A 128,268-nucleotide genomic window follows, 5' to 3' on the forward strand; every position below is an offset into this window, starting at 1 on the left:
TGGATGGGTACACATGCTAAACCTGCAAACTCCATGATGATAGAGTCACTTTTGTGGACTTCTCATATACGCCTAATCAAGGCCATGTGCACACGTCGACTATTTGATGAATTTTTTACCTCAGTATTTGCAAGACAAGATCAAGAATGAGCAAAAAAAAGACATTAGTGGTGACGTGTTTCTAATTTTCCTCTGATTGTTCCACTCCTGATTTTGACTTACAAATACTGAGGTAAAAAAACTCACCAAATACTGAATGTGTGAACGTGGCCTTAGTGTGTTGCTCCAATACCTGTTTGTATAGGATTGATCGGTAATGCTCCATAAATAAATCTCTCACACATTCGGCTAACGGTCTTGCCTATATAAGACACAGATGCTCCAGTGTTGTTCTATGAGATGAAGAGTTCATATAGTAGCTTTTGGACCAAGGCTATATGACAAGGAAATATATAACTTTGCTTGAAAATGGGGAAACTTTATTGGTACAAGCCATGAAAAAGTTAATGACAGACTGGCATATCCATAACCATTTCCTAATTTATCAAGGCAGCTGTAGGAGGGCATGTACATGTCTAACTTCAACATAAAAGCTGATACATCCTGTCTCAATGAAGCTTTTTTGTTGGTGGGTCTTGCTTTGAATTCAAGTGTGGTAATTGAAGCAAACCACATGAAAACTAATGTATACCAGCATGAAATAGCATATTCAGTCAGTAAGCCAATAATTAATGACTTCAGTCAAGATGACTAAGGGAAATGAAGAACTGTCTGACAGGCCTTCATGCTGATAAAAAGGTTCCTTTATGATGTCATCGGAGTAGATACCACAAAGTTGCATTGCAGTAGGGTTGATAAGGTCAGCACTTCCTGCCTCTTTCATGATGTCATTGACTATAATTAATCACCCCCAATCTGAAATAAAAAACATGCACGTCTCGGGTTTTCTATATGCTTTAAAAATACATTGCTCTTTTGGGAATTAGACAATAAGAGCTTTCTTTAAAAATGATGTGTTTATATATTCAAAGCCGGTTGATATAGCCAATATTGTTCCAAGGAGCAATATAATGAAAGGAATGTCATAGTTAGCAGTACTGTTTTGAATTATACATCACCCACCCATAAGAAAAAGTTTGGAGATAATACTACATAAACTGAAGGTAGATAGAAGTGTCCCTCCAAATAAGACTTTATTATGGCAATAGTAAAGAAAAAGAAAATATGGTGTGTGGTGGAAAATCATCCATGGTGTTACGCTATGCTCCCATGTGTACTTTAATATTCAGGCAAAAGCACAACCCTACCCTAAATAAAAAATCAACAGTCCCTGATTTTTGGCTCTCCTGCACAAAAGGCATCCTCAATAATGATTGAGACCAATGGAAGCCCATATTGTCGATGCAGTCCCTACTATAGGTGATATAAAGCACATTTGGTGGTCCTTTCCTGAGGGTCAAAAGACTATGGATCAGAACTTATTAGCCAATGTATTCCTTTCTGGGATATAACATTCCGAAAGATCCTACGAAATAAAGATTTGTGCAGGTACCCAAGTTTTCTCAAGTTTTTATCTCTGATGTTTTCCTGGTGAATAGTCAGATAATTACTCATGACTAGAAGAGCAATAACGTCTTATTGGCAGAAGTCAAAGGATCACTCTCTTGGTATATGGTGAATGAGAAAATTCTGTTCCTTTATGGACATAAGCGAACCTGAACTGTAAAGTTCAGGGTTCGTACCGGACACTAGTGCTGAACTCTGGACATGGACTTTTCCTAGAAGTTCATTTTAAAGTTTCGGGACAAGAGAAATTTTCCAGCTCCAAAGTTTGGATCACATTGATTTCTATTGGGTTCTAGTTCGAGTAGTTCTGGTGTCCAGACTGAACTTTGAATTAAAGTTCAGTCGAACCCGAACTTCCACGGGTCCGCTCATCCCTATATCTTTTAGACAGGAAGGATAAATGTAAGCATTTATGGTCATGCTGGATTGTCTACTTAAGCCTCATTATACCACCCATTGTTTGGCAGATGTTCTACTTTTTGTTTGACATGTCTGATGGCTTTCACCCCCTTCTTCATTCCTAGTTATGATGGGGCCTCTTTAAAGCTGAAGTTTTCCTAGGCCATGAAAGCCAAAATAAAAATGGAAAACAGTTTTCCTTTTGTTTTATCTCCTTTATCATCAAAGATCAGTTCTCAAAGATCTCTTGATGCGATCTTGAATTACCAGGTGACTTCATATATTGATATTTCAATCGCAAATGAATCACAATTCTCTTGTTATTTTCTTGCAATTTAACCTTTATTACAATATATAATAAAAAAGAAAGAAAAATCACAACCTAAAACAGCATATCGCTAAAAAAAAAAGCTTATGTTATCTAGAACCCAATTTCTCGTGTGTGGTTTGAATATATTAATGGAAGAGAGTGATGCACTTACCTTTTCCAGGAAATGCTGACTGTCTTCTGGGAGTAGTTATGCAAAGATGTGCCCGTCTTATATTCGGGAATACCTTTTGTGATGCCCCATATTTAATATTATGGACATTTCAATTTGCAGTTTCAGTTCAGCCACAAAGGATTAGTTTCACGAACTCTACTCTTCAAGTCACCCCACAGATAAGTTGCACACCATGATGTCTGATGGTGGGGGGCCACTACCCCTTACTCATTGTACCCTCTTCTATAAGTGCCACATCAATTCCGCATAAGGACTTGTGCAACGTATGGCAAGTTGCACTGTCCTACTCAGAGAAACAATACACTTGTGAGAAGTTAACGATACATAGAATTGTCGTAAGATATTCATGCACGTGTTCATATTTTCATCAAAGAATATGGGACTCACTCACGCTGTTTACATTTCCAAGCAACCAATGCAGATTTATGGAACATGAAGTGGCTGTTGGCACAGCTCCTGTGAATTTCCTGTGTGCCGGTAGGTATTCTTGGAAATAATACACAGTTAGCTGGAACGATGCACCATGTTGTATGATCTATTGAAAGAAGCCCAAATGGCCATCTTTTATCAAATGCAGTAACCAACAGTAATACACAAAACGCGCTTCTGTTTATCCCCGTTAACTCTTGCACCACTGATAACTGACATGGCTTTAGGTGAAGTAATTTCAGGACACTGACATACTATTCTCCCATCATGCGTATCCCGAGATGATTGTCACGTCGATTGCGTTAGGCTTCTCGTAATCCGCTCCTGGATGTCGAAAACATAGTTGTGCACTTTGTTTTTCCACATTGGCCATGAAGACTGTTGCATCTCTTCCCCACCAAATCGTGCCTACTGCTAGAATGGTAATATCCTGAATTTGATCGGCAAAACAGTCCTGTCTCTCTTTGAATGAGATCCTTTGTCCAATATGTTAGAAGCAACAACACTACTACCATAGAAAGATCTCATGAACCTCATACATTTTTAACACGGTCCTAGTGAAAATGAAAACAGAGTTCTGATTGGTGGCAAACCTCAACAAAAATTTTTTTTTTTCCCCTTTTAGGAGAATCGGTCAGCTGCCCTAGCTTCTCCAAACCACCACCATGTCTATATTAGATCCTTTTCTTGCATTCTAATAAGCCTTTGTTGGCTACATAGCAATTTCTAAATACAGTAGATGTAAAATTAAACTTTAAAACCCTGCGCTCATGCCATGTAAAATCAGTGGATGACTATTCAAGGAGGCGTTGATTTCCCAGACTAACCCTCTCTCTCATCTAGTAAGCATGCCCCTGGGGCAAGTGACATGATTTATAAGAGCGTCATCACAGCCAACTCTTCGCTAATATCATGCATGTGCGCGACCTTCTGCCTTCCTGAGAAAGTGCAATGAAGTCAGGGGACACTCCTCGGCTTCAGAGGCACACTGCGCATGCCCAGGGAGGCAGCAGCAAAACACATTTCATCCAGCAGTCACTCTTACAAATTAGGTCACGGGGGTGCTTACATGATGAGGGGGAGAATTTGTCTGGAGAAATCAATATCCACTGACATACAGAGTGTGAATACAGGGTTTAAGGTTAATTTTACATTTATTCAGCAGAAAAAGGGGCTGGTTAGAAAGCAGGAAGAGCGCAATATAGACAGTGGCGGATTAGAGGGAGAATAGGACGACAGACAGGATTAGAGATTAGAGGGAGAATAGGACGACAGACAGGATTAGAGATTAGAGGGAGAATAGGACCACTGACAGGATTAGAGGGAGAATAGGACCACTGACAGGATTAGAGGGAGAATAGGACCACTGACAGGATTAGAGGGAGAATAGGACCACTGACAGGATTAGAGGGAGAATAGGACCACTGACAGGATTAGAGGGAGAATAGGACCACTGACAGATTGTCTTTAAATTTTTATTTAGAAAGGATTTCTTTGCACAGAATCAACAAAAGACACTTTTACAGCAAGACGCATTTGATGACTGGAGGCCCAATAAGTGTCATCTTATACAAACCACTTAAAAGAAAAGGGTTGATTGTGAGCTACCCCATGTATAGTGATGTCAGGTTATTTAGTGAAAAGCTTTATAAAAAAAAATAAAATAAATCATGCCTGTGTATCAGTTTCTCATTTAGTCACCAGCTATTACTTTTAACAATAGCATAATTGTACTAGGATTGTTCTTTTTGCACATCCATTAAAAGAAACTAGAACACTAACTCATTTCAATGGTCTTTTTAAATGGCGGAAAAGGAGTTAAAAAAAAAATTCCTAGTGAATCACTGTTTATCTGGTACATAATTCACCCATTGACTTGAAAGGCAGCCAACCACCCACAACTAATCCTGCATCCAGGAAGGATGATTGTAGCCTTAATAACTGATAGCCTTTTCAGAGTGGTCAAGGGGAATGTACATGTGGCACCCTAAACCTCAGACTCGTTTCATGTGAGTCAATCAATAATGTCAATGAGTCAAGACAACTAGACATCACGCAATGCTGTCTGGTGGCTTTTTACCGAAAGCACTAAAGAAATTAACATGGATATGCCATGCTATGAAATACAATAAACCCAAAACTAAATTGGCAGGTTTCATGTTTGTTTAAACAGATGTGTTTTCAGGGAGCATTTGTAGGCTACTTGATTCTGGGATATAAAGAAACTGAGAATGAAGTCTGATGGACAACACTGTGCATGCAGACACATTTGTTGGTGCAGTACCGGCTTTTAGCTAGAGCTAGGTGGGTGACTAGTTCATCAATGCTAATAAAAAGTAAGATTTTTTTTACTTAAATAGACAAAAACTATCCATAACCAAGCCAGCATCTGCTGTTTACATGTCCAGGGCTACATACAAACCTATGGACAAATAGGATTTCATGCCCTTGCATAGAATGCAAAACGTGGACAATAAGGGAACCAGACAAGAAGAATCAATGACTTTGAAATGTGGTGCTGGAGAAGGAGGTCATTAATACCATGGATGACAAGAAGAACAAACAAAACAATTTTGGAACAAATCAAGCCAGACATGTCACTTGAAGCAAGGATCGCTAGGCTATGACTAGCCTCCTGTGGACACACAAGATGAAGAAAACAATTATTGGAGAAGGACATCATAGCCAGAAGAATAGAAGGAACAAGACGAAGAGGGAGACCAGCAACCTGATGGCTAGGCACTATCAAGATAATGTCGGAGAAGACCTTGGTGGACCTATCTAGGCTTGCACAAGATCGATCTTCCAATAAAAAGTTCATCCATCAAGTAGCCATGGCTTGAGACTGAGCTGAAGGCCGTATAATATTAATAATGTTCCCTGCTAACAAGCTTCATCATATCCTTCAATATATAAAACAGTATGACAATCCAAAAATGTGGGTATTCACAAGTAGCTAAAAACTTACTTTCCCTCCTGCTACAGAGAAGTATTTCCTTGAGAGGCTATGTGCACACGTTGGGGTGTTTTGTTGCGTTTTCATAGGAGGAACTCCATTTTTAAAACGGAGTTTTGAGATTTGGAGGAGGATTTAGAAAGTTTCAGCTCAATTTCTAATCCAAAACTCAAGAAAAACTACATTTGCCCATGCAAGATAAAAGGTCACAACAATACTTATGGTCAAACAAAAAGGCTCAAACATAATGTTTTCCAAGGGTCCCGTACCAAGTCACATTGCGCTGCAGGACACCCAGGAAACACTTTCCAGGCTTTTTTTTTTCTTTTTAAATGGTTTAAATTTTTTACATTATAATATATAACAATCATAAAAATTAGATAACATCTTATTGCATTGGACAAACAATAAATCAAAGTTCTTGTCGAAAACTCTTTTCAGGCTTTTTGATTGACCTTATTGAGCATTGTTGCAGCTAGGGTCCAAATTTTGGGGCGTTGTTCCACTAGGATTGTGCACCGTTTTATCTGACAGCACTTTATATATTTTCAATTACGTTTGATTTGTGGAAAGTTTTACGACTTGCACCTATACCATGTTACTTTGAGGTGCAGCTCTATATACCTTTTGGTAGATTTCTAGGATTATTTTTTATTTTTTTTTTCAGGGCACACTGCTGTACTGTACAGGTAGTCATTCCTGTGTCACAAGGTCGGTGTTTTATTTTGTATATTGTTGCATTTATCAAGAATTAATAAAGATTACATATATTAATTGCATTGGATACCGACTCCATTGTATAGGTTATTGTGCATTATTTTTGTGGTGGTTCATTAGCTCATTTTGTTATAAAGAAATGATCGAAAAATCCAAAAAAGTATTCCAGAATGGGCAGAAGAAATCAATTCTATTGAGTAAGTAAAAAAATAAAATAAACCCAAATAGAATTACCTGTCTGTACTCAGATTTCTTAATGGTTAATTTTTCTATATTGTAGAAGTATCAGATTTTCAATCATATGAAATATATTCTTGATAATTTTTGCATCCTTTTTTTTTTTTTTACAATGAAACTAAACCAAACCAAGCAGCGATAAATATTAATCTAAAAAAAACAAAACATGTGGCATTCCATAAAATATGGAATTCCATAAAAATTAGAAAACTGTACGCATTTCAGAAATCATATTAAATAAATCAAAGAGACGCAAAAATAGTTTCTACAAAGGAAGTTTTTAATTCGACATTACGGAAATAAAACTAGGCACTTTTATTTCCAGGATACAAAAATTTAAATAGTTCTGAAATAAATAGACTATTGCAGATCTATACAGCTGGTTCCACTTGCATGTTTTTATTATATTTTTTTTTCCCCAAAAATTTTTTTTATTTTTTTTTACAAAATATTATACAAATCAAATACTTGGGTGAACTGAATTACCACATACACATTTTTTCCCTCATCAGTTTTGTACCTCACATGTTCTCCAAAACAAATGAAGTGTAAACTAAATATATAATATTAAAATACAGAATACGAACAACAGAAATCACATTCTGTCTGGGAAGATTTTTTTTTTTCCAAAAACGTAGAGAAAAACAATAAGTAAATAACCATGTGTAGAGGTAATAGGTAACATACAACTATATTCACCGACATTCATTTCTACAAAAAAAAATCTGATTATTATTCTTGTAAAAAAATGTCAATTTGTCCCTCAGCAGTAATTTTTCACTAATCTGAGACAAACTGGTTGCTGTGGACCCTCTGTGCAACCTGTCCGTCTTAGAAGACTCCGCACTTTGCTTACAGTAAAAATCTGTTCTCCGTCTCCTGTATTACTAATCAGATTTTTTTCTTAATATTTAAAAAACAAAAACTAACCGTGAGGATTAATCACATGGCATAAGTTATGTGTTGTACATATACAATACTTAAGTGATTTTAATAAATTACACATATTAAAAAGATGGAAATTACAGTCCATGTGCACAACCCTTGTGATATTTGGTGACAAAAACTCACTTAAGAGTACAGGTACGATAGGAAAAAAAAACAACATACATTTACATCACACAAAAACACATCACAATAAAAACATGTATGAGGAGAGTAATAATGTATAATAGATATTATTCAATAGAATATCTGAATTACTTGCTATAAAACTTCAGATGAAAGGTCCCTTTGGAGATTGCATAGCAAAGGCCACAGTATACATTACTACTATAAAGTTCCATCAATGAAGAATTAAATCTTGTAATTTAAGTTATAAAACTGCCAGGCGGAGTTTTTTGCTTTATGAAAAGAGAGTGTGCATGACATGGAAAAGAGCATTTTGTGTCACATTTCATTTATAGGCCAAAGTAGTTGTGCTTTGCAGTTGTACAAAAAAAAAGGGGAGGAAGGGTTGTAGTCCAAATCATGTCCAAAAGAGAAGTAAAATATATGGCTTTCAAAGCTTGTATCACAGAAGAGTGGCCATTGTGTCTACCAAGCGTGCACCAGCTCAAATTCTTCACAGGGGACGCGGTTGCTGCATTCTGGCAAATTAAGGAAGAGAGAAGGGTAATTAATTCACAAATTCAATTCAATGCAATAAACATGGTTCAAAAACAGACTTCAGATTCCGTTTTCGTTTCTTCCTCTCCTTCAAAAATCCATAACTTTTATTTCTCCATCAATATAGTCATATGAGTGCTGTGGGTTTTTTTTGCAGGACGAGTTGTACTTTTGAATGACACCATTCATTATACCAGATAGTGTACTGGGAAAAGTGCAATTCAAAATAAATATATAAAATAAAAAAAAATTATATATATTATATATACACACATATATAATATATACACACACACATATTATATATTTATTTTATTTGTTTACATTCACCAGGTTCACTATATAGTAAAACTGACCTGACAATAGGATTCTACAGGTCAATAAGAGTATGCAGATACCAAACATGTATAGTTTTTTTTTTATGTGGTAAAAAAAAATATATATATATTTTTTGCTTTTGTTGATATTTTCTGAGACATTTTCATTTATCGGGATCTGGGGCTCTATGAGGGCTTATTTTTGTGTCCTGAGCGTTTTTATTGATACCATTTTGGATACATACGATGCTTTGATCACCCCTTATGGTATTTTATTGCAATTTTCCTGTGGCCAAAATAAAACGTAATTCTGGTGGTTTGATTTTTTTTTCTCGTAATGGCGTTTACCGATCAGATTAATTTATTTTAGATTTTGATAAATCGGCTATTTCAAAACGCAGCAATACCAAATGTGTATTTTTTTTATAAAATATATATATATATATGAACGGATTCTGAGATCAGATTGCTTGTGCTATACACAGCAGTGCATCAGCACTGTTACATATAGCAGAATATGCTATATAAGGGACCTAACAGGTTAACAGTCGCAGTCAGAGCTCCTCTCCCCCCGCAGCAGTTAAAGGAACATGATGGCTGATTAAATCAGCTGTCATTTGCCGTGAAAAACGCGGGCTCAGCGTGCGAGCCCGCAACAAAGGCAGGGACATGACATATGACGTAACTGTACGTCATATGTCGTGAAGAGGTTAAACAAACTCATGATACAGAGTAAAGAAGAAAAAAAAACATTTAAAAATCCAGGAAAACTTCTTATAGGAACCATATCTTACCTGCTTGATCGGTGTCAGTCATCTGCTTGCTACTATTTGCTGTATCTGAAGTTGCGGGGCTGGGTGCATCTTCTAATCCCTGGCCTTCTGATTCGTCCAGATTGAGAGAGGCAGGGTCTTCCACGACAGAATTGATCAATCTGTTCAATGAAAGCGTTTAATCAAGGCTGGGTAAGTGCAGAGATAACAACTGAACAGTGAAGAGGCAGACAGAGGGCCAGAGGATTGGCGCCAGTCCAGGAGAAGCGCATCAGTTTCGCTGGCCCCAACGTGCCTCAGCCCGCTGCCCAGTAGTGGACAACCACTTTATGCATGATCAGATTAATTCTTCTCTACAAAGGTTCTCTTATATCACAGATGTAAAGACACTAAAGACAAGGTTCTTAAAGAGGTTGTTCTACCATGAATACAATACAGTTGATTTAAAAGAGAAACTTGTTTGACTCAAAGTCACAACACATGGTTCTGACGAGTATAGGCAGGCACGGACGCATTATAACCAGATCTTTAGATCCTGGTCATAGAGAAACATCAAGATGAGAAGACTGTTCTGGTAAACAGCAGGTCCCAGACCAGGATTGCCAAACTGTAAAAATAGGGCACTTTTTTCCCCCCGCCCATATAAAAAAAAAAAAAATTGGCCGAACACCCCCACCCATCCCACGCAGAACGGGATTCTGATATATGTGCCGGCGGTGCCATAGACTATAATGGTGCAGACAGAGCTAACATGTGCTCTACCGTACACCATTTTTGGGGGTATACACCTACTGGAGACAGACACCCAGACACAGCCTACTACATCTGGGTGTCCGCCTCCATTAGGTGGACACGGCCAAAAATGATGCACATCAGAGAGAATGTTTGCACCATTATAGTCTATGGCCCCGTCGGCACATAACTCCGAATCCAGTTTTGAGAGGGGTTCGGACGTAAGCCACTGAACGGGTGCCAATACCGCAATGTGAAAGCACCCTAGACTACACTGGGTGGGTGGAGAGAGGAGGGAGAGTTTCATAGGGCTCCATAATACACATGCATGACCTGAAACACAAAATAACTTGAATTAAAATTAATGTGTAAGGCACGGATACATGGGGACATTCCGAAAAAGAAAAACTGTTTTACAGCATCTCTCAGCTCTGGTTAATAAGGGGGGCTACTAAAAGTTCATATGAAAGAAGATGGTGAACTGTAAAGCTTTTCTTCTTTTTTTGAGGTCTACAAATAGACAAGATACTTTCTAAATGCAAGTCTGGAAGGGAAACCACAACACTGGCATGGTGCTGCTTGTCACAAACCCCATACTGTAGAGAAAGCTATAAGTAGCAGTAATCTTGAGGAATCAATTAGGACGTGAATTGCTTAATAGCTCCATCTCAAGAAAAAGGGAGTGTCGCACAGACCACAGACAAGCTGGGTTTTTGAAGGAGTGACCCTTTTTCACTAACTTAAAATGCACTACCCTTAAATGCATTTTTAAATCTAACCAACCCCTTTAAACAAACTAAACTTTCAGCTATTGTGCAAGTGCAGCATTGATCAGAACAGTATGCAGCCAGATTTAGGACTCAATATTCTTTTCCCTTAGTTATCCACTTAATGCAAATTTATCTTTATTGTTGTACATCTGCCCGCCAGATGTTTTATTTAAAGATATAATGTACTGTTACATAGGATGAATGCTATTCCCAGTATGGCCTGTAAGTACTTCGAGGGATAGATTAAAAAGGGAGCAACATGATTAATGGTTTCTCTAAACGTCCAAAACACTTGGCTTGTCCTGTTGTATTAATTTTTACCTTTTATCGGCTTAATCTGAGCACTATCTTATCTAAAGTTTTGGGAGGTAGTTAAAGACATGTTGCAAAAAAAGAAAAAAAAGAAAAGAAGTCCAAAAGGGTTGGCAATTACATGCAAGTACAGTAGCTGTATGTACAAGTTAAAGGGTATATCTGGGACTTTCTGAAAAACAAAGAATATGCATCAGCACTAACAGGCAGGCAGTTGCCACTTACCTGCCTGTTGTGCCCGACACTGTTCTTCCCCATCAGAGTGGTCACAGACAGCTCTTGCAAACGATACAGCTGCCTACATCACGTCGACAGAGCAGCTACCTCTTTTCCACCCTGCTCTGTCGACAGGGAAGGACATCCCATGTCATTCTGATTGACAGCCGGATTCCCGCTGCCTACTGAGGCAGCCGGCTGTCAATCAGAATGACATCGGAGTCACGCCCCGCCTACAGAGCAGGGTGGAAAAGAAGATGCTGCTCTGTCGACGTGATGTAGACAGCTGAATTGCTGTCAGCAGCGGTCTGTGACCACTCTGATGGGGAAGAACAGTGTCAGGCACAACAGGCAGGTAAGTAACAACTGCCTGCCTGTTAGTGCTGACACATATTCTTTCTTTTTCAGAAAGTCCCAGATATACCCTTCAAAAGAGAACCTCCTTTAGAGACAGCATGCTACAGTAATTAAATTGGTGGGTGGGGTAGTAAACGAAAAATCCTACCTTTTTGGTCACAAATGGGTATTTAGTCATTGACAAACGTTAAATGAGGCTGCAAGTGAACGGAAGGTGGGATGATTCCTGGCTAGTGAATTGATCCTTTGTATTATCTAGCTTCACCCAAAGTGTTTATTGATGTATCTTCTGCAGATGTAGTGACACAGAAGACATGTCAAAGTATATGAAGAAAATCAATGTATTAGTTGGGAATTCCTAAATATAGTCAATTTTTTTGTGTTCTTCCTGTAAAAATGTGCAGCTAAAACCCTGCAAATTCGAGTACAACCTTCAGTTTTGCATGTGGTTTTCATTGCATGGTCAAAAACTTCATGTACAGTAACATGCCCTAACACAACTGGTGGGGGAGGGTTTGCCGCAACAAGTTTGTATGGTCATGTTCTTCATTTTCTTTTCTTTATTGAGTGCTCATAATAGAAATGTGCACAAACCAAGAATTATAAAGTTCACCTGCATGAATAATGATATCTTGAGTTCTGGGGAACATACGTGAATTGCGTTTTTTGCCTCTTCCTCTCAAAATCCACCCATCCATCATCAGCTCGTTTCCTTTTTGTTAGGCCTTGTCTGTCTTTTTTTGCAACGTACTCGGCATATGTTTGGACACAATAGCTTTCCGCAAATCTGCTGATGTTTACTGCTGCAAGGAAAAATAAAGAATTGTGAAAAATTACAAGAAAAAAATTCTTAAAATTAAAATTCTTCAGTAATACATAACATACAGAAGATGCGGCCCTGCCGGGAGGGCGAGGTGCAGTGCTTTTGTAAGACTCCAGTCTCGGTGTACCTTTTTTACAGTCTGATATGTAAACATGTTAGCCATGAAGAAATAGAAGAAACAAAATGCAAAGTTTCAAGGCAATTTTCAATGGAGTGTACAAATGAATATTCAATGTATGAACAGTTTAAAAAAAGGAAGATCAATGAAAAAAGATGCATCACTGCAATATACATCATACATTTATCTAAAGGTGTTGTCCAGGCGTGCAGAAAAGGTCTACAGTCACTATGACTGTATACTGAAAAATCGTGACACTATGGGGGGCACAAGCAGTCACAATTACCCTGGTGCAATGGGTAATGCGGTTGTGTGACATGCTGACTAGTCTTAACCAGCTTCTCTCAATTCACTTCTATTGAGAGAAGCCAAATAAGTCTAGTTGGCAAGTGACCGAGAGTGAGCAAATTGCCTACATGTGGTCAGGTGAACCCCAAATCGCACTGGGAAACTAACAGTGCGCAAAACCCGCTGTTACAATTCAGCAGTCTGCAACCATAAAGTTGCTGAAGACTTTTGTTAAAGGCCTGGAAAACCCTTTTGACACAAATCATGACACAATATTAGAATGTCCCCAATATTACCATTTAATTAGCGTCATTGCATTGGATGATTGGAGTTGATGCACACAACTTCAAGAGAACATACTCTACTTTGCCTACAGGGAATATGGGTTATATATGCAGCATATTGTCCAGTTGAAGCGAGTTGCACATTACATTAATTGCATTGTGAATAATATTTGCCAAAATCTCATCCACAGGCTGTAGAGAAAATCCACAGCATAAGTTAACTAGCGCTGCAGGTTTCGAAATCCGCAAACTGTTAATTTCTAGTACGTTAAATCAACAGTATTTTGCTGCTGTGGATTTGCTGCGATTTTTACCCTTTGCAAATTCTACAGAAGATAATGCCCCATGTTAAGATCTATGACCAGCTACAGTCCCCCCCATACAAATGAAAGCTGCTGGCTGACCGCTCTCTCTCCAGCGACTTCCTCATACAAATGAACATTTACGTCGGCAGAACATTCATGCGTTTTCATGGAGAAAGTCGCTTCCTTAAATATTAGATTGTCGACAGATTCCACCAACTCTAGTCTAATGTGTATGGAATGTCCAAACTTCGCAACGAAATACCAAAGCCAGTAAAGGAGTTGACCAGGAAGACACTATTGTTGATTTATCAGTGGGATAGGTCATCAATATGAGGTCAGTGATGGAGGGCTGGGTTTGACATCTAGGCCACCCCCAAGGTTAGGTGATATCTGCTCCAGCAGTGGACTGAACCACCCTGACACACTGTCCCTTTGAACCACCTCTACACAGCAACATTACAGTTGAAGTTCAAGAACTGGAAAATCTCTCTGAGATTGGCATCTTAAATATAATATTATATATGTATAAAAATAAATTTGGGGGCATTTTCATGACATTTAAAAAGTAGAACCTAGAGGCCACAAAACTCTTCCTGCACCTCAACTTGAAGGCAGTAAAGGAACTAGAAGATTAACACTTACAGTTTTTGTTCTAACGGAACAAAGTTTCTTGGCAAAGTAGTCTTCATCTCTCAAAAGAACGTCAAACAGTTTTCTTTTAATGTGCAACCATCAATTCATCACATACCTTCCACATTGCTCACTGGTGTAAACAGACTAGCACAATATATCTATTTTTTGTAAGAGTCTTTACATAAACCAGCAGGTTTACTTTGCAATTGCGCCAGTAAACATTAGTGTGAAACCTATGTAAATTTCCAATATACAGAAGCTTTACGTGTTATTTCCACAATAGATATATAAGTTTAGACTGTTCGATAATAAGATCACAGCATCAACAAGAGTGGACAGAATGTCTTCTCAGATATGATCTTCATTTAGTTATTGTTATGGGAAATAAAGTAACGCACATTTGACAAACTGTTTTTCTTTTGATGAAAAAATCACAAGAAACAAAATGGAAAAAGGGGGCAGTGTTTATCCAAACCCCACCCAAAAGGACTTAAATACCCCATTCCTGGCTTATTTAAACATTGGTAAGTGTGCAAACTGTGAGACGGGACTGAAAACATTTAGGCCTCAATTCATCAAAGCCATTTAGCCAGAATTCTGGTGTAAAATTGTTTTGAAAAGTTGCAAAATTTTAGTGCAACTCAGGGTTGCGCAAAAATTTTGCCATGAAAATATCAAAGGTTGCAGTTTTGGTTGGAAAACTGGTTCGGCAGGGACCCCGATATGCGTAAATAATAACTACTAAAAGCACAACTACCAGCGTGGAACTACTTTGTCTATATAGCAGCTAAATGTCTACCTCCTAACCACTCTTCAATTTACATGCTGAAAAAGTCTCCTTCTCTCCGTAAGGTGTGACTGCAGCAGCTTACCATACTACAGGTATTTTATTGGTGTTATGACATACACAACCCAAATAGGTGAGCATCCCCGTTACCCCATATTTTACCTTGATCCTTCGATATGACCCCATTTCAGCTAGTCTCCCTCTTTTTCAAAAGTTGCAGATTTTCACGGCTCCGCCAAACTGGGTGGAGCTGGGGCATGGCGCCATAACTCGCATGAGCTGTCCCACTACTTACGCTAAAAATCTTACAGCAGTCAGGGACTAGAGTAAGATTCCTGACGTGGCGCACGGTGCCACACGAAACTCAACTGACTCTCTTGATCCGGTAAGAGGAATGTAACTCTTAATGAATCAGGAGCGTCTGACTCATACACAAACTCTTACGAAGACCGGCTAGAAAATTGCCAGTTCTGATGAATCAGGGCTCTAGTTCTTTTAGCAAGTCCGTTGTAGAGGTACCTTTTAAATTAAACAGAGCCAAGAACAAACCCAGTCATGACTCAACTTTCCTATACTCGCTGCAAAACAAAGCAGATGTAGCGCTAACTTTTGCAGAAGTTATTACCATACTAGTGGTCATCCACATTGCCTGAAGGCAAGCATAACCATGGGAAAACTTGCCTTTAGAGTTCAAAGATCTAAATTTATTTATTTTATAGGGGTTTATACGATTCAAAAATATATTTATATAGAAATACACAAAAGGGTAGAGACTGAATTGTAATTCTAAAATTCTGTTAACATGATCCCCTTTTCGGATTTCTATAGAAACGGCTCCATTAAGAAAGTTAATCAAAGCACAAGGCAAAATGCCTAGATTTCAAGCATATGCCTTATATCTAAGTTATTGCAGGACAAAAGAGATCGATGTTATGTGAGAAAGTAGGTGGCTTTCATGCCTTTACCAACACAGAATAATACTTAGACGAAAAAGTTCTTTTTATTGCCTGCCTTCATACAGCAACAATTTACCAACATTCCTTCAAGTCCCAGCAGCTTTGCAGCTTTCAGACTTTAATCTGCAAGCCAAGCTCTGGCTTTAAGCCATCTGGAGAACGGATGAATCAGCAAAATGAATTGGCTGTCAACTAGTGTCCTCTGCAGTTTCCAACTAACAGTCTGGAATAAAAAACACTCACAGAAAGAAAAAGGGTATTGTCCCTGGACTTTAACATGTCCGCGTACAGAGTACCGTCAGCAGCAGGGTCTGAAAAAGAGCATTTAAGCTACAAAAGCACAAGAGGCCCAAACAGTGAATGCTAAATCCATTGTAAAGTCTGGCTGGCTACTGAAAATGAAGTAAAGGCTGTGATAGATACTGAATTTTGTGTTTTAATACTTGCATATTTAGCTTATGTACAAAACTTGGGTCAATGCATGGCAGAGAGCGTTACATGTGACATTTGCTGACATGTCTATGGAAGGGACCTGGAGCGGTAGATGCCACTTTGCAGGACTTCAGAGGAAAGCAAACTTGGACATCTATATATATAATTGTCTTATCCCGTCCGTCTGTCTGTCTAGGAAATCCCGCGTCACTCATCGGTCCGGCAGCGGCCAATCAGCGCCGCGGGATTTCTGAAAAAAGATGGCGGCCGTTAGCGGCTCATCTGCGGGACGGAGCGGAGCGGAGATGCAGCCGGGAGATGACCGGCGCGAGGCGCTCATCTCCCAGCCGGTAACAGCAGAAGGACCTCGACCGCCGGACCCATCTGCGGGACGGAGATGCAGCCGGGAGATGAGCGGCGCGAGGCGCTCATCTCCCGGCCGGTAGCAGCGGAAGGACCGCCGGCGTCGCTGACCTCCATGCGGAAGGTAGGACCGGGGAGCAGCGCTGCGGGTCGGAATACTTCTGCTGCGAGCGCCCGCTCATGTCCCGGGTTCTCGCAGAGGAAGTACCCGCACAGGCAGCGCCGCTCCGCGGTCCTCACCAAGACGATTCGATGATTGGTCGCGGTCTTCGGACCCGACCAATCACTGATCTTAGCGCAAAAGTTAAACACCGCTGTGCTGATTGGTCGCGGGCAGCGTCCGCGACCAATCACCGATTTAGGCGCCACATTTAAATATCGGCCGCGACCAATCAGAACAGCGGTGTTTAAATCGGGAGCCAAGATCGGTGATTGGTCGCGGCCGATATTTAAATTTGGCGCCCAAATCGGTGATTGGTCGCGGCCAGCGCCAGCGACCAATCAGCGATTTTTAACACAAATGTCCGGACCTTTGTAACACCATGCGGATACTGTCGGGACATCAGCGGCTAGGGTGTGAAGGGAGGACCGGGGAGCGGCGCCGCGGGTCGGGATACTTCTGCTGCGAGCGCCAGCTCATGTCCCTGGTTCTCGCAGCAGAAGTATCCGCACAGGCATGACATCCAATTGGTCACGGCCGCTATTTAAATGTGCCGCACAAATCGGTGATTGGTCGCGGTCTTGGCCCGCGACCAATCACTAATCTTGCCACCAAAGTTAAACACTACTGTGCTGATTGGTCGCGGACGCTGCCCGCGACCAATCACCGCTTTGGGCGCCAAATTTAAATATCGGCCGCGACCAATCAGCACAGTAGTGTTTAACTTTGGTGGCAAGATCAGTGATTGGTCGCGGGCCAAGACCGCGACCAATCACCGATTTGTGCGGCACATTTAAATAGCGGCCGCGACCAATTGGATGTCAGCGCCACTCCCCGGTCCTCCCTTCACACCCCAGCCGCATGGATGTCAGCGGCGCTGCCTGTGCGGATACTTCTGCTGCGAGAACCAGGGACATGAGCGGGCGCTCGCAGCAGAAGTATCCCGACCCGCGGCGCCGCTCCCCGGTCCTCCCTTCACTCCCTAGCCGCTGATGTCCCGACAGTATCCGCATGGTGTTACAAAGGTCCGGACATTTGTGTTAAAAATCGCTGATTGGTCGCTGGCGCTGGCCGCGACCAATCACCGATTTGGGCGCCAAATTTAAATATCGGCCGCGACCAATCATCGATCTTAGCTCCACATTTAAACACCGCTGTACTGATTGTTCGCAGACGCTATTTAAATGTGGCGCCAAAATCGGTGATTGGTCGCGCCCAGCGTCGGCGACCAATCAGCACAGCGGTGTTTAAATGTGGAGCCAAGATCGTCAAGGCCGATATTTAAATTGGGCGCCCAAATCGGTGATTGGTCGCGGCCAGCGCCAGCGACCAATCAGCGATTTTTAACACAAATGTCCGGACCTTTGTAACACCATGCGGATACTGTGGGGAGATCAGCGGCTAGGGTGTGAAGGGAGGACCGGCGCTGCGGGTCGGGATACTTCTGCTGCGAGCGCCCACTCATGTCCCGGGTTCTCGCAGCGGAAGTATCCGCACAGGCAGCGGCGCTCCCAGGTCCTCACTAATACGATTCCGCTCCCCGCTCCTCACCAATACGATTCGCTGATTGGTCGCGCTCTCCGCACGCGACCAATCAGTGATCTTGGCGCTAAAGTTAAACACCGCTCTGCTGATTGGTCGCGGCCGCTGCCCGCGACCAATCACCGATTTGGGCGCCACATTTAAATAGCGACCGCGACCAATCACCGATCTTGCCGCCAAATTTAAACACTGCTGTGCTAATTGGTCGCGGACGCCAGCCGCGACCCATCAGCGAGCTTGGCGCCAAATTTAAACAACGCTCTGCTGATTGGTTGCAACCACCGGCCGCGACCCATCAGCATTATTGGCGCCAAATTTAAACACCGCTCTGCTGATTGGCGCCAAATTTAAACAACACTCTGCTGATTGGTTGAGGCCGCCGGCCGCGACCAATCACCGATTTGGGCGCCACATTTAAATAGCGGCCGCGACCAATCACCGATCTTGCCGCCACATTTAAATACTGCTGTGCTAATTGGTCGCGGACGCCAGCCGCGACCAATCAGCGAGCTTGGCGCCAAATTTAAACAATGCTCTGCTGATTGGTCGCGGCCGTCAGCCGCGACTAATCAGCGATTTTGGGGCCAAATTTAAACCCCGCTCTGCATCGCTCTGCTGATTGGTCGAGGCCGGCGACCGCGACCAATCAGCAGAGCGATGCAGAGCGGGGTTTAAATTTGGCCCCAAAATCGCTGATTAGTCGCGGCTGACGGCCTCGACCAATCAGCAGAGCGTTGTTTAAATTTGGCGCCAAAATCGCTGATTAGTCGCGGGCGGCGGCCGCGACCAATCAGCAAATCGTGCTAGTGAGGACTGGAGAGCGTGTTTAAATTTGGCACCAAAATCGCTGATTAGTCGCGACCGCGACCAATCAGCAAAGAGGTGTTTAAATTTGGCGACAATACTGCTGATTGGTTACGGCCGGCGACCGCGACCAATCAGCAGAGCGATGCAGAGTGGGGTTTAAATTTGGCGCCAAAATCGCTGATTGGTTGAGGCCCCCGGCCGCGACCAATCAGCAGAGCGTTGTTTAAATTTGGCGCCAATCAGCAGAGCGGTGTTTAAATTTGGCGCCAATCAGCAGAGCGGTGTTTAAATTTGGCGCCAATAATGCTGATGGGTCGCGGCCGGCGACCGCGACCCATCAGCAGAGCGTTGTTTAAATTTGGCACAAAAAACGCAGATTGGTCGCGGCCGGTGGTTGCGACCAATCAGCAGAGTGAGGTTTAAATTTGGCGCCAATACTGCTGATTGATCTCTGCCAGCGATCGCGATCAATCAGCAGAGTATTGTTTAAATTTGGCGCCAATCTCGCTGATTGGTTGCGTCTGGCGTCCGCGACCAATCAGCAGAGCGTTGTTTAAATTTGGCGCCAAGCTCGCTGATTGGTTGCGGCTGGCGTCCGCGACCAATTAGCACAGCAGTGTTTAAATGTGGCGGCAAGATCGGTGATTGGTCGCGGCCGGCGGCCTCAACCAATCAGCAAAGTGTTGTTTAAATTTGGCGCCAATCAGCAGAGCGGTGTTTAAATTTGGCGCCAATAATGCTGATGGGTCGCGGCCGGCGACCGCGACCAATCAGCAGAGCGTTGTTTAAATTTGGCGCCAATCTCGCTGAATGCCAGCCGCGACCAATCAGCGATTTTGGCGCCAAATTTAAACCCCGCTCTGCATTGCTCTGCTAATTGTGCCCAGTCGGCCGCATACCTATTCTAGAATACCCGATGCGTTAGAATCGGGCCACCATCTAGTAAAAAAATATCTAGGATAGAAGTGAGGCGCGAGTACAAAACGTTAAGTCCCTTTATCCACCTTTGACCATTTTTTAAGGTATCTGCATTTTTTTTTTAAATTTATAATACAATTCCATATTAGAATTGCAACATTTAAAGATCTATTTAATAATCTAAACAGTCTGTAAAATCTGGTGTCAAATTCACTTTAAAAGATGTTGTCCACTACTCAGACAACCCCTTCTCAATCATTATATTCCCATCTCCAAGTAAAATAATAGCAGATATACTTGGCCTTTGGTGCTGGCGCCGTTCCAACAGTGTCGGCACGGGCTCTCTCTTGGGGCTCGCGTGACTGATTTGCTGCAGGGATTGCATGACATTCACTTGATCCCTGCAGCCAATCAGCAGCCTTGTCACTCTCCCCTCCTTTAGAGGTAACAGACATCTGGAGGAAGGCAGAGCTGCAGCTGCTCTCTCATTTCCTCTAGATGTCTGATTTGTCCAAACGAGGGAAGAGTAAAGCAGCCGCTGAGTGGCCGCAGGGATCGCATGACATAATAATGTCATGTGAGTCCCGGAAGAGCCAGTGTCGACTCAGCTGGCGCAGTGCTGGTACCAGAGGCGAGTATAGCGGTTATTATTTTATGTGGGGGAAACAGTGACAGACAAAGTTGTCCGAGAAGTGGAAATTTTCTCTAAGGTGGACTTCCAGTTACGGAAATATGCACCTCTACTTTTTTTTAAAGCTTGTGATGTGCCTTGTTAACTATCCTGTAACTTTGTTTGCCTTATCCTTTGCAAAGGTTTATGGCTTTGATATCTGCATCTACTGTAGCTTTGTATAATGCAGCAGAGAAAGGAAATGGAAAGTTAAAAGGGATTGTTCGGTCACAACTAGTGATGAGCGCAAGTGCTCGTTACTCGAGTTTGCCTAGGGGGCTCAGGTATGCACAGAGTATCGTGGGTGCTCAAGTGACATGTTCAAGTCGGACTCCTGAAAACACAGAATTTCGAATTCTCCCAGCAATTGTAGGTATGAATAAATGTCACCAATCCTTCCATTTTCACAAACATATAAAACCTAGCTGGAGGTGCGCAAGTGGCATGAGGAAGCCAGAAATATCAAAGCTACTGCAGGCAAAACTTTATGTGAGAGTTTATTAGAACACTAAACATTCATTACAAAATTAAAACGAGAGAGAAAATGCTCCAATAAACATGTTATCCTATGTATAAAAATTATAACATGACTAGACAAACCGCAAATTGCTTAGGAATTGGTATTTACATTGTCATGGAGTCGGCAGTTTTATAGACGGCAGCTACTTTGCAGCACAATGACCCAAAAAAAGGCGGTAGGCATTAATTATCATGACGCTACAAAGAAATACAACTATTTAATTGAGGAACTCCTGTTGCCATTTTTGTTAAAAGGAAGAATCCACCTTAGGCAGACTGTGGCTTTTTGGTCCATGGCCAAGAGATGGCTGGAGGGAGAAGGGACGCGAGCCAAATTCTTGTCACTCAAACATATTAGTGTTGTATTATCACACCTGTGCACCCAAGAAGGTGACTCGTGTTCCTATGGGCCGAGGAGTGGCAGCTCCGCTCCCTCCCAGTCTCCCCTTATTAACTCATTAGCAAGGAAATGCTATTCCCGGCAGACAACGCTGCGAATAGATATTATAAAGAACTATTAACAATGAAACTTCACATCATAATTTCCCTTGATGAGCAACAGTCAAAAGAACTGAAAAAAATAACAAGGAGATGTGCAGCATCAGAAACAATGAATACTGGAAGCCTGTGCTAGCATTTCTTCTGCGGTGTTGCTATCAGTGTGTCAAGAGTGGGAGAAGAGGGTTGCATTGACAATCCAACACAATGGGCAGCACTTTGAACACATTTTATAAGTGGTCATAAACTTGTAAAAAACTCATGAAAGAATAAAGTTACGTTAAAACCAAGCACACCGTTGTTTTTCGTATGAAATTCTCAATAAGTTTGATGTGTCATATGACCCTCTTCCCATTAAAAAAAATAAAGTTGGATCCAAAATGGCCAACATCAAAATGGCCGCCATGGTCACCACCCATCCGGAAAAGTTTTCCCCCTCCCATATACTAATGTGCCACAAACAGGAAGTTGATATCACCAACCATTCCCATTTAATTTAGGTGTATCCATATAAATGGCCCACCCTGTACTTTGAAGGGAATCTGTGACCAAGTTTTTGCTACTCCATCTGACAGCAGCATAATGTAGGGACAGAGAAGCAGATTCCAACGATGTGTCACTTACTGGGCTGCTTGCTGCAGTTTTGATGAAATCACTTTTCTCTGCTGCAAATATAACAGTTCTCTGAATGTAGAGCTGAGTAGAACCCCGCTCACACCACTGATTGGCAGGTTCCTGCCTATGCACAGTGCACACAAATCTACCAATCAATGGTGGAGGAGGGGTTATACAGAGCTCATATACAATATGGTTTACTTGTCCTCTAGTTATAAAATCATAGTTTTATCAACAGGAGGACCAGTAAACCATATTAAATATGAGCTCTGTTTAACCCCGCCCACCCCACCGATGGGCAGCTTTCTGTGTACACTGTGCATAGGCAGGAAGCTGCCAATCAGTGGTGGGAGCGGGGTTAAACAGAGCTCTTATCACTAGCCCTCTATTGATCGTGATATTCTCCTGCTGATCAAACCGTGATTTTACCAAAACTACGGCAATCAAGCCCAGTAATGAGACATTGCTGGACTCAGGTTCTCGGTCTCTACATTATGCTGCGATCAGATTAAGTAAATGCAAATAAGCCTAACCGCTATTTACAAAACCTTTCCCAAGAAGGTTATTGGAGACCCATACAAATAAATTTGCATTCTATCAAGATAGATATCACATAATTTGGTCCACAGTCTGATAGATTAGTCAGAAACCAAATAGATTCAGCAAGTATTAAATCTTTATTAGTAAAATACACAAACATAAATAAGAAAGAAGATAAAAAGTACCTCCATACTGTGAGGGATCAGTAACCGCATATATGTGCCTAATAAAGATATATATGTACACATGATATTATATATCCACGAAAGTGCTATAGTGCAAACCGTGAGTAGAATATACCCTAACAGTGCAAAATGCAATACATGGTATGATAAGGAGATAGACGTACCACAAAGCAGTAATATTGCAGGCACCAAGACTATGCAGCGTCCCTCAGACCCCTACGCACGTTTCATCATAATGACTTCCTCAAGATATAATGAATGAAACATCTAATGAATCAAGCAAAGTGATGAAACACTAATCTGCACAAAGCTCCTGAGTCATGTTTCCTAAACTATTTCTAAGAAGTATTCTATACAGAATTCCTACCTATTGCAGCTATTACAGGGTATTCTGTGAAAAGAAACAAGGGCTCTTTCACATAGAAGACATTGAGATCAAATGTTACATCTGTACTTTTAAGCCAAATTCAGGGCACCAAAGAAAATGTATGGTTAATAATCATCTATTGGTTTATTATACACAGTCTAGGTTCTGAATCTGGTTTTGGCCAAAAAGGAACCCATCAGGTCCCCATAAGCCCCCAAAGTTCCATGAGTATCTGTTAGGGTTCTGTTCATGCATTTTATTCAAGCATGTAGTGTTTCAAAACTCTGCTCATATGAGCGTCAAAAACACATCATCATCAATGCTCAGGATAGGCTACTTAGCCAGGACTAATCCGGCAGGGCGTCTATTCAGACATTGAGCACTGAAACCTCACGTGTTCTTGTGCATTACACAAGAATATGTGGTTTGGCTTCTCATATTGGAGAGCAGAGTTTTTACATTTCTGACCTAAATATGAAGTGGAATCCAACTTGGGCACCCCAAAATCCTAAGTGCTGTGTAGCCAACAGAATAAACCACCCCAACAGCATGGACTAATCCAACCTCCGTGTAGGAGGATCTTGTGCATCTGCTCAATGCAGCTATGATGGGGAACAGTGAAGACCTCAATGACGCCAATGGGGCGTGACTACAGCACCTGAGCTGTGGCTAATTAGCATATTGAGCTTGGCAATATCATGGGATTTCGAACATACATTTCATTAACATGCGGAACCTGATGAAATGCAGACAGATAATTTTAGTAGCTTTGGGGACCTTCGGGAACTCAACAAGTACCCATTGAATATATGGAAGTCCTGGGTTCAAATCCCACTAAAAACAACATCTGCAAGGAGTTTGTATGTTCTCCCCATGTTTGCGTGGGTTTCCTCCCACACTCCAAAGACATACTAATAGGGAATCTAGATTGTGAGCCCCAATGGGAACAGTGATAAGGACTGTAAAGTGCTGGGGAATTAATGGCGCTAGATAAGTGAGTAAAATAAATAAAATGACTGAAAATGGTATATATTTGTTCTCCCTTAAAAAAAAGTGTGCCAAATGGTTTTCTAGGGACGATCCTCAGATCTGTGCTGTGACTGGTCAGCTGCCTTGTTCCCCTCTCCCAACCAGAGTCTAAAGGCCCATTCAGACAGGCAGACCACACATCTATGTGCATAAAGCGCTTTGCAGGTTTGTCGCTCTACAAGGTTTTGTGGACTTGTTACATAGCCCTCTATGTAGGACTTTATAGAGGCTGGTGACCAAACCAGGCACTACTTGTCACTTTTGCTCCCCCCCATTCACTTCAACTACAAAGCAAAACACTATTTATTCATTAGATCTCCTATAGAAACCATATGAAGACATATCCTCAGTCTTGCAGCACACAGGCAGAATTTTTAGCAATAATTTGACAGCACACCAGTTTTTGAAGCATGGAGCAAAATGCATTTCAACCATTTACTGCAGCTCGTATTGCCTTTACTATGAATTCCATGGCCATAGCAAGCAAACCTGATAATGACAATTGCTAGTTACACTCTCTGATATAACCTTTACAATGACTGCAATTTCCAATAACTAAAAAAAACACACACAAAAACCCACAGAAGCATGACATAGGAGCCCACGTCTGCATTCCTTGCACTCCCATATACACATTTTTACCCATACATTAAAAACAAACATTTTACAGTTCACAATTACAGAGCTTTAACGAGAAAAAAGCAAAGCTTTGAATTAAGAGTTAAACCACTACAACAAAGGCGTCTCCAGCATGTAAAGAGCGGACTGCACCCTCCAGAAATGGTAATTCACCGACACTGCATTGTTTAATGTCAGACACAAGCTTTTTAGCTTTTAGAAGTGTCTTTGGTGAGTCTAAGACAACAGGCATGCATAATCTTACCCTCTTGCTTCCTTGTGAACTAAAGATTGTTAAAAAAAAACAAAAAACAGACATTAGGAACACCAGCAAATAAAAAACATTTTTATTGTTTAAGACGGGAGTGGACTATAAACAGTAATTTGGAAGTGTTTTTTCTTTCTTGCTTGAAACCTTTTTTTTTTTTTTTTTTTCATTTATTCTACCCACTGTGCCTCCAAAAAGGTTTTTAAGAGACATTTGGGGGTCATTTGCAATAAAAAAAATAATGTATTAATATGTTCAGATTTCCCCTAACTTAGGCTAGTTACAGAGGAAATTCAGCCACCTGACTGCATGGAATAGCTGACTGGGTCTCCCAGAACCCAGCAGCTACTGCCCTATCTATATCCAGCGATCACATGATCAATGGGTCCAGAGGAGGAAGCACGGTCAGTGTTTCCTAGTCTGCATGCACAAAACTTGTTCAGTGCTGGGTACACAGCAATCAGAAAGGCAAACATGATAAATCATACCCGCCTTCTCTGTGGGGAGTTGGATGTGGTCTGATAGCTGGCTCCCCTCCCCCACAGCTGCATAATCTCCTGAAAACAGCTTACTCTGCATTGATGTTTTTGGACATCATTTCAGAGTCAAGTGTGGACTTCCTGGACATTTAGGGTACACTCACACTAGCGTGTATTCTCTGATCGAAGGGAATCAGGCCGATTATGCTAATGACACTTAGCTCAAACTCTGTCAGAGTTTGAGCTGAGTGTCATCTTTGTGTGATCTGATTGTCTTGCATGAGAGAATCACAGCACAAGTGCGAAGAAGATGGAGAACGTAATTTCTCCATCTTCTCCATTGTGTCTGTGCGCGTACATCGGACTGCACTCTGATAACATCAGAGTGCAGTCCAATGTTTTACATGCACACAGACTTCTATAGGTGCGTGTGATTCAATTTGGGGAGCTGATCTGCACTGCCCCATAGTATAACACTGGACTGAGTGTTATGCGATAAAACATTGCATAGCACTTGTCAGAGTTATACGCTAGTGTGTGTCAACCCTTAAAGTCTATGGGCAATCTAGAAGTAATTAATCAGCAAATTTGCTGACAAAAGAAGACATCAAAACAAAGCACACAAATCCTTGTGCAGGGAAGATGTTTTAAGTGTGAGTAAGCTCTCCTACTTGGGAGTGGTGGACTAGATTAGTCAGCTGAGGAAAAACGTAGTTCATAGACATCTTTACAGGATATCACTGAATCTGCATAGCTGACACATTGTTAGCCTAGGGAAGAGTTAGTTCTAGGGCACGGATGTCAAACTCCTTTTCACCAAGGGCCACATCAGCATTACGGTTGCCTTTAAAAGGGCCGCTTATAATTGTAAGGGCTCATGCAGACGTTCATGCAACATTGTATGAGCATGGATTGCAATGTATGGACTGGCTATGGTCTATAAGACAGCTGTCCCTAAGCAGTAGAGCTATAAGACGGCTGTCCCTGGGTAGTAGGCCTAAAAAATAGGCGTGTCAAACGCCTTTTCACAGCATTATGGTTGGCTTCAAAGGGCCATTTGAAATAGTAAGGGCTCATGCAGACATCTGTCCAACACGGTACGAGCACGGACTGAAATGCATGGACTGGCCCTGAGCTAAACGAACGCTGTCCCTGGGTAGTAGGGTCAAGTGAGCTGTCCTGGGTTAGTAGAGCTGTGCTAGACCACAGAGCCCAAAATGGACTGCTCCCTATGCTAAATACTTGCTGTGTCTGCTCTGATTTAAAAGATTAAACGACACAAAAGTGCTGGCTAACGGCGTTCACCGTTTGTGCTGGCTGACTGCGTTCACTGATCAATCAAATATGGCACTTGCTCCTTGTGTTGGTGCTATGCCCTCTAAGCAGCGCTGGCTGCCTCCGCTCAGATTACAAGATCGCATTAGCTCCCTGTGCTGTCTCTGCTTCCTCTGCCAAGCACTGGCTGCGACGACGTAGAAGGCAGCCAGTACCTAGTAGACGGGGTGGTGCCATCTTAGATTTTGAGTTCCGGAGCACACTTCAACCCTGCTCCAACCGGCTCTCCACTTTTCCTGTACGGAAGGCCAGTCGGAGCAGTGTTGAAGTGTGTCCTGACTTTATGGGCCACATAGAATGACATGGCGGGCCGGATTCGGTCAGCGGGCCTTGAGTTTAACATCTCCAAGTCTGCTGGGACTGAGTGTCAGCAGGCGAGCAAGACTAGGAAGGCAGGGAGACAGTTTGTGGGACAATCAGTCAAGTAGAGACTGGTGGACATAAAGTAATGGACAGTAGGCTATCCCAAGATCTATAGCATGCCCTGATCGGCCCAAGCCATTGGTGGAGTGGACACAAAAAGAACATTGTAATACAGGTCAGCTGAGTAAGAGCTTAGGAATAGTAGTGACTAGGGCTGGACATATCAGTCATCAGAGTCAGGCTTTTGCATCCTTGCAGATGTTCTCCTTGGTGGGATTTGAACCTATGACCCCAGCGCTGTAAGGTTACAGTGCTAATCACAGTGCTTCCCCCTTTAGCTACAGTGAGAAATGACTGAAAATGGGTATTCCCATCTGCAAGATCCGATCCCAGTATGTAGTAGGTGTATTATTATTAATAATAATAGCAAATGCCTCCAATTAGAAATGTAGCACAGTTCTTCTGATTAGCTAGGTCGCGTATACAATGTGCAGGCATTGCAGTAAGCTTAGTTAGTTGCTACTGGTTGTAACAATGGACACCTGTCACTATATGAGTGGTTGTAACCATGGATACCTAAGCTATAGCAATGCCCTGCACATAAGGTAAGCGACAGGTTATAAGGAGAACTATACTGCATTTCTAATTTCTATTTCTATTGCGATAGGATCTTGTAGAGGGGAATACCCTTTAATTCTCTGTGCAGCTGCTCACTTACAGTCATCGGGGTGGTGTGGGGACTTGTTAGTCACCTCTCACTATACAGTGAGTTACAGTGATCACTTCCCCTGCTTTACATCATGTGTGCGCAAAGCAGTCAGTCAATCAATGCACAGGGAGAATGATCGCAGCGTGCTAACTGTATCATGAGCGGGGACAGACACCTCGCCACACCGCCCTGACTAATGGAAGTGAGCAGCTGCATGGAGAATAGAACGCCATTTTCTCAATGTAGTCGCGCTTCCAGTAATCCAATTTAAAATGCTATTACCACTATCTGCAGATAAAAAGCACTTTTTTTTGTTGGTGGCAGGTTCCCTTTAAATATTAATAACAGAAATTGCTCCAATATATACTTCCAATCTAAAGTGCCAAATCATACATATCTATAATACTTACATACAATTAAATATTAAACCCACTCAGACGCAGCATTGTAATATTTTAAGCTTGGCAGGGATCTCGTTGGGCCAATCTTTATTAGCAGGACTAAATACAAACAGGTTAACAAGCTATAATATCATAGCAGCGACATAAACCCTCCGAGAAGCATTTGCCAAGAAAGGATGGAACATATTTCTTTCATAGGCATCAAACTTCGTTCTGAAATAAAAGGTCAACGAGCTTAAGTTGCACTTAATGAATTCGCTGCATTCTCGGTGGGAGTCTGCCGTTGCCACAAGCACATTTATTATTTGATTATTGAACCAAAAAAGACAAACTTTGCTATGGGAATAAAGATGTGTTTAGAGGCCTGCCCTCACAAAAGCAGAATATGAATCAAGCTATTTTTCTACAAATGCCTTTTAAAGAAAGTCTTGCTAATATCTGATGAACAGCAGGAGCCATTTGACATCTATAGTGGTCCTGGGATATGTTCCCATCTAAGGCATGTTAATAACCGTATGCACACCGCCTTATATTGTGCACTTACCAGGGAAAATCGTTTAAACCCCACTGGGCCAATTAGGATTTTTATTTTTAATGGAAAAAAATAAAAAATGCTCAGGTTTGGTATAAAAGTGCTAGAAATGTGACCTTGTGGAATGATGAATGAATCACTGCTTCATTCTCTGTATTGTGAGCGGTCTAAATGGACCCCAATAAAATCAAGCGATTTGTAGGATCTGTGTTATAAAGATATATGGTGATAGACAGTGGGGTAGTTCAGAGCTCGTGGGCTCCAATGCAAAAGATCCAAACAGGGACCACAGTCATCGCAGATTTTTAATAGAAATGTTATTTTCATATGGGCCAAAGGGACCTTTTGCGCCCCACTAGGCTCCAGGGCCCAGGATTGATTGCAACCCCTGCACCCATTAGGCTATGCTCATACATTGCTTTTTGCAGCTTTATTTTCTGCAGCCAAAAAACTTGGCATTATATCTGCAGCCAAAACACCGGTTTTGCTGCATTTTGCCCTTTCATTGCTTTCTATGGGTGAAAAAAAAACAAGCTGAAAAAAAGCTGAAAGAATTGACATGCTGCAATGTTCAAAAACATAGCAAATTTTACAAATTAATCAAAGAAAACAAAAAAAAAGTGTGTGCATGAAATTTCTGAAATTTCATCACTTTGGCTGGTATTGTAAAAAGCAACTTTTAATTTGCATAAAAAAACGCAACGTGTGAACATAGCCGTATGGTTACTCCACTGGTGATCAATGCGGTGGCATGTCGCTGGTTTAATAGATGTGTTGTATGACAATTGGCTTGACAGCTACAGAGACCATACAGATTAACCCCAATGGCAACCGCAGCAGAGTCCTAATAGGTCTAATACCGTATTAGGACCCATAATTCTAAAATATGACATTTTCAAGAATGAATATGCCACCCATTAATTTAATAATTGTGTGTATAATATTAGAGATATATACACATATACACACATATATATACACATACATACATACTGTATATATACATATAACAAACCAAAAGTTTGGACACACCTCATTTAAAGATTTTTCTGTATTTTCATGACTATGAAAATTGTACATTCACACTGAAGGCATCAAAACTATGAATTAACACATGTGGAATTATATACTTAACAAAAAAGTGTGAAACAACTGAAAATATGTCTTATATTCTAGGTTCTTCAAATTAGCCACCTTTTGGTTTGATGACTGCTTTGCACACTCTTGGCATTCTCTTGATGAGCTTCAAGAGGTAGTCACCGGAAATGGTCTTCCAACAATCTTGAAGGAGTTCCCAGAGATGCTTAGCACTTGTTGGCCCTTTTGCCTTCACTCTGCGGTCCAGCTCACCCCAAACCATCTCGATTGGGTTCAGGTCTGGTGACTGTGGAGGCCAGGTCATCTGGCGTAGCACCCCATCACTCTCCTTCTTGGTCAAATACCCCTTACACAGCCTGGAGGTGTGTTTGGGGTCATTGTCCTGTTGAAAAATAAATGATGGTCCAACTAAATGCAAACCGGATGGAATAGCATGCCGCTGCAAGATGCTGTAGTAGCCATGCTGGTTCAGTATGCCTTCAATTTTGAATAAATCCCCAACAGTGTCACCAGCAAAGCACCCCCACACCATCACACCTCCTCCTCCATGCTTCACGGTGGGAACCAGGCATGTAGAGTCCATCCGTTCACCTTTTCTGCGTCGCACAAAGACACGGTGATTGGAACCAAAGATCTCAAATTTGGACTCCTCAGACCAAAGCACAGATTTCCACTGGTCTAATGTCCATTCCTTGTGTTCTTTAGCCCAAACAAGTCTCTTCTGCTTGTTGCCTGTCCTTAGCAGTGGTTTCCTAGCAGCTATTTTACCATGAAGGCGTGCTGCACAAAGTCTCCTCTTAACAGTTGTTGTAGAGATGTGTCTGCTGCTAGAACTCTGTGTGGCATTGACCTGGTCTCTAATCTGAGCTGCTGTTAACCTGTGATTTCTGAGGCTGGTGACTCGGATAAACTTATCCTCAGAAGCAGAGGTGACTCTTGGTCTTCCTTTCCTGGGACGGTCCTCATGTGAGCCAGTTTCTTTATAGCGCTTGATGGTTTTTGCAACTGCACTTGGGGACACTTTCAAAGTTTTCCCAATTTTTCACACTGACTGACCTTCATTTCTTAAAGTAATGATAGCCACTCGTTTTTCTTTACTTAGAATTGTATTATGGCAAGAAAAAAGCAGCTAACAGTCTATTCAGTAGGACTATCAGCTGTGTATCCACCAGACCTCGGCACAACACAACTGATGGTCCTAATCCCATTTATAAGGCAAGAAATCCCACTTATTAAACCTGACAGGGCACACCTGTGAACTGAAAACCATTTCCGGTGACTACCTTTTGAAGCTCATCAAGAGAATGCCAAGAGTGTGCAAAGCAGTCAAAGCAAAAGGTGGCTACTTTGAAGAACCTAGAATATAAGACATATTTTCAGTTGTTTCACACTTTTTTTGTTAAGTATATAATGCCACGTGTTAATTCATAGTTTTGATGCCTTCAGTGTGAATGTACAATTTTCATACTCATGAAAATACAGAAAAATCTTTAAATGAGAAGGTGTGTCCAAACTTTTGGTCTGTACTGTACATACATAGTCAAATGTACGCCCCGAGTGTCTGTGCTTAGGTCATTCTGTGCCAACAGACTCCCTTTAAAAAAGGCCTTTTAGGGCCTCTGAACATAATCCTGGTCACCAATATGTCAGCTAATACAGTTGGTATTATTATTTATTTATATAGCGCCATTGATTCCATGGTGCTGTACATAAGAAGGGGTAATAATAATTGCAATCATGTGCATTCATGTGACTTTTCCTTCCCTGGACAGCAGTGCAGTTGGGTGAACTATCCCCGGCTTCATAGTCTTCAATGCGCTTGTCCAAGGAGGAAAGAAGTCATGTGACTACACACGATTGCAATGGGCATAGTGGAATGAGTCAATCATAGACACTGTTAGGCTGAGTGCCCACTATGCATTTTCCAAGCGTTTATGCTGCGGAATTTAAGCAGCGGAAACACTTGGTAATCCATCCCCCATGGTCCCCAGTGACGAGCCGCAATGTCAATGCCCATGCTGCGGATTTTTCCGCAGCGTTTATGCTGCGCTCAAAAATCCGCAGCATGTCCATTAATTTTGCGGAAGCGCTGAATTTTCGCCGCCATTGACTTTCATTAGAACGCATGAAAAGCGCATCACTGCATCTGCAAATGCGCATTCCAATGTTTGGATGGTACCTGGGTGTGGAGGACAGGAGACTCTCCTCCGGCCCCGGGTACCATAGAACCTGTAAAAAAAAAAGAAAATAAAAAATAAAGATTATATTCACCTTCCGACGGCCCCCGGACTCCTTCTCTGTGCTTGCCAGGAGATCGCGAAGGTCTGTAGGACCTGCGGTGACATCACAGTCATGTGACGGCAGGTCCTTCAGTACAGGGCACCGCGATCTGCCGGCAGCCAGCACAGGAGCGCAGCAAGACTGCGGGGGCCATCGGAAGGTAAGTATACATTATTTTTTTTAATTTTTTACCATTCTCTCGGGTCACACTATATAAATCCATGCCGGATGCATGTATTTATATAGTGTGACAAAGTTGTCAAGCACTTTCCAAGTGATGCTAAAATCGCTTGGAAAGCGCTTGTCAACCAGCATGCGGAAATGCATGTGAAGAACGCTTCACATCCGCATGTCCCTGGCAGGAAAACGCATGTACAATCTGCATGTACAATCCGCATGTACAATCCGCATGTACAATCCGCATGTACAATCCGCATGTACAATCTGCATGTACAATCCGCATGTACAATCTGCATGTACAATCCGCATGCGTTTTTTTCTGCCAGGGAGATGCAGAACCGCTCAGGAATAAAACCTGAGCATTTCTGCATCGTGGGCACATAGCCTTAAGCTTGGCAAATATATGCATATCTGAGTGAGGGCAATAAAATTTTTTTTGCAGGGATAGTAACAATAAGATGGTACATCAAGTGCATGATTGTATTTTGAATAATAGCTATGAATCACTACGGGGGGCAGTTTGGGAGACCTGGGGGAATCTGTCAGCGAGTTTTTGCTATGTAATTTTAAGTCAGCATGCTGTAGGGGTTAAAGCACAGATTTCAGTGATGCCTCTCTTCTCAAGCTCCCTGCTTTTGTTTGCTTGCAATCATTTTGTTAGCCCCAGGAGCTTATCATTGCTGTGACTAACTGGTAGCCCTGGTCTGACACGCCCCCTCCTGTGATAGGCAGCTCATCGTCTATGGACATTGCATATACAGAGCATGGTGTGGGCGGGGTTAGCTTTCTCAGCTCTGCTTCATTGCTAAATCTAAAAGTTCTGATTATGTCACAACAGCTGCACCCAGTAATCTAAGTAATACATTGTTGCATTCAGCTTTTCTTTGCCTATATCATGCTGCTCTCAGATGAGGTAGCAAAAAGTTGCTGACAGATTCTCTTTAATATATTTATTGCCCATCGACAGAATTGGTGATAAATGTATGATACCTGGGCATCCCACTGCTGGTACCCCCACAATTATGAGAATGAGGATTCCAACATGTCCTATGTGACCACAGCTCCTTTACTTTAATAACTCGTTCAGTCAGCACCATAGATTGGAATGGAGAGGGGGTCAAGCATGTGAACTACTACTTAATTTACAGAGGAGACTTTAGGACCCTGTTTCTCTGGATCTGTGTGGGTCCCAGCAGTCAGCCCCAACAGGGTCCTGTGAAGAGGTTTTCCCATTTAATACATTTAAGTTTAAACATTCTATAGAAATCCAGAGCGCCTGCAGCTGCTGTAAAAGTTAACTCTTCTGACAATTTAAGAGTAAGTGTACCGGGCCGCTCAGGTTCCTGTAGAAAGCATCAGAAGTGCAGTAAAGTCTCTCCAGTTTTATATATCCGGGTGCTGACACATGGAACAGTTCAACAATATTCGCTGCCAATAAAAAGGAGGACAGTTGCTGTCCATCTGGTGTATCTAAATCAGACACATAGCCGGAAGTCAAGTGGCAGAAAATTCAGCTTTCTGTCCAAGATAAATATGACAGAACTGACCGCTTGACACACTTGTGAAAAGATATCAGAGGAAGTGACTGGAAGCATATTGTACATTAGCAGTGCAGCATTTGTCATAGAGGTACCAGAGCCAGAAATGGTGGAGTGAATCTCTCAACCAATTGCAGGTTGGGCATTTTTTGTTGACTTATCTGCAATTCAAGTTTAGGATGGTACATGGCATATGGACTCAAAGTACAGCAAACAGACTCCCGGAGTCATGCATCAACCAGTTTGGCCCTACACAATGGGTTGCTTTGCATTGCTCAGTTTTGCATTGGGAGGTGAGCGCAGATAGAATGCCTGCACAAAGTACAGGACAAACCTGCATCATGGCAGGCACCGGTCAACAGGAAACTCACCCATGAATGTGGAAGGGTGCAGTGCTGGAGGAATCCCTTTAACAGTTTTGCCTTTTAAAAAGAGGCCTTTCAAAAAATCTACTGCATTGAACAGTTTAAGCAAAATGGGATGAGATTTCATGCAAACTCATGCTCAGTACGTATTTAAACACTATGCTGAACTCTTGATTTTTTTCCCCAAAAGGTTTCTATGGGGAACCTGCAGAAATGCATGTAAAAAATGCAATTATGTTTTAAAATACAGAATTCTAAACTTTTTGCATCAAATGCATTAAAAAAAACCACCATCAAGCTAAGAGAAGTAAGGCAGAAAAAGGGGGTGGGTGGAAAAGCAAAAGAAAAAAATGCATAAAAAAAGAGGGTAAAGCAAAAGGGAGTAAAGCATAAAAAGGGAGTAAAGCATAAAAAAGGGAGTAAAGCATAAAAAAATTTGAAACATATAAAAAAAAGTAGCAAAAATGCAATAATCGGGTCAGATTGCTGCAGACAACTTCAGGAAAAAGCAACATGGCTTATTTCCTTGATAAAAGTTTAACAGCTTTATATTGTGCTACATTTTGGCTTCCAATCTTCCAATACATTTTTGTTTTCCAATCAGCAAGTTAAGCTTTTCATCAATTGTGGACTATGCAAGATAAAGTTATTAGATTCGGCCAGAGATCCTGTTTAATATTTGCCCTTAAATAAGTGCTTGAAGAATTCTTTTTTTTTTCTCCCCCTTCAGAAGAAAAAATGTGTGCGCTCTGCTGACTAAAGAACTCTTTTCATAACCTCTCCTCATCCTAGAGGCACCTGCGAGGAGGTTTCACTTCAGTCCTGTCACATTCCTTTACTGACGGCCCCAGCATTTTACTTACAGCATTGCCTTCCACGCCGCATGCATTCAATACTAAACTATATAAAAAGAGTAATATATTGCATTCCACAGCCAGATGACTCGCATGTAAATACTTTTATAGCACAAAAAAAAGAAAAAAAAAGTCGGAAAAAAATTTTAAAAAAAGTTCCAGAAACTACACCAACTACTTGGTATATCAATTTATATACATTCCCAAATCTTATTTTTTGCATAAAACAAGTTACTCCAGTCGAAGTCCAAGGTTACAAACACAACGTGACAATGGTGTGAAGGCAAGCCAATTCTAGGCAGCCTTCCCGGCATAGACACAATAGCTACAGGTTTCCTGTAAGATCATTACTATAGATAAACTAATTTATTAGTCTTTAGCTTATGGGTTCAATGCATTAAACAGGATCAGCCACATCATGGATTACTGGAAATGCCAGCCCATTGCCATCATGGGAGTTGTGGGGTTCAGGGAAGGAGAAAAAAAAAACCTTTCAGCGCTCAGTAAAGATTGCTGCAGGGTTTCACACCAGTTGTTGATCTTGCAAGTACTTTAGCACTGAAAGAAAAATCTGTTTCTCCTGTGCAGCCTGTACAGAGCCGAGGCTTGTGTTCTTTGGCAAAATGACAACATTTAGATTTCTAAAGCATGATGCTTCTAATTCATCTAGCCACCCCTTAAAAAAAGCAGACAGCACTGGCACAGCATTTTCTCACACTTTTGATACAGAAGATCTTGATTTTGCATAAAAAAAAAAAGAGGAAAACAGAGAATTCAAGGTGTACAACGTCTTCAACTAACTAAAGCGCAATTTACATGGTGCAAAAAAACAAGAGCAATACCAAGATTTACAGGAATTCATACCGGTAATTACTGAGTCATGCAGATGTGAGCGCATATACCGTGTATTATTAGAGGCAGGGTAAGGGAAATGACGAAAAGGAGTGGGATTAAACGTCTGGTAAACTACTGGCATTTCACTTTACGTATATGAGTGGCCATGGAGCAATATTCTGTGTAGAATTTAATGGTTTAGGATTTGTGCAAAATCCTGCATTGTACCCCCACACTAGGAATAAGTGTGACTGTATTCTCAAAGGAGAATGCAAAAAAGGTAAAAAGTGTGTGTGTGTGTGTGTGTGTGTGCGCATGCTCTAATTTATTATAAATATACTGTATATATATATATACACATACCGTATATATGTATGTGCTTGTATATATTGCAATTACATATATTTTATATATACATTTTTTATGTATATATTCAAAGTACATATGTAAAAATAAAAAATAGTGTATATTAGAATGTATTAATATACTGTATAAATACTTTATATTTTTACGTAGAATATATACATTAAAAATTGCTATACAAAATATATGCAATTTCAATATGTGTAACATTTACACACACACACGTGTATGTATATAAGTTTGTATGTAATATATATATATTTGGATGTTTTTGGTTGTCATTAAGATTTAAAAAGAGAAAACACAGTAGTTTGATAATAAACGGCTTCACCCAACCAATAACCATGAGTGGAGAAAAAGGTTTTTTGTTATCATTCATATTCTCTGAAACAAGGCCAAGAAAGGAAAAATTCTGCCGGGGTATGTAAACTTTTCAGCACAACTGCGAGAGATTATAATAAATATATATAAATAAAAAGGTTCTATGAACCGAAAAGTCGCCATTTGGGCTCAAAGTCCAGTTTTTCTAAGAACTGAATATCTTTGTGGAGTGCTGCCTTCTTATATATTTTTTCTATCATGTTACAATTTGGGCAGATTGTTTGGAGGCCTGGCAACCACCGTAATTGTTAAATGGTGCTGTTGCAATATAATATAAAATATATATATATATATATATATATATATTACACATACATACATTATGAAAGGCCACATGTACAACATTTCTATAACCAGAAGTCAAAGCATGATGAGGAAAACTTCAATTAAGTGGAAGAAAAACTGAATACAACTTCGATCAGTGCAACAAAAACCCTGAATTTGACAGCATAACACCCATCAGTAGTAACACGGGGAGGTTCATTTTACCTGTGGAAACACTTATGTATATTTATTATTTCTAGTCTAAATGGGCATAAACCTGAGCTAAATATCGGAGCATGCTCAAAGCATACAGTGATTAATTGCTCTGCCAAAAATGGCGAGGAGATGATATTAAACCCGGTCTCCCCACTGAGATGCTCACCATAAGGCCAAGCATCAGGGTCCAGCATGTTCCTGAATCTATACCGCCGTCATGTGGTGGACGTGTGTACTGACTAACAAGCTCACTGAACTAGATTATATCTTAGAAATTCTTGGGATTAGACCTGTGGTTCCCAGGGTGCTGCTCATCAGCTATACTGACACTACAACTCCCACTATAGCTCCTGGAAGTTCTGAGAAAAACTCTTCTATACTATGGGAAAAAAAAGTAATGGCGATACAAGGCTTCAAGAAACTAGAACGAATTATGAAACTTAAAAAGAAAAAAATCTTAAGACAAATGTCTGAAGCCAGGCATGTTATGGGATAAGAAATTGGTTCTGGTGTTGGGGGAAGGTGGGTTTAGGACTGACTTTTGCTAACTCCAAGCAGAAGGAAAGACATCCACAGCTCTTCATGGCTTGTGTATCCCGTGGTTATGATGATTGCATGGCAATCACAAGAGCTGCAGGCTGATGAGAGCTGTGACCATCACATGCTTACAGCTACCAGAGCAATCACATGGGGAGTGAGAGCATAGCCCACTGCAGGAGAAACTGTACTACGGGGTTTTCAATATGGAGCACAGGAAACAAAACCAAAATCCAGCTTCACTGATCAAAGCATTCAAAATAGTCCATGTGACCATTAGCCATCCATGAAAATTAAATACTACAGCAGCCAGAGAGGTGACGTCCAGTGTTCAGCTCAGAGCTGTCATAAAGGTCATAACTAGGGTTGAGCACTGAGTATTGTAAGGCAGCGCTACTTATTATCCTGGGGGATACTCGCTTGCTGCGTCAATCAACTCACATATGATAAGCTCAACAATGCTCAGCAGTTTATTAAACTCCATAAACTGTAGTTCACACACAAAGTCAAACAAGCCCAAGTGGCAGACAGGCCCACTTGGTTCTAATAACAGCCTTCGGCAAGGTAATAACAAAGCAATGTCCATGTGAATGTCCATAACACAAAGAGTATTACCTTAGTCGGTTTTAGCTGCTTCAGTCCGCCACCACTGTGGCTCTAAGGCTTGACCACACGTGGTCTCCAGCCCTCCACCCTTTAAGGCTTACTGGCATACTACATATATCCAGGCTTCACCCTCCAGGACGCTTGTGTGGCACTCCGAGGCTTACTGGCATCCCACACACACACACAGGGATCCAGGCTTCACCTCCACCGGAGTCCACCAGGCCTCACAGGAGCGGGGTTCCCCCCCCACACACACAGGGAACAGCCTCGTGCCTGACACACGGTGCCCACACAGGAGCTCCCAACACATAGGAACTCCTACACACCGGAACACACCCACACAGGAACACACAGGGTTTTTATATCTTGCAGCACACATCCACAGATAGGACCTTAACTGATGTCAGAGTTATGTGTCCACACCCTCTGTGTGCATAAGGACCTGTGTGATGTCACGGTCATGTGACCCGTCAGTTAAAGGGGAAGGTACATGGTCATTCAAACACACTGAACCATTAAAGGGATGTCTGCTACATCACAGTATGTTCTGTTCCGACTATGCTCCGGCGAGCACCGAGTATTTACAGCTGCTCGGTGATATGGTTGAATCGCTCCCGTGTGCATGATTTGCAACTGTTTGACAGTTTTATTACATGTGAGGAATGTGTAAGAAATAGACATTCCTCACATGTAATAAAGCTGTCAAACAGTTGCAAATCATGCACACGGGAGCGATTCAACCATATCACCGAGCAGCTGTAAATACTCGGAGCTCGGCCTGAGCATACTCGCTGAAAGGGTTAACAGAACATACTCACTTAACACTAGTCATAACCTGTGAAGATGCAGGTCAAATCGTAATATACTGGAATATTATCAATATATTTCCCCCTTTTGAAAAACTGACACTGGTCTCCAAGTATATGACCATCTGGAGAAATGTATAAATATACCAAAAAAGTGCCCATCTATATATTACACAGGAGACCTGCCAGCTGCCTAAACAAATTTAATGCAAATCAAAAGGATACAGATTTTAAAAATGAATAAATGCTATTTGGCAATTTTTTTTATTTACTTATTAAAAAGGAACTTTTTTTTTTGTTAATATTTTCCAAAGATATGAATTTTTGTAATATATCTCAATTTATTTGCTTCCTTCTCTCCAAACACTATGCTGCAATGCTGTTTAAATGTCCAGTATATGTACCTCTTTACAAGTTGCTTTCAACTGCTGCTCAGGAAGATCCCTGAACTGTATCTTTCCCTCTGAATAGGCTAGGGGTCTCAAACATGTGGCCCCTGAGGCTGCTTAATATTGCCCGCAGGAACCGAAGCCCCTGTAATGATTGCGGCCTGGTCCTGAGGGCTGCCGAAGTCAGTGATTCTTTTCAGTTTAATGTTCTACTAGTTGGGGACCAGGATGGGGCACATTACTACAAGTTGGGGAACAGGATGGGGCACATTACTACAAGTTGGGGACCAGGATGGGGCACATTACTACAAGTTGGGGACCAGGATGGGAACATTACCACGAGATGGGGAAACTACTACAAGATGGGGACATTACTATAAGAAGTTGGTCAGAATTACTATACGGTGCTAATTGTAAGAAAAAAAAAATACTATGTGGCCAATTAGGGGACACAAAGGAAATAAAAATTGTTAAAACTGTAAAAACTAAAACTGTATCATAGGCCATAAAATGAATGCTATTTAAAATAATAAAATAAAAGCCAAAAATGTTCAAAAAAATTATCCAAAATGTGTATGGAAAAAACATCATTAAAAATTTCATATCATCCTGCAAAGAATGCAGCCCTTCAAATTTACATTTTTTTTATGTGCGGCCCATATACTTAGCAGAGTTTGAGACCCCTGGAAGAGACGGTTTGGAAGTGTATAGGCCAATACAGGGAAAGTCCTGTATACAGACTGTTTGAATATGGAATAGGGATCTTGCTGACCAGCAGTTGAAAGGACTCTCAAAGGCCACATTCAGACATTGATTTATTCACGTTTGTTATTAAACATGGTATGTGTATCATCAGCGTTTTTGATCTGAGTGTCAGTGTTTGATCAGTGTGCCCGTTTTTACCATTAAGGCTTGCTCACACGAGTGTATACATCAGACAAGTGCTATCTGGTGTTTTATCGGATACCACAAGGACCCATGTTATTCTATGGGGTAGTGCTGATCAGCATTTTTTTTTTTCTAATCTTTTCTTTCTCAAAAAAAATCGCAGCATACTCAGATCACACTAAAGCCCCCGTCACACTAAGCGAGATCGCTGCTGAGTCACAAGTTTTGTGACGCAACAGCGACCTCAGTAGCGATCTCGTTACGTTTCACATGTAGCAGCGACCAGGCCCCGCTGTGAGATCGCTGGTCGCGTCGAAATGGCCTGGACCATTTTTTGATCGTTGAGGCCCCACTGGGTAGCATGCATCGGGGTGTTTGACACCTTACCAACGACCTCGTTGGCGACTCAGACACAGAAACACATAGGCGTGCATCGTTATACAGGTCGCTACGGTTCGCCGTATCGTTGCTGCGTCGTTGGGAAGATCTGACTGTTTGACATCTCACCAACGACCACATAGCGACGCAGCAACGATCCCTGACCGGTCGTATCGTTGTCGGGATCGCTGTAGCGTCGCCAAGTGTGACGGTACCCTGTTTTTCACATATGAATAATTTAATTGCAAAGCTTCTATCTTTTGCCATGTTAATCACAGACTGCACACTGATGCCATCCGAGTGCCGTCCGTGATTTCCATTTGCATTTTCGTCTAGGATACTGTAAACTGTAAAAAAAATCTTGTCATTTATGCAATTTTTGCACGGACACAGTTTGTGGAAAGAAACACAACCCCCCCCCCCCCCAAAAAAAAACAGACCTATACATGTGAAAAGCCCCATAGACTATAATGGGTATATGTTCTATCCGTTAAAAAGACAGATACGTGTTCTATGTGCAGCCCAGACATCTGAATGAGGCTTAAAGAAGCATGAACTGGGTACGGAGACGGCCCTGCAGCATAGTATTGGTGAAAGAAGGAAGCAAAATACGATGAAGTATATTACAAGAATTCACAACTTTTCAATACCTGGAGAAGGGCACTTAGCCCATATTAAAGAAATTAAAAAAAAAATCATACAAGCAGTGTATATTTGTAGGGGCTGATATGACACTTGTAGGGGCTTAGTCCTCTATATAATTGTTTAAAGGGAACCTGTCAACAGCTTTTTACTAACCCATCAGAGAGCAGCATGGTGTAGGAGCAGAGACCCCGATACCAGCGATGTATCACTTACTGAGCTACTTGCTGAAGTTTTGATACAATCAGTGTTATCTACTACAGATCTAGCTCTGCTGAGCTCTGTATAACCCCGCCCAAACCACTGGCAGTTTTCTGGGGTAGGGACGGGGTAATACAGAGCTCATGAATATGGAGGACACAAGGCAGCAGGTTTACTTGTCCTCTAATGATAATCTCCTGCTAATAAACCAGTGATTTTAATCAAAACTACAAGAAGCAGCCCAGTAAGCGACACATCACTGGAATCAGGGTCTCTGCCCCTTCATTATGCTGCCCTCAGATTAGGTGGCAAAAACCTCGTAACAGATTCCCTTTAATTAGTATTTTGAGAGTGACTGAGCCCCTTTAAACCCAAGTGTCATCAATCACACAGTCCCACATAGGTCTATGCAGCCATGACAAACAGTACCACATAACTGCTGCAGCCAATCACTGTCCATAGCATGAATGTCTGTATGTAGCACACATAACCTCTGCACAGTTATTTAGTGATTGGCAGCTAATCATTTTTTTATCATTACCTAGTTCTCTGAGTACAGTAGTTGGAAATCACAGCACAGCAGTCAATGGGTGATATAAGTAGACACACACACATTACTACGTGTTATAATGACAGACAAGAACACCATTGTTAGCAATTTAGGGATGCTTTAGTAGAACCCAGGAAGGCCCCAATGCCAACCGGAAAAATCACATTTGTGGGAGGAGGCTGTGTAAACCTGGTCCGATTTCATCCCATGACATCGCAAATTTACCGGGACTGGTCCTGAAAAGCCTTGACCGTCCCAGCAAATTATGTATAATGCCCATGTATGCAAGAAGAAACAATATTCCTTACCTATCTGCACCTGATCTGTCTGAGTCAGTGTCACGAATGCTGAAGTATCATCAATCCAAGATACTTGAATTTTACCTAGAAGATCAACAGGAAGAATTAGAATCAGTGCAACAATTCAACTGACCCGTTGAACGTCAGATAGGCAACGAAACCCAATGCAGATCACAACCAATCAAATTCCTGATTTCATATTTCAGAGGCCTTTTTGAAAATGAAAGAAAATTCCGTTTGCACCCAGGCAGGTGTACTGCAGGAATACCTTGATACATTAAGTCCTGATATGTGACACCTAGTGGAGGCATGTGTACAGCACACATTATACGGCCATATTTTGGTTTCCTATGGGGGATAAATCTACGACAAAATTATTTACTCTAAAGGAGACGCGTCCAGCCAGAACCAATGACGAAAAATGTGTGTCGTTAAAGTGAACATTACGTCTGCTTGGTCCAACTTAAGGAGCTGCAGAATGGGTCCAAAAACTCCAAATCCCGCAGCTCAGATCATGACACTCCATCTTTTTGGTATAGTTTTTAGACAATTCACGCTCATTCCATCCCTTCAGGAAAGCGGCAGGCAGAGCACACCGCGGGGCATTACCAAGCACGAAAGCAATGCTTGCCAGGAGTAAATTGGGCAACTGTAGTCTCAGCTGTTGCATACTTGGAAGTCACATGAGAAAGCAGAAAATCGAGCAATTACAGTCTGCAATACTTTTTTGTTTTATTATTGAAAGTACAAGGAGACTATAGCGTTACATAAGAACCTGCTCGGATTGTCTGGCCTTTCATCAGAGTCTTTGGGTGAAGCAGACTAAGTCCTTTTATCCCCTACAGCAGTCTCCCTCGGTACGGGTGGAAGGAGATGGATTTCAGATCTGTCTACTCCAGCCCAGGTGGCTAAGTCATAATATCTGACCCAATGATTAGCTCATTTGTGATTATATGAAGCCATAAAGTCCATTCACATGTTGTGATTTGTCACAGTAAGTTATAAAAACACAATACACATCACGGTGTGCATGTCTACGCTGCACGCCATGCAGCAAAATGAAGCCCCCAGGGCCAATGGCTAAGGGCTTCATCCAAAAAGTATCTACAACATTTTGGAGAAAGGCTCCACTGAGCAAACCCAAAAAGTTGAAGAACTAACCATTTTTCCCTGTATGCCAGGATCCCACAAACCTGGAAGTTGGGACCCAACTTTGCCTAGAAAGTCAGGGGTTATAGGGGAGCAGCAGACCCTTTTGTGACCACCTTTTGCTAGTTGATTAGTCTTCTATTTATCACAAGTCTGAGGCTACCCAATCTTTTATGTAATAAGAAGGGCAGTCGCTGACCGGTGACCGGTACTCTTTCAGAATGGCCAGACCCCCTTCATCCCAAAGTTGCATCAATAACATCTCATCCAACCAGGGGCAATTACTCTAAAACACTCATATGTTGGATCACAGCTCTTAGGCTTCAGACATCTGTGAATCACTGTAGTTTTCACAGATACAACATGAATCCATTATAGTCTATGGGGCTGTCCACGTATCTGTTTTTTTTTTTTTTGCAGATCCCAATCACAGATCAAAATTACTCAAAGTCTATGGGTCCGTGAAAATCACAGACAGCAAACGGGTGGCTTCAGTGTACAATCCATGTGCTGCCCCCGATTGAGGCTGGGTTGAGCGTTTTCTCCTACGGTCAACGGCTCCATTGAGGGCTTTTGTCCAAACCCCCACAAAAAGTGATTCGAGAGTGTGCCAAAAGGGCACATATGCAGTGTGCTCTGTTATACATCCTCTTCAGCCGTATACACCTAGTAAAGGTGGGCAGCAAAATTTGATATGGATGCCAGCCTCCAATAGGCATATAGAGCTGAAAATGATGGACGACAGAGGCCATGATGACCATGTCTGCATCATTATAGTCAATGGTCTCGTCAGCACAAACATCCGAATCCAGTTTTGCAGGGGAGAGAAAAAGCGGGTTTGGGCGTAAGCCCCAACACAGCCATTTACTGTAGGAGAAAACGCTACGTGAACCAGGCCTGACTGACTAACATTGTAATGTATAGGAGAAACTCTGCAATTTTTTTTAAGTGAAAATCACTAATGGTGTATAAGTTGAACACAGACGACATCAAATCTAAAACCACGATGAACAGTGGTCTGTGTTTTTATGTGTAACAAAAATCACGGAGTCTGAATAAGGCCAGATAATGTTGGAACTTTTATAGAAGATCTGGGTTTGCAGGGCAGTTGCCTTCAATAGGTGGCACTAGAGAGACTGTCTTTCTGGGGGAGAGCCAATTTGCATATTGATTGGCAATACTTGAAATTCCCACTGGAAGACTGTGGTGCAGACACACTCGTCTCCTGCGATGTGTCAGTGACCGGTGAGCTGCACAGTGCTGGATCTTTAACATTGTGCTTGAATGAGCTCCAGGAGGTCATTATCCCAAAAACTCATCAGTATAAAATTTCAAAATGTCGAGACTAAGCCTATTTCAATAAAACTGTACTTATGCAGACCCCTTGCAGTACAGGCCCCTTAAACTTTCCTTTACATTGCTGTGGAATACAACAGTAAATTGAGAATGTCAGACCGCTAATGTAATCAGAACAAAATATGTCTAAGAGACGTTAAAGATTAGGTTGCACAGGTTCAGGCGTGAGCCAACTTTTTTAAGAAATCCTATATTCCAGATGAGGAGATGAAATAAAGCAATACCATAGCAAAATGGAATATGGACTCCAGCTGGGGCCTGCCTAATAGTTTTTTAATTGCACAGTTATATTGCTTTGATTCCTAAAATTTCCAGAAGAAAAGCGGTTTATATATGCAGACACACTACCCTAGGATGTTCCCATAAGATACGACACATTCACTTTGCTTCAAGTACCACTGTATCTTTACAAATACATAATTGGAGCTCCATTTGTTACGCCTGCTCTCCGCTTACAACCTATAAATGGGCTCCAGATTATTCACTACTATAACATTGCCTAGCCTATAGTCAGGAGTAGCCATACTGAACCCAAGAATAATTAAAGGGGTACATTTATGGCATAACCGCAGGATATGCTACAAATACCTAACAAATGCCATGTGCCACCTCGGGGACTTGCACTTACAGCAAGAAAGCAGGTACATGCTGGCGGTTTCTATAGGTCACATGAATAGCTTCTTCTTTATTCCCCACCTACTTGTACAGCCTCCTTACTGGGGGATGGCCACTCGACACTGGTGCAGGTCCAGAAATACAGTATTTGGTAGATCATTTGAGTGTTATAGTTGTCGGATAAGAAAACCCATTTAAAGGAAGTTTCATTACCTTAAAACAGAAATGAAACTAAGCACACGTCATAAAGGGTTCTTAGCTCCTATAAGTAGCAAGCAGTTAGAGGGAATATGTCAGAAGGATCAACCCTCATATGCCCATCTATAAGGGCATGCAGCTCACAGGAAGCTGAATAAAGTGATATATTACAGAGAAATCCTTGTTTTTCTTATATGTAAATGAGCTGGTAATATCTATGGGCAGGACATAGATCTCCCTGAGAATCTGCCTCCAGAGATTATGTTAAATAAAAGGGGCGTTACCAGTGTGAGATATGTATATTAGGAGAGCAGACTGTCAGTCATTACATGTCTCACACTGGTAACTCTCCCTCTTATTAAAATAAAGTCTGGAGGCTGATTCTCAAGGAGATCTATGCCCGGCCCATAGATCATAACAGCTCATTTACAGAGGGGAAAATAAGTACCGTATATACTCGAGTATAAGCAGAGCTTTTCAGCACATTTTTTGTGCTGAAAAAGCCCCCCTCGGCTTATACTCCGGTATATACTCAAGTATATACATATTCCATTGCTGGATAGTGGTGGTGGGGTTGCGGCGGCGGAGGAGCGGGGCACAAGCCGAATGCTGCAGCTACCATGTGTGCCCGCTGCTAAAGGGAAATGAATATTCCCTGTTCTCCACTACCATGGGCGTGGAGAAGAATGAATATTCATTCTTTCTAGTAGCGGACACCGGAGCACTGAGCCGCTGCTCCTGCTGACAGTGCCCGCTACTAAAGAGAAGTGTGCAGTGATGGGGCCATACATACCAGGATTGGGGGATGAGGGGTGCCATGCACATTACCAGGATTGGGGGATGAAGGGTGCCATGCATTACCAGGATTGGGGATGAGGGGGCCATGCATTACCAGGATTAGGGATGAGGGGGCCATGCATTACCAGGATTGGGGATGAGGGGGCCATGCATTACCAGGATTGGGGATGAGGGGGCCATGCATTACCAGGATTGGGGATGAGGGGGCCATGCATTACCAGGATTGGGGATGAGGGGGCCATGCATTACCAGGATTGGGGATGAGGGGGCCAAGCATTACCAGGATTGAGGATGAGGGGGCCAAGCATTACCAGGATTGGGGATGAGGGGGCCATGCTTTACCAGGATTGGGGATGAGGGGGGCCATGCATTACCAGGATTGGTGATGAGGGGGCCATGCATTACCAGGATCGGGGATGAGGGGGCCATGCATTACCAGGATTGGGGATAAGGGAGCAATACGCACCAGGATGGGGAAATTTACCAATAGCTGCTGCATTTCCCACCCTAGGCTTATACTTGAGTCAATACATTTTCCCAGTTCAGTTTTATGTGGTAAAATTAGGTACCTCGGTTTATACTCGGGTTGGCTTATACTCTAGTATATACGGTATTTGATACACTTCCGATTTTGCAAGTTTTCCCACCTATAAAGAACTGAGAGGTCTGTAATTTTTATCGTAGGTGCACTACAACTGAGAAAGACAATCTCCAAAAAAAAAAACCAAAAAAAAACAGAATAACATTGTATGATTTTTACATAATTAATTTGCATTTTATTGCATGAAATAAGTATTTGATACAATAGAAAAACATAACTTAATATTTGGTACAGATACCTTTGTTTGCAATTACAGAGGTCAGACGTTTCTTGTAGTTCTTGACCAGGTTTGCAAACACTGCAGCAGGGATTTTGGCCCCCTCCTCCATACAGATCATCTCCAGATCTATCAGGTTTCGGGGCTATCGCTGGGCAACACTGACTTTCAGCTCACTCCAAAGATTTTCTATTGGGTTCAGGTCTGGAGACTAACTAGGTCATTCCAGGACATTGAATGCTTCTTACGGAGCCACTCCTTAGTTGCCCTGGCTGTTTGTTTTTGGGGTCATTGTCATGCTGGAAGATCCAGCCACGACCCATTTTCAATGCTCTTACTGAGGGAAGGAGGTTGTTGGCCAAAATCTGGCGATACATGACCCCAGACATCCTCCTTACGGTGCAGTCGTCCTGTCCCCTCTGCAGAAAAGCACCCCCAAAGTATGATGTTTCCCCCACCATGATTCACGGTTGGGACAGTGTTCTTGGGGTTGTACTCATCCTTCTTTCTCCAAACACGGCGAGTGGAGTGGATACCAAAAAGTTATATTTTGGTCTTTTCTGACCACATGACCTACTCCAATACCTCCTCTTTATCATCCAGATGGTAATCGGCGAACATCAAAAGGGCCTGGACATGTGCTGGCGTGAGTAGGGGAACCTTGTGTGCCAGGCAGGATTTTAATCCATGACGGCGTAGTGTGTTACTAATGGTAATGTTTTAGAGAGTGAGGAAGATTGACAAGATCATCTCATGTTTCTTCCATTTTCAAACAATTGTGCCAACAGTTGTTGCCTTCTCAACAAGCTGCTTGCCTATTGTCCTGTAACCCACCCCAGCTTTGTGCAGGTCTAGAATTTTGTCCCTGGTGTCCTTAGACAGCTCTTTGGTCTAGGCCATGGTGGAGAAATTGGAATGTGATAGACAGTGTGTGGACATGTGTCTTTTATACAGATAACGAGTTCAAATAGGTGTAGTTAATACAGGTAATGAGTAGTGATGAGCGAGCATGTTCTGTTAACACTTTCGGTCAGAATGCTCGGGTGCTCGCCGAGTATCTTCAGCGTGCTCGGGTGTTATGTTTGAGTCACTCTGTACTCATGATTTGCAACTGTTTGACAGCTTTAATACATGTGAGGAATGCCTAAGAAACAGGCATTCCTTACATGTATTAAAGCTGCCAAGCAGTCAAACACCTGAGCATGCTCGTAAATCTCGAGTAACGAGCATGCTCGCTCATCACTAGTAATGGAGGGCAGAGTAGGAGGGCTTCTTAAAAAAAAAAAAACTAACAGGTCAGCGAGAGGCAGAATTCTTGCTGGTTGGTAGGTGATCAAATACTTACTTCATGCAATAAAATGCAAAAATCATAAGATGCGATTTTCTGGATATTTTTTAAGATTCTGTCTCTCACTGTTAAAGTGTACCTACGATAAAAATTTCAGACCTCTGTAGGTGGGAAAACTTGCAATATCTGCAGTGTATCATACTTATTTTCCCCACTGTACATAAGAAAAATGTGGGTTTCCCTGGAATAAGTAATTGGAACGTAGATATAAAAGGTAATGGTTTATTCAACTTTCTATGACCATATAGATGGCTTAGGAGGGTTGATCCTGTTGACAGATTCCTATTAATGTAATAATTGTTGATTTTACTATCCAGAAAAAGCAATTTATGCAATATACAAATTAGGGTGCACAATCCACACTTGTCGTGGCCAAAAGCTCAGTGCACACTAAAACCCCTTGAATTGACATGCCTCACCGCCTCTCTATATGATGATTGACAGCGCTGCCAAAACAGAAACATTGGTGTGACCGCACACTGACAGGCAAGGCGTCCCAAATTATGTTCCCCGTGTTTAAAGGGCTGATCTTCTGCGGGGCTATCGGGATGAATATTTTTCAGTACTGGCACACAGGTGATGACAAGGGAAGGTATAACACCGCAAGACTCAAGATTTACAAACAGGTCTTACCAAAGGCATTAAACAGCTGATAAAGGTCACTGGATTTCCATTCTTTTGGAAATGTCACGTGGAGGACGTTATCCCGTTTAGGAAGCACTGAAACACAGAATTACACATATTACGCTTACTTTAACTTTTTTTTTTTTCCTTCTTGTTAAACCATATCCAATCTAAAAGATATATTGTTAATGCATACCTGTCATTTTACCCAAACACCCAAAGTAAAAGCATGGTTTTACTGCCCACTCCTTCTTCATAAGATCCAGTGAGTATTTTTAACTCCCAGGCATCAAAAACAGAAAAAACGCAAAAAAAAACATTTTTACCACTAAAAAGTTATGTTACCAGCAAACATTTTGATTTTGATAAGGGAAATTGGGTGAACTCCAACATTGTTACACAATTTTTTTGCCCACAAGTGGCAATACCCCACATATTGTGGCAACATCACATTTTACTAGCAACAGATGCAATAGTGTCCTTGAAACAATAGATTATTATAAAAATAATAACTTAATAATAATAGCTTAATTGTCATTAAATCCATCTGTCACCAGACATCACAATACAAAGTGCGTACATAATCTTAAGCGCTGCCTCTTGAAAAAGAACGCCGAAACGCGACTTTACCCGTTGCACTGCTGGGGACTCTCTTGTGGGGTTTTGGGCTCCTTCCATACCTTTGGCTTGTGGTGAGTCTATATTTATCTATATCATAGGGACCATTGACCTGACTCACACTTTGAGTTAGTGCTAGGATACTTTTTTGTATCAGGATCTGGTCTCTCTGTATGAGGCCTTGGCCTCTTTGTACACTTTATTGTATCAACTTTGATGTCTACTGAACATGATTTTGTTCCATGTTATATGTACTCACCGCTGCCTCTCATAACTATATGGACTAATTGACTATTCTATACCGCCCTTCCCCCCAGGGTACCCCCCAGCTTTGGGCACCTTGCACCTTACCCCCTTCTGCTATTTTAAACTTTTTTTTTTACAAGAATTTTGAATGATGTATTTAAATAAAATTGTATTAATTGTTTGCCACTATACTCAAGTGTCCTCCTGTTTTTGTATAATCTTAAACCTGTTGAAGCTGCTGTACATACTATGAAAATACATGTCAGAATCGCTGTATAATCTTTTGAAGTCATTCTCTGCCCACTCAACTTGACAGCTCCTCAGTGTTCCCCCTCCCTGCTGCTGCTTAATCTCTGCCCACCTACCTAACCAGAGAGCTCCTCGTTATCCCCTTCCTTGCTGCTGAAATCTCACACTGCCCAGTACAAGCTGCAGCTGTCACATCAGGCTGTTTGGGCAGAGACTGAATACAATTGACTCCAAATTCTCATTTTAATATCAGGATTAAATGGCCATTCTGAAATGAATTTTCAAAGGTAAGTCACCATCCTCATTAGGGCTAAGATGCATTTAGTAATGTATGAAGGTTATACTGGGAAAGCTGGAGACAGATCTGATTAAAGAGGATGTCCAGTCAGAAGATATTGATTACCTATCCTGTAGAAAGGTCATCAATAACAGTTCAGTGGGGGTCCGAACAGCCGGGCCTGCACCCACACTGAGCCGCACTGCGACTGCCATATTCAGAACATATTGATAGGAAATTTGCAGTACAGGGTACATCCGGCCACATCAGCTTATTGGTTGAGGGAAGGCATCTGCCCCTACTAAGCAGATATCGACGACCTATCCATCGGATAGCTCATCGATATCTTCTGACCGGACAACCCTTTTAAGAACATGCAACCCAAGATCACTTCCAACAAATACCATTTACACCAGTGTCAGAACCTTTATTCAAACCTGGTTTTCGGTTACTAAAAGTTTAAAATAAGACATTGTATTTCTGGCTTCAGTTGTTACATTTATGTCGGAGGAATTACTGAAACTTCTAAAATTATAGCCATGATGATTGTGCATAATGAAGGATGAAGACATGGAATGCATGATGTAATTCGTGGGTCGTAACAAATGCCAAAAAAAAACCTCATGGAAAGTAGCAAGGACCCGACAAGGAATTGAGGAACTTTTGACCTTCCAGAAGAGCAATTTATTAGAACTGAAAAAATTTCATTGATTAGTAAAAGGATTAGCCAAAAGTCAGGGGGATAGTTCCATTATGCATAGTTACTTTAGACTTCTATAATCCATCATTAACCCCTTTACCCCCCCCCCCCCCCAAGCCAGTTTTCACCTTCACGACCAGGCCAAATTTTATAATTCTGACAGCTGTCACTTTATGAGGTAATATCTCTGGAACGCTTCAACGTATTCCCCTGATTCTGAGACGTTTTTTTCGTGACACATTGTACTTCATGATAGTGGTACAGTTTGTTCAATATGACTTGTGTTTGTGAAAAAAAAAATCAGAAATTTTTATGCCCATAAACCAGAGAGTTATGTCACACAAAATAGTTAATAAATATAATTTCCCACATGTCTACTTTACATCAACACAATTTTTTAAACTTTTTTTTTGTTAGGAAGTTAGGGCTAAAAGTTGACCAGCAAATCACAAAATTTACAAAACAATTTTTTTAGGGACCACATCACATTTGAATTGACTTTGAGGGGCCTAAATGACAGAAAATACCCAAAAGTGACACCATTCTAAAAACTGCACCCCTCAAGGTGCTCAAAACCACATTCGAGAAGTTTAACAACCCTTCAGGTGCTTCACAGGAACTCAAGCAATGTGGAACATTATACTTTTTTTTCACAAATATTTTATTTTCACAAGGATGACAGGAGAAAATTTGTTGTGCAATTTTTCCTAAGTACGTACATACCCCCATATGTGGGGGGAAAAACTATTGTTTGGGCACACGGCAGGGCTCGGAAGGGAAGAAGCACCGTTTGACTTTTTCCAACGTAAAAATGACTGGAATCGAGAGCGGACGCCATGTTGCGTTTGGAGAGCCCCTGATGTGCCTAAACAGTGGAAACCCCCTCAAGTGACCCCATTTTGGAAACTACACCCATCAAGGAACTTATCTGTGTAGTGAACACTTTGAACCCCCAGGTGCTTCACAGAAATTTATAACGTTGAGCAGTGAAAAAAAAAAAATCCCCCCCCCCCAAAAAAAATGATCCTTTCACAAGGGTAACAGGAGAAAATGGACCACAAACCCACAAACATTGTTGTGCAATATCTCCCAAGTACGCATATACCCCATATGTGGGGAAAAACTACTGTTTGGATGCATGGCTCGGAAAAGAAGGAGTGACTTTTTGGTACAAAGACTTTGATGGAATGGTCTGCAGGCGTCATGTCACGTTTGGAGAGCCCCTGATGTACCTAAACAATGGAAACCCCCCACAAGTGACCCTATATTGGAACTGATCTAGTATTTTCCTGGTATGTGAATTTTATATTGTGGTGGCATAAGTAAATTGTGTACAGTGCATCAGGTTGGCTTCCGCGAGTAGTGTAGAATGCATCAGGTTGGAATATGTAAGTTGTGCAAGTCAGAAAAATAAATGTAGGGGCAGCACGGTGGCTCAGTGGTTAACACTGCAGCCTTGCAGCGCTGGGGTCCTGGGTTCCAATCCCACCAATGACAACATCTGCAAGGAGTTTGTATGTTCTACCCGTGTTTGCGCGAGTTTCCTCCCGGTTCTCCGGTTTCCTCCCGGTTCTCCGGTTTCCTCCCACACTCCAAAGACATACCGATAGGGAATGTAGATTATGAGCCCCAATGGGGACAGTGCACATAATGTCTGTAAATTGTCTGAATTGTAAAGCGCTGCGGAATATGTTGGCGCTATATAAATAAAAAGATTATTATTATATGTAGTAGTCCATGGATGTGTAGTACAGTTTGAAGCATTCTTTTATACACAGGCCAGGTTTGTCGGGACAGGTGTTGCATTGCCATTCTGCAACACACTCGGCACCTTTTTTGCAACCTTCCTTTCTTTGAGGTTTGAGTGACCTCAGTGGGGAAATGTTGCCCTTCAGTTCCGGAAGTGCTGGGGTCCGCTCCTTCCCGACTGCCAAGTATTGGGGCCTTGATCACTACCTCCTGTAACTGAAGGTACGATGTACCGGTCTGGCCTGCAAATCGGGATAGCACGAAAGCGTTATACATTGCCATCTGTACGATGTGCACGGCCAGTTTCTTGTACCACATCTTGGCTTTTCTCATGGCACTGATCAACATCCTCCCCATGTTCTTGCTGTACCCCAGGACACTGTCAGATTTGCAACATAGTAACATAGTCTTCCTTCAACCTTAAAAACTAAGTCCATCTAGCTCAACCCATAGTGGACCAGTCTACCAGTGTAGAGGTACCTCTTTCAGCGGTGGGGGTTCTGCCATCACCATGTATGGTAGTCATGAAAAGGACATCTCTCTTGTTCTTGTACTTGACCACCAGCATGTTGTCGCTACATTGGGCTCTACTTTCACCCTTGCTGAGCAGGTGCCCAATTAGCGTCTTAGGGAGGTCTCTCTGATTTTTGCGGACAGTACCGCATGCTGCGATAGCTTGCGCAGAGAGGGACTTGAAGAGTGGTATGCGCTGGTATAAAAGTTATCTAAGTAGAGGTGATAACCTTGAACCAGCAGTGGGTTCACCAAATCCCACACAATTTTCCCACTCACTCCCAGGAGAGGGGGGCATTCAGGGAGTTGAATCCAGGTGTCTTTTTCTTCCCAAACTCTAAACCAGTGGGTGTACTGAGGTACTCTCACACAGGTTTTAGGGTTTAACTCTGTACCTGGACCTCTTACTGGGCAAGTATTGTCAGAATTTTAGCCTCCCCTTGAAATGTATTAGGGACTCATCCACGCATGTGTCTCTTAGGAGAACATACACCTTAGTGCTCGATGACTGGCCGGACTTTGAAAGTCGGTCAAAGTTAGGTTCATCTCGGGGAGGACAAAAATATGTGGATGCCTCAAAAAGTTTCCGGGTCAGACATGCGGAACACTGGAGTGTTGTATAAAACATCAACACTCCAATATTGCCAAAGTTCTGGCTTCTTCACTAACCCCATGTGAAGAAAAAGGCCCCCAAAACTTCTTTTCTTCTGTGTCTACAGGGGTCCAGACAGAAAATTAAAGTAGTGGCTTTTGGGCCAAAAACTGCTGGGCGTACAAATCTGTCTAGGCCGTCATTACGTTTACAAAATCCTCAGAGAAAAAGACTTTGAAAAAGTCTATTTCAGTGAGGTCAGTGGTGTCAAATTGGACTCCTGATTACGCCACAAAATCAGGAATCTGTGGCTCAATCTTCAGGGGGTAAGGTCCACATGGGGTCAGTAATGCTGGGTGCTGGTTCATTTTCTGTCCTGGGGAGTCTGTGTGGCAGTTCTGTATCACTTGAGGAAGAGGAGGAGGAGGAAAAATAAAGGAAGGTGGCATCCTCTCTCTCACCATCAGTGTCGGAGGCAAGCAAAGTGTATGCCTCCTCTGCTGAATACAGTGTTTGGGACGAACAGGACATTTTTCACGGTGTTTGTATGTACCAAACTTACTAAACTGACGTCAGTAAAAAAAAAAAAAATTAAAAAAATGATTGAGAGCCCTCAACTATCTGACACTAACCCTGACTATATTCAGTGAAAAATATTGTACATTTTTACTGTCCCTAATCTAGTCCCATCAACTAATCTAACTTTTTTTTTTTGCTTCTTTTTTTTACTCTTTACCATCGGACACTAATCCTGACTTTATTCAGTAAAAAATACTGTAGTAGACACTGATCCTGAAGAAGGTGGCAGTAGGTGAATATATTAATACTCTGACACTAAAATATACAGTGACTTGCTAAAGTATTCAACCTCCTTGGCATTTTTTGTACTTTGCTACCTCACAACCTGGAAATTCACTGCTTTTTTTTTTTTTTTTTTTTTTGTTGAATGCCTTCAACTGTGTTGGTTTTCTTTTTATTATGAAGCAAATAACAAATACGACAAAAATAACTGAAAACTTCAGTGTGCACAAGTATTAACCACCCCCCCCTAAAGTCGGTAATTTGTAGAGCCTCCTTTTGAAGCAATTACAGCAGCAAGTTGCTTTGGATAAGTCTTTATGAGCTTTCCACATCTTGCCACTGGGATTTTTGCCCATTCCTCAAGGTAAAACTGATCCAGCTCTTTCAAATTAGATAGTTTCCTCTCGTGAACAGCAACCTTCAAGTCTGATCACAGATTCTCAATTGGATTAAGGACTGGGCTTTGACTAGGCCACTGCAAAACATTTACTCGTGTCTTTTGGCAAACTCAAAACGAGCCTTACAATTTGTGTGTGTAAATGAAGGATTTTTTTCTGCTTACTCTTCCATTTAGGAATGTATGGCTTACTGTGGTCATGTGGCCAGATACTCCAGTCTCTACTTGGGAACTCAGTCTCCTTCAGGTTTACCTGAAGGAGACCCTCTCTTAGCAAGTTTGTTGTGGTACGATGCTCTTTCCATTTGATGGTGCTCCGGGGGGATCCTCAGAGATTGGCATATATTAATTTTATTTTTTTATAACTGAACCCTGGCTTGTACTTCTCAACAACTTTGTCCCTGACTTGTTTAGAGGTCTCCTTGGTATTCATGGTGTTTGGTTAGTGGTGCCTCTTGCTTAATGGTGTTGCAGCCCTTGTGGCTTTCAGAAAAGGTAAAGAGTATATACTGACAGACCATGTGACACTTAGATAGCACATAGGTGGACTTTAGTGTTGGGCGAGCATGCTCGACACTGCTCGGTACTCGCCCGAGCATCTCGATGTTCGGCGAGCACCGAGCATTTACGGGTTACTCAGGCGGGAGCTCGGGTCTCCACCCTGCACATTTGGCGCTCTTTACAGAGCCAATGAACATGCAGGGATTGCCAGCCAGTCACTGGAATGCCGCAGCCATGTCGTTTGTGGGCAGTACAGTGATTGGCTGGCCGCACAGCATCACCTCGAGTATTTAAAACCGGGCGCCGCCATCTTGGACACAGTCGATCCGGATCAAACAGTATAGGGAGAGTGCTGCTGAGTTAGGGAGAGAAATATAGTGCAAAATAGGTAGTGTAGGGTCTCTAAAGCCAGCAAAATCATGCATGAAATGATCTCAATGGTCCAGATGGATGGAGTGGAGGATGGCTGGTTGATGGACACCCCATGCAAACACGGCTACGGCGCTAACAAGGAGGAGGTGGAGTAATGTTTTGGGCTGGAATCATGGGGAGAGAGATTGTCGGCCCTTTTAGGATCCCTGAAGGGGTAAAGATGAACTCCATAATGTATGTTGAGTTTCTCAAACAGCACTTCCTTCCATGGTTCAAGAAGAACCACCGTGTATTCTGCAGCAAGATCATTTTCATGCATGATAATGCCCCGTCTCATGCTGCACATAACACATCTGCATCTCTGGCTGCTATGGGCATAAAAGGGGACAAACTTATGGTGTGGCACCCATGCTCCCCTGACCTCAACCCCATTGAGAACCTCTGGAGCATCATCAAAAGGAGTGTCTATGATGGCGGCAGGCAGTTCACATCTAAGCAACAGCTCTGGGAGGGTATTCTGTCCTCATGCAAAACAATGGAGGCAGAAACCATCCAAAACCTGACAAATTCAATGGACGAGAGAGTTCAGAAGCTCCTTTCGAACAAGGGGTCCTATGTGCAAATGTAACATCACCTAGAATAAAGTTTTGAGTTGAAAACTGTTTGATTTCAGTTTGTAATAACCCGCTAATGCTTATAATTTCAAAAATGACCATTTTTTTGTTCTTTATTAAAATGAAAAGGTTGAGAACTCTGCTGTGCATAATAATTTGGAACATGCATTGAGTGCAGTTTGAGTTTTTTATTTTCTTAAAAATATACCGTTATCATAGGCAGTTTGTACAAAAACCTTTCAATTGTACGCTAATAGTTATTTGACTGAAAAATTACAATGACTGCAATTCATATAGGTCATTTGGGAAAATCTGAGAAAATATTTGCATAATAATTTGGAACACAGTGTAGAACTGTGGTTTTCCTCTTCCACGGTTCTAATCTCCTTTTTATTACCCTTTTTCCACTGATAGTGCGAGTGTAAGCTATTTTATTTCATTTACAATGGGCAAGGCGCGTGCCAAGGGACGTGGAACTGGAAGTTCTGGTGATGGTGCGTGTAGAGGACGGGGCCGTGGCCAAGGTGAAAATGTGCCACAACCAACAGCCACATCCTCTCGCTCCCACTTCTTGACCTAATTAATAGGGAAGTACACTACAACACCAGTATTGCGAACTGATCAGTGTGAACAGGTTATTAATTGGATAGCAGATAATACTTCCAGTTACCTGGGCACCACCACCTCCGGTCTGTCTTCCATACGGTCAAGTTTTAGTAGCCGTGAGTCTCGACCGCATACTCCTCCTCACCGTGATGCTCCTTCCTCCAACCATGCCGAGTGTCGCCAGACAGCAACTGATCCCACACTTGGACACTCTGAAGAGCTGTTCACTGGTCCATTTCCATATTTGTGCCCCTCACCAGCTCCGCTTGAAGTGGTGAAAGAGGAGATCCCATGTAGCGATGCCCAAATATTTGAACAGCCACGGCCACAGGAAGTCGACGCTGGCAATTTGTCACAAGAGGTGGACGATGACGAGACAATTGCCACGAAGTGAGGAGGAGGATCGTGGTGCGCAAGTGGAAGAGGAGGTGGTGGTGGATGATCTAGTAACTGACCCAACGTGGCAGGAGGACACGCAGAGCGAGGCCAGCAGCACACAGGGGGAGGGAGGCAGAGTACCCCAACAGGCAGGAAGAAGCAGTTTGGTGGCCGCACACAGAAGGTGGGCAACAGTTCCCCGTAACACTAACACGAGGGACGTTGCCAGTACAACCGGTAGGTCTTCCCAGAGTCTGGAATTTTTTTAAAGACTCTGCTGATAACCCCAAAAAGGCCATTTGTACCACCTGCCATGCCAGCATCAGCAGGGGTGACAAAACTACCAGCCTGACCACCACCAGCATGATCAGGCACATGTCAGCAAAGCACCCGACTTTGTGGGGCGAACCCCAGGATCCAAGACCAGTGTCAGCGGGTGTCACCACTTCTTCTTCCGCTGTTATGCGTGTAATAGAACCCCCTGTCGTGAAGGCAAGGCAATCCCCTGTCCATACTGCATGCAAAGATGCCCCCTCCTCTCAGTCTTCATTTGTTATGGCAGTTTCTCAAGAAACAGCATCAACGTCCACGTCCCACCACAGCGTTCAATTGTCCATATCCCAGAGCTTTGAACGAAAGCGCAAATTCGCAGCCAATGCCCCACAGGCCACTGTCCTGAATTCACATATTTCACGACTGCTTGCGTTGGAAATGCTCCCTTTTAGGCTGATGGAGACGGAATCCTTACGCAACCTTATGGTGATGGCCGTCCCTCGGCACTCGGTCCCCAGCCGACACTATTTTGCCTGGTGTGCCATCCCCGCACTACACAAGCACGTGTCCCAAAACATCTGCTGTGCCCTCAACAACGCAGTTACTGGGAGAGTCCACCTGACAACGGACACGTGGACAAGTGCTTGTGGCCAGGGACAGTACATCTCCCTGACGGCACACTGGGTAAACAGTGGAAGCCGGGACCCAGTCGGACCTTGGGACGGAACACATCCTCCCCACACCGAGGATTGCGGGCCCTATGTCAGAGTTGCCCCCACAGTGTACAGCTCCTGCGCATCATCCTCCTCCTCCTCCTCCTCATGTTGAGCCTCCATCTCAGATATCACCACATCAGTTACAAGCTGGAAGCACTGCAGTACTGCCTCAGCCAAGCGGCAACAGGCTGTGCTGAAACTCATAAGCTTAGGTGATAAACCTCACACTGCTTGTGAGCTGTGGACAGCTGTGAAAGAGCAGGCAGATCTGTGGCTGAGACTGCTGAACCTACATCCAGGCATAGTCGTGTGTGACAATGGCCGTAACCTTGTGGCGGCTCTGAGGCGAGATCACACACGTACCATGCCTGGCTCATGTGCTTAACCACATGGTTCAGCGGTTTCTTGAATCGTACCACGAGTTGCCAGATCTGCTCGTCAAAGTAGGCCGCCTGTCAGCTCATTTTAGAAAGTCGGCTACAGCTTCTGCCGCCCTTGTTGTGTTGCAGCAGAGTTTGCAGCTTCCGGCACACCGACTGGTGTGTGATGTCCCCACACATTGGAACTCTACCCTCCACATGTTGCAAAGGATTTGTGAGCAGAAGAGAGCAGTTGTGGAGTACCAGCTGCAACAAGGCCGTCGATATTCAGGTCAGACTCCACACATAAGACCTCAGAAGTGGACCTGGATGTCTGACATATGTACCATCCTGACAAACTTTGAGGAGTCCACTAAGATGGTGAGTGGCGATGACGCCATCATTAGCGTCAGCATCCCACTTGTCTGTCTTTTGCAGTGCTCTCTGCAGAGAATTAAAGAGGAGGCATTGCAGCCAGAGTATGATGAGATGGATCAAGAAGCCGTAATGGGCGATTACACACAGCCAAGCCTTATCTCATCCCAAAGTGCATTGGGGGACAATGAGGGGCAGGAGGAGGAGGAAGAACAGGAGCTGGTATCATGCGCTGTAGACGGTAGTACTTGTACAACTGTCATACAGTCGGTTCAGCGTGGGTAGCCTGAGGACAGGGGGGGGGGGGGGGGGGGAGGGGGAGGAGGAGGAGAGCATGGTCAGTCGTCATCTTGGTGAGGACATGGAAGTCTTGCTCGTTACCAGTTTGGCACGCATGGCTGACTTTATGTTACGCTGCCTTAACCGTGACCCTCGCGTTGTCAAAATGTTGGGTGACAGTCATTACAGGTTGGTGACACTTTCAGACCCCCGCTACAAGGAGAACTTTCACTCTCTTATTCCTGAGGTGGAGAGGTCTACAAAAATGGGGCAGTACCAGAAGGCCCTTGCTGCAGAACTGTTAAAAAAAATTCCCATCTGAACACGATAGCGGCAGAGGTCACAGTTCGTTGACAAACCAAGGCGTACAGGCGAGAGAGACGCAACTCCAATCAAGGAGGCAGGGGAACACTGTCAACATTCTGAGACAGTTTTCTGAGACCCGCCCAGCTTACAGGCCCTGAGGCGCGGGGTACTCTCACAAGGAGTGGAAAGTTTCAAAAGATGGTGAGGTAGTACCTTGCCGACCGTACCAGCGTCCTGCGTGATTCCTCTGTGCCTTTTAATTATTGGGTATCCAAGCTGGACACTTGGAATGAACTCGCTCTGTACGCCTTGGAGGTCCTGGCCTGCCCTGCCGCTAGCGTGTTATCGGAGCGTGTTTTTAGTGCCGCTGGGGGAATTATAACTGATAAGCGCACTCGCCTGTCAACTGACAATGCGGACAAGCTGACCCTTCTCAAAATGAACAAGGGCTGGATTGGGCCAGACTTCTCATCACCACCAAATGACAGCAGAGTAACATAAAGTCAAATCCACTGTGTTATTTCGGGAGGTGTATTCCCCCATGCATCGCTTCACACCCACACATGGGTATACGCTTCCTCATTTCGGCTGTATTTTGCTCTTCTCCTTATATCCTCAGCCTCCACCACCACTATACCACCAGGGTGACCGTGGTCCGTGTTGCCAGCATTGCAAGTTCCTCAGTCCTAATTTTTGGCAGCTTTTGCTTGGAAGGCATAGGCAAAGACTATGGGAGACCCACTCCCCAATAATGGGAATGTTTTTAATATGCTGTACTGCATGGCTCTTCCAAGGGGCATTAAAACAGTCTTGTTAAGCTACTGCGACCTCCACGTCTCTTCCATGGGGCATTAAAACCGTCTTGTTAAGCTACTGCGACCTCCACCACTTTTCCAAGGGGCATTAAAACAGTCTTGTTAAGCTACTGCGACCTCCACCATTCTTCCAAGGGGCATTAAAACAGTCTTGCTAAGCTACTGCGACCTCCACGACTCTTCCAACGGGCATTGCATTTCCTCCTAATTTTAGTCAGCTTTTGCTTTTCAATGCATAGGCGAACACTAAGGGAGACCCACTCCCCAATAATGGGTAGAAGGTTTTTAGTATGCTGTAATCCACGTCTGTTTCAAGGGGCATTGCAGTTCCTCATAATTTTTGGAAAGCCTTCCATTCACTGCTTAGGCCAACAGTTCACAGGAGACCCAGTTGCTATAAATGGAAAAAACGGTTTAGTTAAGGCCTTCTGATCTCCATGTCACTTCCAAGGGGCATTGGAGTGCCTAGAAATTTTTGGTAGGCATTGCACTCACTGTATGCCCTATAACTGTGTAGCCGAACAGCTCCTTTTGGTACAGAAGCATATCCTACTAGACATGTGTGGTTGACTAGCCTGATATTGATGTGAATGGTCCCTGTTCCTCCTGCTCTTTCTCCTTTGCCACCACCTCATCCATCATTCATCACCTGAAGCTTTGTTTTAACGGGAGTCATAGAACTGGGATAGTAGCAGGAAAACATCCAGCAATCCTCGGAGGAGGTAGGATATGCGCCAAAACGCTGACCACCTCAGGCCTAGCCGCCACTACATACATTCGCTGGCATTCCAAGAAAACAAAGCTGTGCTAACTTTCATCATCATCATCATCATCATCATCATCATCCTCCTCATCATCCTCCTCACCTTGGCACTCTCAACTCCCCTGATGGAGAAGCCAGGGCCCACCGGAGGAGTCTGGCTCTCTGGTGGGCTCGTCCAATGCTGCCCTAAAGCAGGCCAGGCTAAGAAAAGTGTGGGGGAAGTTTGAAGGAGAAATATGGCGGCTGGGGACCGTTTATAGACACCCGGCCGCCCCCAGGCGGCTGGGGTCCGTGTGTGGAACCCGGCCGCGGGGCAGCTGGGGACCGGGTATGGATACCTCGCTGCCGAATCAGCCATGAGGTAGTGGCCAACTTCGGCCTCCTCCAAACTTAAAGGCCCCATTTCAAGTGCAAGCTAGCAGTATGGTATTGCAGCCTGGGGGTGGGTGGGTGGCAGGCTGCATACTTGCGCTTGCTTTGCAAGGAATGGGGGAGGTACAATTGAACACTGCCCTGGGACAAGGACATGCACGGGGATAGTTGCAAGTCTGTATCTTCTGATGCGGCAAGGATCACTTCTGATGGGCACACTTTTAGGCAGTGACCTGGGTGTCAGAGATGCTTCCAGGGGTCTTCCCCATGCCGTTCCCATGTCTTTTCAGCACTGTATGCATGTGTCACACAGCACATGGCCAGATAAGTTTGTAAAATGTTAAAATGACATTTCCCGGTGAATGCATTTGTCACGGTTGAAAGCAATACAAAAGTGCAAAAACGCATAAAAAATGCTACTTGTGAACATAGCCAAAGGTGTGGAGGAGTATTTTTGTTTTTGGTTATTTATTTTACCTTATACACAAGTCTTTACCCTGGAAAGGAAGTTCCTTAACATATTTCACAGGAAAACCGTTTCAGTTTAGTTTTTGAACGTTTTATTTTGAGCCCGTAAAAGTGGTTTAATACCTCTGACCACGTTATTGACAGCAGTGACCTGGGGGTCAGAAATGCTTCCTGGGCGATCCCCATGCTGTCCCCATGTCATTTGAGCACTGTCACTATCGTTTTGGGCACTTTTTAGGCTTTCTACAGACTGCCGGGGCTGCCGCCGCAAAAATGCTCGGGTCTCCCATAGACTAACATTGGGCTCATTGCTCGGGTCGAGAATCCGAGTATCACGGTGAGCTAGGCCCGAGCTTTGAGCACCCGAGCATTTTAGTGCTCGCTCAACACTAGTGAACTTCCTTTCACTAAGCACGCGACTTATGAAAGTACCGTATTTTGCGGATAAGACGCATGCTCCGGCGGCCATTTCCCTAAGCCCACCACAGGGCTATGTATGAGAGAGGGAACCTCCGCTCACCACCGAATTCATTTTAGAGGACGGGGCCCGCATCATCGTCCCACTCCAACTACCACCACAGTCCAAGTCATCCTGAATCAGCGACAGTGCTGAGATGACGGGGCCCGCCCGGACTCCTGCCGCAGCCGCAGCCAACCTCCTGTATTTGTGACCCATCGATGCCGTCCCCCAGGTAAAATACCGTACCTTCGCATTTTAAGACGCACCCCCTTTTTCCTCCCAAGTTTGGGGTGAATACATATATACACGCCAATTTTTACTTATTTGATCGCAATATTATAATTTATGCCTATATTTCCTCACTTCACCAACTTAGACTACTTAATGCTGATGCATCTCACACAAATCAAATTACAAATATATTTAAACAGGTTGTCCTGTAACAAAATAGGTAAAAAGCCAAGGGGGTGAATACTTTTACAAGCCACTGTACATGCAGGTTTAAGGGGGGGAGGGGTGGGATTAACGGGAGTGTTTCTTTAAGAATATATAAAGGGGCATTACGATCTTAGACACTTTTATGCTTGATACCTTATTGAATCAATGTCAACTCAAAGCAGTTGCTTTTTCCCCAAAATCGGTGGATAGTTGGTCAAAAATTTATTATCTATAGATGAGGCCTTTATCCTCCCAACTGGTGAAGATCTAAAGCAGTCAATACACATTACATGGCTGTTGGTCAAACGATGCTTTGGCACAGGAGCACTTTTTATACATACATACATACATACACACACACACACACACACACACACACCTACTACCATACAACCTCCAGTGTCCAGCGCCGTTCTGCTCTTCTCCGTGACGTCGGCTTTCTTCAGACTCTCCACGACCTGGAAGATGCTTTTACAATACAAGTCTATGGAGGGTCCAAACGAGGCCCCATATATTCACATTGTAAAAGACATCCAGCTCCCGCATAAAGCATACAGTGACCAGAGAGTGTGAAGAGCGGGGACGTCACTCAGAGGAGAAGACCGGTGCTTCTTTTATAATGTGCATTTATCAGACTTTCTGACTGCCCTTAAAAACAAATAGTCATACCACACAAAATAACTAATAATTGACATTTCCCTTATTCCACAAACCTATTTTTAAGAGGCCAATTCAGTTCTCAAGTGCTTTTTTGGATACACTATATATACTGCTCAAAAAAATAAAGGGAACACTTAAACAACAGAATATAACTCCAAGTAAATCAAACTTCTGTGAAATCAAACTGTCCACTTAGGAACCAACACTGATTGACAATCAATTTCACATGCTGTTGTGCAAATGGAATAGACAATAGATGGAAATTATTGGCAATTATCAAGACACACTCAATAAAGGAGTGGTTCTGCAGGTGGGGACCACAGACCACATCTCAGTACCAATGCTTTCTGTTGGTTGTGCTTTCACACTCGTGGTAGCATGAGATGGACTCTACAACCCACAGAAGTTGCTCAGGTAGTGCAGCTCATCCAGGATGGCACATCAATGCGACCTGTGGCAAGAAGGTTTGTTGTGTCTGTCAGCGTAGTGTCCAGAGGCTGGAGGCACTACCAGGAGACAAGCCAGTACACCAGGAGACGTGGAGGGGGCCGTAGGAGGGCATCAACCCAGCAGCAGGACCGCTACCTCCGCCTTTGTGCAAGGAGGAACAGGAGAAGCACTGCCAGAGCCCTGCAAAATGACCACCAGCAGGCCACAAATGTGCATGTGTCTGCACAAAAGGTTAGAAACCGACTCCATGAGGGTGGTATGAGGGCCCGACATCCACAGATGGGGGTTGTTCTCACAGCCCAACACTGTGCAGAACGCTTGGCACAGTCGCCACTGGCGCCCTGTGCTCTTCACAGATGAAAGCAGGTTCACACTGAGCACATGTGACAGACGTGACAGAGTCTGGAGACGCCGTGGAGAGCGATCTGCTGCCTGCAACATCCTTCAGCATGACCGGTTTGGCAGTGGGTCAGTAATGGTGTGGGGTGGCATTTCTTTAGAGGGCCGCACAGCCCTCCATGTGCTCGCCAGAGGTAGCCTGACTGCCATAAGGTACCGAGATGAGATCCTCAGACCCCTTGTGAGACCATATACTGGTGCGATTGGCCCTGGGTTCCTCCTAATGCAGGACAATGCCAGATCTCATGTGGCTGGAGTGTGTCAGCAGTTCCTGCAAGATGAAGGTATTGAAGCTATGGACTGGCCCGCCCGTTCCCCAGACCTGAATCCGATTGAGCACATCTGGGACATCATGTCTCGCTCCATCCACCAGCGTCACGTTGCACCACAGACTGTCCAGGAGTTGGCAGATGCTTTAGTCCAGGTCTGGGAAGAGATCCCACAGGAGACCATCCGCAACCTCATCAGGAGCATGCCCAGGGGTTGTAGGGAGGTCATACAGGCACGTGGAGGCCACACACAATACTGGGGCTCATTTTGGCTTGTAAAACAATTCATCAAAGTTGGATCAGCCTGTAATGTGTTTTTCCACTTTAATTTTGGGGGTGACTTCAAATCCAGGCCTCCATTAGTTAATAAATTTGATTTCCATTCATGATTTTTGTGTGATTTTGTTGTTGTTAGCACATTCAACTTTGCACAGAACAAAGTATTCAATGAGAAGATTTCATTCTTTCAGATCTAGAATGTGTTGAGTGTTCCCTTTATTTTTTTGAGCAGTGTACTAAACTCCCCATACAAATTTAAATTTTTACAAAAATGACCCCTTACAGCATTTACAATAGTGTTTCGTAAGCCAGTTAAACCTTTGCGTTAGATCATGTGAAGCACCCAATGTGGAAATAATAACTAAAAATATACTTTTGTTTTCAATAAAATAATAGATTTTTCGGTTTCAAAAGGAGTAATGGATGAAACTGAATAAAAACTTGATGGGCGGTTTTTCTTTTAAGTATTTAAATACCCCATATGCCATCTTGTACTACTATTTGGGCACGTGGCAGGGCTCAGAAGGGAGGGAGCACCTTTTGTAGCTCAAAGTTTGCTGGAATGGTTACATACATAGTTTCGTACAGATGAGTCCCCCACCCTACTTTGGAAATAACAGTCTAAGCATTTCTGAAGGGATATAGTGAACAATTTGATCGTAAAGGTATCTTCAAGAAATTAATGTGTGGTAGAATGCAAAAAGTGAAAGTTGCTATTTTCGGTCCCCAATCAGGGTATTTTTTTTTTTTAATGCTGGCTTTGTGGCATATGTGACATATTACAAGGGGTGCCCTGCCTTAGGGACTACAGACTCAAATCCTCACAGCAGTGAATTGTGCCGGTGGTCTCTGGCGCCGGAGAATCCCCACAGAATCCATGACTTGTAGTTTTACACCTGACAATCCCTTTAACTTTATTCTGTGGGTCAGTACGATTAATGAGACACCAAATTTATAAAGTTTTATTTTATGTTGGTATTAACAGTGCACTCATTTTATAGTTTGGATGCCCAAACTTTTGCATCGGCACATTTTCCTTTGTAATTTTTAAAAATGTAAAAAAAAATTACAAATATATATATATTTTTTTGCCTAAAATACAAAAGAAAGATCCTAGTTACTTACCGGTAATGGGATTTTACAGAGCCCATGACAGCACCACATATATGTCCTTGCAGGGTGACGTACAGTGGCATGTAAAAGTTTGGGCACCCCTGGTCAAAATTACTGTTGTGAACAGTTAAGCAAGTTGAAGATGAAATTATCTCTAAAATGGCTCAAGTTAAAGATGACACATTTTCCCCTTCTCCCATGACAGCACCACCTGAGAGAGGGTATCCGCCCACCAAGGACAGGAACCTACTGAATAAAAAGGCGGTACCTCTCTTCCGCATCAGTTTTTGTTTCAGAGCATGAGAGGGCCTCCGAAAAATAGGTTAGTACATAACTGCCACCTAAACATTTCTTAATAAAACACCCTAAGAAGTGCACACCATAAGTGATAAAGGGGAGGGAATTAATAGGGTGCTGTCATGGGCTCTGTAAAATCCCGTTACCGGTAAGTAACTAGGATCTTTTCCCCTTCTCCCATGACAGCACCACCTGAGAGATTTAGAGAGATCAGACACCAGAGGGAGGGATCACCGCTTGCAGCACCTTCCTCCCAAAGGACAGATCAGTAGAAGAGGAAAGGTCAAGACGGTAATGCTTTTAAAATGTAGCGGGGGATGACCAAGTTGCCGCCTTACATATGATGTTGATGGGCCCATCCGCTTTCTCCGCCCAGGAAGCAGCTACCGCTCTGGTGAAGTGGGTCTTCAGGTTCTCTGGAACTGGCAGATTGCTAGAAGAGTATGCTAAGCCAATGGTGTCCCTGACCCACCTAGCTATGGTCCCCTTTGTAACCTTAAGCCCTTTCCTAGCCCCCTGAAATGAAATGAATAAGGCGTCACTTTTTCTCCAGGCCTTCGTTACCTCCAAATACTGGACTAATACCCTCTTAACATCTAGAGTGTGAAGTTTTTGTTCCTCCAAATCCCTAGGGTCAGGATAGAAGGAAGGGAGAATAATTACTTGTGTCCTATGGAATTTGGAGGCCACTTTTGGAAGATAGGCCGGGTCTGGTCTTAGGATTACTCTATCCATACACACTTGCGTGAACGGATGGTTAACTGACAGCGAGTGCAGATCACTAACCCTACGAGCTGACGTTAGAGCTACCAGCATGGCTGTTTTTAAGATGCGAATTTTCTCCGAAGCTTCCTCTAAGGGCTCAAAGGGGGACTTGGTTAGTGCTTCTAGAACCAGATTAAGGTCCCAAGGAGGCATCCTTGGAGTAGGAATAGGTCTAGATCTACAGTAAGCTTTAATGAATCTAATGATCCACCTATTCGCTGCGAAGTCGTAATTATATAGTGCCCCCAGAGCGGATACTTGTACCTTAAGGATACTGGTGGCTAACCCCATGCTTAAGCCTTTCTGAAGGAATTCCAGGATGGCCCCTTTGGCGGACTGACCCGAGGTAGACAGAAACTTAGCCCAGGTTCTGCCACAGATCCTAGTATTCACCGGCTTCCTACTCGCCAGTAGAGTAGTAACTAGACCTGGAGAGAACCCCTCCTACGTTAGTAGTGACCTTTCAAAATCCAGGCCCTTTTTTTTTTTTTTTTCTTTGCCGGCTGGTGCGCTATGCCGCAGGATCCCTCCTGTGCATGCGCAGCCCAGCGGCTCCTGGCGCGCTTGCACGGGGATGACCCGGAAATTGTACCCCGCGCAAGCGCAGACCCGGGCTTCCGGCGCACTCGGCCAGGGCGCGACACGACACTGCGCAGCCCGGACTTCCGGCGCGCTACGTCACAGGGCACGACGCGACCCCGCACGTGCGCAGGCAGGAAGGCCTGCCTGCTGGCGCGCCCAACCACGACCATCGTGCGTGTGAAGACCCGGCTGCAGGACCCGGCGCACGCGGGAGAGGACCCCGGAAGGCGCCCCCCCCCGCACGCAGACCCAGGCACAGCAAGATGGGGCTGGGAACAGAAGGCCATCTGTTGTCTCTTCACGGCCTCCAGGCCGCATCGATCCCGGGATCCACTCCAGACCCCATGACAGGTAAGAGGTACCACCTAGAGAGGCTCCCATCAAGGACAGGAACCAAAATTGATGCGGAAGAGAGGTACCGCCTTTTTATTCAGTAGGTTCCAGTCCTTGGTGGGCGGATACCCTCTCTCAGGTGGTGCTGTCATGGGAGAAGGGGAAAATGTGTCATCTTTAACTTGAGCCATTTTAGAGATCATTTCATCTTCAACTTGCTTAACTGTTCACAACAGTAATTTTGACCAGGGGTGCCCAAACTTTTACATGCCACTGTACGTCACCCTGCAAGGACATATATGTCTTTAGCCGGGAAAGGGTTAAAACACAGCACAGGTCAGTATCTGCTGTGCATTTCCCCCCCCCACAGTGCGTAGATTTGATTTGGTAAAATATCACCCACTTTGCCACTTCTGTAATACACTGGGGATTTCCCATCTGCAAATTATGAAAAACATACAAAATTTGAACACCCTTGAATTATTTTTGTTAAGCCTGACATATAAACCCGCAGTCTCCAAGTAGTGGCTCTCCAGATTCTGGATGACATGCCATGCTGAGAGTTGTAGTCCCAGAACAGCTGGAGAGTCACAGGTTGGAGATCGCTGATATAATTAGCTAATTATAAGACTTTTTCCATTAGAATTCTGGAACATCAGCAAAAAGAAGAAAGCAGTTGTCACTTAAAGGGAGAGCACTCAAGTGATCATTAGTCAAAGGAAGGCTGAGTTACAGTCAGCCCGGAGGTTTTCCATTGCATTGATGTTCAGATATCATCTTTACTCTGCTTGTTGTCTCCTGCAGACATTTTTTTTTTTTTTTTTTTTTTTTATAATGAACGCCAAGGTGTGGTTCCCTCACTAGCTGCTACTTGTCATCACTTTACATTTTGCAGTTCTTACTAAGTGCACATAGTCTTCGCACCTACTGTCATGAGTTATATGTCCCACAGTGACCACAATCTTGATGAAATGGCAACTGCCCACCAGTGGACCCACAGTATAGTTAAGAGCAGTCTTCTGCGTTTTCCTCTTCAACTTAAAGGTCCTCAAAAGTCACCAGATTTTGCTTTTATTTTTATTCTCGGTGCTTCAGAGTGAGCCACTTTTTTTGCCTTCTCTAAATCCAAAGTACGCTTCCAGAGATATAGGCCTTTTTAGGTATTGCTAATTTTTCTGCTCCTTCCTAGGGGGGCGTGGCTGACAGAATTCACTGGGGGCATGTCACTAAGCTGATCTGCAAGCCACACCCCTTTTAAGAACATAAAAAGTTGCTCAAAGTAAAAAGACCCACATCTATAGGTTCGTATGGGGGTTTTAAGAAACAAACAAACAAAAAAAAACCCTACAGAGCACTAGGGGAATGAGTGGGAATAAAATAAGGGTAAAAACTGCCAGCTTTTGACCTGGTGACCGGTCCCCTTTAAGTAAACTGTATGCACACATACCAGCTAGGTACAAGCAAAAGGGACATACTTTGGGCTACGGCAGGTAAAGGCCTACAGAAAGGTTAAACATAGGTATCGGAACTTTTCCTCGCATTAACACTCAGTTAGGCTATGTTCACACATGTTGGGTTTTTCAGCGTTTTTTATGCACATTTTCAGCAGTGTTTTGCAGTACCAGCAAAGTCTATGAGAAACAAGAATTCTCTGTTCACACATCTTGGTTTTTTTTTGCTGTGTATTTTGTGCCTTGGTTGGGTTTTTGGAAAATAGAGCATGTCACTTTCAGCGTTTTTTTCACCCATAGAAAATAATGGGTGCTGTAAAGTATCCTGAAAAACCACATCAAAATATGCAGCAGCGTTTTTGATGGCAAAATAGAATGGGGTTCTTTTTTTTTTTTTTTTTCACAGAACTTTATGTACATGCATAAATAGAGACAGGAGGACAGTGAAAAATACACTAAAAAAAAGCAGCAAAACCTGCGTTTTTGACGCTGCCGATTTCCTGGCAGGGATCAGTTTTGCTGCAGATTTGTGACGTAAAAAACCGAACATGTGTGAACATTGCCTTAAAGGGGTTTTCCCACAAACAAAAGTTCATTTTAAAAATTGTCTGTGTCTGACCGTGTACGGAGCATACCACAGCTCCTGGGCAGGGGAGGAAGCAAAAGAGTATACAGACAGGACAGGAGGGGAGCACAGAGGATTCATTCTGTGAGGTAAAATATTGTTTAAAAACAGGCAGGGAAATGTTTTACCTCACAGAATGAATCGTCTGTGATCCCCTCCTGTCCTGTCTGTATTGTCTTTTGCTTCCCCCATGCCCAGGAGATGTGGTATGTTCCGTACACGGTCAGACACAGGCAAATTTTAAAATGAACTTTTCTTTGTGGGAAAACCCCTTTAAGTACACAAACACAGATTGCCACTTACCCTTAGTCGTCATTCACATGTCAGTTCTTATCATACGCGTGCCATTTATTTTTTTATTTATATTGAGGAGTGCATATGGCTCATTTCACATGTCCATTTGAAACATGGATGTGTGAATATGACCCGAAGAGTACCACTATGGTGTATTTCTTTTTTTATCCCTCTCCTACTGTATCCTCACCCACCCCTTGTAGATTGTGAGCCCTCGCGGGCAGGGTCCTCTCTCCTCCTGGACCAGTCGCTGTCATGTTTTGTTCAAGTTAAATGTAATTGTTTTCGCTATGTATAGCCCTTTCTGGCATGTAAAGTGCCATGGAATAAATGGCGCTATAATAATAAATAATAATAATTTCAGCACTGAATAGGCATCAGTAATGTATGGTCCCTGTGTGTAGTAAAATACTTATCGGTCGCAGTCTTCTGTTGTTCCCAGTGCCACTCTGGTCCTCCTTTGCACCTTGTGACTAGCTGGATCAGGATCACTCCAGTGTTTCCTGGGTGGACAGAATGTCACTTCTCTATGCAAGTCTATGACACTCAGAACGACACTCTCATAGACCTTACGTTGAGAGCGATAGTGACCTTTCTCTGACTTCCGATCAGTCACAAGATGAAGGAGGATCGGAATAGCGCCGACACCAGTACAAGACAACGACCGGTAAGTACTTTGCTACACACAGGAACATACAGCAGAGATACCTATCCGATGATGAAATAAAGCTAAAAATACACCAGAATGGTACTTTAAAGAGCTTGTGGATATCAAAACCTGAAAGATCAGTTCAGATAATCTAATGGTGATTAACTGAAAAATCTAATGAGTAAAGTGTCACTATACACAGACTGCTATAATATTTAGTAATGCAGCAGTTACGGATCTTCTCCATCTGTTTATGCAAGTTTAGATGACAATTGTCCAAATATATTACAACTGACAGCTGTTCCTGAACTGTGCTTCTGATTAATAATACATCGCTAATAATTATTGTGTACATAGAACACAGAGGCCGAAGACGTCCTCAGAAAATTACTTACAGTCTGGACCGTCCAGATTGAGGTATGGAATGTCTGTAATTCTCATCAAAAAAAGCCTGGAAGAGCGACATCAGAAAAATAAGAAATAAGAACATCAATCAGTGGTATAAATGACTACTGTTGGAGACGCAGTCACAGGAGAAAATTACAATTGTAGAAATTAAAAATGTAAAAATTGCAAAATGACTCCTGCAAATGCGGTCTTTCAATTTGTATAGATCCTGAAATTGACCCATATCCTTTCAGGAACTCTCACATATATATTTTATAGGTCACACAATGAATGTGTTGAAAATAAAATACACAAACAGTATAAAAGTCAGGGGCTAAAAAAAAAAAACTAAGTATAGTGTGTGTGTACATGTTGTGAGAAAATATATATATATATATATATATATATATATACATACATACACTGAATTTTCAAGTAACTAAAATAAAATCAAGCTGGCAATGGAGGGGAATCTTGACAATGTGTATTTTGCACACTGTAAGGATTCAGCGATCTGGTGACTGTAAAAATTTGACTCCTTTAACAGCTAACAATCCCAAGCACAAGGCCACTATATTTAAGCATATACCATGCAGCATACAATTTTTTTGCAATGGGTCACTATGGTGGAAGGATGCCAAGGTAGCCACCCAGGCTGTGCCCACTTTCAGGTGGATACATTATTAATATCTATGCTCAGTTTCCACCAACGCAATATGAACTTAACCCAATTTCACACGGAGAAGACTGCTGCAATTGGAAAAAGCCGTACATATGACGGGGGATTTACAGAACCATAATGGAAAGGTATAGGGTCACCTGAACCATATCGAATGCTGTAATCCTTAAGAACATTTACACTGTGGTTTTTAAAGAAAAATAAAACCGTCTTTTGAGAACATTTGCACAGTTTCCTACTCAAAATAAATCAATACTTTGGTATTTAACCAAAAAAATTGTTACAAATGTGCAGGTTTGTTATCTCTTCCTGGCCTGTGTTATTTCAAGTGGACAGAATCAAAATCACGCTGTCTTTATGGGCTGGCCATCTATCTAATAAACACGGACGGGGTCCAAAAGCAACAAGTCGCACACTAACCCTTTGTATGGCGCTTGTGTGGATCTCCTATACGGACTCCGCACTAATTTACGAGGAAGCAGTTAAACCAACTTCTCTGCAGCCGAAGACATGCTATGAACTCGAAAACATTTATTTCGCGCATAACTCAAATTGTGGCCTCCATAATCATTTCAGCACTCAGTGGCCCAGCAGGAGGGAAAATTTATCACCATACAAATGCACCTCTCAGCTTCTGCGAGCCTCCCTCCTCCTCGCCAACAGCAAAGAAACGTACAGCAAAGGGACTTCCGACAGCTGAAAACCATAGACCTAAGGCACCTCCTGGTCAGATCAGCCTCTAAATCGGTGCTCAGCTCCGCAGGAAACAACCTCTATTCATTCAGGGCTTTTTATTCTTTTTAAATGAGTGCAATAAATGAACCCCTGCAAGTTTAAACATCACCTAAAGCGACCTGTACTAAAATAAAAGAATAAATAAAATCTATTTTATAGCTAAGGGAACATGAAGCTCATTATATTCTACTGATAAAACTCTTTAAAAACTAATCTATATTGCGATTTCTATTGTGGAATATTGTCCTCTAAAATAAACAAGCCATGTTAGCTACAGCTATTACAGAAATAGCAGAATAGGTGCTTGGAAAGGCAAACAACATGGTCACCATTACAGGTTCCAGTTGGGTCCATCACTTAAAGGGAGGTTCCAATAGACAAATGTTACCACCAAATCACAATATGGGTGATGACGTCTGGATCAGTGGGATCTGGATCGGTAGTGCACATGCTCGACCAACTCTCCATTCATTCCTGCTGGGACTGCCAGAGAATGAGTATAGCACTCCGGTACTCCCATAGCAAATGAAAGGAGTGGCCCTCGAACACTCCATTCTAGCCACAATAAAAGTGTCAGGGAGGGGTTTCGGAAAGACAGGAATACTCGTTTAAAGATTACAATACATCTTATATACCCGTCAGCCATCTGTCCCAACTACCTCATTACATTTATAAGCGTTCTGGCAGCTGATTCTCTACCGCAGAAGTAACGGGATTGGGCAGCATCAACTGTTAGGGAAGAGTCGGCAGGCCTCCATACTCAATAGATAGGTGGCTGAGCCCGTCGATCAGCAGATTCGCACAAATTTACCCCAATGTGTATAGAAAGATAAAACTCCAATTCTGTTCATTTGTGATCTACGTTATTGTGATTTTCCCAGCTCCAGATAATGGAGAAATGCCAAATCAAGCAGTTGTAGATGCACAAGTAGAATCTTGTTATTCTACTTGTGCATCTACAACTGCTTGATTGGTTCTACATTTTTAATGCCTTAAGCATTCATTTGGAGGGCATTTGAACATATTACTACATTATTTTTATTACAGATTTCCCCTATAACTGGGGCTGGTAGATTAGCTCCAGTAACATGGGAAATGCAGCCTCCTGGATGCAAAGCAGAACAGACAATCTCCTAGGAACAAGCAGCAGCTGCTGCTCCCATCCAACTCTCAGCAATCACTGGGACCGGGGCAAATTACTTACTTGTTAAAGAATGGGTTGATCACATCGGACTGAACTTTTACATGAGTTTGCGGTGGACTCAAAAATGAACCTGTTGGCAGAAGAAAAAAAATAGGTTGAAAATCTAATCTAGCACTAAGTACAAGGACAGTACTGGGGCCAATAAAACTTCAGAAAAATTACCTAGATGGTCTGCCATGGAAATGAAGCACAGTCCTGTGATGTAGGCATCATATCCAGCTTCGTGAAGTTGTCCTACACTGGTATCGTAACTTGGAAAACCTTCAGCACTCTCTGATGGAAGGAGAACAACATTATTAATTTGGTAGATTAGAATTAGTCAGAGAAATCTGTGTCCTTTAGTTTTCTATGTACTTTCCATGTGTACTCGAAAGTACTTTACATAAATCTCACAAAATTACATAAGTATTTTTTATTAAATGCGATGACACCCTGTGGAGATTTTACCATTTCTTTTTCTAAAATTACCACCAATTTACTGCTGTTGAGTATGTGTTTCTCCTTCATCTAGCTAGTTGTCCTGCTGTTTGTGACACAGATTTGACAGCACACTGCTCCTGGCCTGCTCTACGGTTCCCTCCCTTTGCTCAGATTTAGAGATCCCAGAAGGCAGTGAAGGAGGATATAAGAGTATGGAGAGAGGCAAGAATTCATTAAAAAGAAGATTACATAAGCTATAGGACAAGGGGGTACATGACGATCTGCAGGGTGTGAGAGGCGAATCACACAGACTATCTGTACAGTAACAAGAACTCGTAAGTCAGAGACTGTGGCATACAAGAGGAGGAAATCACACACTCCTCAGCATGTTAGTGAGAGGGAGATGAGAAGTTGTAGAAGGAGAAATCATTCATAAATAAATATGTACTAAAAGATGACGGCTAGTAAAATTATCAGCATCCTGCATGAACACAGACCTCACATCCAGATCCAGCCTGTATTTCTGGGAGCGACACTCCCACAAAAGAAAAATTTGAAACTAGGATCCTACTGCAAAATGCATATCAAAGCAGTTTGACAATGAATAAACGAATGAAGATTGCTGCCTGCAAATTTATTAAACCCAACTTTATTTTATGGAACGTTAAAAAAATACATTTAATATAAAAACCTGATTTTAACTATTTTTAATTTCCTGATGAGAAATTCCCTTAAACATAAGGTTGGATTCTCACTTTAAAATATTTTTTTTAGCTCGTTAAAATTTTAATACAAAAATGTGCAAAACATTTAACAAATTATATCCGTAAGCAACGAAGGTGTTTTATTAGTAGATAATCATCCTGTTACAAGAAAACTGCCCAAAAAATAATTTAAAGCAGCAACTTATCACTGAAATAGCTGAGAACATGGCACTAATATCCTATAAATATCCTTAATGGTTTTCCAAAACCCTCCTGAGCGCGGTTATTAAAAACGCTGTTTATTTTACAGAAGCCAGTTACAGATTTTAATAGATAGTTGACAGAAACCAACTGGTTCTTGAATCCTTACCAACTTTAGGAGGTTTGAAAGGAGCCATTTGTAATCTCTTTTCCAGTTCGGCGAGGACAGTGTGTGAAATAATTGCCTAGGAGCACATAGGGGAGACAGGAGAATTAATGCCAGATTTACACGGTGTCGCATCAAAGCTGTAATTAACAATGCTGCCACCACGTGGGGAGAAAGGAAATAGATTAAAGTCAGGGGAAATGGGTTAAAATAAGGCGTTCTATCATGACTGCCAATATAGAATAAAAAAAATACTGTCTGGAAAACAAACATGACAAAAATGTAATATACTAAATGCAATATGTGATAATATCTGATTTAGTCTTGCCCTCTACGTGTAAAGACTGTTAGCACTACCAAGCATTCACAAAAAGAAAGACCCAAGTCCTATAAAGGCATTCCAGTCAGAAGACCTTTGTTCTCTTAAACTATTTGTGGGTGTGGGGGTCATGTTTAAGGCCTCATTCACATGTCCGTATTTAAAAACATATGGGAAAAAAAAAAATGGTAGAGTCGTCCGCGGGTCCGCTTTACGCCACCAGCGAGGGGCGTCCGCGGGTCCGCTTTACGCCACCAGCGAGGGGCGTCCGCGGGTCCGCTTTACGCCACCAGCGAGGGGCGTCCGCGGGTCCGCTTTACGCCACCAGCGAGGGGCGTCCGCGGGTCCGCTTTACGCCACCAGCGAGGGGCGTCCGCGGGTCCGCTTTACGCCACCAGCGAGGGGCGTCCGCGGGTAAGCTTTACGCCACCAGCGAGGGGCGTCCGCGGGTAAGCTTTACGCCACCAGCGAGGGGCGTCCGCGGGTAAGCTTTACGCCACCAGCGAGGGGCGTCCGCTTTACACCACCAGCGAGGGGCGTCCGCTTTACACCACCAGCGAGGGGCGTCCGCTTTACACCACCAGCGAGGGGCGTCCGCTTTACACCACCAGCGAGGGGCGTCCGCTTTACACCACCAGCGAGGGGCGTCCGCTTTACACCACCAGCGAGGGGCGTCCGCTTTACACCACCAGCGAGGGGCGTCCGCTTTACACCACCAGCGAGGGGCGTCCGCTTTACACCACCAGCGAGGGGCGTCCGCTTTACACCACCAGCGAGGGGCGTCCGCTTTACACCACCAGCGAGGGGCGTCCGCTTTACACCACCAGCGAGGGGCGTCCGCTTTACACCACCAGCGAGGGGCGTCCGCTTTACACCACCAGCGAGGGGCGTCCGCTTTACACCACCAGCGAGGGGCGTCCGCTTTACACCACCAGCGAGTGGCGTCCGCTTTACACCACCAGCGAGTGGCGTCCGCGGGTCCGCTTTACACCACCAGCGAGTGGCGTCCGCGGGTCCGCTTTACACCACCAGCGAGTGGCGTCCGCGGGTCCGCTTTACACCACCAGCGAGTGGCGTCCGCGGGTCCGCTTTACACCACCAGCGAGTGGCGTCCGCGGGTCCGCTTTACACCACCAGCGAGTGGCGTCCGCGGGTCCGCTTTACACCACCAGCGAGTGGCGTCCGCGGGTCCGCTTTACACCACCAGCGAGTGGCGTCCGCGGGTCCGCTTTACACCACCAGCGAGTGGCGTCCGCGGGTCCGCTTTACACCACCAGCGAGTGGCGTCCGCGGGTCCGCTTTACACCACCAGCGAGTGGCGTCCGCGGGTCCGCTTTACACCACCAGCGAGTGGCGTCCGCGGGTCCGCTTTACACCACCAGCGAGTGGCGTCCGCGGGTCCGCTTTACACCACCAGCGAGTGGCGTCCGCGGGTCCGCTTTACACCACCAGCGAGTGGCGTCCGCGGGTCCGCTTTACACCACCAGCGAGTGGCGTCCGCGGGTCCGCTTTACACCATCAGTGTGATCAGTATTTTCCTGGATGGATAAATTGTAAAGCTTTTCCTACATTTTGCATGGTTAAATACAGACAGCACATGGATGACACACTGATGCTATCCGTGTGCTGCATGCGTTTTGCACGGACCCATAGACTTGTATTGGCTTTTGTCATCTGTGTTGCTAGAAAAAAAAACAAGAACAGAAACCGTCCCCGTGCGTTTTGCACAAACACAGTCCATGAAAATACATGGGCAAGTAACTAGTACCATAGACTACAATAAAAAAAAAAAAGAACAAATAGAACATGTACGTGCACCACGGATGTCTGAATGAGGCCTAAGAGCATGTTCAAATAAGACAAATATGCTGCAGATATTCTATCTGGATTACAGTACCAGCAGAGTAGAAGAGATACGGTAAAATGTCATCAGCTTGTGGTGTAAAAATGTGTGTTGAATGCAGATTTTTAATCAAAAAATGGCAATTTTTGCTGCAGATTTACATGGCAGATCTTTTTTTTTCCTTTCAGATCTGAAGTACCGTGTGAGCGTATCACAGGGTCCAGGACAGAGATACACATATAGTTTTGTAACACTCAAAGCTTTGTGCGACTTGCGACCACAAATCCATCAGATTTGGATTTTCAGCCTCAAAGTTATCGCAGCGGCGTTATGCGGTTGTACATGACCACTTTATTAACCAGTAAAGTGGTTGTCCCGTTTCATAAAATACCGGTGACTAGGCGCAGTGTGTTATAGAAAAAAAAAAAAACACTTTGCTCACCATCCTCGGATCTACCGCTGCTGCCTGTATCAGGGAGTGTCTGCAGTGCTGGCATCACAACAATAGCACGGCAGCAAATCCGTGAGCTCAGTGATTGAGAGGGGCGTTCCATCTACACAAGTACAGTGACTGGCTGCTGTGCTGTCACCGCTGTACCCAATATCAGATACCGCATAGGCAGAGACTCCGCAGTGGACCTGGGAATGTGGTGTAAGGTTTTTTTTTTCGCAAACTGCACCCAGAGATTAGTATTTTCACAAAGGGGATAACCCCTTTAAATGCAATGTCACAAGACAACTTTGCGATTGTGATGTGGCACATCTAAGGCTATGTTCACATCACGTTTTTGCCACATCAGTGGATTCAACGGAGCTTCCGCTTGAAGCTCTGAAAAACCGAACTTGAACATATATCTGTTCAAAAGACCATTACGTTTAATTAAGCAGACTGAGTCAATTTGTGCTCTGTCTGACCTTCTTTTGGACAGTCTTCCTTTTTGAGGAGGACATGATGGTGCTGTCAACCATGCTATCTTGCCCACCTCAAAAAGGGGACACTGTCCAAAAGTAGGTCAGATAGAGCACAAAGTGACCTTGTCTGCTTCATTAAACTTAATGGCCCAATAGGCGAATCCACCCAAATCCCTGACTGAGCCACTGACGTAGGGCAAAAGACGCAATGTGTACCGGCCTCAAGACAAGAATTAGGTCAGGGGTCGACAAAGTTGTTCAGAATCTAGGAGCCAGCCAAAAAATTTAGGAGCCAGAATTTTTTTTAAGCAAACTTGGTTTTTAATTTAACAAAAAAAACACCTTAAATGTTTTTTGGAGGGAAAAGTAAAGATAAATTGTTGTTCCGTTTTTTTCTTGACATTTTTTTTAAAATTTTTACGAATGCTTTAAAAATTGCTTTTAAAAAATAAATAAATAGATGTCATTACATTTATAAATTTTTTATATTCTCAGTTTTTTTCTCAGAAAAATCAAAGAAACTAATTTTTTTTAAAAAAATGCCTGTTCCGTTTTTTTGTTGACAAACTGTACATATAGACCCCCTCACACACGGCGTCTCCCCGGGGAGCACGGCCTTTGTATGTACTTACACAGGTAGCGAGAGATGAGAACGGGCCCCCGGCCACAGCGATCCTTCCCCCGTAACCCAACTCTCCCTGTCCAGTCCCGGAGCATAAGGGGGGCAGAGCAAAGTGGAGAAGGCGGCCTGAGCGATACTGTCCCTGCTTCCTCCGATTGGATGACTCCGTGCAGGAGGTGGGATTGGATTGAGAGTATTTTTTTTTCTTCTCAACTCCTCAAGCACCAGGCAACATTTTCTAGGCGCCAGACAACATTTTCTAGGCGCCACTGGCGACCAGGCGCCTGGGTTTGTCGAGCCCTGAATTAGGTTAATGTCCAAGTCCATCATAAGAGTTTCAGAATTTTGCAGCTCATCTAAGCCCTTCTCTTTGGTTTAAAAAGATTGACAACTTCTGTTGCTATTCGGGTGGTCAGAAGCTTGATCGAAATAAACAGTGTTAGCTCCACATGCACAGACTATACGCCTCCTGCAGACACTGAGCCAATCAGTTTAAGCAGAAGTAGCAAGAGCAACCAGGGAAAGCCAACAGAAGATAAACTGGAAGGCAGCAATAATGGAAACTTTACTGAATAGGTGAGGTGCCTTTTTCTAGGTTCTGACCCATCAAACTGGCATATGCCTAAAAGGACTTGATGAAAATTGTTGTCTGCTAGTTTCCTCCAATGAACTCGGCTTGAAAATTTTATAGGTTGCTCACAGAAAACAAAATAATCCTCATTTCTCGCTCAGGTCACTGGGGGACATAGAAGAATGTGGGAAGTCCAAGAGCAGACCTTGGGGGAGGGATAATCTAATTAGACCAATACAGCATGCAGAACTTGCAACCAGAAGCTTCCAAGGCAGTAAAGGTGTGTTCACCCTAAAATGCGTAGCAGGGAATAGAGAAGTGAGCAGGGAGCAGACTTATACCAAGGTGCTGTTGATAGCGTTTTAAAGGTTGTAACTACATGTAGGAAGTACAAGGGGTTATAACAGGACATCTTGATCAGTTGAACAATTGTAGTTTTGGATGCCAACCAGCAGGTTAAGTAGAGTTGGATATCTCAACGCAAGATGTTGTGAACAGATATGAGGAGCTCCAAGAGTGTCCAGCAGTAATGAATCTCAAGCGTGGAATGGAGAAGGAAAAAAAAAGTAAGGAAAGGGACATAGGGACAACATATTTTGATAAGAGTAGAAAAACAGGAATGAACACCCAAGCAGCACTAGTCACCAAAATGGGAAGAACCATTCAACAGTTATCTTCCAGAGGGCACGGGGGGAAAGGAACACAGGATCATAGAGAGGATGAAGAGAGAAACCCACAAAAATTTCATGTGGTTGGTCAGTAAAGGAGTTGCATATCAGATTCAGAAGACGAAAGTTGCTAAAGAAAAATGGGGAATGTGGAGCCCTCCCACACAAAAGAATTAAGGAAATGTTCAGAGGAAAAAAAAAAGCTGGGCAATTTACACAAAGAAACATGGGGAGCTCAAATAATAGTAGAAGGTTGAATTAATCCCAATGAATGTTCAAAACTCAAACCAGCCAAATTTACACAACCGGACCACCTTGAGTGAGTTTTGTGGTTGGAAACTGGATGACGCATTCTGTTTGGAAATTCCCACCTGGAGAATGGTGATTGATCACACTATGAAGGGAACCCTGCATTGGGTCCAGACTTTCTGCTAAGGTAGTGTGTTAGCCAGATGTGCAGAGAGGTGGAGAAACCAAGCAAGGTGGAGAGACAGAAAATGACTGCTACAACAGGACCCAAGCTGAAAATGAAATCTTCACAGAGCAGAGTGTCCCTTTTTGATGGTTCAAGTAGACGTCAGATATAAAAATCGGTATACGATGTCCAATCTTAAGAGACCCAAGAAGCGAAAACAAGTAATTCACTTTTCATGCCAAGAGTCTGGCTGCAAGAATGTTTTCTGTATTGACCACATGTTCCCTCATTGACAAAGTTTGGAAAACGTCTCTTCAAATGAAGACGTAGATAAATGTTAGGCCACATATTTGGGCTAAGAATCACAACAATGTATAATTAAGTACAAAATAGTACACGATAACCAAAAAAGACTTTGTTGTATCAGTGGACAGCAAACAACTTTAGTGACCAGTGCCAGGACGCTGCCACCAAGGCAAATAAAATTATGGGATGTATTAAGAAAAGTACAGATGCTCATGACTAGAACTTTGGTCTCCAGTGTATAAGGACATAGCTGGACTGAAGCGGGTGCAGAGAAGAATGATTAAGGTTATTAAGGGAATGGGTGGACTGCTATATCAAGATACGTTATTAAACTTGGGGGCTGGAAAAACAAAGACTTAGGGGCAATCACATTACAATGTACAAATATATGAAGGGACAGTACAGAGAGCCTTCTAATGATCTTTCCACACCTAGACCTCTGACTGTGACAAGGGGGCATCCTCTACATCCAGAGGAAAGAAGGTTTGATCTTCACAGGTGCAGATTCTTTTCTGTAACAGCAGTGAGATTATGGAACTTTCTGCCACATTAGGTTGTGATGGTCGTTTCACTAAACAAGTTCAAGAAGGGCCTGGATGTCTTTCTTGAATAATATCTCATCACAGGTTATGAATACTAGATTCTGTGATGGGACTTTCATCCAGGGGACTAGTCTGATAGCAGTATGTGGAATTGAGAAATAATTCTTCCCCTAATATGGGGCAATTAGTATCTGTCTCATGGAGTTTCTCTACATCTACATGTTAGATAATAGGTTGAGTTTACAGACTTGTGTCTTCTTTCAACCTTAAAACTTTACATAGTAACGTAGGTTGAATAAAGACCTAGGTCCATCAAGTTCAACCTTTGGAATAATTGTACAAGAGAGCCCCTTACTGGAAAGTATAACATAATACTAGAGGGATAGGATGGTATGATTAGTCTGCTGGAGGAAGATCCCAGAAGGTCATGATCACCTGCAGAAGAGACTGCGAGAAAAAACCTAGCACATGGGACAGCCATACCTTTTGCAAGTTAACATGATTTTTGGGGACAGCTTGGCCTGTTTTGAGGGGACGGGTCCCGTGACTGATACAGAAAGAAAAAAAATCTGTCTGGATAGAAAAGGAAGGAGAAGATTCTCCAAAGAATCTGAATGGCTGCCAGGCCATTTACAATATTAAATAGTCTTCACTCATATATTGGACAGGTATGGGTGACTAAAAAGTTGACCTTCCAACAAAAGGTATAGTGAGCAGTCGAGTTCACGAAAGGAAGGAGCTGAAGGCTGGTATTGGCAGGGTTAGGCTGCCGTCCAGAGAAGCAGCTGGTTGGTTGTGCCCAGTGAAGGTGGCAGGTGGCTTCATTTTTTGGAGGGGTAACTATCTCACTGTTACACTGTACAGAAAGTTGTAGTTGGGGAAATAAAGTAAAGCAACTTAAAGCCATACTGGAAGAGAATGTAAAGAATAACATCCCAGAAATGGAGAAAATCCATAACACGATGGCTAATCAGAACAAGCGATGAGGCGTTCTGAGAACAAGGAAACCAGATCTGTTCCGTAAAAGAGACTATCTCACAGACATGGCATGGCTCCATCATCTGAGATGCGTCCAGAGCTTAAGGGCTGTAAAAGTGAGATTCTGCCAATGCAGGTGGATAAGGTCAAAGGAGGGCTTACTTTCAGGTAAAGAAGTGGTCCAGCAAGAACCCATTTTAAAAGGGTGTGGATGTCAGGTAAGGCCTATGATGGAGCTTGGTTTACGGTGCATTTTGTGGAGTTTACAAGGTTTTACTGTCCAGATGGAACAGACATCAAAGTTGAACATCGTTTAGAATTAGTGCTATTTTGGAGCACGGACACCCCCCCAGCGCACCGACACACACCACCAGCTGCATATGGCTTCCCTGCTAGATTTCAGCTCCTGTAGCTGCAAGGATGTGGAGGGGGAAGCCATGTGTGTACAAGATCTTGTCCCATACCTAGAGTAAAAACAAAAAAAAAAGCAGGAAGCATAACCCTCAACATTTGCAGTAAAACTTAGGTGAGGAGTCCCGGTGGGTTTTAGAGATTACCTATGAAAAGAGGATGTGGGGAACTAAGTCTATGCATGGTGAAATCCTCATCCAATCTCAAAATACTAAACCATCTTTTTCCTCTTAACATCAGCTCCCAGCATAGACAAGCAGGGTCGCCCTCTTTAGCGACTGTACATCAGAGTATGCTGGAATTGGAGGGGAACAGGCAGTTACAGGGGGTGACCTAATGGCTGGCATAAGGCAGAGGAGCGGATCCCCTTATTCACGGTCTTCCTGGAGGAGGGAGAATGTGTGATGATACAGAGCTGTTCTCCCTCCTCACTGGGGGATAAGCAGAGATTGTATCTTCCCCGTTTCCCAACTAGAGGGAAAGAAAAGAAAATAATGAACTAAAATAAAGACAGAAGTCCTGAAGTCCTGCAAGAGGAGGTTTGCATCCTATGAACACCAGGTTTCTACCGGCTCACCTACTGCTGACTTCTCCTGGTTGCTCCTGCTTTTGTAAAAACAGATTAATTAAGTGCCTGCGGGAAAGCCAACAACTGTTTTGCTTAGTATCTGCTTCACAGTGGCAGCAACCTATATTCCACGGTCTTATGTGCCCCTCGGAAGACATGAACAATAAAACATCTTAAAGGGAATCTGTCAGCAGGTTTTGCTACGTAATCTGAGAGCTGCATATTGTAGGGGCTGAGAGCCTTATTCCTGTTTCAATACAATCAGCGTGTTATCAGCAGGAGATTATCACTACAGGTGATAGGTGTCTCGTACCTTCTGGTCCAATCCCCCCCACCACCACCACCACTTGGCAGCTTTCTGTGCTTAATGTACATTAACAGAAAGTTGCCAATCAGTGGCGTGGACGGGTTATACAGGGCTCAGCATTCAGAGCACTGCTAGATCTCAGAGAAAACGGATTCTATCACAACTCCTGCATCCAGTAAACTAAGTAATGCATCACTGGAATCAGGTTCTCTGTGTCTACATCATGCTATGGTCAGATTACATAGCAAAAACCTGCTGGCAGATTCCATTTCAACATTGTGATCCGGCCTCTGGACCTGCCAGCTCAACAACTGAAGTGCCGGACAGGTAGGTATTATCCCATAGGAAACAATGGGATCTGTTCCTCAATTAGTTGCCATTTGATGTTTTAGTAAAATGGATGGAAAATACAATGAAGGCCAGCTACATTTGCACTGGACCAGCATCATAGGGATCAGTGATAGAAAATGGGGCCATGAAACATGCAGAATAAATGTCACGTGCCTATACATTGTAGGGAGGTGCTGCTGTCACACATGAGCTGCGTACACACTGCGCTATACATGCGATTCATCCATAAAGGGCAAGTATGTGCATAGAAAGTGTAATGTAACAGCAACTGGTTCCCACCATAGGTTCTTGTATGCATATTGATCAGACTACTACCTTAAAGGGCTGTGTAGACGCCATAAGCTTTGTGTCCAGCACTCTGGAAAGCATAAAAAATAAAAATAAAATGAAACAAAGTATAATGAAAAACACATTAATAAGCTTAACATACTTAAACCTTACCTTGGGAGAACACAATTTGTCAATCTTTTAAACTCTTCCAAGTCCTAAAAAAAAAAAAAAGGAAGAAAGATTATTTTTAAGACCAAAGTTTCAAAAGAGCTGCTCTGCGAGTACACAAGACAGCTGTCAGGAGAAAGGAGTAGTCTTGTTTCTGGGGTTCTCCGGGGCACACTGACTATTCTTAAGATATGACGATGACGTCGATATTTGATCGCAGGGGTCAGACCAATGGCAGTGGTACTGCTGCCCATTCACAGACACGGTCAACAATGATGGGGATGCAACACTCACAGGGATGTTGCATCTGCTCCATGCTACTGATTAGTGAGGGTCCAGGAGATGAGATCCCCCACTGATCACACAAAAAATGTCTGCCTAGTCTAAAAATAGACCATCAATGTACAAGTCACAGATAACCCCTTTAACTACAGAGAAAAAAAATGCTATATCACTGTTCAAAAAACTAATCCAGTATGAAAAGTCGACCACTGAAACAACCTGTGGTTCCTGAATGCTTAAAAGGAGTCTGTCAGCACAAAATGACTGTACAAACCAAGCTCATGTGCTCGGGGTGTACCCTTGGTGTGGCCAAACAGTTCACATACTTGTTTTTCTTCCATCAGCCAGAGCTGTCAAATCAAGGAAGACAGGGGAAGAGATGGAAAACAAGTAGGTGGGAATGTGCATTGAACTACTCGGCCACACCAAGGGTGCACCGCGTAATGTAATATTTCAAAGCAGTTACTATCTACACTAGGGGTGGGAGACCTCAGGCCTGAAGGCTGTAAATGGCCTGCGATGACCTTTTCTCGGGCCCCAAGGCAGATTTCCTGGGACCATAATACTCAGGCCACCAGCTGTCAAAATGCAGCCTAATTTCTTCTTACTTTGTGAGCATGTGCAAACAGTGTTCAGTTATGAAGGCGCAGTGCATGCAATGAAAGATTACATGCCAGAGTCAGGATGTACTTTGTTGACTGAGTTATTGCATGATGTGCTCCCTTCTCACAGAAGACAATAGCAGTGGCAGCCCCATGTCTGCTGTGATGCATATGCCACTGTCTCTGTGTCTCATGTGTGATGTATATACCGGTGTCTCCTATGTGATGTATATACCGCAGTCTTGGTGTCTCCTATGTGATGTATATACCGCAGTTTCAGTGTCTCCTATGTGATGTATATACTGGTGTCTCCTATGTGATGTATATACTGCAGTCTCGGTGTCTCCTATTTGATGTGTATACTGGTGTCTCCTATGTGATGTATATAGTGCAGTCTCGGTGTCTCCTATTTGATGTGTATACTGGCGTCTCCTATGTGATGTATATAGTGCAGTCTCGGTGTCTCCTATTTGATGTGTATCCTGGCGTCTCCTATGTGATGTATATAGTGCAGTCTCGGTGTCTCCTATGTGATGTGTATACTGCAGTCTCCTATGTGATGTATATAGTGCAGTCTCGGTGTCTCCTATGTGATGTATATACTGCAGTCTCCTATGTGATGTATATAGTGCAGTCTCGGTGTCTCCTATGTGATGCGTATACCGCAGATCTCTCAAGTTCTATAAATGTAACGTGAGCAGTGATGGATTTCCCACCCTGAGGAGATCTGCAGTATAATATAGATTGGTGTTACTGGTGAGAGTTCTTTGCATCTTCATCATCGCAGCGTCGACTGCACTACAGACCAATGCAAATCTGGAAAAGCAGTTGCGAGTAGAAATATCATCCATACCACCTAACATCCCAGCCGCACCAAAGAGACGCAGCTCCAGCCAAAACATTGCAGGGGGGGGTGGGGGTTGATTAAATGTTTGACCAAATAGAGCAGGGTAATTTTCAAGTTGATAATTTTGTATGGCCCCTGAAGGATGGTATAAATATCCAAAATGACCCTTGGCATAAAAAAAAAAAAAAGTTCCCCGTCCCTGACCTACACACAAAGGAAAGCCTCAATGAAAACAACCACTTACATCAGGCAAGTGACAATAGAACTGATTTATGGTGTGCATGACGTCCAACATCATGTTGTGTCCAACCACGAGTTTACCCTGCAAGAAAATTAGATCTGAAAATTACTATTAAACTAAACATCTGTTTGTGCCTCTAAGAAACTAAGAATATAAAAGGATAGGCTGCTTGTATACAGAAGAATGTTTAAATTAGAAATATCAAGCACATTTTTCCACATGATTTTTCGTTTTTCACAAAATCCCTCCACACTAAAAGGTGACAATGCACACTAGGCAAATGTCGACTGAACCAGTTGATGTTGGCGGGAGACGCACGGCAAGCATTTTTATTCCTCCTCCTTATTGAGAACACATGCAGGGCTAGCTGAGCCCAGCGTGCAAGTATATATACAAAAACAGTCCACGGGTACCCTTTCAGCAAGAACTGACGACGTGGATGCCATGAAATCTTATCTCTGATCATCTACCGAAATATGGCACTATTGGCACTGCTTACAAGTGCGGTCTTATGCTGGCTGCTTGAGCAATAGCTTACGTTATCAATAGAATATACGAATTTCAGCCAGCGAGTATATACATTCAAGCAAAGTAAATAAACATGGATAGAGATTCCAAACAAAGAAATATAGGGAAAATATAGAGCTACCAAATTACATAAAAAAAAAAAAAATTAAAAAAAGGGGGAGGGGGGGGGGAATTTGACACACCGCGTAAAAGTCGTGATCCACCCGCGGCTGTTAGAAGCGCGCAACAAGACCCGCCCATTGGCACACCGATGGGTTGGTCTACAGAAGACCCCCGTGCTGGTCATTGCTGATCTGCTATGAACGCCAGTCAAGGGAGATGAGGATTTCTGCCACACATAAGAGAGCAGAAGCCCTGCTATGTGTAGCACAAGCGATCCGAAGATCACAGCTTCTATTGCAGCAAGTAAAAAAAACAAAGTTCAAATCAACCCCCTTTTGCACCCTTCAAAATAAAAAAAATAAAATAAAATAAAAAAGATATTTGGTATCGATGTATTCAGAAAAGTCCGATCTATCAAAATATAAACGAAATCAATCTGATCGGTAAAAGATGTAACGAGAAAAAAAAAAAAGAAAAACACCAGAATTACGTTTCTTTTGGTCGCCGCAACATTGCAATAAAGGGCGATCAATACATCGTATCTACCTCAAAATGCTTTCAATAAAAACATGAGCTGGACGTGCAAAAAATAAGCCCTCACCAGCCCCAGATCCCCAAAAATTGAGCTTTTTATATAACAAAACACACAAACACACAAACACACAAACACACAAACACACAAACACACAAACACACAAACACACAAACACACAAACACACTTTGGATTTTTTTCCCACCACTTTAATAAAAAAGAACCTATACATGTTTGGCATCCCACAATGACCTGGGGAATAATAATGGCAGGTCAGTTTTAGCATTTAGCGAACATGGTAAAAGAAAACCCAAAAAAACAAATTGCGGTATTGCACTTTTTTTGCAATTTCACTGCACTTAGATTTTTTTTTTCCCGTTTTCCAGTACACGATGAGGTAAAATAAATGGTGTCGTTCAAAAGTACAACTCGCCCCGCAAAAAAGCAAGCCCTTAAATGGCCATAATAATGGGAAAAAAAAAAAAGTCATGGCTCTCGGAAGGGTAGCAAAAAACAAACAGAAAAAACCTGGAAAATTCCAGGGTCGTGATAGGGTTATTTTTGAGTGTCTTTTCAGCAGTTTCTTTACTATCAGAGGCAGGATTACAATGACAGGTAACACCTCTGTACCCAGCTGAAAACACAGGATCCACCAACCACAATAGCCAATGTCACAGCTGACCTGCTCCCCCCTCCCTTCACAATAACATCTGCTCATTAGAAGCTTTAGTACAAAAGTCAGAGTCTGCTCGTTGCTGTGTATACCTGGATTTCCCAAAACCGGAGAGAAAAAAAATATATAAAAAAAAGTCCCAGTGTTTTGTTTTTTTAAAACACAGGATTGTGACATGGATAAAAAAAAAATACTGCCAAAAAATAAAATTTAACAAAAACCTGTTTGGTTGATGTCTAATGACGCAATCCTCAGTTGTATTCAGTTGACATAACCGATGTCAGAGGGTCAGTGGAGAACTCGATAGAAGCGACGAGAGTGACTGTGTCGCTGGTGTTTATTCACATTATGGTACAGATTTAATACTTACAGAGGATGAGATTGCTTGAATAACTCGAGAAAACCCAACAGCATCATTAAGATCTTCCTGCAGAGAGAGAAAAAAAGAAATGCACAGCACTGTTACCATCAAGGGAAGCTTATGGTTATCCACAAGTATGGGACACTTCAGCTGTACCTGCTCTTTGGCTTTTTTCTGTAGCTCTTTTGTCTTCTTCTCTTCTTCATCTACTTTGGTGATAACCATGCACCTTTCACTCTGCAACATAGAAGGTATATGAGTCTTATAACAACATGAAAACTCAATTTAAAAAAAATATGGGAGAAACAATACTTCATCCAAAACAGCAACATCTTGGTAATATCTCCATCACGGGTGGTGTTTTTTATTTTTTTTTTTTAAAACATTTCAAATGGGTTGTCTGCCACTTTACAACCACTTACTAATGGGGCAAGGAAGGTTAAAAACACCATAATACCTTCATCACTGCGGCCGCTCCTCCTCCGTACTCGACGATACATCCCCAGTCTCCCGAGTTCTCTACATCCAGATTGGACACAGTGTGAAAGTTGCAGCTCATCAGCTACTGCTGATTAGCTGCAGCTCACATACCACCTTTTTGGATGTTGATCCCAAAAGACTGGTGGGGGTACACTTGGCAAGGAGAAATGCCACCAGTCCAGGAAGCAAGTATTGATATATTTTTATTTTTTTGTTTCACCTCTGAGGTGTTGTCCAGTATTGGAAAACCACATTAAGGACATGTTCCCACATTGCGTTTTTGCAGCATTTTTTTTTTCTGTGCCAAAAACCAGAGTGGTGGCAGAAAAAAATGCGGCATTTTTACATGCGTTTTTTGCAGTATTTACTTGTGCTTTTCAGCAAGTCATTTTAATGATTGAAAAGCACTGCAAAAATAACTGAAAGAATTGATATGCTGCATCTTTGCAAAATTGCAGCGGGGCTCAAAATCTGTATGGCGTGTGCATGAGATTTCAGAATGCTTATTGATTATGATGGTACTCTAAAATACGCAGCAAAAGCGCCACGTGTGAACAGAGCCCTAAGTTCTACTGTCAAATAGTTTTAGCTGAAGAATCTTTAAAAGTAGAACAATGTTTTTACAAAAGGAGGATATTATCCACGTATTATTTTTATTTTTTTTTTTATCAAGCCATCTTGGTAAACCTGAATAATAACCAAAATTCAATTACAGCTTCCACATCAGTATTCATACAGTCCTTAGGAGCAAACACCCCTACTTTTTTAGCAATATAACTACTGTTCCAGAATAGGAAAAACTTACATTAGGAGACTGGACAGTTTCGATATGGGTGCCTCGTGGAAACCTAAAAGAGAAGCATTCACAGAAATAACTACAGAAAAGAAACATATAAATAATAGAAGTACAAAAAAGATGCCGATTCACTGACATGACACATGACAAGATGTCTGATCACCAAGCAGGAGCAGCCGGGGGGAGAAGTGGAACTGGTAAGACAAGGGTACTGGAACCCAAATGGTAGACATTTAAATCATATAGTACAAACATTCGCTCCTCAACATCAGGGCTTATAAACATGGCCACCAAAGAAAAGAACACATGGATTGCTGTTCGATAATATTTTATGCAGATATTAAAAGTATAGTTTGTGGATAGCACTTTTCCCCCTCTATAGAGCAATGTGCTGCCAACAATAGTGAAACTGTAGGAGTATGAATGATCGCACTAATTATTTAAATCAGATAAAATTTAGGCAATCGCTACATATAAATGGAACTAAATCAGACCTGGGCAGCCGGCGGGCCACATCCGGCCCTCTGATTGTTCCAGTACGGCTCAAGGATCGAGACAGCCTAAGGGCTTAAACAGTGGCCCACGGGCAGCACGGTGCCCTGTCCCACCCGACGTCCATCCGCTGTCACTGCCATCCGTATCCTCAGGATGCAGTGAATACATTGGTGGAGGATGGGGCCGCACATAAATATTATAATTGAATTAATGTTAATATTAATATTGAGCAGAATTAATTTCAGCCTATTGGTTTGGTATCCATAACAGTCATGGGCTCTCATGTGACCCCTCAGAAAAATTAATTGCCCACCCCTGAACTAACTCACAGACCAGTGTACAAGGATCTACCACTTTCAAAGCTTATTATTCTCTTCATTGGTTTCAGAAAGCAGGACTGTGGAGTCGGTAAGCCAAACCTGAGACTCCGACTCTTCAATTTCCATGACACCTACTCCGACTCCACGACTCCCTCCACAGCCCTGTCAGAAACTCGCTGACTAATCATATATGAGAACAGATGTATGCAGTAAACATATGGTACTCCTACTTACTTCCAGTTCATTGTCTGGTAGATAAGCTTCCGCTGATACCTAGAAAGAGAGGAAAAGGTTTTATACACTGCAACTATAAAGCTGCAATAAGACATTTATGATACAAGGAACAGACAAAAAGATAAAAATAAGTATTAAACTATATAAAAAGCCGTAAAGGTCCCAAATGTCCCATTATCTAACTTTCCAGACAAGTCTAAACTACATATTAAAATCTAGTAAAAGGTGATGTCAATTCCATTACTTAAAGAGAATTATAGCTTGTATTCTAGTCCAGAGTTACATTTAGGCTGGGATCCCACATATTGGTTCAGGTGGTCAATAACAATATAGAAGCCATTTGCGATTAATTTCTAATAATGCATTGGAAAACTGCTGCCGCTTTCATGAAGTGGCCGCTTGTCCGCCGCATCTTGGATTTTTGTGTCCACCTCTACGCGGCACCACAGCCTCATGCGTCCTCCGAAAACAGATCATGAACTGGAGAATTTGCGGTTTTTATTCAACGCGTTTCGAAGTGACAAGCACCTCTTCTTCAGGAAACAACCGCACTTCGAAACACGTTGAACGATATGTGGTTGTTTCCTGAAGAGGTGCTTGTCACTTCGAAACGCATTGAATAAAAAAAGCAAGTTTGATAATTGTATGTGAATTGACGTCTTCAATAATCAGCAGTGCGAGAGGTATCCACAAATTGTCCAGATCCTGATATTCATCGGTTTTGACAACCCATGGATCCGCAGCAGCTAAATAACTTAAAAAACGCGTAATACCACGGATCACGTTAGCCCAAACTAATAAGAATACCTTTATTGTTTGTTGGATATGGTTTGTTGGAGTAATAAATAACATGTTTAGCAAAGTTGCACAATTGGTATCTTCTATGGATTATATAAACGCTCATATATAATATTTTAACATGGGATTAAGCATTTACATACTTTAATCTTTTTCCCAGATTAACATTATTCTAAAACCAACCCCTCTATTATTTTTTGTGACCCTCCACCTCCAGCAGGACCCTATGGAACAATATAAAAACAGTAATAAAAAGGTCAATAAAATGGAAAAACACAAACCCAGTACAAGGTTCTAATTGTAGAACTTTCTTCTCTTCATCTTTTAAAAATTCATCAACAGATTCTCTGGGGGAAACATAAAGTCATGGTTCACACATGCACAGATATACTAATACATACAAGCAAATAAACTCCATGGGTTGTGTTAGTAATAAGTGGTAACCATCCATGGAATCTGAGGCTGACCCACTTTATATCGAAACATTGGAAAGTGCAATATGTGTAACTCCCCAAGATAAAATATAGGTGGGATAAATCACAGTTTTCCAAACTGCCATCTTCATACAGTCATGCATTAGAATATTCACAAATAATCAGCATTAATGATTATTTTAATTAGTGATAATTACTGATTATTTTGCAGAAATTGGAAACTCAACATTGCAGTATTTCAACATCTTGCAAACTCAAGTAACCAAGTAAGATACCTAAACCTTGTGAGATTTTAGGTTGAAAACTGTCTTATCACCCATGTACCCTCTGGGCTCCCATCCTTCACCCAGGTTTCCTAGCAGTTAGTACAAGTCTGGAGCTACATGACAACGTTGCGATGACGGTATGGCAATGCTACTTCGCTACCAACTACATTGCAATCTGTCCAGCACCTTTGGATTTATTGCAGCAAGACTACATTTACTTTCATTAGGTTGCAATGCATCATTGGAAAAAAAAATATGTAAAATGGTATTCCAGCTTCTAGTTAAAAATCACTTTAACTGAAAATATTTTAAAAACTCGTTTAAGAATACAGGATACAAGACAAAAAGCGACGCGTTTCAAACACCATCCAGCGTTCTCTGTCAAAGCCTTTGGCAAAATGCCGGATAGCATTCTGAACTCTTGGCTTTTTGTTTTGTATCATGTATTCTTGGATGACTTTTTAAATATTTTCAATTAAAGTGATTTTTACCAGGCAGTGGAATACCATTTACATATTGTTTCCATTGTTCACACGAGTAGTCGGATTGTGGTTCCGTGCACACTGGACTTTTATTCCAAGTAATTGGTGAGCCAATATCTATTTTCTATCGATTTGTAATGTAGCATTGCCATAAAGTAAACCCTGGCTCTGCTTTGTGGCCAATGTATAGAAGCCCCAGCCTTGGGCCACGTTCACACATTGAGTATTTGGTCAGTATGTGTAAGCCAAAACCAGGAGTTTTTCGGCCACTCCTGGTTTTGGCTTACAAAGATGTAATATTGACCAAATACTGAACATGTGACCAAGGTCTTTCAGAGAAACTTGCTTGACTTCAGTATGCTGTTAAAGTTATATTTTTTTCCACCTTAAAGGGAGTCTTTCAGCACAGAATGACTATTCAAACTAAATACAGGAACTCCGTGCACCCTTGGTGTGGCCAAACATTTACAGTTATATGAAAAAGTTTGGGCACCCCTATTAATCTTAAGCTTAATGTTTTTTAAAAATTGGTGTTTTTGCAACAGCTATTTCAGTTTGATATATGTAATAACTGTTGGACACAGTAATGTTTCTGCCTTGAAATGAGGTTTATTGTACTAACAGAAAATGTGCAATCTGCATTCAAACAAAATTTGTCAGGTGCATAAGTAAGGGCACCCTTATCATTTTCTTGTTTTAAATACTCCTACCTACTTTTTACTGACTTACTAAAGCCCTTTTTTTGGTTTTGGAACCTCATTGAGCTTTGAACTTCATAGCCAGGTGTATGCAATCATGAGAAAAGCTACTTAAAGTGGCCACTTGCAAGTTGTTCTCCTGTTTGAATCTCCTCTGAAGAGTGGCATCATGGGCTCCTCAAAACAACTGTCAAATGATCTGAAAACAAAGATTATTCAACATAGTTGTTCAGGGGAAGGATACAAAAAGCTGTCTCAGAGATTTAACCTGTCAGTTTCCACTGTGAGGAACATAGTAAGGAAATGGAAGAACACAGGGACAGTTCTTGTTAAAGCCAGAAGTGGCAGGCCAAAAAAAACCATCAGAAAGGCAGAGAAGAAGAATGGTGAGATCAGTCAAGGACAATCCTCAGACCACCTCCAGAGAGCTGCAGCATCAACTTGCTGCAGATGGTGTCACTGTGCATCGGTCAACTATACAACGCACTTTGCACAAGGAGAAGCAGTATGGGAGAGTGATGCGAAAGAAGCCGTTTCTGCAAGCACGCCACAAACAGAGTCGGCTGAGGTATGCAAAAGCACATTTGGAGAAGCCAATTTCTTTTTGGAAGAAGGTCCTGTGGACTGATGAAACCAAGATTGAGTTGTTTGGTCATACAAAAAGGCGTTATGCATAGCGGCAAAAAAACACAGCATTCCAAGAAAAACACTTGCTACCCACAGTAAAATTTGGTGGAAGTTCCATCATGCTTTGGGGCTGTGTGGCCAATGCCAGCATCGGGAATCTTGTTAAAGTTGAGGGACGCATGGATTCCTCTCAGTATCAGCAGATTCTTGACAATAATGTTCAAGAATCAGTGATAAAGTTGAAGTTACGCAGGGGATGGATCTTTCAGCAAGACAATGATCCAAAACACCGCTCCAAATCTACTCAGGCATTCATGCAGAGGAACAATTACAATGTTCTGGAATGGCCATCCCAGTCCCCAGACCTGAATATCATTGAACATCTGTGGGATCATTTGAAGAGGGCTGTCCATGCTCGGCGACCATCAAACTTAACTGAACTAGAATTGTTTTGTAAAGAGGAATGGTCAAAAATACCTTCATCCAGGATCCAGGAACTCATTAAAAGCTACAGGAAGCGACTAGAGGCTGTTATTTTTGCAAAAGGAGGATCTACTAAATATTAATGTCACTTTTCTGGTGAGGTGCCCATACTTATGCACCTGTCAAATTTTGTTTGAATGCAGATTGCACATTTTCTGTTAGTACAATAAACCTCATTTCAAGGCAGAAACATTACTGTGTCCAACAGTTATTACATATATCAAACTGAAATAGCTGTTGCAAAAACACCAATTTTTATAAAACATTAAGCTTAAGATTAATAGGGGTGCCCAAACTTTTTCATATAACTAAGTGCACCTTCCCATCTTTCTCCAAACCCATCTCTTTTTGAATGGCAGCATTGGCTTAGACAGAAGGGGGCAAAAGGGTTTTCACAGGAGGATCATCATAACAAGCAGGGAGGTCTTCGGCAGACCTCCGGCTGTCATGGCAGCCCATAAGTGCCGCACGATCGCGACACATGTTAAATGCTGCTAGCAGAGATTAACAGTGGCATTTAACAGCCGCGGGAGGAGCCCCTCCAGAGGAGGTTAAAGGCACATGATGGCTGATTAAATCAGCCATCATATGTCGGGAAAGATGTGAGCTTGGGGTGCGAGCCCACATCAAATGCAGAGATACAACTTTTGACGTACATGTACGTCAAGGGTCGCGAAGGGGTTTAAGGATATGGTCAGATTAACAGCAATTTTTTACCTATATACAATTTTATACAGAAAGTCAACATAGTTGAGAGAATAGGAAATAACTACAGTAAAATATAACTATGATATAGGATTTCCAAACAAAAATATAGCACCTGTATTGGACACCTACACAATTTTATCGATAAAATCTTTCTGATCCTCAGGAATTACCGGAACGACAGGAGCTCTGGCCGCGTCAGGTGAAATATACATGTAACACGTTGTGCTTGCACCATTTGTGTGGTAGCGCTTATCTTCCTGCTGATCTCTTAGCTGTCTTTCCTCTTCTTGGTTCAAGTATGGAATACCTAAGTAGGAAAAATTATCACTTGCCTATACAAAGTTTTTGTGTAGAGTTTATGCATTTATGAAAAAAAGTTTTAAAAGAAAACTCACCGTCACGAAAGACTTTGTTAAAATCAAAACCCTGATTAGCTAGAAAGTCTATGCTGGAGCTCTGGAAGAGAAAAACAGAAGAGATAAAAATCAAAATTACCCTATTACATGATTAAATTAACAGGACTGTCCAGAATAAAGTAGGGAGTGGTGGAAGATATGCTCCCCCACCACTACCTAAGAAAAGCCCATTCCTTTGCCAATAGGTTGTGTCTGTTATGGTAGTGCAGTCCCACTTAAAGGGATGTTCTATCTTCAGGAATGCATCAATCCAGGAAACTGGTTTCTGCTTTGCCGGGGGTAGTGCACTCTTGACAATTCAGACGAGTGGTATGGTCACACCGCTGGTACAAATGTAACACACGCCCATGCTGTATGTATAGGCAGTGCTTCTGCAGGATGGGAGAAGTGCACGGACACTGAGGCTGGTCGGGTGCAGTCAGCTCAGAGAGCAGGCTGTAAAGCATAGCCCCGATTGAGGTGTACACTGCTTACCTAGGTAACAACCAGCCATATAAGACTGGTAGCCGGCAAATTAGGCAATGAACTGTACACTATAGGGTCAAAAGTCCCTCTGTTCATGAGACCAGAGAGAGAAATCAAAGAGGCTTGGATTTTTTTCAAGGAATTTTACCCATTTTTAGAACTTCAAACAACCACTTTAACGGCGGTTCAAGCTGATCTTTAAACTCTTAGGGTATGTGCAGACTATCAGTAAACGCTGCGGATTGGGCGCAGCACACTTGCGCTGTGTCCAATCCGCAGTGGCCAGATGTTAGAGAATAGTGGATGGGATTTGTACAAATCCCATGCCCACTATGCGTTCCCGTGCTCCTGCGGCTCACCCACGGAGACGGACATTCGGCACGTCTTCACAGACCACAGCATGTCTATTTCTCTTGTGGGGACGCTAGTCTCCGCAAGAGAAATTCTACCAGTGCAATGGATAGGATGCGGTGAAACGGCATGGTTCAATGAACACATGCGGCTTCACCTGCGTGCAGCGCTTTGAACGCAGCATCAAGTATGCAGCGTTCAAAGCGCTACCATTCCTGACGGTGTGCACATACCCTTAGTCCGGGTCAATAGCTGACTATTGTCAAATAAAATATTTCCAGAGGAATAACTATCACAGAAACATGAAGAGCTCCAAAAAGATGGCCCAGAAATGTTATTGTGTGCAATGGAAGTATTTACCATGCATAGAGTGGCTTGCAAAAGTATTCACCCCCTTGGCTTTTTACCTATTTTGTTACATTACAACCTGTGTTTAAATATTTTTGTAATCTGACTTGTGTGTGATGCATCAGCACTAAATAGTCTAAGTTGGTGAAGTGAGAAAAATATAGGCATAAATTACATTTATGGGATCAAGTTACTAAAAATTGGTATGTGCTTATGTATTCACCCCTTTTGCTATGAAGCCCTTAAAAATTTCGGGTGCAAGCAATTACCTTCATAAGTCACATGCTTAGTGAAAGGAAGTTCACCTGTATGCGATCTAAGTGTCACATGGTCTGTCAGTATATACACACTATTTCTGAAAGGCTGCAACACCATTAAGCAAGAGACACCACTAACCAAACACCATAAAGACCAAGGAGATCTCCAAACAAGTCAGAGACAAAGTTGTTGAGAAGTACAGAAGTCAGAAATGGGTTATAAAAAAATATCCCAGTCTCTGATGATCCCACTGGAGCACCATCAAATCCATCATCATCATCAAATGGAAAGAACATGGTACCACAACAAACCTCCCAAGAGAGGGCCACCCACCAAAACTCTCAGACCGGGCAAGGAGGGCACCAGAGAGGCAGCACAGAGACCAAACGTAACAGTGAACGAGCTGCAGAGTTCCCAAGCAGAGACTGGAGTATCTGTCCATATGACCAAAATAACCGTACACACAATACACCGCGTGCAGAATTATTAGGCAAATGCGTATTTTGATCACTTCGATACTTTTTATACATGTTGTCCTACTCCAAGCTGCATAGGCTTGAGAGCCAACTACCAATTAAGTAAATCTGGTGATGTGCATCTCTGTAATGAGGAGCGGTGTTGTCTAATGACATTAACACCCTATATAAGGTGCGCTTAATTATTAGGCAACTTCCTTTCCTTTGGTAAAATGGGTCAGAAGAGAGATTTGACGGGCTCTCAAAAGTCCAAAATTGTGAGATGTCTTGCAGAGGGATGCAGCAGTCTTGAAATTTCCAAACTTTTGAAGCGTGATCACCGAACAATCAAGGGTTTCATGGCAAATAGCCAACAGGGTCGCAAGAAGCGTGTTGGCCAAAATAGGCGCAAAATAACTGCCCATGAATTGAGGAAAATCAGGCGTGAAGCTGCCAAGATGCCATTCGCCACCAGTTTTGCCATGTTTCAGAGCAGCAACGTTACTGGAGTATCAAAAAGCACAAGGTGTGCGATACTCAGGGACTTGGCCAAGGTAAGGAAGGCTGAAAAACAACCACCTTTGAACAAGAAACATAAGATAAAACATCAAGAATGGGCCAAGAAATATCTTAAGACTGATTTTTCAAAGGTTTTATGGACTGATGAAATGAGTGTGACTCTTGATGGGCCAGATGGATGGGCCAGAGGCTGGATCAATAAAGGGCAGAGAGCTCCACTCAGACGCCAGCAAGTTTGAGGTGGGGTACTGGTATGGGCTGGTATCATCAAAGATGAACTTGTGCGACTTTTTCGGGTTGAGGATGGAGTGAAGCTCAACTCCCAGACCTACTGACAGTTTCTGGAAGACAACTTCTTCAAGCAGTGGTACAGGAAGAAGTTGGTATCGTCCAAGAAAAAGATGTTTTTCATGCAGGACAATGCTCCATCACATGCATCCAACTACTCCACAGCGTGGCTGGCCAGTAAAGGTGTAAAAGAAGAAAAAATAATGACATGGCCCCCTTGTTCACCTGATCTGAACCCCATAGAGAACCTGTGGTCCATCATAAAATGTGAGATCTACAGGGAGGGAAAACAGTACACCTCTCGGAACAGTGTCTGGGAGGCTGTGGTGGCTGCTGCACGCAATGTTGATCGAAAACAGATCAAGCAACTGACAGAATCTATGGATGGAAGGCTGTTGAGTGTCATCATAAAGAAAGGTGGCTATACTGATCACTAATTTTTTTTGTTTTTGCATGTCAGAAATCTTTATTTCTAAATTTTGTGCACTGATATTGGTTTACCTGGTGAAAATAAACAAGTGAGATGGGATTATATTTGGTTTTTATTAAGTTGCCTAATAATTCTGCACAGTAATAGTTACCTGCACAAACAGATATCCTCCTAAGATAGCCAAATCTAAAAAAATCCCACTCCAACTTCCAAAAATATTAAGCTTGGATATTTATGACTCTTTTGGGTTGATTGAGAACATAGTTGTTGATTAATAATAAAAATAATCCTCTAAAATACAACTTGCCTAATAATTCTGCACACAGTGTAGAGGTGGCCTTTATAGAAGAGTGGGCAGAAAACAGATTTTCAATTGGATTAAGGTCTGGGCTTTGACCAGGTCACTCCAAGACATTTACACATTTCCCCTTAAACTACTCGAGTGTTGCTTTAGCAGTATGCTTTGGGTCATTGTCTTCTTTGAAGGTGAACCTCTGTCCCAGTATCAAATCACCGAGAAACTGAAACAGGTTTTGCTCAAGAATATCCTTGCATTTCGCATCATCCATCTTCCTCTCGACTCCGACCATTTTCCCTGTCTCTGCTGCAGAAAAACATCCCCACAGCATGATGCTGCCACCACCATGGTTTACGGTTTGTATGGTCCTCTTGGGGTGATGAGATGTGTTGGTTTAGCGCCAGACATAGCATTTAACTTGGTGGCCACCAAATGGAAAGAACATGGTACCACAACAAACCTGCTAAAACAGGGCCACCCACCAAAACTCTCAGCCCGAGCAAGGAGGGCATCAGAGAGACCAAAGGTAACCGTGAACGAGCTGCAGAGTTCCCAAAGCAGAGACTGGAGTATCTGTCCATACGACCAGGATAAGCCGCACAATAAATAGAGGTGGCCTTTATAGAAGAGTGGGCAGAAAACGGTTGCGTGACCCTAACCTAAGGGTGAGGGAATTATATATAGTCTCGGGACATAAACAGGTAGGTTATAATACTCATACATGAACAAAGGTTATGCTTCAGCAACAGTTCAGACTTTTTTTTCCCACCAAACTGGACTAAGTCTAATCAATTCTCATAGGGAAAAAAAATAAGGTATCAGTTGCCAAGACAAATGTGTGTTTATGAGTAGATACAGGTGCTTCTCACTAAATTAGAATATCAAAGTTAATTTAATTCAGTTCTTAAATACAAAAAGTGAAACTCATTATATAGAGTCATTACACACAGAGTGATCTATTTCAAGTGTTTATTTCTGTTAATGTTGATGATTATGGCTTACAGCCAATGAAAACACAAAGTCATTATCTCAGTAAATTAGAATACTTTACAACAGCTTGAAAAATCTTTTTAAAATCCGAAATGTTGGCCTACTGAAATGTATGTTCAGTAAATGCACTCAATACTTGGTCGGGGCTCCTTTTGCATCAATTACTGCATCAATGCGGCGTGGCATGGAGGCGATCAGCCTGTGGCACTGCTGAGGTGTTATGGAAGCCCAGGTTGCTTTGATAGCAGCCTTCAGCTCGTCTGCATTGTTGGATCTGGTGTCTCATCTTCCTCTTCACAATACCCCATAGATTCTCTATGGGGTTAATGTCAGGTGAGTTTGCTGGCCAAACAAGCACAGTGATACTGTTGTTTTTAAACCAGGTATTGGTACTTTTGGCAGTGTGGACAGGTGCCGAGTCCTGCTGGAGAATGACATTTCCATCTCCAAAAATCTTGTCGGCAGAGGAAAGCATGAAGTGCTCTAAGATTTCCTGGTAGACGGCTGCGCTGACTTTGGTCTTGATACAACACAGTGGACCTACACCAGCAGATGACATGGCTCCCCAAACCATCACTGATTGTGGAAACTTCTCACTAGACCTCAAGCAGCTTGGATTGTGGCCTCTCCACTCTTCCTCCAGACTCTGGGACCTTGGTTTCCAAATGAAAATTGGAACTCTGGGACCTTGTGGAGTGTGTCAGTGACTGCCTTCTAGACATCTGTCAAGTCAGCAGTTTTCCTCATGATTGTGGAGCCTACTGAAACAGACTAAGGGACCTTCTTAAATGCTTAGGAAGCCTTTGCAGGTGTTTTTTGCTAATTATTTAACCCCTTTACCCCTGAGGGTGGTTTGCACGTTAATGACCGGGCCAATTTTTACAATTCTGACCACTGTCACTTTATGAGGTAATTACTCTTGAACGCTTCAATGGATCCCCCTGATTCTGAGATATTTTTTCGTGACATATTGTACTTCATGATTGTGGTAAAATTTCTTTGATATCACTTGCGTTTATTTGTGAAAAAAATGGAAATTTGGCGAAAATTTTGAACATTTTGCAATTTTCAAAATTTTAATTTTTATGCCCTTAAATCAGAGAGATATGTCACACAAAATAGTTAATAAATAACATTTCCCACATGTCTACTTTACATCAGTACAATCTTGGAACCAACATTTTTTTTTTTTTTTTTTATTAGGGAGCTATAAGGGTTAAAAGTTGACCAGCGATTTCTCATTTTTCCAACAAAATTTTCAAAACCATTTTTTTTTTTTTTTTTTTTTTTTTTTTTTTTTTTTTTTTTTTTTTAGGGACCACAGCACATTTGAAGTCACTTTGAGGGGTTTTTATGACAGAAAATACCCAAAAGTGACACCATTCTAAAAACTGCATTAATTAAACTTTATTAACCCTTCAGGTGCTTCACAGGAATTTTTAGAATGTGGAAGAAAAAAAATTAACATTTAACTTTTTTCACAAAAATGTTACTTTAGACCCAATTTTTTTTTTTTTTCGCAGGGGTAACAGGAAAAAATGGACCCCAAAAGTTTGGCGCACAGCAGGGTTCGGAAGAGAAGAAGCGCCATTTGACTTTTTGATAGTAAAATTTGCTTGAATAATTAGCGTACGCCATGTTGCGTTTGGAGAGCCCCTGATGTGCCTAAACAGTGGAAACCCCCCCCACAAGTGACACCATTTTGGAAACTAGACCCCTCAGGGAACTTATCTAGATGTGTGGTGAGCACCCTGAACCCCCAAGTGTCACGGGTGTGTTGCCACGAAGATCGTCACGAGTACACAGCCTGACTTCTCGCAGCTGACTTGTTGGTGCTTTGTGTTTTTTCGGCAGTGAAGGAGTTAATTCTCTCTCTCTCTGGGCTAGCTGAGGTCCAGCCTCGCCCAGCTGCAATCAATGCTTCTTTAGTGAGACTCCTTCATATTCCTGCAGGTCTGTTTGGGAGGTGTCGGTGAAAGCTTTTCATTCAGACTTACAGAGCGGATCGTGGTGTTTGGAGTTGCTGAGATAAGTGTATTTGGAAGTGTTTTTTCCCTTTCCTCGCTTTATCATTTATCTCCTTTCCCGTTGGTGTTCCCTCTGTTGTAGTTGTGTAGAAGTTGTATGCAAGGTGGTTTTGGTTTTTCCCTTGTACTGTCTCGTTCGTCTAAATACTGTGTGTGGGCATATTATTTCTGGTTCCCAATTGTTGTGATCGGGGTCCTTCTCAGGACTAGATTACTGAGGTGCAGGGATCCTCAGGAGGTAGGGGTTACGCTGGCGGCCTGGACCTCTGTACCTTTAACAGTACCTCCAGGTTGAGGGATTAGTCAGGGCCCCAGCTTAGGGTCAGCTTAGGCCCCCTACCTCCAGTATTCTGTGACAGTGTGACATTTTCACCGACCAACTTAGTTTTTCTCCAGCTACCATGGATCCAGTAGCCGGTCTAGCTCGGCAGTTGCAGAGTTTGTCCATGGGGCTGGCGGACGTTAGGTCCAAGGTTTTGCATCCTCTGGAGCAAGCCGGACCAGAACCTAAAGTAGCTCTCCCTGACAGGTTCACTGGGGGGCGGGACAAGTTTTTTGTTTTCCGGGAGGCATGCAAATTGTACTTTCGGCTGCGGCCTCGGTTATCGGGCAGCGAAGAACAAAGGGTGGGAATTGTCATCTCGCTCCTACAAGGGGACCCACAATCTTGGGCGTTCTCTCTTCCCCCAAGCTCCCCGGTTCTCCAGTCAGTGGATAGGTTTTTCGCTGCTCTGGGACTCGTATATGATGACCCAGATCGGATCTCCCTTGCTGAGTCTAAGTTACGTAGGATTCAGCAGGGAGATCGTCCGGCGGAGGAATTCTGTTCGGAGTTCCGTAGGTGGGCCACGGACACCCAGTGGAATGACCCGGCTCTTAGGAGCCAGTTTTGTCATGGTTTATCCGACAAATTACAGGATGTGTTGGCACAGTATGACTCTCCCGCGTCACTGGAAGCCGCTATGGCCCTTGCCATTCGCGTTGACAGACGGCTTCGGGAGAGGTGCGGGATAACTCTACCCCCTGTAATGTCTCCACCTCCTACAAGGTCCCCTCATATGGTGGTTCCCCTGGTCAGTCCGGAGGAGCCTATGCAATTAGGAGGGACATCATTTCGGGGAAGGGGACCGGTGGAGCGCCATAAGACAGGAAGGTGTTTCCTCTGCGGGAAAAAGGGACATTTTATTGGGGGGTGTCCATCCCGTCCCTTGCAGAGTAAAGAGTCGTCGAAAAAACTGTTGATCCCAGGTTGTGTGGTGGACGGCAATCTGGGAGTAGGTATTTCGTCCCTAGGTTCGTCTCAGTTTCTCGTACCGGCGGAGGTGGTGGTGGGTGCGAGAACTGAGAGGATATCTGTTCTTCTGGATAGTGGGGCTGGGGCTAATCTGGTTGATGCTCGGTTTGCCCGGGTTCAAGGTATGCGATTGAGTGAGTTGGCTAAACCCATCCCCATATTCTCGATCGATGCCAGGCCTCTCGGTCAGGGAAGTTTTTTGCAAGCTGTGCATGGCGTAAAACTTCAAGTGGGGGCAATACATAAAGAACTGTTGTCTTGCTACGTGTTGGAGGGTCTTCCCACTCCTATAGTGTTGGGCCTTCCTTGGTTAGCTAAGCATAACCCGGTTATTAATTGGCAAACCAGAGAGATAAGCCAATGGAGTAAATTCTGTAATAAAAACTGCATGAACACGGTCATCGGTGCGGTTACTCCTTGGGTCTTACCTCCATTTCTGGCGGACTTTGAGGATGTATTCTCGGAGAATGGGTGTCAGGAACTACCTCCTCATCGCGAGTATGACTGTTCTGTAAAACTGCTCCCTGAGGCCAAGTTACCTAAAGCTAGGTTGTATAACCTTTCTGGTCCTGAGAGGCAGGCCATGAAGGATTATATTTCTGAAAGTCTGGCTAAGGGGCATATTAGACCTTCATCTTCACCGGTGGCCGCGGGGTTCTTCTTTGTTAAGAAGAAAGATGGAGGCCTACGCCCTTGCCTGGATTTCCGTGAACTTAATCGGATTACGGTCCGAGATCCGTATCCGCTCCCACTTATTCCCGATCTCTTTAATCAGATCGTGGGCGCCAAATGGTTCTCTAAGTTGGATCTCAGGGGGGCGTACAATCTGATTAGGATGAAGGAGGGGGATGAGTGGAAGACGGCTTTTAACACTCCGGAGGGGCATTATGAGAACCTTGTCATGCCATTCGGTCTGACTAATGCCCCGGCGGTGTTTCAACACTTTGTTAATGATATTTTTCGCCACCTGGTGGGACAGTTTGTTGTCATATATCTGGATGATATCTTAATTTACTCGCCGGATCTGGTGTCTCATCAGGAGCACGTTAGACAGGTGTTACAGATCTTGCGGGATAATAAACTGTATGCCAAGTGGGAAAAGTGTGTGTTCGCCGTACAGGAACTCCAGTTTTTAGGCTTCCTGGTTTCAGCGTCCGGTTTTCGTATGGACCCTGGGAAAGTGCGGGCAGTTCTTGAGTGGGATCGGCCGGAGAATCTTAAGGCACTACAACGTTTCCTGGGGTTTGCTAACTATTACCGGAAGTTCATTCGTAATTTCTCGTCCATGGTTAAGCCTCTCACAGACATGACTAAAAAGGGGACGGATTTTTCTAGGTGGTCTGACAAGGCTTGTCAAGCATTCTCCTCCTTGAAAAAATGTTTTGCCTCGGCACCCATACTCATTCAACCTGATGCGTCTCAGCCATTCGTTGTAGAGGTAGACGCTTCCGAGGTAGGGGTGGGAGCAGTATTGTCACAGGGTTCGTCCCCTGGTAAGTGGCATCCGTGCGCCTTTTTCTCTAAAAAATTGTCGTCCGCTGAGAGGAATTACGATGTCGGCAATAGGGAACTCTTGGCCATTAAGTTAGCTTTTGAGGAGTGGCGCCATTTTTTGGAGGGGGCAGTTCATCCGGTCACCGTCATCACCGATCACAAGAACCTGCTATATCTGGAGTCCGCTAAACGTCTGAATCCCAGACAAGCTAGGTGGTCATTGTTTTTTACCAGGTTTAATTTCGTCGTTACATATCGTCCTGGGTCTAAAAATGTAAAGGCGGATGCCTTATCTCGTAGTTTCCCTGGGGCCGGGAATACGGACGACCCGATTCCTATTCTTCAGGAGGGGGTGGTGGTTTCGGCAGTATGCTCTGAGCTGGAGGAGGAGATATTGGAGGCTCAGGGGGACGCCCCTGTTGGACCTCCGGGGAGACTGTTCGTTCCAGATCAGTTGCGACAAAAGGTGATCGAGGCACACCATAACTCAGTTTTTGCAGGACACCCGGGGAGTAAAGCTACTGTGGATCTCCTCTCGCGTCGGTTTTGGTGGCCTAACTTACATAAAGAGGTGGTAACTTTTGTCGCGTCCTGTGGGGTTTGTGCGCGCTCTAAGACCTCACATACCCGTCCGTCTGGGGCCCTTTTACCTTTGAAGATCCCGGAGCGTCCTTGGACTCATCTGTCTATGGACTTTATTACGGACCTCCCTCCGTCTTCGGGTAAAACGGTCATACTCGTTGTAGTGGACAGGTTCAGCAAGATGGCACATTTTATCGCTCTTCCGGCTCTCCCTAATGCTAAAACTCTTGCGCAGGTGTTCATTGGGGAGATTGTGAGGCTTCACGGGGTACCCTCCGAGGTGGTGTCTGATCGGGGGTCTCAGTTTGTGTCCAAGTTCTGGAAGGCGTTTTGTGCACGGCGGGGGATGCATTTGTCATTCTCGTCGGCTTTTCATCCTCAGACCAATGGTCAGACGGAACGTATGAACCAGAGCTTGGAGACATATCTTCGGTGTTTTGTGTCAGAGAACCAGGAGGACTGGGCTTCTTTCCTACCTCTGGCAGAGTTTGCTCTCAATAATAGGCGGAGCGAGTCCACTGGTAAGTCCCCGTTTTTTGGGGCATATGGTTTTCACCCCCAGTTTTGTACTTTCAGTAGGGGGGGCTCTTCGGGGGTTCCGGAGGAGGAACGATTTTCCTCATCTCTCGCTTCAGTATGGAGAGGGGTGCTGAAGAATCTGAATACTATGGGGAACCGATACAAACGTATGGCTGATAGGAGGAGAGTGTCTGGTCCGGACCTAAGTGTGAACGATCAGGTATGGTTGTCTACCAGGAATATTAAACTTAAGGTTCCCTCCTGGAAACTGGGTCCCAGGTTCATCGGGCCGTACAGAATCAGTTCTGTTATTAATCCGGTGGCATTCCGTCTTGACCTCCCCCCTACGTTTAAAATTCACAACGTGTTTCACAGATCATTGCTTAAGAGGTATGTGGCGCCGGTGGTACCGTCACCTTTACCTCCCCCTCCTGTGGTTGTCAATGGTAACTTGGAGTTCCAGGTATCGAGGGTCATTGATTCACGCTTTAATCGCCGGTCCCTTCAGTACTTGGTTCATTGGAAGGGGTATGGTCCTGAGGAGAGGATGTGGGTTCCTGCGTCGGATATTAACGCAGACCGATTAGTTCGGGCCTTCCACACGACTCACCCGAATAAACCTGGCCCTGAGGGTCCGGAGGCCCCTCGTAGAAGGGGGGGTACTGTCACGGGTGTGTTGCCACGAAGATCGTCACGAGTACACAGCCTGACTTCTCGCAGCTGACTTGTTGGTGCTTTGTGTTTTTTCGGCAGTGAAGGAGTTAATTCTCTCTCTCTCTGGGCTAGCTGAGGTCCAGCCTCGCCCAGCTGCAATCAATGCTTCTTTAGTGAGACTCCTTCATATTCCTGCAGGTCTGTTTGGGAGGTGTCGGTGAAAGCTTTTCATTCAGACTTACAGAGCGGATCGTGGTGTTTGGAGTTGCTGAGATAAGTGTATTTGGAAGTGTTTTTTCCCTTTCCTCGCTTTATCATTTATCTCCTTTCCCGTTGGTGTTCCCTCTGTTGTAGTTATGTAGAAGTTGTATGCAAGGTGGTTTTGGTTTTTCCCTTGTACTGTCTCGTTCGTCTAAATACTGTGTGTGGGCATATTATTTCTGGTTCCCAATTGTTGTGATCGGGGTCCTTCTCAGGACTAGATTACTGAGGTGCAGGGATCCTCAGGAGGTAGGGGTTACGCTGGCGGCCTGGACCTCTGTACCTTTAACAGTACCTCCAGGTTGAGGGATTAGTCAGGGCCCCAGCTTAGGGTCAGCTTAGGCCCCCTACCTCCAGTATTCTGTGACAGTGTGACACCAAGTGCTTTACAGAAGTTTGAAACATGGAGCCATGAAAGAGAAAAAAAATAAAAAAATCGAACTATTTCCACAAAAATGATGTTTTAGCGCCAATTTTTTTATTTTCACAAGGGTAAGAGGAGAAAATGGACCCCAAAAACTGTTGTGCAATGTCTCCTGAGTACGTCAATACCCTATATGTGGGGAAAATACAGTGTTTGGCCGCACGGCAGAGTTAAGAAGGGAAGGACCACTGAGTGACTTTTTGAACGCAAAATTGGCTGGAATTGAGAGCGGACGCCATGTTGCGTTTGGAGAGCCCCTGATGTGCCGAAACAGTGGAAACCCCCCACAAGTGACAGCATTTTGAAAACTACACTCCTCAAGGATTTTATCAAGGGGTATAGTGAACATTTTGAACCCAGAGGTACGACAGAATTTGATAACATTAGGTCATCATACTGAATAAGTTGTCATTAGTCTTGAGCGCAAGTGCTCGCTACTTGAGTTTGCATCAGGTACGCACCATGTATCACGGGTGCTCGAGTGACATGCTCGAGTCCCCGCCCCGCATGTTTCACGGTTATGAGACACCCAAAAAGAACCATGCGGGGATCGCTCGTGCATGGCAGGCAATCCCCGCAATGTTTTTTTGGCCACGAAGCATATGGGGCAGAGACTCGAGCATGTCACTTGAGCACCCGCGATACCAAGCACATACCCAAGCACCCGATGCAAACTCTAGTAGCGACATCGGGTCTTCATGGCAACATCCGGGAAGCCACAGCAGACAGCGCTGGAGGCCAGGAGAGAAGGTGAATATTGCGATCACCTCCCCTTGCCCCCGCAATGCTGCGATCAACTTCCATTGCAGCATTGAGGGGGTTAATGTGCCAGGAGCGGTGCGGGACAGCTCTCTGCACATTGTCACAGCTGACACCCGGTGCTATCAACTGACACCCGGCGGCGATCGCCCCGCACCGCTTGTGTGCGATCGCCATATAACCTAATAGTACGTCATTGGTCCAATCGGCCCAGGTCACCATGACGTACTATTAAGTCACATGTCAGAAAGGGGTTAATTTACTGAGATAATGACTGTTGTGTTTTCATTGGCTGTAAGCCATAATCATCAACATTAACAGAAATAAACACTTGAAATAGATCACTCTGTTTGTAATGACTCTATATAATATATGAGTTTCACTTTTTATATTGAAGAACAGAACAGAAAACATACCTGACAAACAAACTTCTTGTCTGGCGAATTTCTGCTGAATGGCCTTGGGAAAATATAAAAATTAAAGGATTTCATGATGTACCTGTGGGACGGCAAAAAATAAAGTTAGCACAAATAAAGTACATTCATAAATAAAATGGAAAACAAAGCATCTAAATAAAGCAAAATGCAACATACTTGGACTTCTTGCTGTCATATGTAAACGTGCACAGACCGAACTGAAATAGTAGAAATTCCATAGAATGCTGAAAAATGGGGTAAAAAGTTATAAAAAAAAATAAAAAAGTTAGGGGTAATCACTAAGGCAAGAGCACACAGTATTTAAGTTGCCATCTTATTGGACATGCAGGGCTACACTGAGACATGGTATAACGCCGCATGCATATGGTTAAGTTACAGCACTGGTGTATAAAACCTTAGTGGCATGGCCATAGAAGTGTATGGGGTCCTATTGTACTTCTGCCTGACCTGAGGCATATATGAGATTTGTTTTTATTTTTAAAACTTTATAACCAACTATAAGTTATATTACAAAGAAGTTTTCCACTGCAAGCATTAATTCCAATGCACATCACTCACGTGTAGCTCCTAATGAAGGGGGCTTTATGGCTGGAGACTGTAATACTCCATGTTTATGAGGCCATGTGCCTACTGTAAGGATACAGGACTCCTCTCAGGTGTTCTTTGAGGTTGGGGGACATCTACGCTTATCTCATGGCCTGACTAGGATAACACACTGCACAGGTTTCGCACGCAATGTTCCTTGTCGAGTTGCATTAAAAGGTAACCTGTCCAGAGATTCATGCTGCTTGTGGTTCAGACTGTATCAAATACATACAGGATCCCTGGTCACACACAGCTATGTTTTACAGCTATCCCCAAATGCAAATACAGATATTCCAGTCTATCGAGCCAAGTTGGCCATGGAATCCAGAGTGAGCTTTTCAGCAGACACTTTAGCCCCCTAAATATCTGATAGATGACACAGGTGCAGGGCACAGAGACCGGATCCATGGCAGTAGCCCCATAAAAGCAGAGAAAAAATAGGCAGGTGGTCATGCAAGTGTGCAGGATGCTCCATTGTGTTCAAGAGTTACAGAGACATCGAAGGGGACAAGCACCGTACAGTCATAACTTCTATACAGGTGGCTGGAGAGCTGTCCATAAGCGCAAGGCCAGTGCTTAACTTTCTGCCTGGATGCAGCAGCCACCCCCCAGGATACCATGGGGGGCACCTGTTCTCGACAATTGTGCAGGAATCTTATTAGTCAGACATTTATGTCATACGACAGATATACATAAATGTCCAACAGGGAATAACCTTCGGGGCCTTATATTCATACATCAGTATTTTGCATCAATATTTGTAAGCCAAAACCAGGAGCGGCTGCAAAACCCAGAACAGAAATGAATCTATCAGGAAAGAGTCAGACTGCCATTTAAGTCTGACAAGGATCGCAACGCAATGCTCGGGCAGGCCATTGCCTCTCCTGAACGAAGAGCTGAAGGGCAGGCCAAGCATTGTATTGTGATCCTCGTCTGACACTTTCCTTATAGTTTCTCTCGGTGTTCCACTCCTGATTTTGGGTAGTGATGCAAAATACTGATGTGTGAATAAAGCCCAAATGTTCCAATAACAACCTGCAAACAAGGGTAAAGTCTGAATATTGTGTATCTCTGTAGAAAATTGAAGCACTAAGGTGTTACATGTTATACTGACCTGCTTAAGCTTCTGGTATCTTTCTTCTGCTGTATCTAAACTATTCGTTAATGCGGTAAAAGACGGCCCGTCACTGATCCCTAACACACAGGACAAGAAAAAGAAGCAGCATATTATACAAGCCCGCTAATTCAAGACAAGCCAAGGAATAGCACTGTGCTACAGGAAAGAAAAAAACGCTTCCAAAAAAACTATATTAACCTGCAGGTATGGGGTTAATCTGCAGGTTAATAGTGTATTAAACCTGCCTGGAGGAAACTTTAATCTTCCCCCAAGTAGCGTTCGGCGTTTAGTCACCGCTCTGTGCACAGAGTGGTGGCTATAACGGCACACCTGACTGACAGCAGGTCAGCATTAGGGCCGGCTATCAGTCAGTGCCAGGGGAGCAGTTACAGCTGTCGCTCACTATACACAGGGCGGTGACTGAGCCTGCGTCAGCGCCACCCCTATGACTGGGAGTCGAACGCTACCGGAAAAAAAAAAGTTAATGTCCTCCGGGCAGCAGAGCTCTAAGTGCGGGCGCCAGGTAGGTTCAGAACACAATTAACCTGAAGATTAACCCCATATCTGAAGGTTAATAGGTTCCCTTTAATTAAAGACACATCTGATTATATGGGATGTGTGTTAATTCCAATGCAAATTGTAGATTTTCCCCATGTTCATTCCCCACCTTATTATAGTGGAATGAAAACATATCCCATATAATCTGCACATTCTGCTTGTTCATTCCATGTCTAGGATGCCAAGAAACCAACTATACCTCTATATTTTTAGAGAAATATGTAACTGTCTATTCCTTGACTTATTTTTAGAATGTCCCAATAAATATAAATGGAAAAATTAAAGAGCTCCGTGATCCCTTCCACTGTTACCAAGAGAATTTCCCTCAAAACAAGAATGAATGATTGTGAAGCGGAAATCAGGTAAAATGCGTTAGATCATAAACTGATTGTCCACTTTGGCACAGTTTTACATATTACACAAATTATCAAAAATTCTATATATAAAGTAATTATGGGTTCTGTTCTTATCAAAAGCACGAACATTAGACAAAGCGAAGGAGAAGGAATCAACTCATTTCCAAACCCCTGAAAGCTTTATCATTATACCGTTGTTCCATTTTCAGGTTGCTAGAAGTGAAATGTCCCCAATATTGCCCCACTGGATGACAGATATTGCTCCCCATGTACACACAGTTACAGTGGCTTGCAAAACTATTCGCGCCCTTGGCCTTTTACCTAGTTTGTTACATTACAACCTGTGTTTAAATATTTTTGGAATCCTATTTATGTGTGAAGTCAAGTGAGAAAAATATACTCATAAATTACACTCATGGGATCAAACAACTAAAAATTGTCAGATTCCACAGTCTCTGCTTGGGAAATCTGCAGCTCCTTTGGTCTCTGTGCTGCCTCTCTGATTAATGCCCTCGTTGCCCGAGCTGAGAGGTTTGGTGGGCTGCCCTCTCTTAGTAGGTTTGTTGTGGTACCATGTTCTTTCCATTTTGGTGGCCACCAAGGTAAACGCCATGTCTGTCACCAAACCAACACAGCTCATCACTCCAAGAACACCATCCCCACAGTGTAACATGGCGGTGGCAGCATCATGCCGTGGGGACGTTTTTCTGCAGCGGGGATGGGGAAAATGGTCTGAGTCGAGGGGAAGATGGATGATGCGAAATACAGGGATATTCTTGAGCGAAACCTGTTTCAGTCATTGCCTTAGAACAAGACAATGACCCAAAGCAACAATCGAGCGGCTTAAGAGGAAACGTATAAATGTTTTTGAGTGGCCTAGTCAAAGCCCAGACCTTAATCCAATTGAGAATCTGTGGTCAGACTTGAAGATTGCTGCCACCAGAGGAAACCATCTAACTTGAAGAAGCTCAAGTAGTTTTGCCTTGATGAATGGTTAAAAATCCCAGTGGCAAGATTTGGAAAGCTCATAGAGACTTATCCAAAGCGACTTGCAGCTGTAATTGCGGCAAAAGGAGGCTCTACAAAGTACTGACTTCAGGGGGAGGGGGGGGGGTGAATAATTATGCACTCTGAAGTTTTCAGTTATTTTGTCTTATTTGTTGTTTGTCCAAATGTTCACAGTTGTAGACGTGTTCTTTACAAGAACGGATGCAAACCCTTAAAAAAAAAAAAAATTATTATATATATATATATATATATATATATATATATATAGTGAAATTCCTGGTTGTGAGGTAGCAAAACACAAAAAAAAGCCAAGGGGGTGAATACTTTCGCAAGCCTCTGTATATAGTATCCAAAGTAAAACAGTAGAACATCGCTCTATTGTGTCCGCAGTGGTAAAACTCATCAGCTTCATGTACAGAAACACGTACCTGAAAACTCTCCATCAATAGCCAAGAAGTCTGCCTCTGCAATAGCCTGACAAACTGTGGGTAACTGTTCCTTAAAATCTGTAAAAATAAATAACAATTAAAAAAATATTTTATTTATTAAATGCCCTTTATTAACTATGCTACCATCTGCAGACTGATTATGACAGAGACGGCAGTATTATGTCCACAATTCACAGCATACTATAGAGCCAAAAGGCTGACTGCACAGGTAATACTGGGCAGGGATAATATTGACTGTAAAGTCTGAATGAGGCTATATGCACGTTACAGTTTTTTTGCGGTTTGCTGCACAACTTTACAAAAACAGGAAATTAAGGTGATATTTCTATAATAGTAACAATATGCTTCCTAGTATTTGCATAGCACCTGAAGATGTCACACTACCTCCCCAGTAACAAATCCATTTTTTCCAATATTTGATCATGTCTGACCACCTTCCTGGGCATCTGGACAAACGCCAGAATTTATAGAGCAGCAAGATTTCTACAGATATTCACTGCATGGTAAGATTACCTACAAAGACAATATAAGAGGCCTATCTTGCTACGTACAATGGAATTTGCTCAGACGCCGGCTGCCCTAGATGTGATACTGAAGGTCCTCACCTGACGTGTAATGGGAGTGCCCACATTTGGGAGCCTTTTGGAAGGGCACGATTGTGATTATAAATGGTGAATATGGAGCTTGGGCAGGCGCCAGGATTTGCATCTTGGGTTTGGCAGGTTACATTCCCAGTTTGAGTAATTAGTACATTTTTGATGTTGCAGCTTTTCTGAAGCATTTCGGCACTTATGTAGATCCCATGAGTTTTTAGCAGAAATGCACCAAAAACACTCATGAGTGGATTTTCCGCGTACAGTGCAATTGTATGGAGAAAATCCGCACATAAAACTCGCAAGAGAAATAGACATTTTGGGGAATTCAAAAACGCACCGCAGATCAACTTACACAGTGTAAAAAAAGACACAGCATTAGAATTCTAATAATCCCATCCACATTGATGGAACTGTAAGGCTATGTTCACACGTTACGTTTTTTATACAAATTCTATGCTGCGTTTTTACAGTGCCAGTAAAAGCTATGACCTTTCAGAAATCTCACGCACACATTGTGTTTTTTTTTTCCTGACTGATTTGGAAAACTGCAGCATGTCAGTTCTTTCAGCGGTTTTGCAGCGTATTTTCATCCATAGAAAGCAATGAGTAAGTGCAAAAAAGCAGCAAAAAACGCAGGGATCAGGTTTTGCATGCCAAAACCTAAGGAAGTTGCTTTTTTTTTGGGGGGGGGGGGGGGGGGACTAAACTTTATCAGCACGCACAAGAGACACTAAAAACGCAACAACTATGCAGCATAACCTGCTTTTTTGAAGCTGCTTCTTTAGTACCAAGAGAGTAGGTTTTGCCTGCGGGAAAAAACGCAGCAAAAATGCAAAGTGTGAACATAGCCTGAGACTCTGAGTGCATTGAGGACATGTGTAAGATTCCCTGCTGCGGCACTGCATATGATCTCCCATGGAAGGATTCATTCACATGGCCTCTGTTTCATGGTCCATGTACCTGAAGAGTAAGTGCTTGGGTAAAGACTCCATAGCTTTTCAGCGGTCAGACCGGAAATAACAGTCTGCACAAAGATTGGAAAACACAGACATGTGACTGTAGCCTTAGCCAGGGTTCACATCACATCATTGACCTCCGGTTAGTGTATGTGTGTCCTTTTTGTCTTCCATTGGTCCAGAATGCCACAAAGATAAAGAAGAGTGGAGAATTAGGTTACTCAAGGTGGTGGTGGGGAGAGGGAGTATACCTTATGTTATGGCTGACAAATGCTTCTCCATGGCAAGTCGGGAGGTTTTCCCAGAACAATATATCAGACATGATCAGTAGTGTGACTAAGGCTATGCCTAACATCTTGAAGGCCCTATATACCTGGTGGACACCAGTACAGGGCCACTATGCCACCCACCAGGCATGTATAACTTTCCTTTCCATTTTGGGAGCCTGTGGTCAGTACCTGCTACTGTAAATGTACAGCCTGGTACACATGGGAGGAATACTCAGGAAGCACAAGCCGGATGAACAAGGCCCAAGTCATTCTCCCTATAGAAGGACAGAGGAGGCTTCAGCTCACATCATTCCCATGACCCGTACAGACTCCTGCACCCGTCCATGAGCTCCACATTTTACCACTGATTATGCCAACAGTACAGAGACTACAATGGCACCGTACTGATCTGACAACCCGGTCCGGTAATGTGACTGGTGGGACACAATCACCAGTGCAGGACTGGGACTATATCCTGCTGCCAGTAATGGCGAGTGCCACATATCTGGTTCTTACACAGCATCATCATATACAGCTTATCTGGTCAGTGGCATTCTCAGGTGTCAGCCGGCCATGACATAATACCAGTGGTCAGCACCGCCAAAAGTCCACTCAAGATCTGTCAGCCTGGGGAAATCAGGTCATGTTGGGAGTGGTAGTTTCAGAACTGCTGGAAGGCTACGGCCTGCCAACCACAGTACTAGGCATGAGGCTGAGATATCATAAGGGGGCAGCAATGTGCCATATTCCCCAACCACCACCCCCCAAAACAGCCCACAACTTCACAAGCACAGGAGTCTCACGTACTGCACAGGGACGTGCTGAAAAACTGGCAAATAATGTTTCTCCGAAGGCAAAACATCCATACTAATACCGCCAACTGCAGCACTGACTACAGCCACACCACCAGGGGGCATACACCGATACCGCCAACCGCTGCAACACCACCAGGGGGCATACACCGATACCGCCAACCGCAGCCACACCACCAGGGGGCATACACCGATACCGCCAACCGCAGCCACACCACCAGGGGGCAGACACCGATACCGCCAACCGCAGCCACACCACCAGGGGGCAGACACCGATACAGCCAACCGCAGCCACACCACCAGGGGGCATACACCAATACAGCCAACCGCAGCCACACCACCAGGGGGCATACACCGATACCGCCAACCGCAGCCACACCACCAGGGGGCATACACCGATACCGCCAACCGCTGCCACACCACCAGGGGGCATACACCGATACCGCCAACCGCTGCCACACCACCAGGGGGCATACACCGATACCGCCAACCGCAGCCACACCACCAGGGGGCATACACCGATACCGCCAACCGCAGCCACACCACCAGGGGGTATACACCGATACCGCCAACCGCTGCCACACCACCAGGGGGCATACACCGATACCGCCAACCGCAGCCACACCACCGGGGGGCATACACTGATACCGCCAACCGCAGCCACACCACCGGGGGGCATACGCTGATACCGCCAACCGCAGCCACACCACCGGGGGGCATACGCTGATACCGCCAACCGCAGCCACACCACCGGGGGGCATACGCTGATACCGCCAACCGCAGCCACACCACCGGGGGGCATACACTGATACCGCCAACCGCAGCCACACCACCGGGGGGCATACACTGATACTGCCAACCGCAGCCACACCACCGGGGGGCATACACTGATACCGCCAACCGCAGCCACACCACCGGGGGGCATACACTGATACCGCCAACCGCAGCCACACCACCGGGGGGCATACACTGATACCGCCAACCGCAGCCACACCACCGGGGGGCATACACTAATACCGCCAACAGCAGCCACACCACCAGGGGGCATACACTAATACCGCCAACAGCAGCCACACCACCAGGGGGCATACACTGATACCGACAACCACAGCCATACCACCAGGGGGTATACACTGATACCGCCAACCGCTGCCACACCACCAGGGGGCATACACTAATACCGCCAACCGCAGCCACACCACCAGGGGGCATACACTAATACCGCCAACCGCAGCCATACACACACAATGGTGGGCACACACTTACACCATACACACACATATGGGGGCACACCCCGCAGCCGCACGCCATACACACACGACAGCTCCCGCACGCTGGCTGCTGCCGGTATCAGGGACATGTCATAATCACGTGGGTGACTCACTGCGCCAGGTGACTTCCATGCTTGGACCCGCACAGCACAGACTCACAGTGTCGCCTAGGCGGCCATGTAACTCCGCCCCCGGGTAACACTTCCGGATCTCACTAAGTCCTGTCCTACGCTGACCATCTTGGAATCCTAAACTGGCCCCGCCTACTTAGTGGGCGTGGTTAGAATGATCGGCCAATCAGAGGGGCGAGAGTTCATCTCTTGGTATAGACTTCAATGTTCGCGACATCCAGTGTGGTCGCCGTGCTGGTGGAGGCTCCAGTGTAGACGGCTCCCTGCTGAGGTGATTGAGAACAGCTCAGGCTGCAGTGAGGTCTCCCCGGAGGCCGCTCCCCCCCACCCGGGGCCGAGGTCTCCCCGGAGGCCGCTCCCCCCCCACCCGGGGCCGAGGTCTCCCCGGAGGCCGCTCCCCCCCCACCCGGGGCCGAGGTCTCCCCGGAGGCCGCTCCCCCCCCACCCGGGGCCGAGGTCTCCCCGGAGGCCGCTCCCCCCCACCCGGGGCCGAGGTCTCCCCTGAGGCCGCTGCCCCCCACCCGGGGCCGAGGTCTCCCCTGAGGCCGCTGCCCCCCACCCGGGGCCGAGGTCTCCCCTGAGGCCGCTGCCCCCCACCCGGGGCCGAGGTCTCCCCGGAGGCCGCTGCCCCCCACCCGGGGCCGAGGTCTCCCCTGAGGCCGCTGCCCCCCACCCGGGGCCGAGGTCTCCCCGGAGGCCGCTGCCCCCCACCCGGGGCCGAGGTCTCCCCGGAGGCCGCTGCCCCCCACCCGGGGCCGAGGTCTCCCCGGAGGCCGCTCCCCCCCCCCAACCCGGGGCCGAGGTCTCCCCGGAGGCCGCTCCCCAGTGTAGACGGCTCGTCACTGACAGGACCAGGATGGGAGGAGGCTGGACTTGCTTTCTTAGTCTGCAACTTTTTTTCTGTTTTTTTGCAGGTTCACAAAAATCGCAATGATAAAATGCAGTGGGGCGTCCTGGTGTGAAAAATATAACAATGGGCATCAAGGTGGGCACTGAAGGGCGATATTGCAAGGGTTAAATGACTTTGGGCCACTGATCTCACACACAGGGATAAACTCAGCTCTGTCAGCGGAGAGATGAGGCTTTAGCTTTCGGAATATGGGGAAGCAAAAACTATTTTATTTTTCTGTAAAATTGTTCATCTTGTGCAAAAGTGGCAAAACCAAAAATCTAGACGTGGTATCGCTGCGTCCGTACTGACCTGAAGAATAAAGCCGTCTTCTCACTTATACCAAACACTGAACAGGATAAAAACAACAACAAAACCCCCTAATTCTTGAATTGCTAGCTTTTGTTCATTCTACCTCTGAAAAATCGCAGAAAAACGAACGATAAAAATAAGTCATGCACCGCAAAATGGAACAAACAAAAGTCAACATATCCCACAAAAAAAAAGCTCTTGCGTGGCTGAAAAATTCTAGCTCTCAAAATATGGTGATATATCATTTTTGACAGTCATCCCGTTTAAACCTATTATACGAGTCACTGCACTACTCTTAAGACTCCAGTGTTTTTATTCGTAGCTCTGGAGTGGTGCATCAAGTTCCCTGCCCTAGATCTGACTGGTTTCCCGGTGTGATCTCCAGAGGTCTGCGGCTGTGATATTCTATGTCCCATAGTTGCCTTATTTAATAGTGCAGCGGTGGTCTCTGGGGTCTTGGCAGTAGGACCCTCACCCATCGAACACTTCATGTGAGACCTATCCTAGTACATGTGACGTCTCGCACATCAGAGTTGCCGGATTTCTCGTCTTCCTCTTTCTGACGGTCACATGAGTTGTAGCCGCAGCCCTGGACGCTGATTTACACCCTGACGTTGGCTGTATGTTTCTCATCATAATGGTATTTGCACACGGTGAGCGTTCACTGCGGATTGCGTGCAGCGCAAGTGCAGTGCGTGCAATCCGCAGTGACCAGATGTTACAGCATAGTGGATGGGATTTATACAAATCCCATGGCCACTATGCGTCTGCGGATCACCCGCGGAAACTGACATGCGGCGTGTCTTTCCAGGGAGCCGCCGCTGCGGAGCAGTCCTCTGGAGCTGGTGTTACGGCAGCAGGGATGGTGTGGCTCTCCACAGGTAGAGCTATCTCCAGGGCAGCGTGGGGTGTAATGGATGGTGGTGCAGGGGAGATACGGCAGGACTGTCCCGGAGGAAAGACCGACACTCACACGGGGGTAAGCTTCAGTACCTTTACTGGTGATGTTGCAGGCACGGTCCAGGGTACTCCAGGCGAAGGGCACACTTTTGGACTCTCCCCAGTGAGCGGGTATAGGGCCTCCTGATCCGTTTCTTTATTCTCTAAGCTTCTGACCTGCCTGGAGCTAGGAGTAGCTTGGTTACTGTCTCTCTTTGCACCTGCTGACCTGGTGGTAGGGCCTTCTCTTTGGCGATCACTCTCCCTGAACGCTGGGACCTCCGTGACTCCTAGCCTTGGTACTGTAGTCAGCGTTTGGTGAACCTGGGACCTGTAGTCCTCCAGTGGTTCCTACTGGATATGAAGGGTCCCTGTAGGCGTGGACCCGGTGTCCGGTAGATATATCTCGGGGTGAGCCTGGTATGCTCCTGTGCCCCCTTGCTACTTCTTCCTTCTCCTCTCGCCTTCGGCCCACTCAAGGCACTCACTAGGCCTTCACACGTGCTGTAGGCCTTGGCTCCCCTAAGCACAGCAGCCAGCTCGCTGCTCTCTGAGCGTCAGCATGCTCTCTGCTCAACTCTGAGCTCTGTCCCTCTCTGTCTCTAAGCAGGAACTAATCTGAGCTGCCTGGCTCCACCCTCCCTATATATATCCCTAACAGGCTCCCTCTGCTGGTCTGAGGTGGTAAGGTGGAGGTGTGTGAATGTGTGAGGGCCTCTTGTGGAGAAGTCCATCCATGCACCCTTCTGGGTTCTGTGGCACCAATGCACAGCAGGGTGCCACATCCCCCCCTAGTAAAACTCAGTACTCCTGGATTGAAGCATTTTTCTCAAAACAGGGTTAACAATAACATTTCTTCCCTTTATGGGAGGCACTTTTCTTGAACGTTACTGGTAACATCATAATACAATAATAACAAGTATAGTAATAACAATAAAGTTACAGCAAGTCCCGTAACCTGGTGTCCATTTCACCGATGAAGGAACATGAGGGACCCGCCTGAAAACCCTCAACGTAGGTGCTGGACCACGTCTTCCGCCACGCCAAACGGGTTTTTGTTCCGTGGTCACTTAAGGGGCACTCCAGGGAGTGCAACTATGTACATGACAGTTTTTGGGCTGCTCACAGTCCTCAGCCACCGAGTCCTTTATATATACCCTAACGGGTAACTCAATAAACACATATATTTAATTTCAGTTTATACAATAAACATTATGCAATACCCTACTGGGTAACTATTTATACTGTCAGCGTTTCTTTATTCACTCTCTATACCTGACAGGGGTCTGGCCTTTTGTGCTACGCGATGACCTAAGTAGTAGTGGAATGCGTGTAGTGTGGATGCTTGCGCTATTTTCCACTCTATGTGTTGGTGGACTGCAAGACTGCCTTAACCTGTCTACGGGACTGGCAAGTACACTGGTTACTGGGCCTACTGGCTCTGCTTCTACCGGTGATCCTTCTTCCGGGGATTCTTCCTGAGCAGGCTCTTCTGAGGCACTTAGATTCTACTTGCAGTGGAGGGTCTTCTGGCTGTTGGTAGAAGTGTAGCACAGGTATTATTACCGCTCCATCCAGTTGAGGCCAATCTGCCGGGAAATCTCCTAAGACAGTATGGAGTACTTCTTTAGGCTCCTCCGGCACGGTGAGAGGCACTTCCTCCTGGGGCTTCAGCGGACTTGGTCACAACTTCAGATGGTCCCTTGATACTGTAGCAGTTGTTCTTCCTCTGTCTTTGCTAATCAGACAGGTTTTCCTATTGTCGAATCTGGAATTCACAGTGTAAGGTTCTCTTTCCCACTGGTCATCAAGCTTGTTGCTTCTTCTCTTTCGCTTCAGCACAACTTCTCCAGGTGTCAAGGGTTCAGCTGGTGCACTCTTGTTGTACTGTGCTTCCTGCTTATCTCTCACCCTACTTGGACTGTCTTCGACACAGGCCTGTACTCTCTTGTACTGCTCCTGTCGAGTTGTATCCCAGTCTTCAGTGAACATATCTGCTTCTGGCTCTACCACTCCAAGCTCCAGGTCCATGGGCAACTTTCCGGGTCTTGCTCTCATGAGGCACGCTGGAGTACAATTGGTGGAACTCACAGGTATGTGATTGTACAGATCTACCAGGTCAGGTAGTTTGTCTGGCTACTGGTTTCTTTCTTCTAGGGGTAAGGTCTTCAACAGGTCGATGACTATATTATTCATCTTTTCACATAACCCATTGGTTTGGGGGTAGTACGGTGTAGTCCGAATCTTCTTACACCCGTACAGATGGCAAAACTCTTTGAACAGCTCTGCTTCAAAGGCAGGGCCTTGATCCCGTCAGCACCTTATCCGAGTATCCATGGGGTCTGCAGAAGTATGCTTGAAACGTCCTTGCTGCAGTTTCTGCCGTCAGATCCTTGACGGGGGCTACCACCAGGAACCGGGAGTAGTGATCCACCATGGTCAGGGCATACGAGTAGCCTGACCTGCTGGGTGACAGCTTGACGTGATCCAGGGCGACGATCTCCAGGGGCTGGGTTGTCTTGATGGACTGCAGGGGTGCCTTCTGGCTGCTGTAGTCTATTCTTCTGAGGCTACAGGGTCCACAATCCCGGCACCACCTCTCTATGGAGCTCCGCATTCCAACCCAATAAAACCGACTCTTCCGGAGAGTTTCTAGCTTTTTCCAGCCAAAGTGCCCGGCTTGATCGTGGTAGGCCTCCAACGCCATCTGGATGTCCGTCCTGGGTACTACAATATGCCATACCATCTCATGAGTCCTGGGGTTAACGTACCTTCGGCACAGCTTCTCTCTATAGATGAACATCCGGCTTCTCTCATTCCACAGTTGCTTGGCTTGTGGAGAAGCGTCCTTCTCCAGGGAGGAACCTTCCTGGGTTATCAGTTCCTTGATACGGCTGACAACCGGGTCGCTGTCCTGGATCTCCTTCCAACTGTGGTGAGGTAAAGGGTTTAGTGTCTTACCACGATACCTCCTGGAGGTGCGCTGCTCGTGGACCATCCCATTTCTATGGAAGGCAAGCTGCTCAATCTCCTCCAGGTCATCCACTTCTTCAGTGTCTGACTGGTGAGGCATTCTGGATAGGGCATCAGCATTGGCATTCTTGTGGCCTGCCCGGTACTTGATGGTGAACTGATAGTTTGACAGACGGGCAATCCAACGCTGTACCATGGCTCCCAGCTTGGCTGTCTCTAGATGCGTCAAGGGGTTGTTGTCAGTATAGGCCGTAAACTTAGTGGAGGCCAGGTAGTGCTTGAATCGTTCAGTGTTCGCCAGACCAAGGCCCGGAGCCCCAACTTGAAGGAGCTATAGTTTTCTTGATTCCTCTCGGTCGGACGAAAGCTTCCTGCTAGCATAGGCAATCACCTTCTCCTTGCCATACTGCTTCTGGCTTAACACAGCTCCTAGTCCCTCGTTGCTGGCATCAGTGTACAGCAGGAAAGGTTGGCTGTAGTCAGGGTAGGCCAGGATTTCTTCGCCAGTCAGGATCTCTTTCATCACTGCCAAGGACTCAGCCTGCTCTTTACCCCACTGGAAGGGGGGGTTCTTGCCTGTGTGGGACTGTCCTACCAGGAGATCTTGCAAAGGCGCTGCCTTCTTGGTGTAATCCTTTACAAACCTGCGGTAATACCCGACCAGTCCCAGGAACTGACGTACCTCCTTGAGGTTCTTCGGCTCCGGCCATTTCTGGATGGCAGTGACCTTCTCCGGGTCTGGTGCTACTCCTTCTGGACTGACTATGTGCCCCAGATACTGGACCTTCCGTTTGAGCAGGTGGCACTTGGAAGGCTTCAATTTCATCCCATACCGGGACAACGACTCAAATACCTCCGCCAGGTGCTTCAAATGGTCCTCATACGTCTTGGAGTACACTATCACGTCATCCAGGTATAGCAGCACGGTCTCGAAGTTACGGTGTCCCAAACATCACTCCATCAATCTCTGGAACGTTCCAGGGGCGTTGCAGAGTCCGAACGGCATACTGTTGAACTCGCAGAGTCCCATCGGGGTAGTGAAGGCCGTCTTCTCCCAGTCCTCCTCAGCAACTGCTACTTGCCAGTACCCACTAGTGAGGTCAAGGGTAGAGAAGTAATTTGCAGACTTTAGTGCAGCCAGGGATTCCTCTATACGGGGCAAAAGGTATGCATCTTTGTGTTATGCGATTTACCTGTTTGTAATCTACACACATCCTTATGCTTCCATCCTTTTTCCTGACCAGGACCAGGGGAGCTGCCCAGGGGCTACAGCTATCTCTTATTACCCCTGCTTTCTTCATGTCGTGCAACATTTCCTTCGCTTTCTGGTAGTGTGCTGGTGGGATTGGCCTGTAACGTTCTTTAATGGGTGGATGGTCACCTGTGGGTATATGGTGCTGTACCCCTTTAATCCTCCCAAAATCAAGTGGGTGTTTACTGAATACCTGCTCGTATTCCTGGACCACCCTGTATACACCTTGTTTTTGATGGACTGGAGTGGCGTCAGTCCCAACATGGAGCTGTTGACACCAATCCTCCAACTGAGCTTCGGAGTCATTGTCCTCCACTGTATCTGGTGGGGTCAAGGATTCCACTGTGTGTATGGCGTTGTTATCCACAGTATATGACTCGCCCCCTGGGCCGTGGGGCACCCGGAACCGGGCTTCTGTGCGATGCTGATGGGGGTAGTAGTGGCAACCCGGTCCCGTGGCTCAAGGTGGTCAGACCAAATGCTGTGGCAGTCTATTAGTATAGTTATGAATGTCCGACTACGCCACCCGTGGATTGCGGTCAGAGTGAACCGCCGCTGCAGGGCAGACCGCTGAGGCAGGTGTTGTGGGTGCAGCAGAGAATAGTATAACTTCCCACGGGAGGAGTGTAGCCTCAGGGCAGTGAGCGTAGATGGTGGGGGTTGTGGTGCAGGGCGTCCCAGTACCGTTAGTGCTGGCGCGGTAAGAAACAGAGACAACGTGTTGCAGTCCAGGGTCTTTTACTCACAGTTGATATCCAAGTCCCTTCCGCCGGTAATGACTGCCCAAGCCGTGCTGCGTCCACCAGGTGAGGGGCTCAGTCAACCCTCAGGCAATTCAGGAGTATGGCACAGGATTCCCTTCTGTCCTTTCTCTGGCTCATGCCCCACCAGTGACCAAACTTCTGTCCAGCTGCTGCGGATCTATGCGGGCAAACGTGGGCCCCGTTTCCAGCTATCCTATTTGGTGCCTTCCTAGCAGGTTTGGCGGGGGGTCGCACCAATAGATGATCACGACCTCCGGTCTTTGGCTGAGGGATAATTTACCTCCACCAACTTGGGAATCCGGTACCCTTATTCTGCCTGACCCTTCACCCGTTATCTCGTGGGTTCTTAGGGTCCCTTCTGCCTTCTTGTTTCTGAGCCTTTCTACTTCTCTGTCTCTTCTCCTTCTTTCCTGTTCCTTCTTCTCCCCCTTCCCTCGGCCTCTTCTCTCGGCCTACTTCTCCTTCCTTCCTCCTCTCTGGCCCCGGCCTTTTCTCTAGGCCTGCCTTCTGAGCAGAGCTCCTACAGAGCCTCTGCACCCTGCCACCTCTCCACTGAACTTCTCCCCAGAACTAAGATGGTGCCCACCTTTTATACCTCCTCCTCTGTGTGTGAGCTCAGGTGACCAGCACCCAATGAGCTCCTACCTATGCTCAGAACCCAACCCCTATCTGCTCCTACACCACTGGGTTTTCCTCCCCTGTCCCCCGGAAATGGGGTGTGTGTTGTGTATGCAGCTAACTGAGCCCTGGTCCATACTCCTTCCTTACCTGGGAGTGGAATACCACACCTCTGGTTGAGGTGCAATACCCCTGTAGCAACCGAACCCTCGGGGCGCTACATATACCACCTGGCGACAGTGGCATATCTTGGTAATTTAACTTCATCCTCCCCATAATTTACGAGTCGTACGGGTACCCTCCCATTGTGTACATCAACCATCCCTCTGGCAGTTAAGAGTGTAGGTCTGTGCTCCAAACTAATGGGCTCTACTACCGCCTTATAGTTCTGTCCTTTAAGACCTATTGCTGCTCTATGTAGCGGGTCTGGGAGGCGGAACCTCTGAGCTACTATACAAGGGGGCGGTCCTTGTAAGGGAGCGGGTGGCGACCAAGGAAGACTGGCAGGCAGTCACAGCAGGTGACCGGGACAGTCTCTGGGTGAACGGGCTGGAGGTCACGGCAAGTGACCGGGGTAGTCTCTGGATGAACGGTCAGGGGGTCACGGCAAGTGACCGGGGCAGTCTCTGGATGAACGGGCAGGAGGACACGGCAAGTGACCGGGGCAGTCTCTGGGTAAAGGGTAGGTACGACCTGTGATGGCTGAGCCTCCAGGTAGGCTAGCAGGCAGATGGTAGATGTGTGCTCCCAGGTGAGCAAGCGAGAGTCTCTGGATAAACGGGTGGTCACAGCATGTGACGGCGGAGCCTCCAGGTAGGTCAACAGACAGGCAGCAGATGAGCGCTCCCAGGTGAGCGGGCAGGAGTCTCTGGAATGGCAGGTGGTCACAGCACGTGACGGCGGAGCCTCCAGGTAGGCCAACAGACAGGCAGCAGATGAGCGCTCCCAGGTGAGCGGGCAGGAGTCTCTGGAATGGCAGGTGGTCACAGCACGTGACGGCGGAGCCTCCAGGTAGGCTAGCAGGCAGGTAGCAGATGTGCGCTCCCAGGTGAGCGGGCAAGCTGGTCCATAGACAGACTGACAGGAGTAGGAAGGCAGACCGTTGGACCTCAGGCTAGGAAGCAGGTAGGAGGAATGTCAGGCAGGTAACTGGCAACGGGACCTGAGGGCTGAAGCAGAGTAGTGAACAGTGCAACAACATTGCTCGGGCACCTCCATTTTGGAGGAGGTGCCTTATATATGGTGAAGTCCTCCCGCCATTGGCCGGGGATTCCTTAGGACGGCGCGCGCGGCCCCTTTAAGAGGGAGGGAGCGCACGTGCGCCCTAAGCACAGTGGCCGGGAAGGAGCGCGCGCTGCCAGCAGAGCGGGAGGAGGACGCCGGGCTCGGAGCAGAGGGGTGAGGGGAACAGCGTCCCTGCCTAGCAGAGGGCAGGGACGCCGGCGCTACACTCTACACCAAATCAGCATTTCACTCATTGGGGGAATCACAATGGGTTTCGGGTCTGTCACCCGTACATTACCAATTTCACCACCTGATAGCTTTACCTGTTGCTGGTACATAAGGGCTCGGATCTCTTTCTGGAGCACCTTCCTCTGCCCTGGTTTGGCGGTGTCAGCAATCTGTTGGAGCAAAAAGAACACTTCTCCCAAACAGTTACCGACAATATTTGTACCAAGTATCATATACAAATCTGTATCACCAGGATTAGAATCCACTACAATTAGTCATTGGTCCTTCAGTTCCGCTCTCCCCACCTTCACTGTCACTTCCTTAACCCCTACTAGGTTAAGAGGAAGGCCGTTAGAGGCATACACAGAGAGGCTCGGGGCTGGCGGGTGGAGTTCATCTATGGACCAGTACCTTTTGTAGAGGACATCAGGTATGATGGTTACCTGCGATCCAGTGTCCAGCAGGGCAGGTGTCGCGATGCCAGCCAGCACAATGGACAGGAAAGGTCTTCCTCCCATGAACCGATGGTACCAGCTTGATG

At 44.1% G+C, this 128,268-nt stretch overlaps 1 protein-coding gene across 5 annotated transcripts; it reads right to left on the reverse strand.

The window, feature by feature from the left end:
- Nucleotides 1-8,170: 8,170 nt before the first annotated feature.
- On the reverse strand, nt 8,171-118,882 carry PARN (poly(A)-specific ribonuclease). 5 transcript variants are annotated; one of them, XM_073647710.1, is made up of 25 exons: nt 118,511-118,881; nt 116,050-116,212; nt 114,473-114,550; nt 112,120-112,199; nt 110,577-110,644; nt 110,400-110,481; nt 97,547-97,607; nt 97,281-97,458; nt 93,735-93,800; nt 92,656-92,694; nt 91,616-91,658; nt 90,487-90,567; nt 90,340-90,396; nt 88,137-88,214; nt 86,165-86,208; nt 86,039-86,081; nt 76,914-76,989; nt 75,582-75,692; nt 75,420-75,489; nt 72,810-72,865; nt 50,021-50,107; nt 43,115-43,189; nt 12,506-12,695; nt 9,527-9,666; nt 8,171-8,396 (listed from the first exon to the last, which is right to left on the reverse strand). In XM_073647710.1, exons 5-25 carry the CDS (start codon nt 110,636-110,638, stop codon nt 8,344-8,346), a joined length of 1,692 nt encoding a protein of 563 aa, XP_073503811.1. In that variant the 5' UTR covers nt 110,639-110,644; nt 112,120-112,199; nt 114,473-114,550; nt 116,050-116,212; nt 118,511-118,881; the 3' UTR covers nt 8,171-8,343. The 5 variants fall into 5 exon arrangements, with proteins under 5 accessions (XP_073503811.1, XP_073503813.1, XP_073503812.1 ...); XM_073647712.1 differs by lacking the exon at nt 110,577-110,644 and having other exon boundaries at nt 118,511-118,882; XM_073647711.1 differs by lacking the exon at nt 116,050-116,212 and having other exon boundaries at nt 118,557-118,881.
- Between the last annotated feature and the right edge of the window lie 9,386 nt (nt 118,883-128,268).

This window comes from Phyllobates terribilis, unplaced genomic scaffold, assembly GCF_046119375.1.
Source record: "Phyllobates terribilis strain yellow unplaced genomic scaffold, ASM4611937v1 Scaffold_9__5_contigs__length_417890890, whole genome shotgun sequence".
Taxonomy (NCBI): domain Eukaryota; kingdom Metazoa; phylum Chordata; class Amphibia; order Anura; family Dendrobatidae; genus Phyllobates; species Phyllobates terribilis.

Coding starts and splice junctions, on each gene's coding strand:
- PARN (XM_073647708.1), bottom strand. Junction 112,200..114,472: donor TATTGATGGAGAGTTTTCAG/GTACGTGTTTCT, acceptor CCTGTGTGTTAG/GGATCAGTGACGGGCCGTCT. Junction 90,568..91,615: donor AAACTGTCCAGTCTCCTAAT/GTAAGTTTTTCC, acceptor TCTATGTTGCAG/AGTGAAAGGTGCATGGTTAT.